Source organism: Mytilus trossulus, chromosome 6 (genome assembly GCF_036588685.1).
Source record: "Mytilus trossulus isolate FHL-02 chromosome 6, PNRI_Mtr1.1.1.hap1, whole genome shotgun sequence".
Classification (NCBI taxonomy): Eukaryota; Metazoa; Mollusca; class Bivalvia; order Mytilida; family Mytilidae; genus Mytilus; species Mytilus trossulus.
The window spans coordinates 83,271,906-83,416,084 of NC_086378.1; the positions used below are offsets into that span (position 1 = coordinate 83,271,906).

The following is a 144,179-nucleotide window of genomic DNA, read 5'->3' on the forward strand; positions in this document are numbered from 1 at the left end:
ATATAAGAATTTTTAAAGTAACAATCAACTTACATGATTCTTTCTCTTTAGATGATGCGATTTTCTCTTTTGTTTTCTTTGTTATCACTGCTTTCTTACAAATACACGACAGGAAATAGTCTCAAAAGTGACTATCCCATTACACTTAGATTTCCTATAACCTTAATTACCATAGCAACTATCTTTGAAATTTGTCTAACATCTGGTCAACATCATTCTTATAATAGTAGGTCAACCTTATCAGAATATGCTTGATAAACATAATGGCTGTATCAAATATCATTTTGTATATGATTGATAATCATGTTTCACAAATTAAAGTTGAATGAAAAAAGTTATAATAATTAATGAGAATAATGAATTTTAATTTTTAATCGAGCAATTTATATGTTGAAGGAATAAGAAATTATTTTGTTCTTAATACAGCCTTACATCAGTAAGGCGTCAAAGAAAAAAATATAATAGCCTTTCAAGATGTCATAATTATTTGGACTAGCAAGACGGCAAACATATTACTTGCATTTTTTCTATCAATTTGATAATTTTTTTATTTTTTTTGGATAGATCATTTTTTCAAAAAAATTTAGGAACATTATTCGAAGTTTTAAGAATGTTAGTAAAGTAACGTTAAAAAGTAACTAATATAAAACGTTTCTACAACGTATTACTTCTAACATAACCAAACTGAAACTTCCACACAACGTTAAAACAAAACGTTCTTAGAACGTTGATTTGTAACGTTTCATTTTAACGTTTTTACAACGTTCGTGTAACGTTTAGGTCCGAAATAACCTTACAGGAACCAATCCACAACGTTCTTTAAACGTTATGTGTTTAGTGGGCTAGTATGCATATTTTTAGGGGCCAGCTAAAGGACACCTACGGGTGCGGGAATTCTGGCTACATTGGAAAACCCATTGGTTACCTTCGGCTGTTGTCTGCTCTATGGTCGGATGGTTTTCGCTTTGATACATTCACCATATCCTTTCTCAATTTTAAATAACACATAAGTATAAAACTTAAAATAACCGCTATAAAGATAGATCCGGTTAGTTTAATATTTTTCAAAAATTAGGTTCAAAATGGTTAGGTAAAAAGAAATCTGTTAAATATTTATTAAAATAAACTTCTTAAGATGTTTATTGAAATATAGTTAAAACAATCATGGGTGACTTTTAGAAAGTAAAAAAAAAATACAGTACCCATAGCCAGGGTAAAAGCATTGTTTAGTGCATACCTAACCAGGCACGTAGATCGAAAGTTTTCAAATAAATCTTTGTTTCCCGGGTAACGGTATGAATAACATTGCATTGAAATAACTGTGGCAGATATGATCAATAGCGTTATTTAATTATTTAACTCGTAGTTATATATAGCCAAAAGGAAATTATAAAAAAAATCATAATATGACGGAAGATATATGTTTGTCATTCAACGTATTCATTTAAATATACATACATTAAGAATTTAGAGTGGATAATTTAAATACTCATTGAAACTTGGTGGAATTTAAACAATTCATTTATCTACTAGTATGTACATATACTCATATAAAGAAGTAACTTCCTTGTTTTTTATATCAACTTCCTTAGAATCTGTAGGTAAGTCTGTTTTTTTTCTAAGTCTAAAAAAACGTATACCGTGTTGAAGGCCGTACTTTAACCTATAATGGTTTACTTTTTAAATTGTTATTTGGATGGAGAGTTGTCTCATTGGCACTCATACCACATCTTCCTATATCTATAAACACAAATACCGACCTCCAGGGTGAATTCAACAAGTTGAAAAAACTGGCATCATCAAACGAAAGGACATATCAACTAACGGAACAAATCGAAAACAACTGTGCAATCCCGAACTTGGTACAGGCAATGAAGCTATATAATACAAAAATAGGAGGAGAATACAATTGGGACAATAAAATCTTATGTCATTTTAAAAATGCATGAAACAATTGAATTTAGATACCCCAAAAAGGAGGACTTGGTATGTCCTTAGAGCCAATTATCTCTGTATGCGTTCTTTGTCATACCCAAACGTCCTTTGAAACCTACAAGAGATTCTACATTTACATTTATTTTTAAAGACGTTGAATTCAGTCTATCTGATTGATGAATTGTTCTTTTTCCTTTGTCTTTGTTTGTGTGTCTGTTATATTTCGAAAGAGTCATAGTGTATTTATGTAATTTTGTGTGATTCATGTTATTCGTGATATGAAAAATTTAATGATTTAAAATTAATATTTGTCAGTAAAATATATCTCCATAAAATCAAAATGATATTCATTAAATGCCACATGTTGTTGACAATTTTGCCAATTTTACGTACAAATATATGTACTTTTCCGCTGAATAAAATTCTCTTTAATCAGGAAATTGTGACGATGAAATGAAAGCAAGGGACAGTTTGGTGGATATATAAAAAAAAAAAGATAGACGAACAACAACATTTCATTAAGACGGTAACTAAATACAATTGTATGTGACACATTTGTAATGTGTAATACCGCTATTGTTTTCCCCTATTACTTTGTTAAAATTGCACTTCTTAGAATTTATCTCTGTTTCAAATACAGAAATATTTGATACATAAATTAAGTTTTATTCTGTCCGGTACATAACTGTGTCCGGTACATAACTGTACACAAAACGTCACATGGGTTGCATTAAATATAAGAAATAACCAATCAACTTTCTCCTCTTTTGTAACTGTATCCAAGCTTAAGTTACCATGTAAAATCAAGATTCCAAATTATTCTATAGAAACACCAAAACCAATTATGGTGCTTTGAAATACCCAAGATACATTTATATGGCCCAATTGTTTTTTTACTATAAGGAAATGTGGGATTAATGTCTTCTAATTGACAAATTCAATGGATTTTTGTTTTACAACTTAATGTCAAAAGGTTCCTTATTTGGGTCAATCATATACGCATTCGTTTAGATGTCATTGCTTGATGAGCTGCATGTATTTTATTCTAAATAATAATCTTTCAAATCTATACGTATGCTCAACAAGAAGGTATTTTCTTTTTCAGTACCATAATAGTGTAATCAGAAAGTCAGCATGGATAGAAGACATGGGTTGTTTCTGTCCAAAGCTTTGTTTTTTCAATCTATCTTTCATATACTTGGCGGATTAAAGTGTGATAAAGACATCGATGCTTGTAAATGTGCGGAGAATACTTATAACCTCTCAAATAGAAGTGGTATATCTGGACTTCGTTTACGCAAATTAAGGTTCAAGAATGACACAACTTGTATTAATTTTAACAACAATAATATACCGAAGTTATCATGCGAAGATTTTTCTCCTATACCCAGCAGCGTAAAAAGTTTATATTTGAGAAACTGCAAGATAAAGTCAATTGACTGCACAAATATTTTCGAGAATTTAACAAAACTTATGGTTTTCGATATCGGATCCAATGAACTGCAAACTAATGCATTTATAAATATATTCATGAGTGTTAAACGGGCGTCAAAAATAGTTCCACTTAGTTTAAACATTTCTGGTAACGAATTAAGTGAAAATTACTCATATTCTTTCCTTCGTGATTTACAAGAATTTCGAGCAGATGGCTGTAAAATTAACAACCTACATAACATTTTGGAAACGAACGAAACTAATAAACGTCTTAGGCTGTTGTCACTGCAACATAACCAGATAAATGAAACTTCGTTAGAAGCATTTTATAATCATGGCGAACATTATGAAATGCTAGATAGTTTATTACTTTCTTATAATCCTGTTAAAAGTTTAACTCGAACTGTTTTCTCCAAATTGAAAAAGCTGAGAAATCTTTGGATTACAAACTTTTTCGCTTTTAATGCAACATTTCCAGGGTTGAATTGTCCAAGGCTTAACATACTCGATATAAGCCATTCGTTCTCTTTTAGTCCAGTGGAAGAAGTAAAATCTGTTTTTAACATCTCCAGGAACATATCAAACTTAGTTTTAAGTGGAACTGACCTTGTAAACTGGACGGAAAATGATCTCCTGCAATTGTTAAATCCTTTGACAGACCTAACTGAATTAAATTTAAATAAAACATCATTAACAGAAATTCCTTGTGATCTCCTAAGAACACAAACATCCTTGAAATTTATTGGTTTGTCGGAAAACTTTATTGTAGGTTGGTTTAGTAATTGCTTTGAAAATATGCCTAAGAGCTTAGAAAAGATTTATTTACGTCAAAATCGTATTACTATAATAAATGAAACATCATTTCCGCCAGAGTTTGTGGAAAAGCTAAAGCATCTTTACTTGAATGGAAACCTATTCAAATGTGATTGTTCCACCCATTGGTTTCGTTCCTGGATGAGGGATCATTATGGAATACTTGATGCGCTTTCTGAGGACAAATCAACACCTTTTTACGAATGTCATTCTCCCAAAAACAATGGGTCATTGCTTGTTGATTTTGATCCAACGTATGAAGAGTGCCACGGATTGTCTATATCCGAGTTGCTATCTTTATCTATATCGGGATTTTGTTTTGTATTGATATTAACGCTAAACGCTTTAACGAGACTCAACAACAAGAAGAGGGGCGAAAGATACCAGAGTTACGAAGACATTGACGGTTGGGCCATGGTGAAACTTTCATAATTTGTTGCTATTGGATGTTTTTTTATTCATTGACCATTGTAATGCCAATTATAAAACTAGTCAGCGAGTCATAAAACAAACACTTACAAACGGATTCTCTCTTGCTAAAATCTGCTTTGTTCCATATTTTGTCATTTTGAAAAAGACGACTATTAAATTGGAGTAATTGATAAACATGTAACATGTCTGTTTAAGTATTTCTCTTCTATACGTTTTACATCATTTGCAAAAATATATGAATATGATAATAGGGTCCGTTCATAAATGATACAATTCTTTATACATGTATCAACAAAATATATACGTTATTTAGAAAATAAAATTGAGAATGGAAATCGGGAATGTGTCAAAGAGACAACAACCCGACCATAGACCAGACAACAGCAGAAGGTTACCAACAGGTCTTCAATGCAGTGAGAAATACCCGCACCAGGAGGCGTCCTTCAGCTGGCCCCTAAACAAAAATATATAACTCCAAATTGCACACAAGAAACTCAAATTAAAAATAACACCGTTCAACACAATAAAACAAAACCTAAACTAATTTGATTGAATAGCTAGTCTGTCGGGTTTTTTTTTTAAAGAAGCACCAGATACCAAATGGGCATTCATCAAGCTTTTTTTCCTAAGACAGACTGACAATGCCACGACCAACAAAGAAAAACAAGGAAAAGACAAACAACAGTCCACAAATCTCAACATAAAAAAATAAAAACTGAGCAACACGACCCCCACCAAACTCTAAGGTTAGAACTGTTTTCTCAAAGTACAATTAATTCTATCTGTAACATGTAATGTTTTGTTAATATTTATTTTATTAGCGAAATGATAGTAACCACGGTAACATTTCTCATGGCAATGCTCAATATTAAGAAGGATCAAAAGGTTAACTCTAGTTTCTACATTGTCATTTTTCGTTTCCTCCTATGGATTTTTCTTAACTTTACGTCATGTATTCTGGCTATGTATGTTTTAGTCAGTGAAAGAAAGCTTAAACTGTTGTAAAAAGAGCTTTTACAATTTTGAATACTAGCGGCATAGGTATGACACTCCTCTGTTGCCCATGCCCTGTTTGCAGTATTCTTTCTGACAAAATACTTTCAATGGTATAACCGCATCATGTGCTTGATGAAAAAGGGGAAACTTTCTACTATCAATATGATGTATTTGAATTTCTCTGGAAAAAGTAAAATCACAAAAATACTGGACTCGAGAGAAAAATTCAAAAAGGAAAGTCACTAATCAAGTGGCAAAATAAAAAGTTCACACACATTAAATGAATGCATAACAACTGTCGTATTTCTGGCTTAGTACAGTCATTATCTTACGCAAAAAATGAACGATTAAACCTGGTTTAAAATCAATCAAATATCTTACGTATATAGAAATATATTACGTGGAAAATAGTCGAAATAAAACACAAAGTTTATTAAAAAAGTTTACGAAGTTTGAATGAGTACTATAGTACTTTAAATATTTGTGACATATACACGTGTATATTCTTCCTTGTCCCATAATTACATGTTACTTCCTTGTTAAGTTCAGTGACATACTAATTATTTATTTTAGATGTTTTTTTTTATTAAATACTGTCTCAGATGACGTAAAAACATATATTGAAAGATTAAAACTATCTATTATGATAAAATTGTATTGTGATTTTTAAGAATCTCTTAAAAAAAAATTGCATTATTTATTATAGTTATTCTTATTGTTCTGTTGGGTTTCTTTTTCAGGAAATAATTTTCTATAATATTTTGTTTAACTAAAATTGCAAAAAAAACTTTTTACATTGTCAATGTTTTTCGAGTGCTACAACTAAAACGTCCTGGGTTTTTATCACTCCTGATCCGTTTTTTCTCTTTCCTTTTTAGTATAATGATTTTTAGTCATAGTTTATCTAATCGAATTCAACATTCATCCTTAGTAGTGGTGGACTTCTTCCCACTCGACGTTAAACAATCAGTAACTAATCAATCACACATTCAATGAATTTTTGACGAAGTTTACTTTATTTCTTTTGAAAGGAAATATATATTTTTGAAAGAAGACGGATGAAGTTATTATGTAAAACATATTATCATTACTCTTCGTTTTTCGTTTCTGTCTATATATCTATAGATCTAGATTGATTCCCACCTATAAAAAAAACGGTAATTTTGTGCATTATGCCCTTGGTTATATTCAATATTTTTCGATTTATTTCATTCTGATTGAAATTCATATCAGTTATAATTAACGTCATAATTATGCATATTAGCATGGCTAAGTCAGATATCTATACTTTTTTTTATCTTCATCCTACAACCAGCCAATAATTGTACAAATGAAAAGTACAAATATTTCTTCTGCTTTGTTTGTAATTGCGGCCATGAGGATATCAATTAATTGGATTTAAACAAAACTAAAGCATCGATTTTCGTGTGTATATTGTAGGATAAAAAAAAACATATGTAGATTGTTAAAAATTAAAAAAAAAATGATTTCGCTTTTCACCCTGTTTCTTAAGCTCTTATTAAAAAAATCATATTTTGCAATGTACACATGAAAGAATTGAGAATGGAAACAGGAATTTTGTCACAAAGACAACAAACTCACCAAATAGCAGGAAACAGCCGAAGGCCACCGATGGGCCTCAGTTTAACACAGCAAACAAATCCGGCACCGGGAGAGGTCTTTAGCTTATATTATTTATAGTTTTAAATGCAGTGCTGTAAATGAGTTTACATATATATGGACATGTTTTTGTTAGTTCCTTAACTAACTATTTAAGAAATGGTGTACTTTAAGAATACCCTGACCTTTTTTTCAGTTGCCCGTCGTTGAAGGACTTTAACTTCTCTTTAGATGAACAAGTGCTGCCTTGTCATTCAAGTTATCTTCAAATGTCAAAATACTGGATTTAAAACTATAACAGCCAAACCTTGTTTCTTTCTATAAATATAAAGACCATTTACTTGAAAATATCATCCAGTTTAATTAATGTCACACATTTATACTATGAATAAATCTGTTTCAAATTTCAATAATGTGCCTCCGTATGTTTAACGTCTGTATATTTGTAATAAAATCAGATTTCAGGTATGTTGAAATATCATATAACGTATAAGAAATTCTAAAAAATGAAGATACAAATACCGTCTAAAATTATTTAAGCGATTCTCATTGTGTTTTACTTTAAATGCATTACACAAATGCAGAAGTTTGGCCTTGTTTTGTTAAAGATTTAATTACATTTATAAAAAATGTGAATCAAGACCGTAATCAAAGTGAAAAGTCAAGCCCAGACACATCAAACAAATGGATAACAACTGTCAAATTCCTGACTTAGTACAGGCATTTTGTTATGTAGAAAATAGTGGATTAAACATTCAACTGACTTTCATGTGTTTCATATTTTTAAAAGAAATTTACTATTTTAATCGTCAGTGCTGTTTTATAAAATAGATACGTTTACAACAATCAACACTTTTAGAAGCAATTCCTACTGTGTTAATTGGGGTATAGATAAATGGTCATCTGAACAACCGATAGTAAAAACCATGCCGAGGAGGGGCATCTGATTGGTTGTGTGGGATGAACAAAATCGCAGCCACGATGGGTTTTTGCGCTCTTCGCAAATTAAAAAAAAACTTTTTGATAAATTTAACTTTGCAGATGGCATGTTGTAGGTAAAATTTGTATGTGTTCTCCTTCTGAATTTACATGAAACATTGGCAACTTGACGTTTTGCAAACATCCAAAAGTTTACAAAACACATTGTACGTGATGATAGGTCCACACTTCTGCTACATAATCAATTTCCAAAAGATTCAATAACGATCTTTTAAACATTTGAAGAAAAAAAAAGATTTCGTCCCCGAGGGTATCACCAGCCAAGTAGTCAGCACTTCGGTGTTGACATGAATATCAATTATATGGTCATTTTTATAAATTTTCTGTTTACAAAACTTTGAATTTTTCGAAAAACTAAGGATTTTCTTACGCCCAGGAGTAGATTACCTTAGCCGTATTTGGCACAACTTTTTGGAATTTTTGGGTCCTCAATGCTCTTCAACTTTGTATTTGTTTGGCTTTTTAACTGTTTTGATCTGAGCGTCACTGATGAGTCTTATGTAGACGAAACGCGCGTCTGCCGTATCAAATTATAATCCTGGTACCTTTGATAACTAATTACCTATGTTGCTGCATGTAATTAATTGTGGTTGATTGTATACGGAAGCATAACTGCCCATTCCCTTCCATTAAAGGTAAGACAACTTTGAAGCAAATTTTCACTGAACAATAAGTGCTGTAAACAATCAAATTATAGGAAAACAGGAAATTGCTACACGATAGATGTTAAAATTGCTTACATGCTACAACTAATTATTACCAAGCTGCAGACCAAATACCATAGCATTTCCAACACATTAACTGTTGTCAATATAATAATGGAATTATATATTAAAGTCATACAAGTGAGAGGTTTGGCTAGCTACAACCAGGTTTTATTGGCCATTTTCTACAAAGGAAATGTTTGTACCAATTCAGTATATGACAGTTATTTTCCTTTCGTTTAATGTGTTTGAGGTGAGGTTTTTTTTTATCTTTGTCATTTTCTAAGGGGACTGTCCGTTTCGGATTTTCCTTGGAGTTCGATTTTTTTGTTATTTTAATTTTTCTTCAATTTAAGCCAATTAAGAAATCTGTTAGAAAATTTTATGACCATGGACTTTCGAACGACTGGGGTCCAGTGATTTCTAGACCTGCTTTACGTATTTGAGAAATACCAGTCTTCATGTTTGCTCAATGAGAAACATTTGGAAAATGAACGAATATGACAATAATTTATTGTTTCGGATCAAAAGGTCAAAAAAAAAATAAAAAGTCCTCGTGATGATTGTTTATATCACTTGTACTGGGTTCTGCCCGGAAATGAAAGCTTTTGATCGGGACGACATCAAGTAGATTAGCAAATAAGCCAACAATGAAAAACTCGGAAAAGGAAATAGTATCTATAATACAAAACAATGGTCAAATAAGTATGTAGTTAAAAAACATCACAACATATACTGAAATCACGTGATTTTTAGTGTGAGAATAATACCCATGAAAAGAAATGAAAAAAAGAACTAATTAGTGTTAATAGGGTTAGATATAAAGGAGTGTATATAAAACTAAAAACTGTAAAAAATCACAACTGAAGAAAAGGCGACCTCTTATATGTTGTTGGTTTGTTGACAAGCCTAAATGAAGGCTAGGGCCAAGAATACCAAATTTAAATAGAAATAATCGAAAAAGACCAAATGTGTTGCAAAATCCAATAGATTTCTTGTAAAAATGATACCGAATCTAATTTTAAACTAAATGACAAAACCAGAATGGTTGTAGAACTAGATCCGGAATTTGAGTGAGACATTGTTAGAAAACAGTTGTATAGCAGAAACTCTGATTTTGTATGCAGGCTACTAGCATAACCCAGCAGATAGAGAACACACACACACACAAAGTAACAATAAATGTTTGAACATATAAAGAGATCACAGTTGAACGTTATTATTTGCTCCGTAAATATTCAAAAAGCAAAATCAATGCTAGATACAGTGCATTTTGCTTTTAAAGTAGTTTTCGAATAATTTACCCCTTTTCGAAATTTATTGAAACCAATTCATTAATTTAAATCTGATATACTGCTGGAACATCTGCAAAAGCTACCAATGATGATTACCAAGACCTGCCTTTGTGAACACATAACATAAACATCGAAATTACACATTCAATTAAAAGGAAAGATGATTTAGTTAAAAGTACTATTTACCATCATCGGTCCTAACATCGTTCCTAAACGACCAACAATACAAAATCGACGGGCGATGACCGTATCATATACAACATGTTAAAATATAAAGCCTGCTGTTCGGTGTGATCCAAGGCTCCGTGTTGAAGACCGAACCTTGACCTATAATGGTTTATTTTTATAAATTTAGACTTTGATGGAGAGTTGTCTTATTGACACTCATACCACATCGTCCTATATCTATGGTCTACTCCACAGCACAGCAATACTCTTTTTAGTCTACTCTAAAGAGGACGGACATAACATGCCACACATAGGATCAATAGATATAGGAAGATGTGGTGTGAGTGCCAATGAGACAACTCTCCATCCAAATAACAATTTAAAAAAAAAGGGTAAACCATTATAGGTCAAGTCCATTTCCAACTAGGGCGATATCAGTCAGCCAGGCAACTCCGAGGACTACTTAAGACCATTCAAAAAATTAAAATCACAAAAAATACTGAACTCCGAGGAAAATCCAAAAAGTCCCTAAACAAATGGGGAAAAAGGCCACTAAGCCTGATGAAATTCCAGCTAAAATACTAATACTCAAATAAGCAGCTGAACAAATATCACTATACCTGACTTTACATTTCAGTAAATCTGTCAACACCAGAACCATCCCCAACGACTAGCGAGCTGCCATCATTGAACCAGTCTTCACACAACGCTTCAAACTATAGAACAGTCTCATTGACTTCGATCTGATGTTAACTTTTGGAACATACTGTTCATAGCACTATCATGGATCACGTTGACCAACACCAGGTCCTAAGAAGAAGCGAAACATACCAGAGGGACTTTCAAACCCATAAATCGAACATAAACTGACAAAGCAATGGCTAAAAAGGAAAAAAGACAAATACTAGTAATAGTACACAAAACACAACAGAGAAAACTAAAGACTGAGCAAATCTACTAAGCAATACAAAAAAAAAGTGAAATCACAAAAATACTGAGCTCCGGGGGAATTAAACAGAAAGACCATAATCCGCACCAAAAACGGAGGGGGTTGCATGGTTGACCCTTATGGAATGTTCGTTTGACAGATGTAACGGATTTGATCCCTTTAAACGAATGTGACCTACCGAATAAGACTATTTTACAGGATTTGTAACAATGTGTAATGTATGGTTTTCCCATTTTGTTCTTAATCTTCCTATAAACTGATTAGTCGTCTGCAAATAACATTGCCTGAGAGGTTGTAGATTGTGGTAGGTCGTTTATGTAAAATAGGAATAAGAGGAGTCCATTAAATTGATTGTTTCCTGTGGCACCCTTGAGATGACGTATATGGTCATTCAAGCACTATATACTGATTGTGTTATCTTGAGAAGGCATTTCACGGACTAATAGCAGGTCATTGCATACACCAACGGCGTACCCTAAAAGACCAGTGCAGGTTCTTCTTCTTTCCAAAATCATCTCTGGAAAGGAACTTTTACCGGAAAAGGCAACAACATCAGCTACAAGAGAAGAGTTGAAGGCAATCCCTACCATCCTGTCAAATAACTTGACAGGAGCTCCTCACATTCAGAATTCCTTTAATCACAGATCTGCATACAGTTTGAAAATAAATAATAATGGTAAATAGCTACTGCTTTGTTTGATAATGAAGGAGGAATTAAGCATCTTGGTTATACGAGCAAGAGTCATAATGGTTTAAAGAAGATTACGACTCCGTATTGAAAGGAGGAGAAGAAGGGGATGTTGTTTACTAATTGTATGTTTCTGGTCACCTTGCAGCCTTTGGTTATTTCAAATCTCAAATTTTCGAGACCCACTGAACTACAGGCCCTGACTTAGAATAAGCGCAAACAAATCCAGCGGGTTAAAAACCCTAGTCGTATTTGGCACATCCTTTTTGGACTTTTGATCCTCTTTGCTGTACACCTATGTACTTGTTTTGACTTTCGAACTTTTATATATGGACGTCACTGGTGTGTCTTGTGTGGACGAGGCGCGCTTCTGGTGTACTAAATTTTTAACCTGGTGCCTTTTGTTAGCTATTATTCATGTGTTTCTATGTCTAATTTGTTCTCCTATTCATTAGTATTGTAGTCTGGTAATGTTATGTTGTCATTTTAATGTTATATTTAACATTGTCATTAAAGCGGGAGGTTTTTGGGACACCACAAAATCAGGTTCAACCCACCATTTCTTTTTTTTAAATGTTCTGTACCAAGTCAGGAATATGGCCAGTGTTTTATTATAGTTCGTTTCTGTGTGTGTTACATTTTAACGTTGTGTGGTTTATTTTCTCTTATATTTGAGTGTGAATTCACATTACTATAAGAAGTGTCACGGTACTTTTCTATCCCAAATTCATGTATTTGGGTTTGATGTTATATTTGTTATTCTCATCGGATTTTGTATAATGCTAAGTTCGTTTCTGTGTGAGTTACATTTTAATGTTGAGTCGTTGTTCTTCTCTTGTATTTGATGCGTTTCCCTCAGTTTTAGTTTGTTAACTCGATTTTGTTTTTTGTCCATCGAAGTTACGAAAAGCGGTATACTACTGTTGCCTTTATTTATATATTTTAACAGGCTCTTACATTCGTCCTATTCTGAAATATAAATGAAACAACACAACATAGAAATAAATCATCAATTGAAATGGCTTGAAAATTAAAAGCAATATAAATATTATTGTTATATACATATGCACTTTCATGGATCTACAATCTGACGATTACTGTGTCTTGGCATTGCACAAGATCACGTTTATCTCTGGCTGTTTTGACGTCTTTACACTCCATTTGATGTTGTGTACTGACTGATATAATTGAGTCTAAGATGCATCTTTTTTTTAATAAGTTGATATTGGCTTTTAACTAGCGGTTAGCAACTGAATACTCTCAGATCTGTATTCAGCGCCTTTCTTTTGTTGGAATGTTAAAGTATCAGTTCTCGCCACTCTGTGTTTTTGTTATATGTATTTCTATATATGTATCCATATGATCAGTTAACTGATTTTATAGTTCGTTTTTCTGTTGTACTTTTACAACACTGTCCGAGATTAGGGGAGGTTTTGGACCCCGCTAACATGTTTAACCCTGCAACAACCTGTATGGATGTGCCTGTCCCAAGTCAGGAGCCTGTAATACAGTGGTTGTCGTTTATTGCTGTGTTACATATTTGTTTTTCATTGTTGTTGCATTTTTACATTAATTAGGCAGTTAGTTTTCTCTATATAGTTAACAGTCTCGTTCAGCCATGATGACTAACTAGTATTTGTTCTGATTATGACGGCCTCGATTTGAGAGGGTTGTTTCTTAAAATGAAAATTTACTGATGCAATCGTTACATACTGGTACACCAAATATAGTTGAACTACAATGAATAGCTTATAATATTTGACAAACAGGCAAAATCATGAAATCTTAACATTATCCTTTGGAACAGTATAAATGGTATATCAAAACAAATGTTCTTGCATTGACCAACGAACATGAGGTCAAGGTCAGATGATTCCTCTGAGACGGAAATGTACATGTTTCTATCATTCTATACACCAAATGTAGTTGAAATATTAATAATAGTATCTGACAAATAGACCAAACCAGAAAAAATAATATTGACAAATGAACAATGAAAACGAGGTCAAGGTCCGATCTAACCTGCAAGCCAGACATGAACACATTACAATCATTCCATAGATATAGTTGACTTATTGCTTTTTTAATTGAGATATGGTCTTCATCACATAAACTTTATCTTGATCAGACGTGTAGACCTTGAAGTTGCCAGGGACCCATATACCAAATAAGTCTGATTAGTAATAAGTAAGAAATTCACATGACTAAATCATTTTTTTATTAGTCTTTGAAACATAAAGTCAAAGATAATGGACATAAGATGGACACATTATTTGTAGCATAAGGTATCTGTAAAACAAAGTAGGAAACATATCCAGGTCTTCTACCTTCTGAAAAAGGTAATTTTTAACAAACAGTTTGAGCTGTTGTTGCTGCTGCCACTGGTTTGTAATTCCTCTGTCTTGCATTCTGTGACTTTCTTCACAGGCGGCGAGACAAACTATCAGGGACATGTTTTTTTCTGGATTATTCAATAAATTCATCTGCAAGATGGCTCTCACTATTTCTTCATGTAATAAGTATAATGTGTTTTTTTCAAAACATTTCACATTAATTTGGCTAAACATTGATGTTTAAACATGTTAAAAGCTGTAAATAAATAATGCTATTAATTTACTTCTGATTCCATTTTTTTTTATACAATAATTTCACAATAATAAGGCCACTAAGATGGTTTTTTTCCAGGATAGTAGCTTTTTTATTATTATTCTCATGGTCAAAGGTCAAGGTCATATGACAGTTTGTAAGCAAATTGAGCCACAAATACCTAATCAGTCTAGGATTCTTATTATCCCACATGAGAGTGTATGTACAACTCTAGGTATATTTGCCTAGTAGATTTTGGGTTACGTGGTCATCAGAACATGGGTGTATCAAATTAGAAGAGATAACTGTTATATTTCAATAAACACTGTTTTCTTTGGAAAATAAGAGTATACAGCTGGAAATCTCAATTGCAATCCTGTGGTTACATTATTTAAGGAGTATACAGCTGGAAATCTCAATTGCAATCCTGTGGTTACATTATTTACAACACTACAGATTAACTGTTAGACATTAATACTAAGGCTTTTCTACCTCATGCATAGATTATCTTAGCTGTATTTGGCAAAACTTTTAGGAATTTTGGTCCTCAATGCTCTTCAACTTCGTACTTTATTTGGCCTTTTAACTTTTTTGGATTCGTGCATCACTAATGCATGTAATGAGTCATTTTGTAGACGTATCTGCAGACCAAACACGCCTCTGGCGTATATACTAAATTTAGTCCTGGTATCTTTGACATGTGTTTATTTAGACTGAAGTGAAAGTGTATAAATCAAATGGAATGTGTGTGACAAAGTTCTAGTTGAACAACTAAATGACATTAGTGAATTAATGAAATATTTAGTAATGGGTATATGATAGAAACTTCAAAGGGTCAAAATTAACAGACTTGCAAATCTTTATTCAACAAAATATTTACAACATATTGTTATAATTACTCCAAGTACCTATATATTACAAACATAATATTGTTAATACTAAAAATATTAATTGAGTTATCCTGAGGTACTTAAAACAGACTTTTTTCATTATCTTAAATGTTATTAGTCAATTAGCTCATCATCCAAACTGGTGGTATAAAATGTATATGATCAATACTTATTTTTAGATAATCCCTTAAATTTTACCTGTAGGTATCATTGTTAGTGGTGGTATCTTTAATAATAGCTATTATAATTGAAAATTTTACTGAATTATAAATGATATAGAACATGAACATCTCCCACTTAAAAATAGGAGATTTGTTTACTAATGGCAAAAAGACAAAAACACTACAATTCATTAATCAAAAGATATCAACATGATCAATAACAACACATATCCTTCAATATTACCGCCTTGTAATTACCTCACTCACCAATGTTAAACATATTCAAAATTGGGAAAAGAAGACAATCAGAAACCAGTTACAGGTGCAAAACTTTTGAGCATTAAATAACATATTGACTCAGTAAGGCACATTGTGTACATATTAACATGAAAAATTAATGCAGCTAACATACAAAAAAAAAATCAATAGCATTTAAACAATTTTTTTTTATTTCAATAACAACTAGCAAGAATTGTATACATGGTATAAGACAATAACCTTTGATTACATCTCTATCTGCTTTCAAAATTGGCACAATTAATTCAGGTAATTATAATGCCTTTTTTAATATCTCTTACTGGCAAGTCTGGTAAAACAAACATGAGCAATGGTCTTACACTTTTCTTTTTTTTTTAATGAAAAAATACATATTCTATTGAATACACATCAAAAGACCATTTGTAAATCTTTATAATTATCAAGAAATCGAACTGAACTATGATGTAAATAAATTATTTGATATCATATATGGTTATATTAAATCATATCTAAATAAGACTTGTTTCGTCATCATCATTGATGCTAGTTAAATTTAGGTTGTCCCCAAATTTTTCTGCTGAACAATTCGATTCATCATCGTCAATGATGCTATTTATATTTAGATTGTTAGCAGATTGTTCTGTTGAACACATTGATTTATCATCATCAACCATGCTAGTTATATTTAGATTGTCCGCAGATTGTTTAATTGAACACATTGATTTATCATCATCAACGATCCTAGTTAAATTTAGATTGTCCGCTGATTGTTCTGTTGGAGGTATTGCTTCATCATTGTTATTGACGCTAGTTATATTTAGGTTGTCCACTGATTGTTCTGTTGTAAAATTTGATTCATCATCTTCAAGGATGCTAGTTGTTTTTAGGATGTCCCCAGATTGTTCTGTTGTAAAATTCGATTCATCATCTTTAACGATGCTAGTTGTATTTAGGATGTCCCCAGATTTTTCTGTTGTACAATTCGATTCATCACTGTCAACAATGCTAGTTATATTTAGATTGTCTGCAGATTGTTCTGTAGGACAAATTGCTTTATCATCATCAACCATGCTAGTTATATTAAGATTGTTGTTCGCAGATTGTTCTGTTGAACACATCGATTTAGCATCATCGTCATCATCATCTTCATCAGTGCTAGTTATATTTAGGTTGTGCGCAGAGCGTTTTGTTTTCAATGTTTGCGTACCAACAGATGATTTTACTTTCTTGCACTTTGACCTTTGGTGTCGTTGTAAATGATTCTTCTGAACAAATTGTCGATGACATAAGGAGCAGACATGAGGTTTTTCCTTTCTGTGAATTCTTTCATGCATCTGTAACTGAATCCGTTGAACAAAACGTTTACTACAGAAAGTACATTCAAACTGCTTATCTCCAGTGTGTGTCTTCATATGCAGAGTCAATGTATTACTCTTATTAAAACGTTTACCACATACATCACAAACAAATGGTTTCACCCCAGTATGAATTCGTTTGTGTGCATTCAAATTACTGCTCTGACTAAAACTTTTGTGACATACATCACATGAATAAGGCTTCTGATTTAAATGTATTCTCTCATGTTTTACGAGTGCCCCACTTTCACAGAATCCTTTGCCACATGTATGACATAGATAGGGTTTAATAGATGTGTGAATCATCGCGTGACGTTGTAACACATCTACACGGCCAAACCCTTTTCCACATCTAACACAGATGTAAGATTTTATACCTATGTGTATTCTAGCATGTTTTGTCAGAGATCCTTTGGTTTTGAACATCTTATTACATGTATCACACTTCAATGGCTCATTAGCAGATTTTGTTAAACACTTTTCAATACTACTAAGTTTATTTGGTTTTTTTCTATGATTGTCTTCCTTTCTTTTTCTGGAAAGTTTTTTCTTGCCCTTTTTTGTTGGTGAAATGACATTGGTCTGTTTTGTCCCATCTGAAATATTTCTTTTACTTTTCCTTCTATTATTCATTCTGGTTTTACTTAACATGCTGATGAACTGTCCCTCAGTCAATGCAAAGGGACTGGGTCATTCGGCTGTTCTGTAAAAGAAAAAAGAAAAACTTAAGCTTTTTAACTTAAAAGGAGAAAATTCATTATATGGGGATGTGGTCCCCAATTACAATGATAACAGTCATGACAGTTCTAGTACACAAATCAATAATTAAAAAAAAAAACAATCTACTAATGCACTCAATAAAATTGAGAAAGGAAATGGGGAATGTGTCAAAGCAACAACAACCATGACAACACGACCATAGAGTAGACAACAGCTAAAGGCCATCAATGGGTCTTCAATGTAGCAAGAAACTACCGCACCCATAGGCATCCTTCAGCTGGCCCCTTAAAAATGTGTATACTGGTACAGTGATAATGGACATCATACTAAACTCCAAATTATACACAAGAAACTAAAATTTAAAATCATACAAGACTAACAAAGGCCAGAGGCTCCTGACTTGGGACAGGCGCAAAATTGCAGGGGGTTAAACATGTTTATGAGATCTCAACCCTCCCCCTATACCTCTAGCCAATGTAGAATAACAATAGCAACATTAAAATTCAGTTCAAGAGAAGTCATGGAAGTCCTAGTTCGATGTCAGACGATGTAACAAAAGAAAATAAATAAAATGACCATAATACAAAAATAACAACAGACTACTAGCAGTTAACTGACATGCCAGCTCCAGACCTCAATTAAACTGATTGAAAGATTATATCTTTATCATTTACGAATATCAGGCACAATCCCTCCTGTTAGGGGTTTAGTATCATACTTTCATATAATATATATATGAGAAGAACATAACCCATGTCATGCCAACAACTGTTTCTTAAATAAATGTTTTAGTTTTGCAAAGACCCTATAAGTGAATCAATGTTAAAGCCAAAATATGCAATCTTTAATGACCTGACAACAGTAATACTCAGTGAGTATTGTAACTATATCCCTTATTAATAAGTCTGTTTAAAGGTTTAGTAAGCTTTTGAGGTGAATACTGACATTTTTGTGCTTTGTTAAGAATATTACCATAAAAGATTGGATATGAAATACCTGAACGTACAAGATGTCTGCATGTTGAGTTATATTGAAGATTTATTTTTCCTTATACCGATGATAAAATTTAGTAAATGTTTTGACTAGTTTGTGATCATGATGATGTGTAATAAATTTTTCAATTATACATAAATTTCTCTCACTAAAATCTAATACCTTGTTAAATACACGAGCAAATTCATTTACCTTTAATTTCTAGCTTTTTATTTTCTTTAATTTTCGCAAAAATCTCTTTGATTTGAACGTCACTGAGGAGTCATTTGTAAACGAAACGCGCGTCTGGCGTATATATAAATCTTTTTTAATCATGGTATCTATCTTTGATGAGTTTATTTACTTTTTTCTGATCTGGTTTGTCATGAGACTTTAAGAAATTTATATATTTATCAGTCTAGTAAAATATAGGAAGGATTTGATATGAAAAGAAACATTACCTGATGATAGCTTTTTTTTTGTGAACAATGAAAAAGATGTCATACATGTAACTAAACTGATGTCACAACTTAAATTCTTTACAACAGGAATTATTTTTTAGAACAACTTTTCTAGGAATAGAGGGGGCCACTTATTTTTAATGACAAAAAAGATATAAGTCCATGAATATCACAAAATTCCTGGAAATCTTTTCACTATACATTCCATATAGTACCAGATAGATATCTGACAAGTTCAAATCCCTGATATCTCGGCCTATAACAAAATTAGACTATAACAAACTTGGCTTATAAAATAATTGGCCTCACAAAATCGGACTATAACAAACTTGGACTTCTAGAAGAATACAAGTATGATGTTGGGTGTTGTTTTCTTTATTAAAAATTAATTATCAATACTTAATTTGCAATAAATTATGATTTACAATTAATTAAATGATCATTTTGAACATTTTAGAAGCAAGTAACATAAATTATGTTAACAAGATATGTATAAAAAGAAAAGAAAGAATAAGTTCATTAAATAATGAAAATCTTCCACTTATTTGTCTTTTCGGTTTTATTATTTGCATATATATATATATAAACCAGATGCTTCGCAGGGCGTAGCTTTATACGACCGCAGAGGTTGAACCCTGAACGGTTGGGGCAAGCATGGACACAACATTCAAGCTGGATTCAGCTCTAAATTTGGATTGTGATTAAATAGTTGACACATCATAGGTTTCTGACACAGAATGAATGTGTTCTAATGAACTTAAAATTTTTGTTTTCTCTTAGAGAAATTCACTATGCTGTTCAATATTAATCCTCTCAAAAAAATGTTTGAAGAAATTTTCTTTTTATTTATGAAATTTCAAATGAGAAAAATTGAACCCAATTTTTTAATCACATCCCCCTTTCCCTTATTCCAAAACTAATCTCAATTAAAATATTCTAATGGAGTTTGCAACAATAACTACTCATTTAAATACATCATAAAATATTAAGATGTAAAAAAACTGCTTGTTATCACTGAATGGTAAAGATTATTTAAATTTATCAGTTGGTAGTAAAAAGTGAATATACATTGTATATTGTATATAACAAAGATTTAAGTTGATTCTGAGAAAGAAAGATAACTCCAATTAAAAAAAAAATCTTGCAATAACATATTTCTTGCTTACTATTTTGGACAAAGAAAGATAACTCTAATTAAAAAAAAAATTTGCTATTTCACAATATTGTGAAATTAGATATTTCTTGCCATTGCACAATACTGTGCAATTGAAAAGACTTGCTATTCCACAATACTTAATATAATAATTTTAGATCCTGATTTGGACCAACTTGAAAACTGGGCCCATAATCAAAAATCTAAGTACATGTTTAGATTCAGCATATCAAAGAGGCCCAAGAATTTAATTTTTGTTAAAATCAAACTTAGTTTAATTTTGGACTCTTTGGACCTTAATGTAGGCCAATTTGAAAACGGGACCAAAAATGAAGAATCTACATACACAGTTAGATTTGGCATATCAAAGAACCCCATTTATTCAATTTTTGATGAAATCAAAAAAGTTCAATTTTGGACCCCGATTTGGGCCAACTTGAAAACTGGGCCAATAATAAAAAATCTAAGTTCATTTTTAGATTCAGCATATCAAAGAACGACGCAGACGACGACGCCAACGTGATAGCAATATACGACGAATTTTTTTTCAAAATTTGCGGTTGTATAAAAAGATGATAATGCATTTCATTTCATGTTCATCTTTCCTTAGAAAAATAGAGTAATGAGTGAAATCCAAACTGTAGTAAGTTAGAATGACGATAAAATGGTCTTGAGACACCTAATTAAAATAAATGTAGGTGTCCTAAAGTTTGGACTAAAAATGTGATATATCCTAAGTTGAGATAGCTTCCAGAACATGACACAGAACAAAGATGTGGTATAAGATGATCTTAGAACATGTCCTAATCCTAAGATACATTTATGTAGCTTGGAGAACATCACCCCAGGATTTAAACTAACAACTGGCACATGTACTGTTGACACCTATTTAATCACCCAAACATGCCAAAGTAAGAACAAAACTATAGCTAAAGTTCTGTAATAACATGAAATAATAATATTTAAAACTAAATATCCAATAACTTTGCAGTAGCAGCTTGTGTATTTTCATATATAGATATAATAGCCATTAGATCAATGGTATAACTGATATTTTCATGTTCTTTTTTATAAGTTTGATTCCAATTCTCAGCAGTTATAAGACAGTGTAGTAGATAAATCATTATGTATTTCTGGTCATACTTTTATTGGTTGAATCCCAGTGGTTCATGTGGTTTGTGAGAAAAAGAAATCTCTGTTGTTTTACTCCACATTTCTTGAGAAATATGTATTATAATAAATGTTTGCGTCTGCTTGCATATAACACATATTTTTCAGTGTGGAACTTAATTTTTTTTTCATGTTTTTATACATTTCTATATATCATGTATATAGCTTTTTTTTTCAAAAAAATTGATCATTTTCTCAAACATTCCTGTATAATTTTTTTACATGTAAAGTTGTTTTCATAAAGCAGCAACCATTTGATTTTCTGGGGGGGCTATGGTCTTTTTTGGAAAAAAAAGTTTGTTTCCAGTTTTTGGAGAAAAAAATAATTTGTTTTTGATTCTGAGAAAAAAAAATTGTTTGTTTCACCCTCAGCTGCTGAAGAAAAAATTGTTTTCGGTTTGTCGCTAAAAAAATAGATTGTTCTTCGCCAAAGGCGAAAAAAAAAGTTTGCACAGAAAAAAAACCCATAGCCCCCCCCCCCCCCCCAAATGGTTGCTGCCTAAGTCAGAAAAAAATTGTTAACAAAACTATCTACTTATTGTAGTCCGAGTTTGTTCAACATATTTCTGCATACAGTGGTCGTATGAGTTTTTGATAGTCAGAATTTTTGATAGGCCAATTTTGTTTTAGTTCAAGTTATCCAGCAGTGTCTAGTTTTTAAAGGACAGTTTCTTATATTACATAAATGTGTGCCCTTTTGAGTTTTGGACCTAGTTTCGTGGGTGTAGGACCTTTATCAGGACTCGGGTTTCAGGTGCTTTTAAGTAAAGGCTTCAGAATTCTTTATTTGATATTCAGGATGTCGGACTTACAATTGAGAACTGTGGGATTTCGGAATCAGAAGCCCTACACCCCCCCCCCCCCCCCCCTTTTCAGAAGTTGTTTTATTTTTTATGATTTTGTGAATACAGACATCACATAAATTTTGTTGTTTAAAAAATATATTAATAACACTTAAAAGAGATCGTTATATGTTACTCCAAAACAAATTTCAATTCAAAAGAATTACTTTTCCAGCTTTGATGTTCCGATAAGGAAAATGTAAACAAAGGCCAAAGGGGAGATAACCAATGGTTTCAACACGCATTTCACAAATATATTATTTATCTGCAAATAAAAACAATCTATAGTGGGCATTTACATAGCAAGACTTCTCTTCAAATTAGAATTGAACGTACAATGATCACTGTAATCCTGAAAGTCGTCACTAAATATTGATCTTAAAATGGGAGATGTTTCCTAAGTTCGCGGCCATGTTGTTCTCAAATATTTTGGATGTCATTATTTTTTTTACTTAAAAAAGGATTATTTTCATTTGAAATATTTTAAATAAGTATCTTAAAATTATCTGTGCGTTATTTCATCACAACTGAAGAATAAGACTTAAAAAATGTTGTTCGCGTTTAATCGAGAACAAGATATTTATCCAATCGCAGAGCATGTAACATTTTCGCTTTCGGTGTCTGGTATTTTCAACCAATCAGAGAGAAGCTTTTGCCCGCGTAGAATCAAAGCCACACGACCTCCAAAGGTGAGTATCCTCCAAAAATCCCAATTATAGAAAAATCGGTGGCACCTAGAGTTAAAACATCCCCATATTCGTATTCTTCGATGAATTTTAAGGAAGGGGTCATCTATAGTTTTGCAAATTAATCTTCTGTGATGCCGGAAAAGATCTATGAAAATCATCAAAATGAGGCCTCCATCCCACGCTCCCTGCCATTGTTTTCGTTATATTTTGCATTTCCATTGCTGTAAAATAAAATCCCATACTATCAAATGTGATTTCAATACTTACAACCAGTAGGGAATCAATTTTTCACGTTGAATTTGCGAAATAAAGTGTTGCTTGCATGTTTTTTTCAGTTGACCTATATATTGCCATTGCTTACAAATATGTGCTGTTTAGCCTGTATTCAGGTCATGGAAAGCATGAAGTTTTCTCTTTTCGCAGAAATGTTAGCAAATATTTCCATATAAAAGTGTGGTGTTTATTGATATTGGAGACAACTGCTTCTAAAAAGTATAAGTAGAGTACATTTATTTTTTAAATATTGTTAATTTTCACTGTTGTCTTTTTGTTGGGCTTGGCATGCCCAACACATCATAAAAATCTACTACTTTGGGTAAGATATGTTGAAAAGTGTAAAGAAATCAGTATTTTGACCAATGGCCATTGCAACAGACATTGGGGACAATTTCAAATGACATCCTAACATAAGGTTAATACAAAAATTATAACTTATAGTCAAATGCTTCATCATTTAATCTGTAAATACTATTTATAAAAACATATATCTGTTCTAGACCATATGAGTATTTGGAGCGTATGGTCAGGACCATAGAGGTATAAATTTACAGTCTGACCATACACCTATAGTTGACCGTATGAGTATACACGTACAGTCCTATACGAGCTGACCATACATGTTTTTTGATCTGACATATGGATTAAATTGAAACAATCTTTATTTGTAGTTTTACAAATTGTTATTGATAATTTATTACAACTAGATAGATAAAATGAACAAACGAAAATTGAAATTGAGTATTTGTTTAATTGTATATCTGAATCCTATTTTTGTACTCTCACCCAAGGTGACACAATTCAAGTAACGTGCAATTTTCTCATTTTCATGTATGCAGTTTATGCATGTTCCTTTGCATTTGCAATTTTTGATAAAGTTGCTAAATATTCTAAAACAATTGACCTCCCACATTATGCTTACTTCCGATATCTTCAATTTCAGTGTTCATAATTCAATTAATGTATTATAATTTATTGATGGACATGCTTAATACAAGAGATAAACATATTTAATTAGCCTGAATTTAAAAAAAGTTAAAATATAAAGTTTTTGTTTCAATTACAATTGATCTTTTTTATGTTAATTTGATAGTTAAGTTATGTTGATCTGCTATATGCATATGTATCTAATAAATTTGACCAACTTTGTAATATAAGTCAGACCGTACGTGTACGGTCGGACCGACCGTTTGAGTATTTTGAAAAAGTATGCATACAGTCCAAATACTCATGATCATACAATGTGGAACATATCCATTATGCATATTGTAACTTTTTGTCTTAATGAATGGAAACCTCTAGTGACATGTAGGCAGTTGCATTGTCAGTCTTGATTTACATGTATAATACATGTAGATGAAGAGAATGTAACTATGTTATCAGAGAGCATGATTTGGGCCATAATAATAATAGGTTTGTTCGCCCAAACGCTACCTTCCTAGAAAAAAGCTGCCTACTTAAATTCTTTTATTGTCCTGATTTGAAGAAGTTTTTTTTTAATCAAATCTAGTCACTTTTTTTCTCATTTTTAAACTCTGATCATTCTATGAAGTTGCAATGTAATTACCAGATGAGATTTGACACATACATGTATCTATACTATTACAGAAGAAGACATCATTTTAGGTGTCGCTTCTCTTCTTTCCACAATAAATTAATCATCATGCCTCTGTGTCCTATGAGTACAGTGCATAATCGCATTTGTCATCAATTCATATGATTATTCAGATTGAGTTATTTTGGGCGAAAAACGAGAAAAAAGACGTCCGGATATGTTTCCGCCATTGGGCGAAATTTTAAGTCAGATAAGACTTCCGGTTTACGTTTTTCTGTATACCTTGTACATACATTAATACTATGAATACAGTGTATTTTCTGTCTTATATCCGTCATTGGACGAAATATAAGTCAGATTAGACCTCAGGTTTGCATTTTTCTTTTTACTTTGAAACAAATACATATACTACAAAAAAAGTGTATTTTCTGTCTGATATCATTTTCAAGTTTACTATCCACGGCAGTCACAGGGTTTATTTAATAGAGAGGGTCTGAATAATATATCAATGACCGCTGTGGATCAATGATGAAACTGAGAATTGACTGTAAAAAGAAAATACACTTTCCGGACGTCTGGAACGAAATTTCAGGATTGACCATTACTGATCCGGGATTTTTTTTTTTTTACGAATTTCGGGATGTCGAGATATTTAATTTGTATAATAAATTCAGAACCTCGTGGTTTCATGTTTTTAAGCCCTGGATATTGGGATCAGGCCTTTTACAAAATTCTTCCTACAACACTTTACATCCTTTCAAATACGCTCTGAATGCCCGCGATTTCGCAGATGTGTTCTAGTTTATTATATACATGTATATATTCAGCATTGCCATTAAAACGATGTGTCATATATACATGATGTACATTTACATCATTCAGCATGTTCAGGGGTACTTCTTGTACAAGTAATTTTTATTTACTTGAAGAAGTAATATGAATAAACTAATATAAGTAAATTTGCAGGATACTCATACTAGTGAATTTTATTTACTAGTATAGGAAAAAAATGGCTAAGTTACATTGTATGTCCCTTAGACATTCAGATTTTTTTACTTATTTAAGTGAAAAAAGTAATCCTTTTTTCTTTTCTTGATTTCTTAGGATTTCTTTCCCCTTATAGAATTTCAGATTGTCTGCCCTTTGCAGATGTCTTTACTAATCATTAAAAGTGTAATTTCATGGAGGATGAAAATCTCATTTGTCAGACGTCTGTGATCTTCATGATCAGAACACTGCTATTTTCATTGTATAAGCCTCAAAGAAGCAATTTTTGAAGGCCTTTCGCAAATACTTAAGATCTTTGCGCAATCAGTTTCTTTGTTGAATTAATGAGATGAAATGTTGAACTCTAATAAAAAATTATGAGTTAACCTGGAAAAAATCATTTAAAGTCATGATTTTACATCTCAAAACTTCTTCAAATAACTAAATAAAGATGACTTTTACAAGTAGTACTAGAACCCTTGACTGTACATTGTATATATAAGTTTATGCAGTAAACCATATTGCATCATCATAATTTACACATTTGCTGTAGTCTCATCATCTTGTTTTGTTTAGAAACTGCCAAACCAATGAGTTTCTGTTTTGATTCAAGGAAATATCCTGAGATATTGCTGGTATTTTTATTTGTTTTACAGATGATTATATAAACTTTATTAGGTTGTTATTTTTCTCTTTTTATTTGTTTTACATTTTTTATTTCAAGGTCTTTTTTAGCCAACTAAATGGAATGAGTTTTTCTCATTGTTTAAGCTATATATGCAGTTGAGTTGCATATAATTGCTTACACATGATCCCCTGCATTTGAACTCTGGCAGATAGTTGTCTTATTTATAATCATACAGCCATATCTCCTTAATTTTATATACTATAATGTGAAGTTAGTATGTAGTAACTTAATCTTATGATGTACGTACAGTACTTATGTCATGTACAAATGTATATTCCTCCAATGGAAAAAGATTCAGTCTGCACCAAAAACTTATTCAACTACTAGTCCGAAGACCAATATTCTGACATTTGTATTATTGGTCCAAACAAAGTTTTGCAAAAACTTATTAGTCTGAACAAAATTTAACTAGTCTGGGCATCAAATGATTTTGACTTTCAATAATATAAATTTGTCATATGAATAGGTCATGAGAACATTATCACATGATTATAAATTACAAATATACCATCATGCAAGCACTAGCATGACTTATTACTAGATGTGTTGTGAAATTGGTATCAAAGTTATTCCACCAAAGGCATTTTAAACCCTTATTTTTATTCACCCTTACTAATTTTATTTTTGAATTATATTTGATCATATTGCATGTATTGTAAATATAAAGATATGTGTATTTTCGAGATTTTCCAATTTAAAGACCCTATGAGTAAATCAATATTTGTTCCATAAGATGCCATCTTAATGGTTTAACAACAGTATCTAAACTAAATCCCTTTTGATGAAGTCAGTTATATGGTTGATGGATGACATTTTTGTGCTTTGTATAGAAGAATGGTGAAAGATACCAGAGGGACATTAAAACTCTGATGAATTGAAAATAAACTGACAACATTGTGTCTTAAAAAGAAAAAGACAAATTAAAGTTAAAAAGATTGAAAATAAACTGACAATATTGTGTCTTAAAAAGAAAAAGACAAATAAAAGTTAAAAAGATTGAAAATAAACTGACAATATTGTGTCTTAAAAAGAAAAAGACAAATAATAGTACAAAAGACACAACATAGAAAACTAAAGACTAAGCAGCACAAACCCCAGGAATAACTGGGGGTGATCTCAGGTGCTCCGTAAAGGTAAGCAGATCCTGCTCCACATGAGGCACCCATCATGGTCATGTTATTACAAACCTGGTCAATAGCCTTATCCGGTAGGTCACAGTTGTGAAAAGGGAACTTGATTGTAGTTACGACATAAGGAACAGATCCAATATCATCTGTGAAACGGATATTCCATGCATTGTAACTCGTGATGGGGATCTGTAAAATTTATGAAGTGATGATTTTATCTTTACTTTTTGAAACTCTTGGTTTAATATATACCATAGAGGCATGAACGGACTTGATGTGAAATACATGAATGTACAAGATGTCTGCACCTTAATATATATTTACTAATGATGTCCTTACAGCAATGAAAAAAGTTTTGAAAAGTTAGTTATAAAGAAAAGTTTACCCTAGAGACATTTTTGTTTAGCTTGATAGTAATTTTTAAAATTATTACAAGCTTGCACTTTTGTTAAATTGTGTAAACTGAAAGCTCCAACATACTTTCTTTTACTGAAAACATGTCAAGTTGCAAAAAATGAACACCTTGATAGCTTATTACTCATTCACTTTGTATGTTAGCTATTTTTCATTTGGCGTAAGCAGGGTTTCAGCTAGGATAAAAGGGTTTAGGTCACTTTTGCACGAGATGAAAATTAACCTTACATGTATTTTGGGTATCAGCAAGGGACCAAAGAAGTATATATAATATTATTACATTGGTTGCAATGAATTACATTGATTTTTCAGTTAAATAAAAATCAATAATTTCACATGTGAAATAAGCGTGGTTATTTCACTCTCTGACGTCATGCAACAATAGGCGTTGTCAAGATGTCGATAACAGCGGATCAAAACAAATTGTGAATGCGTAGAAAAAAGATATAGTTTCTAACATGTTTTACATTAATTTCTTTAGAAAAAGCCATTTGCCAATGAAATAAAAATAATAACTAGTTACAGAATTCAATCTGTGATAAAACAACACATTAATTCACGAATGTGCATACAAGTTATCCACTGTCTCGATTTTTATTAGGGCCCCGCCTTTAGGGGGATCGCCCTATAGTGGTCGGTCCATCCGTCTGTAACACTTTCGTGTCCGCTCCATATCTAGAGAACCATTATGATTTCATACTTAATACTTAAGATGATTATTAACCAACACCAGAGGGTGTGTCATGTTGTATGTACAACTTCCTAGGTCAAAGGTCAAGGTCAAAAACTTTGGTTTCAGTTGACAACCCTGTGTCCTGTGGTGAAGATCGTGTCCACTCCATATCTAGATAACCATTATGATTTCAAAGTTTATACTTGACATCCATTTTAACAACCACCAGAGGGCGTGTCATGATGTATGTACAACTTCCTAGGTCAAAGGTCAAGGTCAAAAACTTTGGTTTCAGTTGACAACCCTGTGTCCTGTGGTGAAGATCGTGTCCGCTCCATATCTAGATAACTGTTATGATTTCAAAGTTTATACTTGACATCCATTTTAACCACCACCAGAGGGTGTGTCATGATGTATGTACAACTTCCTAGGTCAAAGGTCAACGTCAAAAAAACTTTGGTTTCAGTTGACAACCCTGTGTCCTGTGGTGAAGATTGTGTCCGCTCTATATCTTGAGAACTGTTATGATTTCAAATATTATACTTGACATCCATTTTAACCAACACCAGAGGGTGTGTCTTGATGTATGTACCACTTCCTAGGTCACAGGTCTGTCTGTCTGTTGGTCTGTTCATCGCTGACAAATTTGATCCACACTATATTTTGAGAGGACAGCTGTTATTATTTCATACTTTATACCTGACAAACATTTTCAACTTAACATATATATTAACCAACACCAGAGAATATGTCATAATGTATGCATCCTAGGACTAAGGTCAGTCTGTCGGTCTGTCCATCCGTTCGTTGTTCTTAACAAATTGTGTCCGCTCTACCTCTCGAGAACCGTTAATATTTCATACTTTATACTCAGTGGGTCATAATATATTGAAGGCATAATTCTAAAAATATGTGACAAATATCAATTGGGCAGCACCTTTAAACATATTGTTCAAACATCAATCCATATATCCAGAAGTCACCTTAGAGTAGTCAATAATGAGTTCACATCATGCAGTCATATCACTATTATACTATGAAAGTAAGATGAGAATATTTATCAGTTTTAACTTAAAATCTTAGATTAAAATCACACATGCGACTATATAATAACTTCAAAAATGCTTCATATCAGATTATCCATACAACTTATTTACCCCACGTTATTGACAGCGGGGCCCACAGAGATGGCTCCCATCTCAATGATATCTAGTTTATATACTAGTTAAACATACAGTGTATGCCTCGATCCAAGACAAGCCTCAAGAATCTTTGGATGCTTTAAATATAGGCAGTTGTTGCATGAATTGACTGATGTGATGCTTCAATATGAAGATATTAAAAATCAAGGATGGAAATCTAGTTCACAATTTCACTTTGGTTCTCAGTTATTTTAAGTTTAACAAAATTCTCTTTGGTAAAACTAGGATCCGTAAAACAAAACGTATTGTTGAAACTCCTTTGGTACTTGATTTCTTGGTATGTCCAATAACAATTACGAGTATGCAGTTGAATTAGCATTAACACATCTCACTTTCATAAAGATTATATGGCCCCACCAACTCATCTGGGTCCTTTGATTTTGAAACTTCTACATAGTTAACATATAAAAACTTTATGTTTAGGTTAGTTTAAAGGAACCACATACATGACTTATTCTGAATCAATGGTATTTGATCATTAGCATTTCACATTTGAATATTCCATGGAGGTTATTTGGCACTGCACCTCTGGTCATGATTCATTGACAATTCATGATTTGCATACATGTAGTTAACATGTTTAATTAATGGCATTTTACATGTTTTAATTTTGGCATTGGCATTTTCTATCAAAATAAAACCAATCTGTCCTTATGAAGTTATGACTACTACAGACCCAGTTGTGTATCATTGATGCTACAAACTCTCAACTGGGAGATACTGCATGAAAGAAGAGCAAAGTCATCATGCTGTACATAATCATAAATCAACCCTGTAGCTATTCCCTCATAGCATGCCACTAACGTCCACCTTTCTAGGACATCATCACAGATTCCTGGTACCATTTATCAGGACCGATGTCACACTGTATATCAAAAACGATTTTTGATTATTGCTTAAAACTTTACACACTAAGTTATATTAATTTTAAGATCTGTATACTTTTTGGTGATGATTCAAAATTTCATTTTTGTGTTATTGAGTATTTTGTAAAAAAAAAGATGGGGGGAGGGGTCATATGTCCTGCCGTATCTCAAAAACAATATATGGTTATTGCTTAAAACTTTCTCAGAAACTATTTTTGATTGTTGCATAAAACTTTCACACAAGACGACGGGCGTATCATGCGCTCATGGGGCAGCTGTTTATTTTATTATAAATCATTTGTGTACACATAAAAAATCTTAACTGTTACAAATAATAAAGCACTGATTTACAAATACTGCTTTCCTATTCAGATGGACAGAGTGAACTAAGACAGTTTCTATGGTCCAGTTGTTGTCTCTTTGACACATTCCCTTTTTCCATTCTCAATATTATTCTGTATAATTACTTCAGTCAGATTATTTGAAAGTCTTTGTTTGTATGTACATGTACTACCAAATGTTAACAGTAATAAACATATAATTTGTTCTCCTAATCAAGTATCACTTTTACCTGAATATGTATATCATGTATATGTAGGTTTCAAAGAAAAAGGGGGGGATTATACAATATATAAATTCATATGCCAAAAACTAATTTAATTTAACGTGTTCAGTTTTGAAAATCAAATGAAAAGCATGGTATTTTTCAGAATTGTGTTGCCTTTGTCAATGTATGTGGCTCACACATAATCTCACACATCCTATTTTAATAAAAATCAATGTTCTTTTGAAAAGATCTATGTCTCTAATGCATGAATAACTAAGATAGAAAAAGTATTGATTTTTTATCTCCTTCTAAATATAGACTCGTGGTAAATAGCTTTAGGTTAGAGCTAGTGCACTCTTAATGCATAGGTCATTTGAGTTTAATGTTGGGTTTTTTAGCTATTTATCTTCAGATATACATAATACTGTTATCAATCATTCTTAAAATATGTTGTTTTGTAAATATTTGAAATATTATATTCTTTATCATTTAACTTTGTATAAAACATGTAAAATGATTCCTACAACAAAAAAAGATTTTCAAATAAATAGTGTATTAATTACAATAGGTACACAATCATGACAATGTACTAAAATGACATGTTATATAACATATTGATTATTACATTGTTACTCTACATGGTAAATGTAACTAAAACAAATAACAATTTATTTTTAGTACATTTTTTATGCCCCACCTAGGGGCATTACACATCATGACATGTATGTTTTTGGTCTGTGTGTTCTTCCGTTTGTCCATCTGTCTGTTTGTCTGTCCCACTTCTAGTTAAAGTTTTCATTCAAGGTATTTTTCTTATGAAGTCTTGTTTTTGTGAAACTGACTCCAGGTATATATATATAATTAAGACTGTTTATGACCTTGAGATGTGTTTTTAAGAAATGCTATCTTGTTACAGACGAAATACCTGACATTTGATTTGTTCGAATTCACATCCATTTGATACAATATGATACATGTACATGCATGTTTATATAGAGAACTATGATAGTTGGCCCTCAAAGCTTTCCTAGTTATAAACTGAGACAGAAATAGTGGAGATTATTGACAGTACTTCCTAAATGTTTAAAAACAAGGAAAAAGAAATAATATACATATATCACAAATGTATCTTGAACAAAACAGTTTTTTAGCATTCGTCCTAAACATTATCATGATGTTGAAAAGGACCCTTTCTCAATGATAAATGTTTATTAATCATGTCAAGAGGTCATCATCATGATCATACTGATCTTAATCCAAACCTACTAAAAATATGATTTAAATTTGGTGTATAACTATCCAAAATGGCAGTGAATGGACTTTTCCCGAAAAACGCCTTGATAAACTATGATACAAATTGAACATAAGAAATGCTCATCACCCGAAATTTGAAAACCAAGACTTTAAAGTAGTACATTCAAAGTTAAATTGTTTTTATTTCAGATGAAATATACAAGAAACAAGAAAAGAGTTGGAGATTGTTTTCTGTCAACGTATCAATGTATAAAAACCTAATACGACGAATCAAGGGGTCTGCATGCCGTCTCTACAATACACAGTGTTCCCATTCTTGGATATGTCTGACAAAAAATCGCCTCCTAGAAAGGTTGGTATTTATGAAGATTTTCTCAAAGTTGTACTTTTTGAGAAGTTTGTCTTCATTTAACTAATATTTTTACCCTGTTCTATATCATAGTGATTCTTATTTATGATAATTCTATTTCTAGATCTAAATAAGGTCAAATAGGTTTATTGGTATTTTATATAAGATTCTTTCTAAGTTTAAGATCCAGAACTATAAATGAGGCATAATAGGTTTTTAAGTATTTTATATAAGATTCCTTTTAATGTTAAGATATAGAGCAGAATGAGGTATACTAGGTTTATTGGTATTTTATATAAGATTCCTTCTAAATTTAAGATCTAGAGCTAAATGAGGTATAATTAGGTTTATTGGTATTTTATATAAGATTCTTTCTAAGTTTAAGATCCAGAACTATAAATGAGGCATAATAGGTTTTTAAGTATTTTATATAAGATTCCTTTTAATGTTAAGATATAACGCAGAATGAGGTATAATTAGGTTTATTGGTATTTTATATAAGATTCCTTCTAAGTTTAAGATCTAGATCTAAATGAGGTATAATTAGGTTTATTGGTATTTTATATAAGATTCCTTCTAAGTTTAAGATCTAGATCTAAATGAGGTATAATTAGGTTTATTGGTATTTTATATAAGATTCCTTCTAAGTTTAAGATCTAGATCTAAATGAGGTATAATTAGGTTTATTGGTATTTTATATAAGATTCCTTCTAAGTTTAAGATCTAGAGCAGAATGAGGTATACTAGGTTTATTGGTATTTTATATAAGATTCCTTCTAAATTTAAGATCTAGAGCTAAATGAGGTATAATTAGGTTTATTGGTATTTTATATAAGTCTTAAGATTCCTTCTAAGTTTAAGATCTAGATCTAAACGAGGTATAATTAGGTTTATTGGTATTTTATATAAGATTCCTTCTTAGTTTAAGATCTAGATCTTAATGAGGTATAATTAGGTTTATTGGTATTTTATATAAGATTCCTTCTAAGTTTTAAGATCTAGATCTAAATGAGGTATAATTAGGTTTATTGGTAATTTATATAAGATTCCTTCTAAGTTTAAGATCTAGATCTAAATGAGGTATAATTAGGTTTATTGGTATTTTATATAAGATTCCTTCTAGAATCTAAGTTTAAGATCTAGAGCTAAATGAGGTATAATCAGGTTTGTTGGTATTTTATATAAGATTCCTTTTAAGTTTAAGATCAAGATCTAAATGAGGTATACTAGGTTTATTGGTATTTTATATAAGATCCCTTCGAAATTTAAGATCTAGAGCTAAATGAGGTATAATTAGGTTAATTGATATTTTAAGGAGGTAAACATGGTAAATGTGATTGACCAGTTTATTAATTTATTATAAATACATGTAACCATCAAACCTATCCCTAACAGGTATATATATATATATTAACTTATAAAATTATATATATTTATATGTAAAGGCCATCAAACCTATCCCCAACAGGATATTGAAAGGTTTGTTATGTGTTTAAACAATGCATGTTTACAAATGTTTATCATTGTAAATAGATACATGCAAACTGAAGTATTATTTACATGTTAATAATTTGTACATGTTATTGACACATTTTCCACACCTGTGTCAAATTCTCAGTAAATTACAGGTGTTTGTCAGTGTGGTATATAATGACAGGTGTTTTGTAAAAAAGCATGTATAATTCCCCTTAGTCAGGTCTACACATGATAAAGCACATATTATATTTCAGTAAGTTTTGGATTGGTACCCGGTACTGCTTGCTTTAAAATACTCGCTGCTCAATTTTTCCTAAAAATGAAAGTATTATATTGACATGATTGATATACATAACAAATTTTTATATATTCATTTAAAATAATTATCCTGAGAAAAACTTCTTGTCAGGTTAATATTCTTTCAAGGAAGACAGATGTTTTGTTTTTACATGGTTATTCATCAAATTGTGCTAATAATTTGTCAATTTACAATCTAAAGGACTGCATGGACTGTGAGGAGGTTTTTTTTCTTAATGTCACATCATTAATTGAAAATCCATTGTTTACACGGTTGGTAACTTACTACATCATTTTGGTGTAGTCTTTTAGATGAGGTAAAATAAAGTGTCAAATTATCTTATTGTAATAGCTACATGTAACTGAAGTTTAGAACCAATATGGTTAATTGACAGAAAACATGGTTCATATTGGTACTTCACACCACTTTTAAAACCTGTAAATTCAGAAATTATTGTGTGCATTTATTATTGTGATTTTGTCATTTGAGACTTAAATGTGATTTTAATTCTTATGAATTTGAAGAAAAAGCTGGTTTAATTCATATAAAATATTTAAAAATGCGAGTTTTAATTATTGCATTTACAACTCAGTCGCATTTTTTGCATTAATAAAAACCTTGCAATAATTACTGAATTAACAATGTACAAATGAAGCTAAGATTTCAGATATCAATGATTAAATGAGCATGCTATCATGGCTATTGACTACATTGACCTAGCAAGCCCATAATAGAGGGACACCATTCCCCTCTGTCTTTCCTCTGTGCTCTTCTGTTCTACCTATGTCCCCCTCTCCCTTTATAGGCCCTGATGTAAGCTGAATACCTTTTCTACTGGCAAAAGCTCTCTACAAATCATAAATAAAATTTGGTAATAGTTTTTGGAAAATAAGTCATTTTCTCTAATTACTTTTAACTTTTATCTATTATCTTGATCAGGCTTCAATTTGAAAATATTTTCAGTGTACTAAAAAAAAAAAAATTACTGAACACCTACATGTAGGTAAATTCAATAAAACATGTAAGAGGAGGTTCATAAAAACTGACAACATCAAACATTATTAACCAAGGAAACATGTGAAAAACACTGGGCATTGTCCTGACTTGTTACAGACATTTTACAAAGAAAATAGTGGGTAAAGTCTGGTTTCATAGCTAGCTTAACCTCCCACTTGTATGATTGTTGTTTACAGTTCTGATATATTATTTGAATTTGAACTTAAACTGTAAATAATAGATCTTATTGTTTCTGAATTTATTGATATGAAAACTCTGCCTTTCTGTGACTGTTTGTGAGCAGAATAGGTTTATACATCTTCTTCAAAATAAACTTCATAAAGATTATATTAATAGATAAATATGAGAATAGCGTTATTTTATCTGCGTAATAAAAAGTTGTCACATCTGTACATGGTTTAGACCAGTTTTATCTGTGAAATCACCTTTACTTTGTCTCTATTTTGCAGGTGTTAATTAGAACTTACTTCACATTTGACAACTTTTAGAAAGTGTTAATATAGATTTATTACACAGTTTGTTAAAGAGTACTTTTATCAGCCAACACAAATTTTAGGACGAGACAAATCATATTAATCTTCAAATGAAAAATAGATGTCTGTTTAGAATTCATTTGTTCAAGAAGTTGGTTTTGTTTACAGGTTTGATGAATTACTGAAATTACAAAATGTTTATGAAGTTTACAAACTTTTTCTTGAAGGAGAAGCCTATTTTTGTACGGACACCACAGTCAGAAAACAAATCGCTGAAGAGAAAGATCTTATCATCAGAATCACCCCCACACGACGAAGAAGGTAGGTTTTGATGTGAAAGTCTGTCCAAAATTACCATTTATTACACTTCTTTTTGCTGATATAATTTTGGATAATATGTTGTCAGTCATTTCAGTTACTAAACTAAGTAAATACATGTTGTCAGTCAGTCAGTTGTGATAGTTGCTTTGGTTGACCTAAGATTTGATAACATTGCATCTGTTACTCATTGAAAATGGTTTCTGCAAAGATAAAAAATCAACACTTAATGTTTAATATAAATATAAGTCATTCAAATAAGTGAAAATAGAACGACATGACAGTTAATATAATCATTGATTGTTGGTTGCTAAATGTCCAGTGGCAAATAAATAGAACTTATGAGGATTGGGGTTTAATTATGAAACATTAATTATGCAGTGAAAATACCTGACTTTTAGTATTAATATTCTTTTAACACAGAATTCCAACCTCTTGTCATTTCTATCATTTAAATTATCTTGTACTTTTTTGTTTCAGATAAAAAAGTTACACCAAAGAGAAAAAAGACTTTTAACTCTGACATCTCACCACCCCAGGGGATTGTCCAGTTACCTAAAACCCCCACCAGTGGGATAACATCACCTCGTACAGGCCCTCTGTCTGAGAGACAACAGATGTTGATCCTAATGCGTATGACCGATGAAAACTCACAAGGTAAAAACAGATTTCTACGTTGGTGAACAAAAAAACTAGCAAAAGATACCAAAGGAGAAAATCAAATAATGTATGTCGAGGAAAGTCATACAAAATAAAGTCAAAAGTCCAAGTCTACCAAAGGAATTACAAAGGCTTTGACATGCTCTTATCAGGGCCTTTTATAGCTGACTATGCGGTATGGGCTTTGCTCATTGTTGAAGGCTGTACAGTGACCTATAGTTGTTAATGTCTGTGTCATTTTGGTCTTTTGTTGATAGTTGTCTCATTGGCAATCACACCACATCTTTTTTATATCCTAGAAATTGGCAATACTTATCAATATGTTTTTATATGACTGCAAAATATTTTGTTGTCATATATATTGTTATCACGTCTTTGTTGTCAGCATCATCCGAAGTCATTTGGTTTCAGGACAATAACTTTAGTAAGTGTTTATATAGAAATCTTTGAAATTTAAACACAAGGTTTCAAGCCTTACAGTTTAGGAATAAGGGCTCAAAAATTTTATTTGAAGGGGGATTCATTTGCAAAAGCATAGTGTATTGCATAAAAGCAAAATATTCAATATAAATTCAAATCATATAACCAATTCTAAGTTCTTTGACTACAGTTATTCTGTGTCAGAAACCTATTATGTGTCAAAAAATTAATTACAATCCAAATTCAGACCTGTGGTGGTATCCAGCTGCTCTGACATGAGGAAGCATTTACTCATCCCATCTTTTGACATTAAGCAATGTTAAGATTGTTAAAAAAAATTACATATATGTGACTTAAATACTTTGATTGACAAACTGAGGGATTATCGCTTAAATGTAGTTAAAATCTAAACAAATTCGTTATTTTTTTACTGTTACTGGCCTATATGTATTTGGGGGTTTAGGTCAATGCTTTATAGGAAAAGCTTAATAAAAAGTATGAGCTGGGTACTCTTAGTGCAAACCGACATATTGAATTAATTATCTTATTTTGAATTTCAGATTCAACAACAAATAAACCAGCCTCTCCACAGCCAAACATCCCAGTACCAAAAAGAACACCTATAGATAAGAAAGTACACAAAAGAAACGAGAGAGGAGAGACACCTCTACATATAGCAGCTATTAAAGGAGATGTCAAACAGATAAAGAAACTTATCAAGGCTGGGGCTGATGTTAATGTAGCTGATTTCGCAGGTAATAAACTTGTCACATATATATAACATGCATAATAACTGTTTTTGCTTCAATCAAAAAAGTATTATGAAAAATAGAACAATTAAGTTGTTGATTCAGATTTTATCACTTTTAATATGCTTGGTACATTATTTTGTCATGTTAATATTAATTGATTATGACCAGCATACAACTTTATAAAAAAATAAAATAATAACAGACACCACCTAAACGGCAGGCACCCATACAGCTTTCAACGACGAAAACTCAACTAAAGCCGTTAGTATGGTGTAAACCTTAGATTTTCTCATTTTAATTTTATGACTTCATACTTAAAGCATAAGAAAATTGTTTTGGTTATTATGCCCCCTCCGCTGCATTAAGTTTTACCCTTGTAATGTATTTCCCAAATTGGTTTCCATTCTCTACCTTGAGTTTGCCTCAACTTAATGTTATGAAACTTATACCTAATGCTTATTACCACAAAACACCGATCAAGTTTGAGTTTTGGTGGTGTCACTTTAACAGTTTCATAGTTCTTCCCCTTTATAAATGGAAAAATTGCAAAATTTTTAGTTTCTGTTCTCTAACGTGAGTTTGTCTCAACCAAATGTTATGAAACTTATGCACAATGCTAATTACCACAAAACTCAGATCAATTACACATAAAAAAGTCATTTTGGTTGTGTCACTATTATTGTTTTTGAGTTGTGTCCCTTTATAATGTTGTATGCAAGTGTGGGCATCATCTGTGTCCCCATTCTCCATTTTATTATTTAATCATACTTACCATAAAAAATTACATTGAGCATGTACAATTTTCTAATTCAGGTTGGACCCCATTACATGAAGCTTGTAATAGAGGATGGGTACAAGTTGCTAAGCAGCTGTTAAAAGCTGGTGCAAATGTCAATGTTCAGGGTCTAGAAAATGACACACCATTACATGATGCTGTCATAAATGCTCATAATAAAGTAAGTGGCCTGGTTGTGGTATTGTAAATTATTAAAACTGAAAATTTGTGTAGACAGCTGGCTGTTGATGAACTGAATAGTATGAACATAAATTCAAAAATATTTGATAAGAAGGAAAACAATTGTTGTACCAGTTAATGAACCGACAACAATTTTCGTATCAGTTGATGAAACTATATAGTATTGATTAATACCTAAAAATATGTCCAACAGTTATCGGTTATTTTAACCTTCAACAAAAAATAGTCAACAATTGTCAGCCATTTTATTGTTTTATACCCTTGGTATTGACTCATCAAAAAGTAGTCTGAGTAAAGTTTAACAAGTGACTTCATTTTCTGTGACTTGAACTGTCCATTTAACATGTTTAACCAGGTTTATTTGGTTATTATCATGATTATAAAAATATTCAATCAAAATTTCAATTCACCAGTTTTTGACCAACCGCTTCAGGTTAGAATTTAATTGACTGAAAACATTGATAGGTTATAGATGAAATAAAGAATTTAACAGTTGTTTTTTTTCACAATCCCTGCTAGATAATTAATATTCAAACTGCTTTATAGTTATTGTATAAAAATAACAAATATTTTCTTTTCCTAGCTTGTGGAGTTACTGTTGAAACATGGAGCAAACCCCCTCCAACAGAACAGTACTGGGAAGTCACCAGTTGACTTGGCTAGCTCACTTGATATGGGCAAGTTACTTAGGAAGGAGATGATCACATCTAGTAGTGATAGTTCCAGTCTGGATGATATGAGGTCGCCTGCCTCACCAGAAAGTATTTCCTCGTTAAAAGAGGAAGATTTCAGAAACTCTGATAATGAAGAAAAAGGTATAAGATTTATACTTTATATTTAATGAAAGGACGCAAAACACATATTCTAGATCAAGGTTGGGCGGTAAATACCACCCCCGGTATTTACTCCCCAAGTGGTCAATACTGGCAAATACTGGTCAATTGAAATTTTCATGGTTGTTTCTACTATTAATTGAAGTAAAATCTTGATAAAAAGTCAAATATAAATATAAAGTCAGCTTATTAAATTAATGAATTTGATATGTCTTATTCATTTATAACACTTATTCTTACTGATTTAAAATTTTGTTTCTATGAATTATGATATTGCATACTAAATTTATATTTTATTTCAACTTGTTTAAATCAATATATTTTTATTCAAAATGTATGATTTTACAGGTAATTAAAATTAAAGGTAAATAAAACTACAGGTAAATGAACTTACACAGGTCTTTTTACCTATCACCTGGCATTGCTAGGTGTGAAAATTTAATAACTAAAACAACAGCCTCCAATAAAAGTTGACAGTACATGGGTTGAAAGTAATAAAAGTGATATATCATGTATATGAAGAATCCATTAAACAATAAAATATTTCCTGTCTATAGCTATATATATTTAACTGTGAGATAAAATTAAAACCTTCTTCATGCTGGAAATGGAAATTTGAAGCAGGGACAAAAAGGTTTTATCTTTTACTATAATATAATGTACACATCAATCAATGTAGATCCCTATTTGAATTTACAATAGAATTAGAAAGGAAAGCATTAAATATGATTTTGAACACTTTCTATTTAAATTAATTATTGATTGCAATTATAATTGACCAAGTAGATAGTGGTTTTTATAGTAATGACCACTCACAATTTCAATCGACCAGTATTTGCCAGTATTTCCCGGTAAATACCGGTATTTACCACTGGCATGGTCAGTACTAGTATTGACCGCTTTTTTGCCAACCTTGTTCAAGATATTACTTAATTCAAAGATCGGGTATGGGGTAAAATGCTATTGAAAAAAAAATATATAAAAAGACCTGTTTAGAACTCTGATAATGAAGAAAAATGTAAAGAAATTATACTTTTATATTAAATAAAAAAACACAAAAAAAGAACATCAAGAATCAAGTTATGGCCAAAACATTGGATATGGGGTACACCACTAATAAAACAATAAATATATATATTTATATAAAAAGACCTGTTTAGTCTAAACATAATTTATTTGCGAAATTTGAAAAAAAAATTTGATAAGACACAAGATAATCTTACTTATGAAGTCTTCTGTATAACACTTATATAATATACATGTATACATATAATATTATGAGCAGGCATGTAAAGCTTACAGTGTAATAGCTTAAGATATAGGCCTGTAAAGCAAACTTTTTATGGGATTTTATAAGAGCTCTATATTAGAAGAAAAGATTGAGAAGTAATATATTTTTGAAATGATGACTAAGGTGTTGATGATGATGATCCGTTTTAGTATCACTTTTAAAAAGATAATAATAATAATAGATCTGTTTAACATCATCAGACTTTTACAGAGATTTGCTTTATTAATAAGCAAAGTGAGAAAGTGACAATATAAAAATGATAAATTTGTTAATATATTTAATACCAGAAAAGAAAAGAAAATTGAAAATATTTTACCTGACCTTTATTTTTTATGTGTTAAAGCTTAAGGTTATTTACAGGTTATTTACGCAATAACTGTCTGACTTTTATTACACCTTCCTACTGAAACTGAACAAGTTATTACAGTCTTACTAAAAATTAGGAAGTAATCATTACTAGATTTAGTGAACAGAAGTATTTGATTTAAAAGATGAAAAAAGATCATTATTTTCCAATTAACGTTATATTTTAAATGATATTATATTTTGATTATGATTGAACACTCCTTGAAAAAAATATTTACATTTGTTAAAAAAAATTCCTATTGTGACATTCTGAAAAAAAAGTGACCTTGCCTTATGAAGTCAAATAAAAAGAACACAACTTTCTGCAAATGTATGAAAAGGAAGGATAAAATTCATTAGAGAAACAGATTCCACCACTATAACTGGCCATTGTGAAATACAATATTTCTCCACTCTAAATAGTTAAATTTCATTTTTTTTTAAAGCTCAGCACGCCTTGTGATTTAAATATTTAAAAACATTTAAATGTCCCAGGTGGAGAAATATCATAACACACTTGTTGCAGTGAAAGAATCTATATTTCCTAATTCTTTGAGAATCTTTTCTAGATAGGCTGGTGTAGAAGGGCTTTAGAACTAATTCTTATACTATCTGAATTGATCTCCAGGCCTCAAAGCAAAAATGAAAGTGTACAAACAGCACATAAATGGGATAACCACCTAACATGCCTAAGGAGATGTATCTACAGAAATTAAAAGTAAAATTAAATTAGCAAAAATTCTGAACTCCAAGTAAAATTCAAAATGGAAAGTCCTTTATCAAATGGCAAAATAAAAGCTCAAACACATCATGCATATCAAACGAACGGAAAACAACTGCCACATTCCTGACTTGGTATAGGCATTTCCCCTAGTAAAAAATGGTGGTTTTAAAACACATTTTTTACTTTACATATATTTATTATGTATTTGACACTCTCCAAAGTAGAGATTTTGAAGTCCAAGGTATGTTTTTTCAGGAAACAGCCCTGATATATGTTTGTGAATATGTAATCATAATTTAAATGTTCATAGTAATACTTATAAAAATGTAATTCTTGTATCTTGACAGATCTGATCACATCACGGCTTGCTAAATCTGATGGAATGTATGGTTTTGGAAGCTCACAGGGACCAAGTAGTCGCAGGATGTTAATTCCAAAGACTCAGGAATCCCCAAGACTCTTTTTAAAATTTCACCGAGAAACAGGGGATGAAGTAAGTGACAAACAAAAGGAAGTGACCTCATACAGTGTAATTATGGGAATGAGTGACAAGCGATCTTTTTCTCCAGCAGATAGCAATGTGTCAAGTGTGGATAGTGACCTTTATGACCCTCACCTTGAGGCAAAAATAAACAATACAAAAACATGTCAAGTTGAAAATGAAAGTGATATTTCATCAACAAATGTGCTAACAAAAAATAATGTGACATCATCTGTGATTAACCCTAATATGGAATTTCAAAGTTTTGAACGGCTTGATAACTTAGAGCCAGACAGTCAAAGCATGGATTCCTCTAGGAACTTTTTTACATCAGAGATGCCAAAACAGGAGTTGTTTACTGCGCAAGGAAATAATAGTGATTCAGCAGACGTTAAAAGTAATAGTGATAAATGGGATTACATTCCAAGTGTTGTTGATTCAACTCGATTAAAAGAAGATAAATTATACAGTCAAAATTCATCCAATCATAGAACGTTGTCTTCATCTATATCTCAGTCTGTCACTACTAATTCGGTGAATAGTTTAACTTCAGTTCTACCTTTTACTTCAACAGAACGGACTAATACAAGTAACAATTTACAGTGTTTCTCAAATTTTCCTCGACGAAATAGTATTTCTAGTAATGTAGTCTCTTCAAATGTTGGACCTAGTAACGGGGCTTCTGGTGATAATAGCTCTGACTCATTAGTGACAACCAGTGGATTGAAGTGGGAATTGAGGTCTGCTTCTTCACCACGTCTTGAAGATGATAGTAATCTATCGGGGAAGTCTGATAGTGATAGGGTATCATCCCCTGCAAGGTTAGACAAAGACTTAAGAAATTCACCAAGGAGTGATAAAGAGAAAGACAGTCGCTCTTGCTCACCCAAAGTTCCACCATTAAAAATTATTATTCCACAAAAAAGTTCATCCTCATCTTCTAGTGAATCAGAATCATTAAAAATTCATGTGTCAAAGGCAGCTTTGCCATATGTGTTAAACCCAGGGGAGACAACACAAGTGTCGACTGCTGTCGGTGGCCCTGTGTTGTCACTCTTATCACAGGAATCACTGCGACCATCCAGTCCGACATCATCACGACCATCCTCAAGGGGGAGTAACACAGCCTCTGTATCAAAAGAAAATGATAAAGTTATAAAAGAGGAAGAAGATGGACTGACGGATGAGGATATACTTGGAAAACCAGAAATGACAGAAGAGGAAAAGGAAGCAGAGAAAGGCAAGGAGGAGGAGAAAAAAGATGAAGCAAATCAAAAGTCTACACGGACCTTGAGGTCACATACTAAAGAACAACAGAAGGCACAGGAAAAACCAAAAGAGAAGGGGGAGAAAGAGAAAATTGACAAAGAAAAGGACAAAGAAAGAGAGAAAGAAAAAATATGTAAGTATCAATGGAGGTTCAACAAACCAATACAGAAGTGTTTAAGAAAGTGTTGGTTTAATGAATCAATAGAACAGAACAGAACAGAACATATTTTATTTCCAATTAAGGGCCCACAAGGGGCATACAGAGCATACATGAATAAGAAAGTTGGTTTAATGAATCAATATGATTCTACATACTGTACATGTATTATTAATGTACATTCTCTTGTTCTTAGTGCTGACTGAAAAAAAAAGTAAGGCCACACCCTTATTTATAGACCTACACAGTATACATGGTATACAACAAACCAAATGTTAAAGTTTTAGTGTAGTCTAAAATGTTTATCTGATTTTGGAATTCGGGTAATTACCATAAACAGACAAATTTATGACAACCTTTTTAGCAGAATTTTTTAAAGAACACACATGACGTCAAAGCTGTTAAAAAAAAAACAATTAGCACATTAGTCAGTTTTTTTCCCTCCAAGGCCGTTAAATAACATGGCACAATGATGCTGAACTATTTAAATAGATAGTTTTAATAATAAAATGTTTTCTGCATAAACAGTAGCATGAGTAGCGTGCATACATACCTGTAGAGTTGATTATAAATATAATTAACAGGCAATTGTTATTATGAAACAAATAGACATTTACATCTGCTTGTAGTTTTTTGCCAAACTGCAATATTACTTGTCAGTTACTAAAACTGCCATAAAAACTTTATTATTACTTTCAAAATAAGTGAGTGCAAATGTTTTCAATTAATAATGAAGGGTGAACTAAGTGAACTAACAAAATTACGTAAGTTTGGTATATATATTACAATGAAAAGTGTGCTATTGATCATGAGGTTTCATTTATATATAGTTTGTAAATTTGATTTTGTGGATTTGATGAAGTCTTTGTACAAGGATACAAGCTTAACTAGAGAAAGGAAGAATTCTGACCCCTATGATAGGGCCTATCAATTTTCATATGCACTATTCTTTAAAATAAATACCTATTTGATTCACCTATTCAGGTATTATCTGCCATTGCTGTTGTATTGTTTACTCTTATAGAATAAGGCCATAATAAATAATAGGTTTGTTTGCCCAAACGCTACCTACCCAGAAAAAAGCTGCTTACTCAAATTCTTTTATTGTCCTGATATGAAGAAGTTTTTTTATTAATCAAATAGGCATGAAGACTAATAAACATTTGATACTTCAATTTCTCTTTTTGAAAAAAAAAGAAAAAGAAAATGCCTACCTACCTACCCACTGTCTCAACCTTTGGGTAGGGTGTGGGCAAACCAAAATATTTTTAAGTGTGGCCTAATAAAAGACAAAATATAATCATGATAATGATTTCTGGTTTTTTTTCTGAAAAAACTATATAAATTTGTTTGTGATAATATTTAGAAAACATTCAGTATAAACATGATAAATTTAAGATACATCACGTAATGTGATATACAGCATGATGATAAAATAATTGTCAACCAGGTTCCAAAAAAAGCAACAATAGTTCACCATACATTTGTTTGGCAAAGGAATTCACATGACAAAAATTAAATGTAAAACCCTCTGACGCAGTTAAAACTTTTGTATATTCCTTTATATTTCATCAAATATGAATGAGGGAGAAGTCAACAAGAAAATCTCAAGAACAAGCATTACAAGTTGTATGATAAAATATATTCATGATATTAACGCTATTTTGTGCATTTTTCCTTTGATCTTTTTTTTTGTGATAATTTTTCATATCATGCTGCTGCTTGAGATGGAAAATTATCGCTAGAAACTAAGGAGGCATGTGGTGTTGCTAATGAAATTGACATGAAATTGACAAGTTCGTCATAGGTGAAATAGCGATAAATAGATTATCAATGGTCATTTCAACTCGATTGCTTTTCATGGCTTTCGCTGTATCGCCTCAAGTGCGAAAATCATTCTTGTTGAGATGATCAACAATAATTTATAAGTACAATGTATTTTTATAATGACCTATGAACAACATGATGAATAGAACATTTTATTAGAAGGTTGGCAAAAAAGCGGTCAATACCAGTGGTAAATACCGGTATTTACCGGGAAATACTGGGAAATACCGGCAAATACTGGTTGATTGAAATTTTGAGTGGTCATTACTATAAAAACCTTTATCTACTTGGTCAATTATAATTACAATTAATAATTAATTTATATAGAAGGTGTTCTAATCATTTTTGATTCTATTGTAAATTCAAGCAGGAATCTATATTGATTAATGTGAACATAATATTATAGTTAAAGGATAGAAACTTTTTGTCCCTACTTCAAATTTTCATTTCCAGCATGAAGAAGGTTTTATCTCACAGTTAAATAGCTATAGACAGGAAATAATTTATTGTTTAGGGGAGTCTTCAAATATCAATTTTATTACTTTCAACCCATGTACTGTCAACTTTTATTGGAGGCTGTTGTTTTAGTAATTAAATTTTCACACCTAGCAATGCCAGGCGATAGGTAAAAAGACCCATGTAACTTCATTTACCTTTAGTTTTAATTACCTGTAAAATCATACATTTTGAATAAAAATTCATATATTTAAACATGTTTAAATAAAATATAAATTTGTATATATATGTCGTGTACAAGTTGCGATTTTGTACAGGTTATAACATGTACAAAAATGTTGTACATGTTATAACTTGTATAATGCAAAAATACAAGTTATAACATGTATAAAAGTACCTCATACATGTTATAACCTGTACAAAATATTGCTTAAAAATGGTAATAACTTGTACAAAATTTAAGATAAATCTTAATGAAGTAAAATATACATTTAAATTCACCAATGCATAAAGAACAACAATAAAAAGGCCAGAACGTATCTTTTTCCGTAGAGGACAATGATGACAAAGTTTCAGGAATATTTGTTTCATGACTTCTATTGGCAACATGTGTTTTCATGCAATTGTATGTTTTATGCAGGCCATCATGGCTTAAATAAGTGTGACACTATTTACTATAAGCTTGCATTTCCTAAATGACAATTACATTAAATACTAGTTCTAGTAACTAAATTCTTCCAAAAAATTTAAGAACAATGCCTAATAATTTTGGGTAATATTCCTCCCTCTCGTTGTAGAGCATGCAAAGACTTAAACAATGTCTTATGCTTACTCTGTAAAAGCAGGAGAGAGCTCAAATAGTTTTCATTGGACCACACTTCATTATCAATGTCTTTGGATTTCTCTTCAACATTTTTGGCCTTCAGCATGTCACTTATGTATAAATTTATAACACATTTTTTTTTTATAAACTATAAGATCATTGCATGAGGCGAATGTCATTTTGATGTTTTAAATATATATCCTCTACTTTGAAAACATGTTTTTGTGGCATTTGGATGTTGTCTGCTCCATGGGCGGGTTGTTATCTTTTAGACACATACCCCATTTGCATTCCCAATTTTATTTGTGGACATCACTCCTGGCTATCTTCTTATGTCTTTTTGTGTCAACTTGAATGAAAGTATTTTACTATTGCCTTTAAAGTGGACACTCACAATTATAATTCATCAAATAAAGATATGGCCATAGATAGACATAACAGGATCATAAGACATGTTCTGAGATATATCATAAGATATGTCCTAAGATATATCTTATGACAGGTCTTAGGAATGCTTCGTAATACCGACCCCTGGCCATTAACTATATCAAAAAAGGACAAAACACACTAACATAAAGGAATAATAAAAAAGTACACGTTATAACCTGTACAAAATCGCAACTTGTACACGACATATATATATCTTAAGTATGATATATTATAATTCATAAAAACTAAATTTTAAATCAGTGACAGTAAGAATAAGTGTTATAGATGTATAAAACATATCAAATTCATTAATTTTATAAGCTGACACATTATATTTGACTTTTTATCAAGACTTTACTTCAATTATTAGTAGAAACAACCATGAAAATTTCAATTGACCAGTATTTGCCAGTATTGACCATTTGGGGAGTACTGTCCGGGGCGGTAAATACCGGTAAATACCACTGGTAAATACAGGGGGTGGTATTTACCGCCCAACCTTGTAAATTAAATTTATTATGACCTAAGAATAGAAAATCTGATTGAAGCCTCTAAAACTGACTGACAGATTGAATTGTAAATTTGTACTACGAGAAAAGCTAGGTTGTATATGTACATCATGTACAGGTTCATGATTTTGTACTTTTAGAAAACCTGCATATGTGGTAAGATTGCAATTAAGACAACTCTCTACCAGACACCAAATGATGTAAAAGTGAGCATTTATAGGTCACTTGTATGTCCTTTTACAAAGAGCAAAACGGCATGCTGTGTAAATATATATATTCTAGGCATTTTATATATATATCAATGAATAGTATTGAAGCTGTAAAAGGCCAGGAAATGACATACATTAAACAATTGAAATGAGAAACTTAAGGCTTGATTTCTGCACTAAACAATATACAAAAAAACCCAAACATTTGACAAATGTGACATACATGACATAGAAAAATACATCCATCCTGTGACATGTGACATATTTATCAAGAGGCATTATACGTCATGTCATACATTGTCATATGCCAATTCATATGTATGAATATTAAATATGTTGAAATGTTTGAAACCTAAAAACCTAAAGTCAATGAAAGTCCTCGGTCTGCTTTGAAGTAAATAAAAAGTTTGTCATGTTTTAGATTCATGTACATACATTCTAGAAACTTATCAATTGTGTTCTTTCAGCAATATTAAATACAGATCAGTCCATGAGAGACGATGTATCAGTTTCATCAAAGACGGCCAAAGGTGATGAGGATGATACACAGTCCTCAGTGCAGCTACGGAAACGTAACTTGCGACCAAAAATAGAACCAACAGAACCTCCTCCTGTTCCAACCTTACCTCCAGTTACTTATGAAAAACCACCTAATCCATACGAAACATACCTGGCTATCAGAAGACAGGTAAATATTGGGGTTGAAAAACCATCTAAATTCTAATCCATACCTAACCTACCTGGCTATCAAAATACAGGTAAATATTGGGGGTGAAATACCACCTAATCCATACAAAACATACCTGGCTATCAAAAGACGGGTAAATAATGGGGTCGAAAAACCATCTCATCCATACGAAACATAACTGGCTATTAGAAGACGAGTAAATAATGGGGGTGAAATACCACCTAATCCATACAAAACATACCTGGCTATCAAAAGACGGGTAAATAATGGGGTCGAAAAAAAAACATCTCATCCATACGAAACATAACTGGCTATGAGAAGACAGGTGAATATTGGGGTCGAAAAACCACCTAATCCATACAAAACATACCTGGCTATCAGAAGACAGGTAAATATTGGGGTCGAAAAACATCTAATCGATACGAAACATACCTGGCTATCAAAAGACAGTTAAATACTCAGGTCAAGCATGAAAAAACACCTAATCCATATATGTAAACTATCTGTCTATCAAGAAGACAGGTGAAAACTAAGGTCAAGCATGAAAAACCAAATAATCCATATGAAACATACCTGGCTATCAGATCAGAAGACAGGTGAATATTGGGGTTGAAAAACCACCTTATCCATACGAAACATACCTGGCTATCAAAAGACGGGCAAAAAACACCTTATATATACGAAACATACCTGGCTATCAGTATCAGTAAATATTGGGGTTGAAAAACCACCTTATCCATACGAAACATACCTGGCTATCAAAAGACGGGCAAAAAACACCTTATATATACGAAACATACCTGGCTATCAGTATCAGAAGATGTGTAAATATTGGGTTGGAAAAACCACCTTTTATAAACATTAATGTATAAAACAGCCATTCTAACTTCATGATTTTGACTGTATTATTTTTTATTACAGAAGATAATATTTCAACAGAAGAGTTTATCAGTTGTACAACCAAAGCCACCACAAGGTTTCAAAGATTATCTTCTAGTGAACTGTAGTTATGTTCTTCAGGGGAATTCAGCCAGTACTCTGTCTGTACCAATGGTGGGTATATCTTATAAGCAAAAAACAGCCATTAATTTCAGGATGTTTTAAGATGAATGAATTAATGAATACTTTATTTTTATATAACAAAATGTTACAGAAACCACATATATGTTAATAATAAACAAAAATGTATTGAATGTGTGAATTTAATGTATGTACAACAAACATTATACATTCTAACATTGAGGAACAACCTTCTCGACTTTTTTAATAATTTATCACAGTTAATATGGTACATTGTTGAAAGAGAATAGCAGTTCAAACTTTTAAATGTTGAAAAAATTGGAGAAACAGATCTTTTTAAAGATCCAAATTGTATTAACTATGTAAGATTTACAACAAACATAAGACTGTCATCAAGATAATGAAAAAATTAATATTGCTTTGCCATTTTATTCACAGTGAAAATATTTATACTTTTGATAGCCACTTATTGATTCAGATTTTCTCATGCAATTTATCTTTAAACACAAACAGTGATCTGACCATCAATTTTTATACGACCGCAAATTTTGAAAAATTTTTCGTCGTATATTGCTATCACGTTGGCGTCGTCGTCGTCGTCCGAATACTTTTAGTTTTCGCACTCTAACTTTAGTAAAAGTGAATATAAATCTATAAAATTTTATCACAAAGTTTATGACCACAAAAGGAAGGTTGGTATTGATTTTGGGAGTTTTGGTCCCAACATTTTAGGAATTAGGGGCCAAAAAGGGCCCAAATAAGCATTTTCTTGGTTTTCGCACTATAACTTTAGTTTAAGTTAATAGAAATCTATGAAATTTTGACACAAGGTTTATGACCACAAAAGAAAGGTTGGGATTAATTTTGGGAGTTTTGGTTTCAACAGTGTAGGAATTAGGGGCCAAAAAAGGGCCCAAATAAGCATTATTCTTGGTTTTCGCACTATAACTTTAGTTTAAGTAAATAGAAAATAATGAAATTTAAACACAATGTTTATGACCACAAAAGGAAGGTTGGTATTGATTTTGGGAGTTTAGGTCCCAACAGTTTAGGAATTAGGGGCCAAAAAGGGACCCAAATAAACATTTTCTTGGTTTTCGCACCATAACTTTAGTATAAGTAAATAAAAATCTATGAAATTTAAACACAAGGTTTATGACCATAAAAGGAAGGTTGGTAATGATTTTAGGAGTTTTGGTCCCAACAGTTTAGGAATAAGGGGCCCAAAAGGTCCAAAATTAAACTTTGTTTGATTTCATCAAAATTGAATAATTGGGGTTCTTTGATATGCCGAATCTAACTGTGTATGTAGATTTTTAACTTTTGGTCCCGTTTTCAAATTGGTCTACATTAAGGTCCAAAGGGTCCAAAATTAAACTTCGTTTGATTTTGACAAAAAATTAATCGGTTGGGTTCTTTGATATGCTGAATCTAAAAATGTACTTAGATTCTTGATTATCGGCCCAGTTTTCAAGTTGGTCCAAATCGGGGTCCAAAATTAAACTTTGTTTGATTTCATCAAAAATTGAATAAATGGGGTTCTTTGATATGCCAAATCTAACTGTGTATGTAGATTCCTCATTTTTGGTCTTGTTTTCAAATTGGTCTACATTAAAGTCCAAAGGGTCCAAAATTAAACTTAGTTTGATTTTAACAAAAATTGAAATCTTGGGGTTCTTTGATATGCTGAATCCAAACATGTACTTAGATTTTTGATTATGGGCCCAGTTTTCAAGTCGGTCCAAATCAGGATCTAAAATTATTATATTAAGTTTTGTGCAATAGCAAGTCTTTTCAATTGCACAGTATTGCGCAATGGCAAGAAATATCTTATTGCAAAATATTGTGAAATAGCAATTTTGTTTTTAATTAGAGTTATCTTTCTTTGTCCAGAATAGTAAGCAAGGAATATCTAATTGTAAGAATTTTTTTTATTTGGAGTTATCTTTCTTTGTCCAGAATCAACTTAAATCTTTGTTATATATACAATATACAATGTATATTCACTTTTTACTACCAACTGATAAATTAAAATAATCTTTACCATTCAGTGATAACAAGCAGTTTTTTTACATCTTAATATTTTATGATGTATTTAAATGAGTAGTAATTGTTACAAACTCCATTAGAAATTTTAATTGAGATTAGTTTTGGAATAAGGGAAAGGGGGATGTGATTAAAAAAAATGGGTTCAATTTTCTCATTTGAAATTTCATAAATAAAAAGAAAATTTCTTCAAACATTTTTTTGAGAGGAATAATATTCAACAGCATAGTGAATTGCTCTAAGAGAAAACAAAAATTTTAATTTCATTAGAACACATTCATTCTGTGTCAGAAACCTATGCTGTGTCAACTATTTAATCACAATCCAAATTTAGAGCTGAATCCAGCTTGAATGTTATGTCCATACTTGCCCCAACCGTTCAGGGTTCAACCTCTGCGGTCGTATAAAGCTACGCCCTGCGGAGCATCTGGTTTTGACTAGATTAAAATATCAAAAATGAATAAATAAAAGTCCTAAAGTTAGTATATATTTGTATCGTTTTAATGAGGTATTTTGTTTTTGATCAGATGTTTTTTTTAAACTATTTCAGCTTTCACCTCCTAACTCTGTTACTGAGAAGATGCGTGATTTATTTATAGAACAAGAAAAGGCACGCTACAAACTTAGGCTGCAGCATCTGACAGAAAGGGTTTGTATTTATAGAGTGTATACTGTGGATTCATTATAATTGGTTGGATACCAATTTTTCATGGATTTTGTGGGTAAAGGTGAACCACGAAATTAAATTTTCAGGGATTGACAAGTTTTCTTAAGGCTTGTATGAAGACTTCAGCGAAACCATGAAATTTAATATCAACAAACCTGCAAGATTTCCTTGATGTACAAAATTGGTACCCACTAAAATGAATAAATCCAGAGTAATAGATAAACAGTATAGACGTAATTGTAAGGTGTACACTGAAATTTAACACCTGACCTTGAGCTCACAATGCCGATACTCATAATTGATTTATGAAAATAGCCATAGTAGTTTTATACTTTTGGTCATAAATGTGTGAAAGATAAACTATTCTGACTATAGATTTATATTGATTTGTTCATGTCTTCACAATTCATTGGACCTTGACCTCATTTTCTGATTTTTTGTTTTCCTGATGCTTATTAATCTCGATTTGTCGCATTCTAATACCAGTGCAAAGGAGAAGTCATGACAAGGAAAACGTGTTTTAGGAGACGACTCTTACAAAGTAAATTGTTAGATTACTCAGGGTCATTTTCCAATATGTATAAACTGTACAATACATCCAGTGGGAGAAGGAAAAAAATATAAGCTGAACAAAAGCAAGGGGGGGGGGGGGGGGGGGGGGGGGCAGACATCATAACTGCTACAAATGCTTAATGTTTGCTTTTAAATGCAGTGAAACTTAACATGACCTAGAGGAAAAATAGCACTGTATAACATGTTGATTTTATGTTTTAGGAGAAACTAAGGTTGGCCTTAGAACAAGAGAAGATAAGAGAACATGGTCGGGCAGCACGAGCATCTAGTAATCAAAATTTACCACTAAGTGTATGTACATTGATGAAATACGATGACACATGTAACATCAATGACTTTGATCAGGTTTGTAACACTTTTAAATGGATTTTCTTAAAAAAAAATAACAATAGTTGAACCAGTAAAGTTGAGTGCTTTCAAATGATTATTAGATATGACTTAAATGTAAACGTCTGTAGACAAAGGTATACTTCCAAGGAACAAAAACTCAACTATAACCAAAGTAACGACAAGTTAAGAACAGAGATTTGGGTATTCATAATGTACATTAATGAGATAAAAACTCAACCATCATCAAAGTGAAGTCAAATAAGAACAGAGATGAGGTGAAAAACTCAACCATAATCTATGTGAGGTCAAAATTAGAGGATTGACCTGTAATTGTTTACATCTTTTTCCTTCCTCTTGTCTTTGTCTTTTGGTAGATTGTTGTATCAATCATATCTCCTAATTTTATATATTACATGATATTTAATTTTCACATGTATACAGATAAGCCACTGTCAATTTCTGTTTATATGGATTTCTGCCTGTATCTAAAATATAAGAATAAGGAGATGTGGTATGATTGTCAATTAAACAACTATCTACCAAAGTTGAAATGTAGTGGATGTAAGCATTTATAGGCATCTGTACAGCCTTCAATATGAGAAAAAACCATACCGCATGGTCTGCTATAAAAGGCCCCAACATGAAAAAATATGAAACAATTCAATCCAGAAAACCAACAGTAATTTATTGCTCACCCTTTTCAGAATTGTATTACCATTTGGTTTTCAAGATAGGGTTGCTTGTTATTTCTGGCATCCAATTTAGTCTTTTATTGGGCAACCAGTAGAATATATTATTGAGCTTGCTATAATAATATACTTCTTTGTAATTTTATGACATAATAATAACACAATCTGCATTTTCAACTCATAAAAATATATTTTTATTACAGTCTGATGAAAAGGAAAAGACATCACGCTCAAGATATAATGGCAGACAGTTTCTGTCATGGATTAAAGATGTCGAGGACAAATTCGAAAAAATTAAGGTAATGTCAAAAACTGATGGATTCCATGTTAATATGTTATAAGTTTTTCTGTGTATTATATAATATTTATAAATTATCTTTGGCCATCTCGATGAGATTGATTTTCTAACTTGAGCCAGTACAGCGAAAGGGAGAAAAGCAATCGAGTTGAGATGAACAATGATAATTTGTTTATCGCAATTTTACCTATGACAGCGTTACTTTCATTGACAACCACATATGCACCCTTATTTCTATGGATAACTTTTCCATATTACTCTAACGTGCTGAGAAAGGAAACTATCAGACAGTAAGAGCAAAGGAAAATTTTGAAAAAAAGAATTAATTTATACACCCACTCTAAAAGTAGAGGTTTGTCTGACACCCACTTTCTAATTGACAATTAAAGGTGACTGAAATACACACCACATGCTGTTATTGCAGACTTACATATCATTTGAAAAAAGGTTACCTTATTGACACAACTGCTTCTAATTGTACTTGTTGACTATAAAATAGAATAGAATAGAATATTTTTTATTTCCCAAATTACAGGGCCCATAAAGGGTGTAAAGTTGGATATAATTGATTTAATATATGTGGACATGAACATGCAAAATGAAATATTTGCTTCTGGATGTTAAGCAATCTACAATCAATAGTTTAAAACTAAATCAATATTATTTCATAGAAAATTAGATGATAAATAGATTATAGTATCTTGTATCTAATGAAAGTTTTAAGCAATAGGAAAACAAGCTGAATGACTTTTGAAAGCAAGTAATGCTTTGTTCCTCCTTGGAAATGTTCATATCATTTTCAATCATATGGTGAGAAAACTTTCAGTTCACCAAAAAAAGTTTGTATAAATTTTAGTACTGAGATGTGATAATATAATGGCATCTCCATTGCAAACTATATACTGTAAACCAACTAATTTTCACGGATACTATATTTCGCTGTAAGCCCTTTCTATCCCTTTTTGCTGCGATTTAATTTCATGATGTTTATAATAACTTCCAAGTAGTTAAATGAGAAACAATTTTAGTTTTACATATTCACGCAATTTATATTCACGTTATTTCTCTACTCGCAAAAGTCCCAAAAATAAATTGCTCACGAAAATAAGTTGGTTAATTCTAAAACATTATTTAAATACATCTACATTTATTATTTCAGAACGCATTATTACTACGACACCATAATGAGGCTGAATCTTTATTTGCTGTACAGAAGATGGACTGGGAATGTAAAATGAAAGAGTTTGGACTTTGTGACAAGAATAGATTGCCTGTTGTAGAGGAGCTTCATGTTCCCATGGTCCAAGTTAATGATGATTTTGAATTGTTGCCTTCATAGTCTTATGTTACTTGTTAGTGTAATACATTGAACATTCAGTAAATGTTTTTTGACAGTTTAATTTTAATCTCTGTTTTATCGAGATAATGATAGCACAAGTGCAATAAAATCCCTGTGGTCCTCGCGTTGTTAGATAGTTTCAGCGAAATTCAGCCATCTACCTTACCTTCATAATGCAATGAGGTGCACATCCCTTAGATCCTATCCATACCCCTTTGAAGCAATTAATTGACAATAGATACATAGATATTCCACATCACCTGTTCCACATACTTGTGAAAATAACCATAATTATAAAAATTAAACAAAAGTTATTTTCCTTCTTATGTGACAAAGGGAGATAATTTAAAAAATATAGATTAAGTTCACATTGCAAAATTAAAAGGCATTTGATTTTTTAGAAATGGTTTTTCCTACTTATTGTGAAAACGGGAGATAATTTAAAAATTGAAAATTAAGTTCCCATTGCAAAAAAATTGGCAATTTGAATTTATTGAAACTTTTTTTTTGAAATTTTCTTCCAGTACATGATTTGAAATTAAATTTTGTAAATTTATTTTAGTTTTGTTCAATACTACAGATACTTTAAGTAACCACTCCGATAGGATGTGAAAGTTGATCCTTTGCTAAAAAAATAAAATTTACTGAATTTGTCTATAAATGCTATAGGGCCTATTGTAATAAAAACATTTACTGAATGTGTCTATACATGCTATAGGGCCTATTGTAATAACTTACTTCTTTCTCAGTGCTATATCTTTACAGAGTTTTATTTATTTCACATGTTTTAATTTTATGTGCATTTTTGCTTGTAAAAATTACTCATTTTGTGAGCCATGAACACTTGAAATAAAACATTTGTTAGTTAAGATATATATTTACCAAACAATGTATGGTATTATTTGATGCACTTGCTTTTTTCTGAAAACCAGTTACTAAGATAAAGGGGAAGGTAAAGAAATACTATATTTGTCCTAATTATTCAAAAATACTAAAACAAAAACACAATTTTAGACAACATGCAATTTAAGATGTTTACAAGACCTACCAATGTCTTAGATCCGCTGCTTTTAGGCCTTCAAACATATTTATTGAGTGAATGAAAGCAAAATTTACAGAATTTGCCTCCATTTGAGACTTGTTAAATAATTAGATGTCAGCAACAATGTAACCTAAAATGATAATTTTTGGCAAGATGTTTTTACCAAGATGTTAGAGTAAATAAAAATATACTTTTGTGTAAAGCTGTTGCTCACATTTATTGCAGACCCTTCAATTTATTTTTGTTAGATTAAATATATCCATTTAGACTCGGTAATTAGTCACAGTGATGTGACTAATGGCATTTCTGAACTGACCAGGCTACTTCAGCCTGTCCATTTCATAATAATATTACACAGATTTGAAAAGATTGAAGAATTTTGACTATTTTGGCAATCCAAGGGTCAGATTTATGATACCTTCTCCTTTGTCCATTCTATGTACTACATATGTCTTTAAACTTTATATTTAATGTGTATGCACCATTAATACTTAAACAAAGGTTGTATTTGAAGAAAATAGTTTGAACAATTTAAATCTTTTTTGTACTTGTGGAGTACGTACACCATCTGAGTTGCTTTAGAGACTTGTATTATATTATAGTTGTGATTTCTGAGTATTTGAACCCTCAACTTATATTTTATGATGACAAGACAATATAAAACACCTTGCTTCTAAATATTAAATTGTACATGAAATCTTGCACTATTTCTCTGTATGCAAGTAAAAAATCTACAGAATTAATACTTATTTATATACTGTTTCAATTTTATATAGATTTGAAAAAACATTAAGAAAAAAGGCAAATTGGAAAAAAATGCTTGAGACATCAGGAATTAAAATGCTTTATTGTATTGTACTCGCCCAATTTTCTTTGTAAGAAGCTTAAGGGTCAAAATGATAGTTTTTTTTCCACACTGCAAAAGTACTAGTTGTACTAGTTGTACCAATATTTTCAGTGAAAATCAGCTATTTTTTGTAACGAAGATTGATCAAATTGTAGAGTTAAATATTTGATAATGATATACACTGTTATAGTTTAAAACTAAGAAAACTTTGTCTACTGATGTTTCTGTAAGACACTCACTCCTCACACTTTGTACTTGCATCAGTATGTAGAATAACACAAGAAAAATACAATAGATTCAAAGGTGTAAAAATCTTCTATTTTATTTATACAAAAACGGCACAAAATTTGTTTAATCAAAGGTTTTTTCACTGCTAGGTATGTTTGCTGTGGTCAGCTAAATGGTGTGTTGTCCATGCTATTTACAATATTTTTGCATATTTACAAGCAATAGGATATTTTTACATGCACAGGTTTTCTCTATTCCTAATTTTCTGTTGTTTAATTTTGTTTGGTATATTTTAGTTGTTAAGAGTGTATCTTCATTTGTTTAATGTCCTGTTGCCTCTTATGTATGTTTTTGTCTCAATGAGTATTTAGGCCAATCCCCTATTAAATAGCAATGTCTTTGTAAAAGTGCGCCTGTTGGTGCTAAAAACTTCAGGATGCAGCCATTTCATCTTAATTTTAAAAAAAAAGAATCCTATGTTGATTTCAATCACAAGCTTAAGGGCATTGCACAAATTTTCATTTTTTACCATTCATTAAAAAATAAACCTTTTAGGCCAAAATCTTTTAAAGAAGGATTTTTATAGTAATTATCAAGTTCATTATTCATTTAGGAAAGCAATTTCAACAGCAGTCATTTAATTCTTCATATAAAGATTATTTTTTTCAGTGCTAGATTTTTAAAAGCCTCTGATGAGAAACAATATTTTTAATAACGGATTGTATGGTGTAATATATTGACAATCTGTTGTATATCATGTAACAAAAGATAATTATCGTTGTATAAATCTTCATTATATGTAAATAATCTAGTGTTGTAAAAAGAATTATACCTATGACCCAAGGTCACTAATCTTCAAAGTTCAAGGCCATTGTCTCATGCTGTATGGGTCATGGTAATGTTATGTATATATTTTGCTTGCATCTCATCCTTGTACAGTCTCATTATTGTCATATTGCATAAGGTTTATAAATAGTCACATATCAAACAGACAAGTTAATTTTGCTTGTAGATATTATGCTTTCCTTGAAATTTTTTGGACCAAGTTGAATCTGTCTTTAATATTTTCCACATATTATATCTAATGTTAGTAGTTTGATTGCACATGAAATTAGTATACCTATTTTAAAACTAATTAATATATTTTTTACATGTAAGGTTCCACTTTTGATATTTGTTTCATTGCCTCTATCAATTTGGTTTAATTTATTTTTAGATATTGAAAAAATAGCCCTTTTCATAGGATTATTTTCAGTATTTGTTAAAAGGAGACTTTTCAGGAAAATGTAAAACATTTAAAGACAAAAACGTAAAATTTTATCCTCCTCTTAAAAGAAAACATAAAACAGCTTAGTCTGGTTACCTTGCCTATTTATTTGATTACAACAAAATTTTTCAATTAAATGTAGAATTGTTATAATTTCAAGTTAGAGAATGCATGAATACAATTCACTTCAAGTTTCTAAATTACCACAATCGTGTCCTAAAAATACAACCTATTTTCAGCATTATTTTAAGAAGAAAAAATATCTGATTCTAAATAAAGTTCAAATGAAACTTAGCGTCTTTGGAGACAAAAGAATTAAAAAAAGAAAAGAAAATGTAATCAACAACAGTTCCAAACTAAATATTAAGTGTCATCCTTTGTCAAGGTAGACATTTCCTTTCTTAAGCATTTTAAAATTTTGAAAATGATTTCTCATGTAATGTTGATGAGAGCAAACATAATTGAGTAAAGTTTTGTTGGTAGCAGCTGATCAACCATTTCTTATATGACTTGTATTGTAATATCATGTGACTACACAGATCATATGCTTCCTCCATGTTATGATCATGTGACTATTTGTTCTAGGAACTTCTGTAAATCTATTGTACTTGTGAACAAACCGAATGGTAAATAAATAGATAAAAACCTTAGTAAATGTTGTTTTTTTAGCCCATCATAACATATATGAGAGATAAATATTAAGTTGATATTTGCATTACTTTGTGTTCAACATAATTCTGTTAACAGAATAGGTATTGAAAGATTTACAGAAATGATTTCAAAATGGGTAATAATGTTGATTTGTTGGTAATTATATCCCACATCTGTAAAAAAAATAACAGTTATAGGTCACCTAGTTCATCAAGCCTTTATTAATATGCAAAGCCCATACTGAATAGTCAGCTCTAAAAGTCCTGGAAATTAGACATATAAAACAATTCAAAAGAGAAAACTAACGATTAATGTACAAAAAATTTGTAAGGGTTCCGCAGTCCATTTAAAAGTAAAATACAGAAAAAATGGAATTATCTTTTTACAAAATTTACTTCTGGATACTACCTTATGATCATAAATAAGCTTCTGTACAATTTTGGTACAAACCCAGGATATTTTAAGAAAGTTATTAAAATGTTCCATTTAAAAGTAAAATACGAAAAAAAAAAAAAGGATTTATTTTTTTACAAAATTTACTTCTGGATACTATTTTGTGATCATAAACTAGCTTCTGTCCAAGTTTTGTACCAACCAAGGATAGTTTAAGAAAGTTATTAAAACTTTAAAAACTTTAACCACAGAGTGAATGTAATGTTTCCCCGCAGAAAAAACTAAGTCCATTTATAAGTAAAATACGGAAAAAATGGAATTTTATTTTTATTTTTACAAAATTTACTTCTGGATACTATCTTATGACCACAAACAAGCTTCTGTTTAAGTTTGGTAGAAATCCAGTGATGAACAAAAATGAACAAAAAAAGAATTTGTAACACAGTAACCAACAACAAACACTGATATACAGGCTCATGAATTCGGACGTATATACAGAATGTACCTGGGACAGTGGTGAAACAGTTCAACATTAAAATGAACTATAAAAATCAGATTGAAACAAAGACATATAACAATAACATGTGAACATGACCGGGTCCTTGTACATCCAAAAACACAAAAAGACACTACAGACATATTTGAGAGTGCTTGCAGTTACTGGAAGTAAGTTCAAAGTCAATAACAACTGATTAAAAATCATGCATCTAATATAAAAAAAAAAGAAGATGTGGTATGATTGACAATGAGACAACTATCCACAAAAGACCAAAATGACAGACATTAACAACTATAGGTCACGGTATGGTCTTCAACAATGAGGAAAGCCCATAAGACTTAATTATCAATCATTACACATCAACATCCAATGGATTCAGTGTGAAGACGTCCTAAACAGTCAGAGAAAAATATAGATCCATGAAAGTTGATTTGTATTTAACAGTTATATTTAGTTTGCTTTTAATTTACTAATAACAAAATAAATATTAATACCAATAAAAACAATATTCAAAGATGAACGACAGTGTCCAGCTGAAGGACAGCTACGGGTTCGGGAATTCTCGCTACAATAAAGACCCATTGGTGGCACTCGGCTGTTGTCTGCCCAATGGTAAGGTTGTTGTAGCTTTAACACATTCACCATTTCCTTTCTCAATTTTATTGAATTGGTAACCTTTAAGAATAACTTTATATAAAGGATCGATAGGGTTACCAGAATCGATTCTAAATTTCCGGTAAAGGTTAACAACAACTCCATTAAAGGATCGATAGGGTTACCAGAATCGATTCTAAATGTCCAGTCAAGGTTAACAACAACTCCATTAAAGGATCGATAGGGTTACCAGAATCGATTCTAAATGTCCAGTAAAGGTTAACAACAACTCCATTAAAGGATCGATAGGGTTACCAGAATCGATTCTAAATGTCCAGTCAAGGTTAACAACAACTCCATTAAAGGATCGATAGGGTTACCAGAATCGATTCTAAATGTCCAGTCAAGGTTAACAACAACTCCATTAAAGGATCGATAGGGTTACCAGAATCGATTCTAAATGTCCAGTCAAGGTTAACAACAACTCCATTAAAGGATCGATAGGGTTACCAGAATCGATTCTAAATGTCCAGTCAAGGTTAACAACAACTCCATTAAAAATATCATAGGAAAGCCATCATATCTTAGACAAAATGATGAAATTTAAATCAACATGAATGGAACTAATGAACTGGGTCATTTATTATTTCAAATTGAGCACTCCACATCATTTTTGAGACATCAGGGAAAATGAAACAATTAACGGTTTCAGACATTGTCATTTGACGAAATCAAGAAAATATTTCAAATGCCATTTGATCACAAAACATCCGGATGGTTCATTTTCAGCTAAATATTGCTGACACCTGTCGGCAAATATCAAAATCAATTGCCTTCACAAAAAGTCATAAATGACGAAAAAACATAAATATAAAAGACAACATCAAACATCAGATCTAGATTTCTGTTTCTGTTTTACACAACAATATAAATATTTCAAGATCATAATAAAAAAAACTTTTTCACCTGAAGCAAGACAGGCTTTGAATAATGATATAACTGTAAAAAGAGAAATTGCTGAGTCAAACTGTTTATTTTGCAAAACCACTATGCATATGGCGGCATCTCTCGTTTGGCATGGCTTCACCAAAAAGAGTCGCATTTGAGTGCATACTTCATATACAGAAGCAGCCATTACAAGTTAAATATATAATCTGTTACTGTAATCTGTATGCAGTATTGTACCATTGAATTTTTTTAAGAATAACAGTTTTTATTTTGATTTTTTTTACATATATACGTGACATATTATTTTACTTTTCCAAGCATCATTGAAATGCATTAACGTCACAATAACACTATATTTTTGTAGAAGCTAATATTATTGTCACGTTCTTAATACATTGTTGCTCCTAATCATACAAGCATTCAACCAATCAGGATCCACTTAAGAAACTGTTACGTTGCCACGTTTTTATTTAGTCTAGAACATAAATTTACCTTGATCTTATTTCTGAAATAGATTAATGTGAACAAAGTTATGATGACCAATGATATTGTTATGATGATCAAAACAACTACTGGAAAGTTTACGACTGTATCCTTGTTACAATTTAATTCTGTAGGAGTCAGACTTATAAGCTTACGTCCACGGACGTTTGAGGGATTTGCACACTCTAGCGAATCAAGGTAATCATAAGCTTTTGGCATAGTCTTTGACGATAGATATTCAATAACTTCAATTATTCCACAGTCACATAAGAACGGATTTTCACTGATATCGACTTTAACAAATTCGTGAGTCGAAAACGAGTCAATCATACCTTTTGTTAATGAAGTTATCTCATTACGCCTTATATCTATAATTCCAACTGATTTTGTCTTTTTAACGGTCATTCCGTAATCTCGTATCTTTGGAATCACTTTGATGTGATTATTGGAAAAGTCTAAATATTCCATCACTGGGAATCTTAGTCGCCAGCCTTGTAGTTTATAAACAATGTCAGACATACCGTCTCCAGAAAAGTTTAAGATTTTGAGATTTTGTGCAATGTCTGTATGAACTATTTTACTAATAGTAGATCTAGTAATATCGTTCCTTCCGCTTAATTCAAAAACCTCAAGGTTTTTGTACAAACAAGTTCTCTTCTGAATGCTGAAGTAATGAGTTGATTGTGCCAATGCATTGATGTCATACAAATGATAGTTATAAAAATCTTCAAATTCCACCTTTGTTCCTCTCCGAATTATAGCAAAAGCGTTCTCTGGTCCACATTCTGTAGCTCTTGATATAGGGGATTTAGCTTTAGACAGTGAGTCGTATACTTCTTTCATTCGTAAGATAGTTGTTACATTATCCATTTGTAGATATTTGATTGTGTCTGGAATGCGGCCTATCAATGGATTTTTGGAATCGGACTTGTAAACCTTAATTATGCAGTCTTTGATATAAACTCTATGTAGTTTTTCTGCTCTGAACGGCCAAGGAAAGTATATTATACCATCTTCACAAGTGACGGATAAGTCAAATCTAATATGTGACGATACTCGATATGTAAAATTTCTAAATTCTGTTAACTTTATACTGGACTCACCATTAATGATACATACAATGTTAAAGTCAGTGTGACTACTTTGTGATATATTACATAGCCTACTCCAGTTCTGAAGGCTTTCAAACTCATTCATCACATCAGAAAAAATGGTTAATGTATCTATGGAATTATTCATCTGCTGATGTTTTACAACCAAATCATCATTCCTTTCAGTTGTAGCATTAAAGATGTTAAATGCAAGTCCAAGTCTAAGCAAGGGATAAATATTGAGAAATGTGAAATACGTTTTCATTCTGAACAGTTTTCCAGGAATGATATTACTATGTATATTGGATACCGGATGTTATCTAAATCATTATGAACGAAAATAGAACAACGACTTTTCTATTTTTCAACGAATGAAATGCTCTTATTCTTTTTTCCCCTGCATAACAAATACAAAAAGTATAACATAAACTTATTACAAATAAGATTAATAATAGCGTTAATTTACTACATGATAAATGAATTGTTTACCGAACTGTGTACTATCATTTACTATTACACATACCAGTCAGGCGTTAATGTTTTCAACAATTTAAGTTAGATATGGATTTAATTTGAAAAATATATAACATTTAAATGACTTTTTGAAACCAACAAATTTAAAACATTACTAGTAATTCTTAAAATACATGCTACATTTTAACGGGCGATTTTCTCTTTAATACATAGCCGATCTGGGGAAAAAAACCGATAAATAATTGCACGCAAATGTATTGTAGTGTTCTGAATGCATATGATTTGGTACACAATCATTTTATTTGTTCATCAGCACCATGAAGCTAGCGAGAGAAGAGTTTAACGTTGTAGTTACCTTAACGAGATTGATGACAATACTATAGGTTTTTGGGGTTTTGATACTTTTCAATTGTGTTTTCTTTATTGGGCCTTTAACTGGTGTTCCTGAGTTCCACATACATGGATGTGTTTCCCTCGGTTTTAGTTTGTAACCCGGATTTGGTGTCTCTCAATATATTGATGACTTTCGGACAGCGGTATATTACTGTTGCCTTTGTTTATGTAAATAAACGCACACCTACAGTAATCAAAACTGAAATAAAGACTTTGACTAATCGGTGAGCCTGACACGTTTTTCTGTGTGTAACTTTATCAGGAACTCTCAAACCTACGATTTGAAACCTGTATTAATACATGAAAACGTGAACTTCTATATGACAAAAAATTGCAAAAACGAATTGTTCTGAAATCAATTTATTTCGATCAAATGTGCCTTAGTCTTAATTGAAATTTTTATAGGTTTTGTGATCTCTTATCAAACGTTATAGGCTTCAAACATTAATCAAAACGAGCTACTACATTCAAAACTTTTTTAATTATGTGTAAGTGACATGTCTTCCATAATCAAATTCGAGACCATAACGCCATAAAAATCTCCCGGTTCCTTTAGATAGCAAGGATCCGTAATTTCTTTTTCAATAAAATTTTCAAGATTTAAATAATAATAATAATAAAATTCTTTATTTAACGAAGGTAAAACATTTAACAATTACATGTTAATCTTCCACTTGAATTGTCAGATTTAGTAAACATAACAAACCGTTTGAACTAAAATTATTTAGATGGTTGATTTCGAAGTTCACAAAATTTGTTACTTTTGGAGGAAATCTTTCAACATACAATCGGCATTCCAATGGGAAAAAACTGTAATCCTCTTGTTCATATGTGGCTGACGTCATACAGGAATTTCTTAGGAAGAATAAAAATGTCAGCAGAAATTTTTAACTTTACTTTCCGCGATATAAATGATCTTCTCACACTAAATAATTCAAAATATTGTTATTAAAGTATACGCATCTATTCCATCGATGTTGAGACATAGGATACAACATATGCAATTAAGTCTGCCTCATATCTTAAATTACATTTGGAATTTGATGATGATGGTCGGTTAAAATCAAAACTTTACGACAAAAGAGATGATTTCACCCCGAATGTTACTTAGACTTACTAACGTTTTTATTAATAAAATAAACAACACGATGGTTGCAATATGCAGAGCAGGATCTGTTTACCCTTTCGGTGCACCTTCGATCACCACAGTTTTGGTGGGGTTTGTGTATCTCAATCCTTAGTTTTTTATGTTGTGTTTTGTGTTATTTTGTTTGTCTGTTGGTTTATCTTTTTTTTCAGTTATGGCGTCTGTCAGTTTGTTTTCGACTTATGAGTTTTACATTCGTGTCAACTCGGCCGATTCCGTAACCTCATCTAGAAGGAGAGTAGCGGATCCTACCGAGGATTGCCGAATGATGAGTTTTAATGTTCCTCATGATCTTTTGCCTCTTTTATTTAGATATCATGCACTCGCTCGAATATGCTTGAATTAAATAACAACAAACTTTATACTATTGTAAAGATTAGTAAATGTATATTTGCTTTTGAATTATGAATGCTTTCTTGATTGTTTTGTTTCAGTTATGGATCCTTTAACGGTCATATTTGACGTAATATATACCGGTATTTAATCATGCATATGTTTTGCAGTATTTATATTTCTTCATATTTATACGTTTTCTAAATATAATATAACTTGCAATGGTTTCAATATGCGGAGTAGGGTGGCAGCATGCGATCTTTGCGCAGTTGTTATGATATTTAACGCCATATTACTTAGTATTCTAGTTACTTTTGTCATAAGCCAGTATTCAATCCTGCATCATGAGACAGAAAACGTGGTTTGATATATAGGATATTTTGTTTGTTTGGAACAGTTCAAAGCGGAAGCAAACTTAGTTGTCAGCAATGCCTGTGAACGGATTATTACATGGAATGTATGTGACGTGATTACGAGCATTACCTTATTCTATAACAACCTATATAGGAATCTGTGGAGGAAATAAAGACGGGGCCACATTCTTTTACCTCAATAAAAGATGTATTTATATCCTCAATGCTCATCAACTTCGCACTTGTTTGGCTGTTATAACTATTTTCATATGAGCGTCACTGATGAGTCTTATCTAGATGAAACGCGCGTCTGGTGTACTAAATTATAATCATGGTACCTTTAATAACTATTCACATGGAAAATGTTAATGTTGGATGTTATTAAAATTATCAGCTTAGTCTGACCATTTGGAGAAATTATTGAAATAAAGTTTAAAAAACAATATTGGCCGTCGCTTTATTTCATTGTTTGATTAATCTTTATGATAAAACCATATAACAGACATCTTTTACCTTTTGCATTTGCTCCAAAAAGTGTAGTAGTTTCTTTTCTAAAACTACAATAATGTTATTATACGAAAGAGTGCAGCAATAGACCTTGACAAATAAACTTTTGTTTAACATTATTTTTATAATTTACGAAGCACGAACAGTTGTCCCGGATTTTGATACAGATATTTCCAAGAATTATAACATAGTAGGTATAATTAATCATGTTGCTTGTTTATTTGAATTTTAACAGTGTCGGAGCGATATGTGTCCTACGAGGTTATTTAATGTTTTGTTTTTTTTTAAATTTCAACATCCGTGAAATAGTAAGCTTAGTAGCTTTTATATCTTATGAAATTGTTCCAGCTCTCACATTCTATATGATTTTGAACACACATGTATCATATTTGTGATCCTTCTTTATCAATAAAACAAAATAAATAAGTAAAATGTTAATGGTGATCGAGTTGCTTTAAATTGTATGGAACTCATAACATTATAAAAGGACAGATAACATACGTATTCCGACCTAATAATACGGTGATTTTCGAAGCCCAAATATTCGGAACCTGAAACCATAATCAACGTTGTAGAGTTCTAACCAAAATATACTGGTAACGAGCATAATCGCTATCGCTTCAAGCAACATGAATAGATTAAATGCACAGTTATCATATAGGTTGAAAACATTCAATTTGGAAGTTTTTCAAGTTTGGCTTTGATAAGTAGTCCTATCAATAGATGTTTTTAAACTTGATATTCATTTACTTAATTTTTTGTCAACTATGGAAGACGTGCAGCATGTGCAAAAAGAGTTTCCCCTAAAAGAAATCACGAAGTCATGCAAGAGAAACAACACCCTATCTCTTAGCCCTGTGTTGCTGAACTTTAAAAAGGAACTTCTTCTTCTTCGTATTTACTTCCAATTAGGAACACCAAGTAGAAACGGAGTTGTTTTCACTTGTATTATTTAAAAGTATTTTAGTCCGGAACTAATTTAATTAATTGAAGAAAATCGGCATCAATATTGTAAATGAATGAATATTTAAACAGTCATACTTCCAAATATTTGTTCATATTTTAGCAATATTATATACCAAAAATATAAAACTCCAAGGGAATTTCAAAACGGAGAGTTCTATACATGATCGTGAAATCAAAAGGATATCAAACGAATAGAAAACAACTGTAATATCCTGACTTAATTGGTATAGTTATTTTCTAATTTAGAAAATGAGGAATTAATCCTGGATTTATACCTAGCTAAACCTTTCACTTATATGATATTAACATCAACTTACGAGCAATACGGGTATGTAATATTATAAAAACATATCATGCTTATAAGCGGTATTTGTCAAAACCTCCCGTAGGAGAGGTCAACAAATTCCCAGAGTCAGGAATATGCATCGTGTGTCAATGTTCGTCACAAGAGCAATCGATATGCATTTAAACATTTAAAATACATCGTAAAATTTATGGACCCCATCACGAGTTGACTGACCGTTATAGAATGACCGTTTCACAGATGATAACGGATATGTTCCTTTTGTCGTAACTACAATACCCTTCCCTTTTTACCAATGTGACCTACCGAATTAGACTATTTATTGGATTTGTAATAACATAAGCAATACGACGGGTGCAACATGTGGAGCAGGATCTGCTTTCCTTCCGGATTACCTGAGATCACCCCCATTTTTGGTGGGATTCGTGTTGCTTAGTCTTTAGTTTTCTATGTTGTGTCATGTTGTGTCTCTGTACTATTATTTTTAGCCATGGCGTTTTCAGGTTTTTTTTCGATATATGAGTTTGACTGTCCCTCTGGTATCTTTCGTAACTCTTTTATGCGTGTTCAGTTATTAAAAGGAAACGAATGTACACTTTGAAAGTAAAACAAAGGTAAATCGTGTATTTGCTTAATTCAATCCACCAAAATTCATTCTTATGCAGATGAAAACGTTTATTAATATGTATTATTAACCTACTAGTATACTATGAAATTAAACAGACCTAGAAACATCCAATTGCACGAGTGTTTTCAGGAATCATAATGTTTTTCCAGCAATAAAAACACTCATTTTCAGTGCTCCGGTTTTTCAAACAGAAAACTAGGTAGATGTGTTTGAGATGATGATTTGGTTCCTTCCATGCAATACTTTAACTGGTATCAAAAATTCTTAAAAAAATAATTTCGATATTTGAAGAGATTGATACGTGACCGGTTTTGTTTGTAATCTGCATACTACAAACGGAACTAAATTAAGAACGTAGTAGGGACGTAGAAAAGTGCAGTAAAACGTAGAAGGGACGTATAAATACTCATTAAAAACGTACCCAATTCGTACTAAAATGTAGTTGATTCTAATCACAAGATCTGATTACGGTTTAGTTCGTATCTGCCACATTTTATAAGGTTTTTGTACGGGACATTACGCTTCATGGTACGTATTACTAGGTGTTATGAAGTTTTAATAGAGGTAACCGGTGAGATCACGAACCGACGAATAATGACGAACGAACGTATTGGGAGCAGTGATTTTCATATTTGGTAAAGCTCAGTATATTCGAATAATCGACTTAAAAACCCCTTGACACCTCACAAAGTTTCTTTTATTAGAAAACAATGATAAAATACGAGCTTTCAAGTATAAGGATGGATATAAGACTATGCATTTTTAACTTGAATACCGGAAGTGCCTTATATATATATATATATATATATATATATATATATACAACTCGTCTAAACATCAACCCAACAATGTTAGATCTGTAAATTTGCTTTCTATATATATATACAGTACGTATAAATGAAAACCTGTGGTTTTAAAGTCACGTGAAATGATAGCATGATTTAATCATGGGGACAATCATTAAATTAAGATACCGACCGTTTAACTTTTTTTTAAAGTTTTTTTTATCCTGCGCGACAAGTACTTTTTTCAAATTTAACATTATTTTTTATGGTAATTATCCAAGATAAGATTTTTTCTTCCTTATCTGGCCAGATCAATTGTTTTCTCAAAATTCAGAATCAACTTTATTATTTCTGAAAAAAAAAACATGCCCCCGCCCCCTCGTCATGTTAAATGGTCGGCCCGGGACAAATGTTTTTTTTTTAAATTACTTGTTGCACATTTCTTGCAAGGGACATTTTAAGGAACTGCCCCTAACAACAAATTTGCAACAAATATTAAAAAAAAAATCATTTTACATCCCCAAATCCGCCCCTCCCCCCGAACCCGTTTTTTTCCTATATATTATTTCATATCGCAGATATAGCGGGTATCGATCATCTATATTTGAGCAGGGTATACAGAGTCAACTATGTGATTCTGAAGGCGACGGCACGGCAGATTTGGGCAGTCAGATTATTTATTTTACAAAAAAAATCAACTGCTATACGCAAGATTATCTATTACACATGTATTATTTTATTGTATAATGGAATTTGAAGGCCAAGATTTTTGGCAGGAAGCCAGCATACTCATTGCTATTTTTTTTTTCTAGCCATAAAATTTATTTCTAAAGTCTGCAAGCTCCGATCCTAGATTCAAAGATTCGTCCCCTTGTCCCCATTGAGTATGCGGTATTGCTGTTTTCATTTCATATTTTGTGCGGTAAAAAGAAAAGTACGCCGTAAAAAAAACTGGAATTTTATACGTTGGAATTATAAAACTATATCAGTATATTTTATTGGGTTAGCCATCGTTTATTTTGCAAAAGAAAACATAGTATATATGACGTTTTCTGTACAGTATTCGGAATTCTTTTTTTTTTCTTTTTTCCTTTATTACAAAGAGTATAAGGAATCTCCCCTCCCCCTTTTTGTTGTTTTTTATTTAGATCATTCTAAACAATGATCCGGATAAATTAAAACAATCAGTCAATTCTTTCTTAAGCTTTGCATGTATACACCCAAGGAGGGGTCACTTCCCATACACAAGTATATTTATAGACGTCCCGCTAGAATTGGTCATTTTTCAACTTGTTAAATACATGACTATTATTTCCGAAAGAAATATGGCCCCTCGTCATGTTAAATGGTTGGTCAGGGACAAATGATTTTTATTTATTATTTGTTGCAAATTTCTTGCAAGGGACTGTCAAAAAATCAATTCCCCCCCTTCCCATTTTTCACATCCTTTTCCTAAATATTATTTTGATATCTCAGTTATAGCGGGTATCGATCATCTATCTTTGAGAAGGGTATCAGGAGGCAACCATTAGATTCTGAAGGGGCCGGCATGGCAGATTTGGTCATTCAGATCATTTATTTTAGAAAAAAAAACTGTTACACGCAGAAGGCTGTTCCCTACTCTAGGTGCTGGCCCGAATTCTTATTTTACCAAAATCAAAATCAAAATATGTTTTTCTGAAGATGTAAGCCTCCCCCCCCCCCCCCCCCCGCTTTCAAAACCCATCAGAAAATGCTGTGTGACTGACGACGACATACAAAATAAAAGAATAAAACAGACAGCAGCGAGATATTCATGAACACATGCATGAGACATCCTAACTTGAAATTAATGATCCCGCTTCGTGTCATACGGCAAATTAGGTGATACGTTCGTGATTCGTACGTGATTCGTGATCTCACCGGTTACCTCTAATAGGCATTACTACGTGTATATACGTATTAAAACGCATGTTTATCTTCTTCTACGTATAATCAAACCAGGTGTATCCGTATTTCCGCCAATCGCTAAAATATTACCTCAGTCTAAGAGCAAGATGAACAGACAACAGATGGACAAATTGTGGATTATTATTGTGTCAATAAGTTGTTGTAAAATCTATCCCAGCACCCACCTCTATAGATCACTAGGTCTTTTGAACATCTACATTGTGCTAATATCTAGACCAATAAACTAATTGACCATGGCCAGGTCCATAGCCAGGAGCCCAAGCCATTGCATGGTGACACTTATTTAAAAAAATCTGGTTTTTTTTACCGGGGATTCGAGAACTCGTGATTTGTTTGACTAATACTTTTTTTATACTTTTCTCTCTGTTTTTCTCTTTTATCAAAATAACTAACACAGTAAAAAGTATGTTTTTGTAGTTGGCAACTTTTTAAAAATTGCCCAGAGTACTGTGTCCTTCAAGTTTTTATGCTAACGGAAAGCAAAAAGAGGTAATGTTATCAAATAAAAGTTTTCCTTTTTAGTCATCTTTTAATTTATCCAAGGATTTTAAAATATTTTCTCTAGTGTGTTTTCTGTATTGCAAACACCGTGGCGATTACTAAGCAAATTCTTTTTTAATACAGATATTGGTTTAACCATTAATGTGTCATTTCTTTGTTGTACAGTCACTTCCTGCATTCCAGTTTTGATTTTATTTTTTAATATTCCTTTTAATGAGGCGTTTAGAAAATATCGATATTGTGTTTGCACATCGACTGGATCGATCGTACATCTCTTAAAGCGAAGCTTTTCCTCTTGACTTTTTTGAATTACTTTACCCCCTATCTGCATCTCTTTCTTTTTTCTGAATTTTATTATTAAAGACGCCGTTTTATAGTTCAATGATCACATCGTAGTAACACGCAAAACTGCATAGAATAAACATACAAAACAGTACTTAAAACGTAGTGAATCGAATTAGAAACGTAGTACAACGTAGTTTATACGTAATAAAACCTATTAACACTTAATATATTGCAGCTGTGCTATTTGAGCAGTCAAATTGCATTGACCGTATATTCATATGTGATATACATGTGCAGTCACTGACCGTATATCACCTTGGTTATGACGTTGACAATGTGTGTCCGTAGAGTTTTGATTATGACGTCAATAAAACATAAAGGTTCGCGGAAATTTAACGTCGATCGCTTCAAATTAAGAAATGATGTTTTTTACCCAAAATAATCATTCAGAGTTGCAGTATATAAAGAATAACCATACATTGTATCGAAATATCAATGTTATTTGTACTCGGCTCGAAACAGGTAGAAATGCTTGGTTTCTATCTGCTTCTAAGCCCTGTACAAATAACATTGATATTTCGAGACAATGTATGGTTATTCTATATTTATAACATTATAACGTGCCCCGTGTATTTATCGAAAAACGTAACAAAACGTAACAATACGAAGACGAACGTATCAAAACGTAACATAGCCTAGTAAAACGTACGGACCGTTAACACATTACGAAAGTATACATGAAACATATTAGTTCTAAACGTACTAAAACCTAGCTGTCGAAATGTGACAGTGTGATTTGGGCTTTACTATGATCGTTTTTCTCCGCATCAAATCCGCCACTACGTGTCACACATAGACGAAACCCCGTAATAAGGCGTTCTTCGTGGTGCTCATTCTATATTGATTCTCGAAACCAAAATATACGGTACCTGGAACCAATAACCAGAAACAGAGTATACATTTGCAATGTTAGTAAGAACTAACTTTGAATTATCATTATTTTTAAGACTCCCTCAGTGCGTGTCTTTCAGACGTTTTATATACATTAAACCGATTGGTTTGTCAACGATTGAATATAACCACCAGGAGTCGATTTCACAAAAGAAACTTAAGACTAAGATTGATCGTAAGTTATGAACAATTCAGTGTACTAACGACAAATCGACTCCAGGTCATGTACGATAAACAATACCAAATATCTGTTTTAAAATGATCCTGATTTGCCGAACATTGGTAACTAAAATAGAATAAAATACTTAATTTTTTTATTTCATTGTTCAATCTTATATAAATAAGAAGATGTAGTATGTTTGCCAATGATACGACTCTTCGCCAGAGATCACATGACATAGAAGTTCATAAAGGTCATTGTAGTCTTCAACAATGAGCAAAAAGTATTTACCATGGCTCTCGTACATGTTTAAATCGAAAGGATTGTTTAAAAAGGTCAACTTCATCTGATAAAAATCAATCTTATCTTTGTCAAATTTCTCAGTGAGGTTGCTTCTAAAAGGTCCATATAGGTTGGATAGTCCAAAACAAAACAAAATAGAGTCCTATATCTCCGGAAAGTATTTTTAAATAGAATGATGGTGTAATAACGACTAAAGATTGTGTTCACAAGGACACACACCTCTAACATTGTTCAAAATTACGACTAGTCCCATAAATGTACCGTATAGCGGGTTATTTTCGCGGGTGTAAAATTTCGCGATTTTCATTGAACAAGGTATACGAAATATTTTGGCGGTTATTATTTTGGCGGATTAAAAACTTTTATTAATACCTTTGTATGTACACCTTTAATTTGGCGCAATTTATTTTGGCGATTTAGTTCTGTCCGCGAAAATAAGCGAAAATTTGCACCCCGCGAAAATAACCCGCTATACGGTATTAAACGGTCAAAAACACAAATACAGTCAATACTAGTCAAGTGCCTATGTTTGAAAAAACTACACAAACAGAATACTTTCTGTGAAATTATCTCAGAAGAGATGTGTTCGCATATATCTGTGTAAAAATGGTCAGAGTACTGTTATGCCAGTCTAAATGTAGTAAGAAAATTATAATGAGAAATAGCTTAATGCGCAAGTGATCTGTCATGCAGTTTCCGAGTATTGTTGTGGTCGGTCATGCCGGCGCATAGACGAATATTATGACTATTTTACTACTAAATGTGTGAATGGCAGGTTAAATCAAATAAGTACATTTATTAATACACTTATTGCCTCACCAAAGGCCTTAAATGAGTTACTGGCATATTTTGCGCTCGTTATCCAAGCTCTACGCATAATTTTTACACAAAGGGAGTTTTATGATTTCAATTTCAAAAATTATACTTTCCTCTCTTTCTGTCTGTCATTACCCAAAAAATATAAACACTGCCGCCATTAACTACATAAATTATAACTGCATACAATTATCACCGACATTTGCAAACAAACTATATTCCACCCAGTTATTTCAAATAAGAATAAAAATAAGAATAAGAATTTTATTAGTCTAAAATCCAAACAATAGGATTGTTACTAAAATACAAAACAAAAAGACAGGCATATAAATCACAAAACAATAGACATTAAACACTACAAACATGTAGCATTGAAAGAAAAACAAAAATATAGATTATTAATATTAATCATAATACTATTTTTGACAGCATGCCTCCTCTTTAAAATTATCAATTAAAATATTATGCTTATATATAACATTATAATTTGAGCCATCAATTACACAGTTCAAATATTGACATTATAATTGTTTCTTTTATTATACATTTCGCTTATGTAGTTAACAATGATAAGTAAAATATTACATTCTTCGCAGGAAAATATAAAATCAAATTTGTTTTCTTCACTCATTGAATTAAAACTGGGGAAAATACTAGACATTTCATCAAACGTTTTGATCCTAGTTTTATTAATTTCTGAAGATATTATGATACAATGAAATTCATCTTCCACCTCTTTATGGCATAAAGGACATATTCAAATATGAAACATATATCTTCATTTGCTACTTTAAAAACATTGGGTCAAAATTAATGACATTTACTATAACTTTCGGCTTTTCTGATAATTCTATTCATTAGATATACATGCCTCCTTTTGTTTTGGGATGCAGAAGATAAAAACAAAAGGAGTTTTGTTAAACCATTTGGAATATCCTATTTACTCCAGTTCATTCTAAATTTACGCAGCTATTATTTGAAGATTTTTTAATCAACTTTTTTTTTTTAATTTCATAATTCAAGATTTGAAAAAAAAACAGCATTTGTTTGGAATGCATCTTATTTACAAAATTTCAATCGGTGGTACTTTTCATCAAATTAAAACAAATGATCTGCATATATAATCAAGCCAAACTCAACTTTTGGTCGCCCTGAACATGCAGAAAAAATTAACTATTAAGCATGAAGCTAACAACAGTCGTATAAACGTATAGCATTATACAAAACCAATATACATAAAACAACACAATTAATGATCATTTAACTTTGTGAATATAAATGTGTTATGAAAAAAACATTTAAGTAATTACCTAATTACTCTGCTATCGCTTTGAACTTTTTGATGTTTAATCAAACAACTTAAAAGAATGTGTATCATTGCTTCAAAAATAAATCTTCAAACACGTTTATGCTGGATACTATACGCACTCAACAAGCGAAAAGAGGTAAAGAATCATGTCATTTCATTGAAATTCTAGTGTTATTAGCCAATACAATGTGCGTCACAAAAACTCTTCACTTGAAACTAGTTTTGCAGCAGAAAACAATAACAGATGATCGCAACGTTACAACAGAAGTATTTTCTGATTCGAACAGAAAATGATGGAAAAGGCTTTCTCGTTATTGCTGATTTTCTTTTTATATTTATCGACACTTAATTTTGTTCGGACAATACCATTAAATAATTCTGATGACGCTATGGTGGAAATGCCTTTATTTACAAATAACTTGAAAGCACCGTTAGTGGCAGATCTCGATGTTTCTGCTTTAAACAAACAACTTAAGCATTATATAAATACAGCGATTTCTAAGACATTTACTGGTAAAGTAAATGACATTGTTGAACATAGCCAAGATGAACTAAAAGACACAATGCTGACCGCCTACAAGGAAAGGTTACAGGAATCAAAAGATATATATGAGGAAGATTTAACTCATTTGGTTGATGGATTTCAATCTCGCTTAGAATCTCTGTTCAGTGATTTCAGGAAAAATGTTACAGATTTGATAGATAATTTAGAAGAATGGAAGAAAGACTATTCTCAATCATTTTCAGGTACAGTTTCTTTGCTAATATTTTACGCTAGAATAGACAAAATAAATTGGAACCTCTATAAAGATATCGTGAAATCAATTGCAAATTTCGTGAGATTCATAATGAAAAAAAAAGAGAAATTATTCAAACAATTTAAAGGTTTATTAAACAAAGGCATATTTTACTAGAAAATGACAATTTTTAAGTTTTAGGACTGTTAAAATGCCTTAGAATTAATCAATGTTCTTCCCTTGAAATTATTTGAAGTTTATAAATTATTTTGCCTTTTGACATTTTATTTTTTTCACAAAATACCTTGCTTTTGAACTTAATGATGTACTTAGGTGAGGTTTGTGAATTTGTGTCAAATGTTCGAACTCTTTTGTGTTTACCATTCGATACAATGTGAAATATTTAACCCTATAACGACCATTTAACTTTTCATAAAAGACTTAAGTCTGAAGCTGGCATGTCAGCTAACTGCTAGTAGTCTGTTGTTATTTATGTATTATTGTCATTTTATTTACTTGTATTTTCTTTTGTTACATCTTCTGACATTGGACTCGATCTTCCCTTGAACTAAATTTCAATGTGCGTCGTGTTATGCGTTTACTTTTCTACATTGACTAGAGGTATAGGGGGGGTTGAGGTCTCAAAAACATGTTTAACCCCGCCGCAATTTTGCGCCTGTCCTAAGTCAGGAGCCTCTTACCTTTGTAAGTCTTGTATGATTTTCAATTTTAGTTTCTTGTGTATAATTCGGAGTTTAGAATGACGTCTATTATAACTGTACAAGTATACATATTTTTAAGGGGCCAGTTGAGGACGCCTACGGGTGCAGAAAATTCTCGCTACATTGAAGACCCATTGGTGGCCTTCGGCTATTGTCTGCTATATGGTCGGGTTGATGTCGTTTTGACACATTCCCCATTTCCTTTCTCAATTTTATTAAAAGCTCATAAAAGGACATTTGCAGATTCATGATTTTTTCTTTTTATTTTAGAACCAAATTATACCGATGCAAATATAAGTTCAAAGTTCGAATCAGCCTTTTCCCGCCATATTTGAATAATTAAATATCTCGAAAAAGAGATCCGTGATCTATCAATATTTTTAGCTTATTTTGTTCCCTTAACTAATGCTCCTCCAACTTATAATATCAATTTTAAATTCTCGATTTCTTTAATTTCAGGTAAGTACATCCTCAATGTACATTTATGCTAAAAGAAATTATAGTTAAATTTATTAACTTGATTTTTTCCAACAGCGAAATACAGACATATCATTTTACCAAGAGACTGTACTGACATAAAAGAAAGTAATACGAAGAGTGGTGTTTATACAATATATATAGATAATGTTAATGGTAAACAAGTCTATTGTGACATGGACGTGGATGGCGGTGGATGGATCGTAAGTTTATTGGTTAAATACTTAACATTTCCTGTTTTAAGAAGCGTATCATATACTGTGAATAATATAGATTGGACGCTTTTAATTTCACCTAGTATAAAGATTTCAAGAGATCAAAACCACATAATGTACGGAATGTATAGCAGTTTGACAAACACTGAATCTGTCATTGAGAATCTTGTTTTCTCTTTACTAGTTTTAAGGCATTAAAGGTTTGAGCTATTTCAACGAGTTAATTATGTATCCTCATAATTTGGATATTATTTATTCGGTTAGTTATTGTCAATGAAAATGTGGGGAATACGTCAGTGAGACAGTAATATATTAATAAAAATAAGGAAAAACACATTTGGAGGGTATTAAATTTTTGATTTTCAAATATTTTATTCACAAAATAACCGAAGTGAAAAAAGTGTCGAAACACGCACCAAATCAAATCAATTGGCACTTCTTATTTTATTAAATTCAGTGACTAATTTAAAATTTTATATTAATGATTATGTTTATCTGTATATCGATTTAAATTTGAAAAAATATATAACTAAACTGAAACTATGGAAAGCATTCAAATTAAAAAAAAAAACAATCATGTAAACAAAATGACATAATAAGACAAAGTTATACTGGTTTTTCGTCATTCAACGTTAAACACAAACTTTAAAAAAAAAACAATTAAGTTAGAGGTCTATCTTGCTATAAAACAAGGTTTAATTATCCTTTTTTTTCATACGAAAATGAAAACAAGAATATGACAGTTTATACCTTTTGATTTTGTCATTTCCTTAGGGGCTTACGTTTAGAATATTCCTCGGAGTTCAGCATTTTTGTTTATCTATATTTTAATACATTGTACATTTTTAAAGGTAGTCCAAAGACGCTCAGAACGCAAGGTAAATTTTGAAAGAACTTGGAATGAATATGAAAATGGTTTCGGGGATGTCACCGGAGAACATTGGCTTGGTAAGTTCTTATCTTAAAATTGGTGTTGATTTGGATTAAATATTTTTGTTGTTGGTGTTTGACTGCTCGAATGTTGTCTTCAAACTGTTTTTTTTTTGTACTTGCAAGTCAGAGGTACGGATTAATGTATTGATAATTGACAACAAGCAATCCCTCTTTCAATCTATTAATTCATCAGCTTATAACGGGTCCAACTTATTTTGTTATTTTAGAATAATGCCTCTTTCATTTATTTCAGTAAAGCAAGATCTCTTTCATTCTAAAAAGTACGTGTTTACAACTGTTATAACGATCGGTGTTACATACAGATGTGCATTTTATAGGAGTTTCAACTGTAGATAACGTGTTCTTTCAGATAAAGAAAATGAGAATTTGTGTCATTACATCACATGCCCCGTCACGTCATCACATTATTATTTTCAACGAGTGTGTGCACTAAGTTTCAATATAAAAATAATGAAATGACCACAACTATGTCTAAACACATAAAACCAGAACATTAACGTGATCAGTGAACAGCAGAATATCGGTCAAAATCTAAAATCAGTGATACAGAACTGACGGATGTACGTAGGAATGGATGAATTACAAAATTGTTTCTTTTTTTTTTGGCTAAAGAGGTTGGTGTAATTCTAGTGAAAATAGTCATCTTTGATAACGCTGATTATGTCAGTGCAAAAGATTACATAATTAGAAGCTGGTTATATGTTACCCGAAGGGTGTGGAAGGAAAATAAGGAAGAGGGAGAGGGGCTTGAACATTTTTGGGAATGAAAAGGGGTAACTTTTTATCACAAAACACTTTTTTTGCGTCTCGCTCCGCTGTGATATTCTTAGGATTGAAATCAGAATTTTCAACATCCTTTTCCCCGTAATAAAATCAACGGTACCAATTTTGTTGCACCAGATGCGCATTTCGATAAAACATGTCTCTTCAGTGATGCTCGTGGCCAAAATATCTGAAATCCAAAGCTTATATAAAGGATGAAGAGCTATAATCCAAAAGGTCCAAAAGTATAGTCAAATTCTAGAAAGGAATCAGAGCTTTGCATGAGGGAGATAATTTATAATAATTTCTAATATTTTGTTACAGAAAATTTAATAACACAAAAAATCCGTATTTTCATGCCAGTACCGAAGTACTGGCTACTGGGCTGGTGATACCCTCGGGGACTAATAAAGTAAAGTATAAGTAATTTAAAGTGAATTTACTATCTTCTTCAATAAAAGGTATGTATGAATAACAGCTGAAATTGAATGAAGGTGTGACCAGAAGAAGCATATTCCTTTAGCCCCTTTCGACTGTTTCATAACATGTTTCACAACTTGCTTGCTTTTCAGTGTCCTTAGTTGGTTTGAGATTTCAATGAACATTGAAGAGATATGTATTGTCAAAATGCGCATCTGATGCAAGAAAATTGGTACCGTTAATTTTATTGTTAAAGTAGGAATGGAAAATTAAAAGGCAGATATTTTGTTACCACATATGAATTTAAACTACTTAACGCATAAATATATAAAAGAAACAAAAATTCAAAATCATACAAGACTAACAAAAGCCAGAGGCTCCCGACTTGGTTATAGAATAAATGAGTTTATTTCCGATGCAAAGACCATATAAGTTATCTTTTTATTTCCTAACGTGACTTATTCATGAATTTGTTGGGTTTTGATGTTGTGTTTGTTGTTGTCATCGGATTTTGTTCAAAATATTTTAACGTTTGTATTTGTAAATCGTATTTTTTCTGTTGTATAAGTGTGTTGTATTGGGGGATAACAATTCATCCAGTTCATTTGGTGAATTTAATTCTGGATCAACGAAATTTACACTATATATTTGGTTTGCAGTTTGATCAGAAGAAACAACCACATAGCTAGATAATACAATTAATTATCTAATTACTACTTCAATTAAATATTTATTAGTATTTTAATTTTCACTGTTATTAATATAAGTTAGATGAGTCATACAAATCTAATCTTGAATTTCTTCAAAATTCTCTTAATTTTCGGAACACGTTTTAGAAATTTATATTGACGTCACTTTGGGCGTTGCATTGACTATGACAAACAGGGCTGTGATTTTGTAATTTATTTATTTTATTCTAATGCTAGTCACCACTTCAGGTTAATCATGTCTATCTATTATATAGTCATTTTATCAAATGGACTGCTTGCAAAACTATGTATTATTCTTGATAATAATGATGTTTTGTCCCAGGCGGATAACCCTGGCCTCACAACTTTTCGGAACTTTTGGTCCTTGGCGATTTCAACTTGGTAGTCTTCCAAAACATTTTACATCTAAACATAGTTTTGTGTGGACGTAGCGCGCGTCTGGTGTGTAAAACTGTTGTTACCTTTGGATGGCTATTATTCGTTTGTTTCTCTGTCCTATATTTTCTCCCATTTATCTGTTTATTTATTGTAACCCTGTCGTGTAATGTTGTAATTTTAATCTTATAATTAACACTGTCACTAAAGCGGGAGGTTTGGCATGCCACAAAACCAGGTTAAACCTACCATTTTTTCATAAAATGCCCTGTACCAAGTCAGGAAAATGGCCATTGTGACATTACAGTTCGTTTCTCTGTGTGTTAAGTTTCAGTGTTGTGTCTCTGTTGTGTCGTAGTTCTCTTATATTTGATAGTGATACGTTTTCTCTCAGTTAAGTTTGTAACCCGGATTTTTTTTTTCTATCGATTTATGAATATTGAACAGTGATATACTACTGTTGCCTTTATTTAAAGCCGAAATATGCAATCTTTAATGACCTGACAATAGGGACTCTGTGGGATTTTTATAGGAGTATTTCGTAATTAATATCAATGTATTATTTGAATGTACCATATGGCAGAAGAAATTTAACGTACATGGTTTCAGAAAATTATTTGACCTTTGACCACTAGCACGGTCGGAACTTGATGACAATAAAAAAAAATTCTGCCAAAATTTCTTCATCCTTAATGCCAACTGAATATACATCTACGAAAAGTGAAAAAATGTTGATAACTAAGAAACATTGTCTTTATAAGTATTCTTTTCTGTTTATTAAAGCTGATGTTGTCGTTATCAGCTTTTTCAAATGATTAAAAAAGGAAATAAACAGAGATAATAGTATTGAGATTGTAAAACTGGAAAAAATTAATTTGACTAAAACTAAACATTTTTAGCAGGACAATTTTTATTTTATTACTTAAAGTTTGTTTATGATTGTAACTCATTTGGTGGAAATGACAAAACAAATAAGCATTTAAAACTGGAGAACATAAAGGAGAAAAGGGGGAGGGAAAAAAAGAGGGGGGGGGGGTCGGACCACTTTTTTTTAACTTCCGATTTCGGAAACGAAGTATCTCATCATAGGGATTTTTGGATTTAATGTAATTGAAATCTGGATTTATGTGTATATATATACGTCTAGTGAATCAGGGTTTTCATTCATCGGGTATTAGTATTGTAATAAAAGTAACCCTCCCAAAGCTTCTGACTTTAATCCCCAAAAATGTGTTTGATTTTGGCGTTACACAATCTTGTTTCAAAGCACTCCACAAAGTTATATACAGAATAATGTCAGTTACTGTTCGCCATGCATGTAAGGGCGGATCCAGTCTTTTTAAAAAGATTGGTTCCCAAACTAGGACAAGGGAGGGGGTGAGGATTCCAACTTTATGTCCCCATTCAAATGCATTGATCGTCCAAAAAAGGAGGGGGTTCCAAACCCCAGAACCCTCCGCTTGGATTCGTCACTGCGGTGATCAACGATAACACAGAGCTAAATAGACTAAAAAAAATGGCACTCATACCACATCATCCTATATCTATTGACATTCTATCCTGGCTACAGACTAGTTCAACAGAAGTTGCAGAGTTATGAAGAGTAATAACGTGTACAATGCACTATCAAGTAACCGACGAACATTTTTTACCTTTTTTTTTTTTTAGCTCAAACAGGACAACTTATTTATGATACAGGGAAGCTGCTCAACAGATACCCAGACTGGTTGCTTTGAACAGTGCACATTCATCAATCAATGTATTTTCCAAAAATATATAAACATATAATTTTATCGGGATTTTGAGATGAGATATTGTCAAATAAGGCCCTGGAAATCGAGATGGACAAAAGTAAACTCGGAATTTAGGAATTGGACCCCTCTGAACCCCAACCCATCATAATGGAGCAGGTCTTATAGCAGTGCAAAAGGAAAGAATTTAATATAAATGCAATTTTAAATGGTTTTATATTAGTAATTTTTAGGGCCTTTTAAAGAAGAGGGGCGAAAAATACCAGAGGAACAGTCAGTCATTAATCGAAAATAAACCGACAACGCATGGCTATACATGAAAAAGATAAACAGACAAACAATCGTTCACATGACACAACATAAAAAAATAAAGAATAAGCAACACGAACACCATCAAAAATTGGGGGTCTCAGGTGCTCCGGAATAGTAAGTATATCCTGCTCCACATGTGGCACCCATCGTGTTGCTCATGCTATAACAAATCCAGCGAATATTACAATTCTGTAGGTCACATTCATTAAAGAGATTGAATCTTACTGTTCAGTGTCAGCCTACTTCGGCTCTGTGTTAAAGACAGTACTTAGATCTATAATGGTTTTCCTTTTTTGCAAATTGTGACTTGGATGGAAGGTTGTCTCATTGGCACTCATACAACATCTTCTTATATCTATAGATCGTGAATGCCATGTTAGCCAAGAAAAGATAAAATCATAATAAAAGATCAAGAATACAATGGTTTATTTTGGGTTTTTTTTTCGTTGGCTTTATATAACAAGTACAAAGACAAGACAAATTAATTTTTCAAAATGTTCTAAATTAAGTCTGAATAAAAAAAATCCTTCATCAAACACCATCAAACAGCTAGTTCCATCTTAGTGCTCTGCACTTGTTTCACAGCCTGAAAGTATAAAATAGTAGAAATAAAAACCATTTGTTCTATACCTATATAAACTCTTTTTCATTTTATAATATTAAAAAAAAAGAAAAGAAAACATTGAGATCATTATATTCAGGATGATCAAAGATATAGATTGATTAATTAATCCCAGTTGCAAATATTTCATTATGTTCAGGAGGATCAAAGATATAGACTGGTTGATTAATGTCAAGTGGCAAATATTTCATTATATTCAGGAGGATACAAAACAAGTATATCAAATACTGTTTAGATCTGATGAATACAAAATTTAAAAACAATTTCCAGTATAGTTTTCTGTAGTTGCAAACTGATATGATGTAACTTTGTCAATATTACCATGTATTTAATTAACCTACTTTCATAAAAATGTTTAAATACTAAAAATATTTCCGACATTTAAAAATCCTATGTACATGTACCTTGTAGAATTATGAGTGTTTTGCTTATATGCCTGGCTTTAACCATGTGTGGTTGGTTACATGCTGATGTTATGTTGTCAATTGGCCTGAGGTTTGTGTGTTAGAGAACATGGCTGTCATGAGTCATTGCAAGGATTTTTTTAAATTCAGAAAGCAAATCAGTTTCAATATTATGCATTATAATTAAGTCTCCATCCCCACTGGTCGTTACTGCGTATTTATACACCCAACACAGTCAGAAGACACCTCACTTTCTATAGTGCGTTTTAATTTTAATGGAATGATTGAAGTCAAGGTAATTTAAACTTATTGAAAGGAGAAATAAAGTTTGTGTCATGCATATTTTTAATTCAAATATGTGCAATTTCTTTGATTTGATCCTTTACAAATGTTCTTTGAATTAAATTCATTAATTCACTGTTATTCAGTAGTTGTCATTTGTCTATGACATACATGTTTGAATTTGTTCATTATGTACACAAATCAAGTTAGGTTGTTAGTTTTCTTGTTTAATTACATTGTCTTTTCAATGCCCTTTGTAGCTTTCTATGCCGCGGTACATGCTTTGCTCATTGTTGAAGGCTATACAGTGACCTATAGTTTTTAATTTCTGTGTCTCTTAACTTAGTGGGGAGAGTTGTCTCATTGGTAATCATACCACATCTTCCTTTTTATAATAAATATTTTTACAATATTTGAACTACAAATCAAATAAAGAAAAATAATCTATTAATAATTAAAGGGCCTTCGGTACATATTAATTACAAACAAGAAAATAACATTAAAAAATATACTACTTAATATTTGTTATTTGACAATTTACATAATTATATTCTTTTCTCTAATTTGCCTTGCAAATAATATAAACATTACGGCGTTCTGTCATCTAACTATATAATGCAGTTCATTGGGAACTATATTATGGCAGTTAACAAATATATGGAACTATATTATAGCTTTAATTGTCCTGCTGACTCTGAATGAAGCTATTTTTATTTATTATCCCGCATATAGTGCCTCAATAGTTTTACCTGGAAAGGGAATTAACCCATATGTCTGAATTAAAAAACAACAGAAATTCTACACTGTCGTTAATAGTTATCCTCGAGTGATTTCGAGCGAGTGATTATCAGTGTGAAGAGTATAATACTATAGTTTTCTTCGTGAAGAAACTGAAACACAGTTATAAATAAAAAAATCACCGATATCAAAGTTGTAAAAATAGGAAGACACTTCTACGGAGCGCCGATTTTATAATACACCTTATCGCTATTTCCGCTTGACCCGAGAATCTGTTCCGCTTGAACTATTGGCGTCATACAACAATCACTTTTCCATTGTGGCGTCAGATATTTTGAATTATGACATCAAAATTTTACGGGACCCTGTGTGATGTCCAGTAATGGCGGACAAATAGCGATAAGGTGTATTCCAATGAGAAAATATTTCATGTGGTTTGTAACGTCGTGAACTTTCACGGCTATTTTTGTTCTCCTTTTCTTAGACGAAACATACCATCTTTACCAGGGTCGCGCCTTGCTCATGTAGAACAGATCAACACATATTCAACATGATTTTACGGAGAAAATATTCTAGATTTTGGAAAAGTATGGATCCCCCCGTTATTTTTAGAAATAACACTTATTTTTGGCAAAAACATGAAAAAAATGTAGTTAATATTAATAATTTCCTACCTTCTTCTACAATTTTACTCGAGATACTTACAAAATCAGATTCCTGGTTTATTTCTGCATTTGTGTGTCAATTTTCGTTGTCTGTTTAAGAATAAGAATAAGAATAAGAATACTTTATTAATCCAATTATGGACCCTAGCGGGTTTTAAATTTCATACAATGATTACAATGATTTGTTATAACAATGAAATAATAAAATGAAATACATGACAATAGAAATCTGAACAGTTATTGCATGCACATGGAATAGAAAGTAATATGGGAGACAATCAATCAATTTCTGTAAGGATTATTTCCCTTTAAACAGATATGGTGTTTTGAGTTGCATACAAATGATATGCAACCCCAACTGATTAGATATAAGGGTATTTTTCTCCCATGTACACACAGCAACCAATTACTAGATATTTATGTATATAATTATATTTTTTGACAATTGCAGGAATATGATAAGCACCTTAGAGTTTTACTGCAGTTTGTTTATAAGCATTTACATATTAATAGAAGAAATATGCATACACATAAAGAAATGTGCACTTAAATTAAATTTTTGAATTTAAAATATATATATATATAGATAAACTAAAAAGATTTAGCCATTAACAGAATTTGTGGATCTCAATTGAAAACTCTGGATAAGAAAAATGCATAACTTTTTCAGTATATGTTGATCTTCAGTGGTCATTAACCATAAAAATTTTGATTTGCAGTCCAAGTTATTGAAATTTTGACAGTGTTCATGAGCTTGTGCAAACAGTGATTCTCTACATTGATTATACAATGGACAGTTAATTAAAAAATGAAACTCATCTTCAATATCATGTTTACCTTTCTATAAATAGCGCGAGGAACGGAAAGGGTTAGCATTTGTCTGTCTCGATAGCTGAAAACTGACGTTTACGGCAACTCTTATCGTAGTTCAAAGATTTACTGCAAGCTAATATACACGTTGAAATATAAGATTATTACTGAATTGAAAAGCGCAGATACTGTAGTTTCTCAAGCTATTTTTATTTATTTTTTACAGTGAGGGAAAAGTTGTTTATTTTGCAGTTACAAAAACGTTGCAAATGCAAAAAAAATGCATTGTGGCAGATATAGTTTTTTAACGTGACGTTCCAACAGAGTCCCTACTGACAACAGTATCGTAACTATTTTCCTCCTTAATAAGTCTGTTGAAAGGTTTTGTTAGCTTTTGAGGTGAATGCCGACATGTTTGTGTGTGTAATTTGATATCACCATCAAAAAATGGACGTGAAATATCAAACTCCTCGGCAGTTCCAGATCCGATCCGATTACGAGTCCGAATAATACTCTACACTGATGGAGTAAAGGGAAAAAAGTTGCGGAACGGAAACGATAACTGTACGGAGTTTGGTGAAATACCTGAACGTATAAGAGTTTTGTTTTAAAGGGGTTCGAAATTCTCATGTCTTTGAAACGGGGCTCTTGAATTCAATTTATTTCCTCAAAGTGCGGATCTGAAAAAAAGAAGGGAAATCCGAATGCTTCCTCTAATAGGTTATCGGTATTATATTGTGAATTGTTATTGCAGTATTGGGTAGAATAATAATTAACTGCTGATTTGTTACATATATCTACATTATAGGTAATAAATATATTCATTTTCTTACAAATTCCGGAAACTGTGAACTGCGAGTGAAAATGAAAACACCAAATGGCCAAGACATCTATGCTGTATACAAGGTTTTTAAACTAGGTGATGCTGCATCCAAGTACCAGCTTACAGTCAATGGTTACAGTGGAACAGCAGGTTCGTATTTTGTATTCTAATAGACATTCATGCGACTGTCGTACATGGGAGAGGTTAAGCTCCATAAACCCAGGTTTCGTTCACCATTTTCTACATTTGAAAATGATTAGACCAAGTCAGGAATATGACATTTGTCCATTCGTCTGATGATTGTTTTCGTTTGATTTTGTATTTGGTTAGAGACGTTCCGTTTTGAATTTTCCTAAGATTTCATTATTTTTGTGATTTTTTTTATATGTATCAAAACTACCTAACTACTCCAAAGATATGACTTAAATTTTGTCATTGTAAATTTCCCATGTTTGTGTAAAAACATTTCACCAGGGCCCTCGAACGGAATATGAAAACAGATGTGGTATGATTGACAATGATACAACTCTCCACAAGAGACAAAATGGAATAGAAATTTACAACTATAGGTCACCATACGGTCTTCAACAATGAGCAAAGTCCATACCACATAGTCAGCTATAGAAGGCCCCAAAATGACTAATGTAAAATAATTCAAACGAGAGAACTAACAGACTAATTTATGTTAAAACAATAAACGAAAAACAAATATGTAACACATCAACACACGACAACCCAATAACTACATGCTCCAAACTTGGGACAGGTACATACATATAGAATGTAGCGGGTCAAACATGCTAGAGGGATCCAAACCGTTCCCCTTACCTGGGATAGTGGTGTTACAGTTCAACAGAAGAACAAACTATAGACATCAGTTGAAAAAGGCTTAACAGATGGATACTATAAGTAATATGGTTCGCTACTGATCCCCTACGTATCCATAGAGGGTTAGTAAAATCCATAGGGGACCAGGTTGGAGGCTGTGCTATTTGTAACATGACGATTCCATCGGTGGTACTTAGTTATATACCTTTCCTGATTACATTCCTAATTTTAGTAGGGTTCTTGTAGCTTAATCTTTATATACCTGTGTATGTTTTCGGACAATTGTATGCCTCTTCGGTCATGGTATTGTTATGTAGGTTATTGTTGTTCACTTGGTTCTTCTTCTATAGGTTATTCTTCAAGGTTATGTCCCTTCATTTAGGCGTACCTACCTTGCTGAACTTATCTTCTGTTGTTTTTTTCTTATATCGTTTTGAATATGCACGAAATATTTCACACTTAAGGTAGATCATAAGTATATATTTTTTTGCTACAGAATTATCTTATTATTTGCCAAAATAAAGATTTTTCTATGCTTTTTCAACAATGTAATAAAAAGTATAGCATGTATAGGTCACCGCGCTATTTTCCAAGCTCTGAGTCGTTGAAAATTTACTAAATTTGGTTAGTTTTTCATGAAAAAACACATTAGTGTGCATACAAAAAGTTCTATGAGATAGAATTTTGAAATATATTTTGAGAATAAAATTAACGGTACCAATTTTCTTGCACCAGATGCGCATTTCAACAAAACATGTCTCTTCAGTGATGCTCGTGGCCAAAATATTTGAAATCCAAAGTTTATATAAAAGATGAAGAGCTTTATTCTAAAAGGTCCAAAAAGTAAAGCCAAATTCGCGAAAGGAATCAGAGCTTTGCATGAGGGAGATACATTCCTTAATTTTATAACAATTTCTGATATTTTGTAACGGCAAATTTTAATAACATGAGAAGATAGGTTTCATAATATGTTTTAAGAAAATAAAAAGAAAACATAGTGTCACCGAACTTGTTTTCTTGCTACAAGTAAAAATTAAAAAAATTTATAAATTTTGTACTGAAAGAGCTATCTTCCCTTGAATAGCTCATTTGAAAACACTGATTTTAAAAACCAAAATAGTTTTCTTTATATAAATTGAACAGTATAACCATTAAATTGCAAATCTGTCTCCAAATTTGCAGATTTAGTCAAATAACTAGCCCGATTTTGTACTGTGATTGTACAATCCAACATGGCGGTATACCATTAATCTACCTTAACGTCAAGTAAAGCAATAACTTTTGTTCGACATGTAACAAAATAATGTATAATCGTTTTTCTTTATATAAGGTGACGCTTTACAACGACAATCTTCTGGTAAATTCTCAGCAATAGATCGCGACAACAGTGGTAATAATTATGCAATATCCAACGGACCATGGTGGTACATAAAAGGTTCCAATACATGGTTAAACGATGACCAAAGAGAGAATTTCTGGGGGAAAAATATTGGTCGGAAGACAACCATGATGATCAGACGCCTTTAGTTTGATACTTTTCAAATAAGTATTCTTACACAAATGGAACACTTAACTTCTCCAGAGTAGATATTACGTTGTTTTTTCTTTCATATTTATCCTGTAACCAATATTCTATTTTAAAATGTCTAATTCAAGAGTGATTTTACCTGAAGAATTTTCTATTATAACATGCATGAGACGAATTTGTTGTATTTAGCTGCAATAGGAAACAATGATATATACGAATAAAGCAACAAGTATTTATTACAACACATAACTTTATGTAAATAAGCCTCTGCATTGTACTATTATTTATCATATATTTGTAGAAATAAAGGCAACAGTAGTTTACCGCTGTTCAAAACTCGTACACCTATAGACAAAAACAACTAAATCGGGGTAACAAACCAAAACTGAGGGAAACACATTAAATATAAGAGGAGAACAACGACACACCATTAAAATGTAACACACACAAAAACGGACTAAGCATTAGATAAAATCATAGTAATGCGAAATCACACTCAAATATAAGTGAAAATAAACGACACAACGGAAACACAATGTTCAAATGTAACACACACAGAAACGAACTATGATATAACAATGACCATATTCCTGACTTGGTACAGGACATTCTTAAAGAAAACAATGGTGGTTGAACCTGGTTTTGTGGGATGCCAAACCTTGCACTTTAATGGCAATGTTAAATATAACATTAAAATGACAACATAATATCACAGGACTACAATACAAATAAATAGGAGAACATATTAGACAAAGAAACACATAAATAATAGTTAACAAAAGGCATCAGGTTTAAAGTTCAATACGTCAGAAACGCGCTCGTCCAAACAAGACTTACCAGTGCCGCCCAGATATAAAAGTTCAAAAGTAAAAAAAGTACAAAGTTGCACAGTATAAAATCATGACCTAGGGCTAATAATGGGTCTGATATGAAAAATACCATGTTAAAATACACATATATATATATATGGACAAATCAAAATACATAAATATAGAATTACGTGTTATAAATCCTCCTTTACCGTGATCATTGTGGTTACTGTTGTGGTCGTTTGTTTGTCGACATCAGACTTCATATTGATACTCATATAGGGAATCGATAGGATGAAGAGGACGATTCTTACAGAGACATCACATTGATACCCATATAGGAAATCGATAAAATGAAGAAGTTAATTCTTACAGAGACATCACATTGATAGCCAAAAAGGAATCGATAGGATGAAGAGGACGATTCTTACAGAGACAACACATTGATACCCATATAGGGAATCGATAGGATGAAGAGAACGATTCTTACAGAGACATCACATTGATACCCATATAGGGAATCGATAGGATGAAGAGGTCGATTCTTACAGAGACATCACATTGATACCCATATAGGGAATCGATAAGATGAAGAGATCGATTCTTACAGAGACATCACATTGATACCAATATAGGGAATCGATAGGATGAAGAGGTCGATTCTTACAGATACATCACATTGATACCCATATAGGGAATCGATAGGATGAAGAGGTCGATTCTTACAGAGACATCACATTGATACCCGAATCGATAGGATGAAGAGGTCGATACTTACAGAGACATCACATTGATACCAATATAGGGAAATGATAGGATGAAGAGGTCGATTCTTACAGATACATCACATTGATACCCATATATGGAATCGATAGGATAAAGAGATCGTTTCTTACAGAGACATCACATTGATACCAATATATGGAATCGATAGGATGAAGAGATCGTTTCTTACAGAGACATCACATTGATACCCATATATGGAATCGATAGGATGAAGGGGTCGATTCTTACAGAGACATCACATTGATACCCATATAGGGAATCGATAGGATGAAGGGGTCGATTCTTACAGAGACATCACATTGAAACCCATATATGGAATCGATAGGATGAAGAGATCGTTGCTTACAGAGTTATCACATTGATACCCAAATAGGGAATCGATAGGATGTAGAGGTCGATTCTTACAGAGACATTACATTGATACCCATATATGGAATCGATAGGATGAAGAGATCGTTTCTTACAGAGACATCAAATTGATACCCAAATAGGGAATCGATAGGATGTAGAGGTCGATTCTTACAGAGACATCACATTGATACCCAAATAGAGAATCGATAAGATGAAGAGGTCGATTCTTACAGAGACATCACATTGATACCAATATAGGGAATCGATAGGATGAAGAGGTCGATACTTACAGAGACATCACATTGATACCCATATAGGAAATCGATAGGACGAAGAGGTCGATTCTTACAGCACATATAGGGAATCGATAGGATGAAGAGATCGTTTCTTACAGAGACATCATATTGATACCTAAATAGGGAATCGATAGGATGAAGAGGTCGATACTTACAGAGACATCACATTGATACCCATATATGGAATCGATAGGATGAAGAGATCGTTTCTTACAGAGACATCACATTGATACCCAAATAGGGAATCGATAGGATGTAGAGGTCGATTCTTACAGAGACATCACATTGATACCCAAATAGGGAATCGATAAAATGAAGAGGTCGATTCTTACAGAGACATCACATTGATACCAATATAGGGAATCGATAGGATGAAGAGGTCGATACTTACAGAGACATCACATTGATACCCATATAGGAAATCGATAGGATGAAGAGGTCGATTCTTACAGCACATATAGGGAATCGATAGGATGAAGAGGCCGATTCTTACAGCAAACCAATGTATAGCAGTTAAGTGGACTCGGCTAAGGTTGTGTACACTTTGATTAAAAAAATGCGAAATTATAAATAAACTCATCATAGATACCAGGACTAAATTTTGTATATACGCCAGGCGCGTATCGTCTACAAAAGACTCATCAGTTACGCGCGAATCCAAAAAAGTTTAAAAGGCCAAATAAAGTACGAAGAGCATTGAGGACCAAAACTCCTAAAAGATTTGCCAAATCATGCTAAGGTAATCTATGCCTGAAGTAATACATCTTCCTTCTTTTTAATAATGTACAAAATGTACCTTACAAATATTGGCAACTGTGAGACAGCAACCCGACTTCACCAACAAGGTAAAAATACCAGCATTTTCTATTATTAGGGTAACATTAGCTATATTCATAAACGGTAAAACAGTTGCTGGCAAATTAAAACAGATATAGCGACTCAAAAATAAATAAAAACATATGTACATAACCATCCAAGGTGAAAAATGTCAGCAGTAGGAAAAGAACATCATTCTCGATTTAAACAAGCCAAAAACTAATATCACAGACTCATTCACAGACAACTTTGGTGATTTATTTGGATTTCGATGTATGTAATCTTTGTTTTTCCTGTTGAACTATAAAAGTATTTCGTTATCAGAAGTTACTTATAACTTTTACCTGCGATATAAACTACAATTTGGTGTGCTTGTTTGGTTGAAAACTAATTTTAAACAGGATAGCACACTTTTACTTTTTGTCAGAAACTGGTTTACCGACATTGGACATTTAGATGCAATCTGGGTAAACTAATCCATTTCTTACATACATTTTTTCTAAAATATCATTAGTTCGAAACTGTAGTTAAACCTTGAAATATTGTTTTCGTAATGTTTTGTGTAGAAGTTGGTTGACCGTTTAGGAACAGTCATTTCACAGCTGACAACTGATATGCTTTTAATATCAATCTACAATCCTGTCCCCTTTTTTCCAAATGAAACCGAACGAATTAGACTTATCACTGGGTTAATAGTAACATGACCTTCAAGAAAGGCATGACACAATTGAAGCAGATTCTGTTATTCCCAGTTTTTGGTAGCTTCATTTTTCTTAATATTTTCTTTTTTATGGTTTTTATAATCTTGTTTGTCTGTTTGTTTTTTGTTTCTATAAGACTCTTTCGTGCTCTTTTTATTGATATGCATATTAATTGTGTAATCAATAAATTAAATCATACTAATTAATTGTTATATACATATACATAGGCATATAAACGGTTCTACTACCTGGTACAATAGTTATCAAAGGTACCAGGATTATAATTTAGTACGCCAGACGCGCGTTTCGTCTACATAAGACTCATCAGTGATGCTCAAATCAAAATATTTATAAAGCCAAACAAGTGCAAAGTTGAAGAGCATTGAGGATTCAAAATTCCAAAAAGTTGTGCCAAATACGGCTAAGGTAATCTATGCCTGGGATAAGAAAAATCTATGCCTGGAATAAGAAAATCCTCAGTTTTTCGAAAAACTCAAAGTTTGATAAACAGGAAATTTATAAAAATGACCACATTATTGATATTCATGTCAACACCGAAGTGTTGACTACTGGACTGGTGATACAATGTCACGTTTTCTCTATGGTTATTTGTGTTAATGACGGCACAACAAAAGAACAAACTATGAAAATCAGTTGAAAGGATTAACTGTTCAGATCAAAACAAATCATTTATTCGAGAAAGGAGAGAAAGAAAACATATATGTAGCAATTTTGCTAACATATACCACAAATAAACGATAATCTTAAGTTTTGTCACTTATGTTCTGTTCATTAAAATTTTGCGTTCATAAAAATAGTGTAAATTATACCAACCAGAAACGGAATTAAAATTTCACTTTGATTTTGTGTTTTTTTTACAACAATTAATAACCCGATTCAATTACAATTCTCTGCAAACAATCTTTAGTATGTTCGGAAAATTTAATGTGAATATTTGAGTCAATACGATGTGTAACATCCTCTCTTCCTGTACAGTTCCAAAACACGGTGTCTCATACTCGGTATAAGCCTTCTGAACCTTAGTAGAGGAAATCATTTCCATTCATCAACAAATGATAATTTGCAGTATTGAAACCCTGCTATTGAGATTTCTGCCAATGGCATCCCACTCATTTCCGATAATGTTCATGTCTGCAGACCTGGAAGGCCAAAAGATAGTGTTAATGGTTTATTGTTATTTGTAATCGGTTAAAATCCTTGCCCAGTGTGATCTGTTGTGTTCTTCTATGTACAAGGGTATTGACGTAAGTGGGTGATTGTCAAAATGAGGAACTACAATGTTTCTGAGCACAAAATCTCTGTATGTATGTATTGCCGGTGCTGTTGCCCTGCATAATATGCATACCCAGCTTACAACGTTATGAGAAGCAACACCATTCTATAACATAACCAGCACAGAATTCAGTCGTTGGGCAAAGGTTGTTTTGGTCACCTGCAGTTTTATATTCCCGCCAAACTCGTGTTCTGTCGTCTACTGATCTGAACAGAAACTGACTCTGATCTGACCAATGCATTTTTGCCAGCTTCTCATGTTTCAGCGTCGATGGTCATTATACCATGAGAACTTTATTATACGGTGCATTGCTTTTATGTGGCATCTATGAAATCTAATAATCAAAGTGTGACCACTTAACACGACCCCCTGGATGACAATGGTGTCTCAGTTGCGTAGCAGGAGTAACTGTGTTGGCTAAAGCACGACGAATAAGCAGTCTGTCATCATGACAGGTAGTAAAATTGGGTCTTCCGGAGCTTATCATTTACAATGCCTGATGATAGGACAGTGTATTTGTAACCTTTGATGACCTTTAATAAAAAGTTGCTTGACGGGTTTATCGGAGTTCAATCGTTTTGGTCGTAATGAATTGTTCTTAGGGTATGTTAAAGGCAAGTCATAAAACCAAACGTTAATTATTTTTTCGCAATAGTTAAAAAAGTATTGTAAGTTATATTTTGGTTGTGCTTAACTTTTGGTGTATACATTTTTTTAAATATAAGACAAAGAAAACGTTGTCCACTAATGTTTCTGTAAGACGCTACTGCTCATACTATGTACTTATATCAGTGTGAAGAATTACACAAGAAACATATGATATAAAATGTTAGTGGTTTGATTGCACATGGAAATCGTATTCTTATTTGAAAACTAATTAATATTTTTTTACATTTCGGGTCCACTTTTGATATTTGGTTTATTGCCTGTATTAGAACTTGGCTTTATGTTTCAAAAATACTGAAAAACTAGCCCTTTTCATTTGATTATGTTAAGTTTTAGTTAACTGAAGTTCAGGAAACATTTAAGACAATGATGTAAGAATATATCCTCCTTTAGGATCTGCTTGCCCTTCAGGAGCACCTGAGATCACCCCTAGTTTTTGGTGGGGTTCGTGTTGTTTATTCTTTAGTTTTCTATGCTGTGTCATATGTTCTATTGTTTGTCTGTTTGTCTTTTTCATTTTTAGCAATGGTGTTGTCCGTTTATTTTAGATTTATGAGTTTGACTGTCCCTTTTCGTCCCTCTTTTAAAAATACATAGCATAGCTAAATCTTAAAACATTGCCTTTATATTTGATTACAACAAAATTAATCATAAAATGTATAAAAGAGGGACAAAAAATACCAGAGAGACAGTCAAACTCGTAAATCGAAAATAAACTGACAACTCCTGGCTAAAAATGAAAGAAGACAAACAGACAAACAATAGAACATAGGACATAACATAGACAACTAAGGAATAATCAACACGAACATTGTTATTGTTCAAGTTAAAGAATGCATGAATATAATTAGTTTCAAGTATCATTTTTTTTTTCTTATTTACCACAACAGTTATTTGATGAAATCCAAAAATATATATTTACTATAAGAATGTCTATCAATAGTTTTAAATATCTTTGTTTAACTAAACAGGAAAGATGACCTCGTGTACTAAACAAGGGAACATATTTTCACCATTATATGAAGAAAAAAATATCTGATTTTTGAAAAAAGTTCAAATGAAACTTAGTGCCTTTGGGAACAGAAGAATAAAAAAGAAGTAAACTGCCATTGACAACAGTCCCAAACTAAATATTTAGTGTCATCCTTTGTCAAGGTAGACAATTCAGGTTTTTTTTTAAAAAGCATTTTAAATTTTGAAAAATGTTTTCTTATGTTATGTTGATTAGAGCAAACATAATTGACTAAAATTGAGAAAGGAAATGGTGAATATGTCAAAGCGACAACCACCCGACCATAGAGCAGACAACAGCCGAAGGCAACCAATGGGTCTTCAATGTAGCGAGAATTCCCGCACCCGTAGGTGTTCTTCAGCTGGCCCCTAAAAATATGCATAATAGTACAGTGATAATGGACGTCATACTAAACTCCGAATTATACACAAGAAACTAAAATTTAAAATCATACAAGACTAAAAAAGGCCAGAGGCTCCTGACTTGGGACAGGCGCAAAATTGCGGCGGGTTTAAACATGTTTATGAGATCTCAACCCTCCCCCTATACCTCTAGCCAATGTAGAAAAGTAAAAGAAAAACAATACGCACATTAAAATTCAGTTCAAGAGAATTCCGAGTCCGATGTCAAAAGATGTAACAAAAGAAAATAAATAAAATGACAATAATACATAAATACCAACAGACTACTAGCAGTTAACTGACATGCCAGCTCCAGACCTCAATTAAAAGGATTGAAAGATTATGTCTTCATCATATGAATATCAGGTACAATCCCTCCCATTAGGGTTTAGTATCATACTATCATAAAATATACGAGAAGAACATAACCCGTGTCATGCCAACAACTGTTTTTTTAGAAATAAATGTGTTTAGTTCCGATGCAAAGACCCTATCAGTGAATCAATGTTAAAGCCAAAATATGCAATCTTTAATGACCTGACAACAGTATCGTAACTATATCCCCTTTTAATAAGTCTATTTAAGGGTTTTGTTAGTTTCTGAGGAGAATACTGACATTTTTGTGCTTTATAAAGACTGTTGTTGGTAGCAGCTGATCAACCATTTCTTATATGACTTGTATTGTAATACCATGTGATTACACAGATCATAAATTATGCTTCCTCCATGTTATGATCATGTGACTATTTGTTCTGGGAACTTCTGTAAATCTATTGTACTTATGAACAAACCGAATGGTAAATAAATAGATAAAAACCTTTATTTACTTAGCACATCATAACTTATTTGAGAAATAAATATTAAAGAGATATTTGCATTACTTTGTGATCAACATAGTTCTATTAACGAAATAGGTATTAAAGAAAGGCAACAGTAGTATACTGCTGTTCGAAATTCATAAATCGATAGAGAAAAAACAAATCCGGTTACAAACTAAAACTGAGGGAAACGTATCAAATATAAGAGAACTACGACACAACCGAAACACAATATTAAAATGTAACACACACAGAAACAACTATAATATAACAATGGTCATTTTCCTGACTTGGTATAGGGCATTTTAAGAAACAAATGGTGGGTTGAACCTAGTTTTGTGGCATGCCAAACCCCCCACTTTAATTGCAATGTTAATTATAACATTAGAATGACACTGATACAAAAAAATTATAGAAATGATTTCAAAATGGGTAATCAGGTTTATTCGTTCGTAATTATATCCCACTTATGTACGACTCTCCACAAGAGACGAAAAGACACAGAAACAAACAGTTATGGGTCACCTAGTTTACCTAGCCTTCAACAATTAGCAAAGCCCAAACCGCAAAGTCAGCTATAAAAGTCCTCAAAATTAGAAATGTAAAACAATTCATACAAGAAAACTAACTGAACGAAAACCAAATTTATACCACAGCAAAACAACGTCATAAACAGTCAGAGAAAACCAGATTGTTGATTTACGAAAGTGCATTTGTATAAAATAATAAGATTTAGTTTGCTTTGAAATGACTGAATTAACAAAATTAATATTTATACCAATAAAACAATATTTAAAGATGTAATGACAGTGTTGAATTAGTAACCTTTAAGAATAAGTTTATTTAAATGTCAATAAGGTTACCAGAACCGTTTCTAAATTTCCGGTCACGGTTAACGACATCTCCATAAAAAAAATTCAGAAAGAAGGTTATCATACTTTAGACGAAATGACGAGTAAAAAGGATGAAATGAAAATCAACGTGAATAGAAGTAATGAACTGGGTCATTTATTATTTTGAATTGAACACTTCACATCATTTTTGAGACATCAGAGAAAATGAAATAATCAACCGTTTCAGATATTGTCAATTCGACGAAATCAAGAAGATATTTCAAATGTCATTTGATCACAAATCATCTGGACGGTTTATTTTCAGCTGAATATAGCTGAAACCTGTCGGCAAATATCAAAATCAATTGCCTTGACAAAAATTCATGCACTTGAATAGTTATTTTATGGTTTTTTTTCTTTTCTTTCAAGCAATGTTCACTTAGATATGAAATGCCGAGTTGAATCTAACGTCAATTATGGACAAAAAAGAGAAAATATAAAAAAAACAAAAAAAAACCATAAAACAACATCAGATGTTTCGGACAAGAATTTTAGACAAAAATATAAATATTTCAAGAATATAAAACAAAACTTTCACCTGAAGTAATGCAGGCTTTCAATAATTATATAACTTCACAAATTAAAATTGCCCAGTTCAACTGTTTATTTTGCAAAACCGACATGCATATGGTGGCGTCACTCGTATGCCATGGCTGCTCCAAAATGAGTATGAATTGATTGCATACTTCATATACAGAAGCAGCCATTACAAGTTAAATATATAATATGTTACTGTTATCTGTATATAATATTGTATCATTGAATTTTTAAGAATAAAAGTTTTCATTTTGTATTTTAATTTATTAAATTAATACGGGACATGTTATTTTATTATTCTAAGCATCATTTAAATGCATTAACGTAACCATACACTAAATTACTGTAGAAGCAAATATTATTGTCACGTTCTTAATACATTGTTGCTCCTAATCATACAAGCATTCAACCAATCAGGATCCACTTAAGAAACTGTTACGTTGCCACGTTTTTATTTAGTCTAGAACATAAATTTACCTTAATCTTATTTCTGAAATAGATTAATGTGAACAAAGTTATGATGACCAATGATATTGTTATGATGATCAAAACAACTACTGGAAAGTTTACGACTGTATCCTTGTTACAATTTAATTCTGTAGGAGTCAGACTTATAAGCTTACGTCCACGGACGTTTGAGGGATTTGCACACCCTAGCGAATCAAGGTAATCATAAGCTTTTAGCATAGTCTTTGACGATAGATATTCAATAACTTCAATTATTCCACAGTCACATAAGAACGGATTTTCACTGATATCGACTTTAACAAATTCGTGAGTCGAAAACGAGTCAATCATACCTTTTGTTAATGAAGTTATCTCATTACGCCTTATATCTATAATTCCGACTGATTTTGTCTTTTTAACGGTCATTCCGTAATCTCGTATCCTTGGAATAACTTTGATGTGATTATTGGAAAAGTCTAAATATTCCATATCTGGGAATCGCAGTCGCCAGCCTTGTAGTTTATAAACAATGTCAGACATACCGTTTCGAGAAAAGTTTAAGATTTTGAGATTTTGTGCAATGTCTGTATGAACTATTTTACTAATAGTAGATCTAGTAATATCGTTCCTTCCGCTTAATTCAAAAACCTCAAGGTTTTTGTACAAACAAGTTCTCTTCTGAATGCTGAAGTAATGACTTGATTGTTCCAATGCATTGATGTCATACAAATAACTGTTATGAAAATCTTCAAATTCCACCTTTGTTCCTCTCCGAATTATAGCAAAAGCGTTCTCCGGTCCACATTCTGCAGCTCTTGTTATAGGGGAGTTAGCTTTTGACAGTGATTCGTATACTTCTTTCATTCGTAAGCTAGTTGTTACGTTATCCATTTGTAGATATTTGATTGTGTCGGAAATGTGGTCTATCAACTGATTTTTGGAATCGGACTTGTAATCCTTAATTATGCAGTCTTTGATATAAACTCTATGTAGTTTTTCTGCTCTGAACGGCCAAGGAAAGTATAGTATACCATCTTCACAAGTGACGGATAAGTCAAATCTAATATGTGACGATACTCGATATGTAAAATTTCTAAATTCTGTTAACTTTATACTAGACTCACCTTTAATGATACATACAATGTTAAAGTCAGTGTGAGCAGTCTGTGATATATTACATAGCCTACTCCAGTTCTGAAGGCTTTCAAACTGATCCATTACATCAGAAAAATTGGTAAATGTATCTATGGAATTATTCATCTGCTGTTGTTTTACAACCAAATCATCATTCCTTTCAGTTGTAGCATTAAAGATGTTAAATGCAAGTCCAAGTCTAAGCAAGGGATAAATATTAAGAAATGTGAAATACGTTTTCATTCTGAACAGTTTTCCAGGAATGATATTACTATTTATATTGGATACCGGATGTTATCTAAATCATTATGAACGAAAATAGAACAACGACTTTTCTATTTTTCAACGAATGAAATGCTCTTATTCTTTTCCCCCCCTGCATAACAAATACAAAAAGTATAACATAAACTTATTACAAATAAGATTAATAATAGCGTTAATTTACTACATGATAAATGAATTGTTTACCGAACTGTGTACTATCATTTACTATTACACATTACAGTCAGGCGTTAATGTTTTCAACAATTTAAGTTAGATATGGATTTAATTTGAAAAATATATAACATTTAAATGACTTTTTGAAACCAACAAATTTAAAACATTACTAGTAATTCTTAAAATACATGCTACATTTTAACGGGCGATTTTCCCTTTTATACATAGCCGATCTGGGGAAAAAAAACTGATAAATAATTGCACGCAAATGTATTGTAATGTTTTGAATGCATATGATTTGGTACACAATCATTTTATTTGTTCATCAGCACATGAAGCTAGCGAGAGAAGAGTTTAACATTGTAGTTACCTTAACGAGATTGATGACAATACTATAAGTTTTTGGGGTTTTGATACTTTTCAATTGTGTTTTCTTTATTGGGCCTTTAACTGGTGTTCCTGAGTTCCACATACATGGATGTGTTTCCCTCGGTTTTAGTTTGTAACCCGGATTTGGTGTCTCTCAATAGATTGATGACTTTCGGACAGCGGTATATTACTGTTGCCTTTGTTTATGTAAATAAACGCACACCTACATTAATCAAAACTGAAATAAAGACTTTCAAATGACTAATCGGTGAGCCTGACACGTTTTTCTGTGTGTAACTTTATCAGGAACTCTCAAACCTACGATTTGAAACCTGTATTAATACATGAACACGTGAACTTCTATATGACAAAAAATTGCAAAAACAAATTGTTCTGAAATCAATTAATTTAGATCAAATGTGCCTTAGTCTTAATTGAAATTTTTATAGGTTTTGTGATCTCTTATCAAACGTTATAGGCTTCAAACATTAATCAAAACGAGCTACTACATTCAAAACTTTTTTAATTATGTGTAAGTGACATGTCTTCCATAATCAAATTCGAGACCATAACGCCATAAAAATCTCCCGGTTCCTTTAGATAGCAAGGATCCGTAATTTCTTTTTCAATAAACTTTTCAAGACTTAAATAATAATAATAATAAAATTCTTTATTTAACGAAGGTAACACATTTAACAATTACATGTTAATCTTCCACTTGAATGGTCAGATTTAGTAAACATAACAAACCGTTTGAACTGAAATTATTTAGATGGTTGATTTCGAAGTTCACAAAATTTGTTACTTTTGGAGGAAATCTTTCAACATACAATCGGCATTCCAATGGGAAAAAACTGTAATCCTCTTGTTGCCAACTTGTTCATATGTGGCTGACGTCATACAGGAATTTCTTAGGAAGAATAAAAATGTCAGCAGAAATTTTTAACTTTACTTTCCGCGATATAAATGATGTTCTCACACTAAATAATTCAAAATGTTGTTATTAAAGTATACGCATCTATTCCATCGATGTTGAGACATAGGATACAACATATGCAATTAAGTCTGCCTCATATCTTAAATTACATTTAGAATTTGATAATGATGGTCGGTTAAAATCAAAACTTTACGACAAAAGAGATGATTTCACCCCGAATGTTACTTAGACTTACTACCGTTTTTATTAATAAAATAAACAACACGATGGTTGCAACATGCGGAGCAGGATCTGCTTACCCTTTCGTGTATTGTGTTTTGTGGTTTGTGTATCTCAATCCTTAGTTTTTTATGTTGTGTTTTGTGTTATTTTGTTTGTCTGTTGGTTTATCTGTTTTTTTCAGTTATGGCTTCTGTCAGTTTGTTTTCAACTTATGCGTTTTACATTCGTCTCATCTAAGGAACGAAGGAGAGTAGCGGATTCTACCGAGGATTGCCGAATGATGAGTTTTAATGTTCCTAATGATCTTTTGCCTCTTTTGTTTAGATATCATGCACTCGCTCGAATATGCTTGAATTAAATAACAACAAACTTTATTCTATTGTAAAGATTAGTAAATGTATATTTGCTTTTGAATTATGAATGTTTTCTTGATTGTTTTGTTTCAGTTATGGATCCTTTAACGGTCATATTTGACGTAATACATACCGGTATTTAATCATGCATATGTTTTGCAGTATTTATAATTCTTCATATTTATATGTTTTCTAAATATAATATAACTTGCAATGGTTTCAATATGCGGAGTAGGGTGGCAGCATGCGGTCTTTGCGCAGTTGTTATGATATTTAACGCCATATTACTTAGTATTCTAGTTACTATTGTCATAAGCCAGTATTCAATCCTGCATCATGAGACAGAAAACGTGGTTTGATATATAGGATATTTTGTTTGTTTGGAACAGTTCAAAGCGGAAGCAAACTTAGTTGTCAGCAATGTCTGTGAACGGGGTATTACATGGAATGTATTTGACGGGATTACGAGCATTACCTTATTCTATAACAACCTATATAGGAATCTGTGGAGGAAATAAAGACGGGCGAATTCTTTTACCTCAATAAAAGATGTATTTATATCCTCAATGCTCATCAACTTCGCACTTGTTTGGCTGTTATAACTATTTTGATATGAGCGTCACTGATGAGTCTTATCTAGATGAAACGCGCGTCTGGCGTACTAAATTATAATCATGGTACCTTTGATTACTATTCACATGGAAAATGTTAATGTTGGATGTTATTAAAATTATCAGCTTAGTCTGACCATTTGGAGAAATTATTGAATTAAAGTTTAAAAAACAATATTGGCCGTCGCTTTATTTCATTGTTTGATTAATCTTTATGATAAAACCATATAACAGACATCTTTTACCTTTTGCATTTGCTCTAAAAAGTGTAGTAGTTTCTTTCTAAAACTACAATAATGTTATTATACGAAAGAGTGCAGCAATAGACCTTGACAAATAAACTTTTGTTTAACATTATTTTTATAATTTACGAAGCACGAACAGTTGTCCCGGATTTTGATACAGATATTTCCAAGAATTATAACATAGTAGGTAAAATTAATCATGTTGCTTGTTTATTTGAATTTTAACAGTGTCGGAGCGATATGTGTCCTACGAGGTTATTTAATGTTTTTTTTTTTTTTTTAATTTCAACATCCGTGAAATAGTAAGCTTAGTAGCTTTTATATCTTATGATATTGTTCAAGCTCTCACATTTTATATGATTTTGAACACACAGGTATCTTTTATTTGCGATCCTTCTTTATCAATAAAACTAAATGAATAAATAAACTGTTAATGGTGATTGAGTTGCTTTAAATTGTATGGAACTAATAACATTATAAAAGGACAGATAAAAAACGTATTCCGACCTAATAATACGTAGATTTTCGAAGCCAAAATATTCGGAACCTGAAACCATAATCAACGTTGTAGAGTTCTAACCAAAATATACTGGTAACGAGCATAATCGCTATCGCTTCAAGTAACATGAATAGATTGAATGCACAGTTATCATATAGGTTGAAAACATTCAATTTGGAAGTTTTTCAAGTTTGGCTTTGATAAGTAGTCCTATCAATAGATGTTTTAAACTTGATATTCATTTTCTTAATTTTTGTCAACTATGGAAGACGTGCAGCATGTGCAAAAAGAGGTTCCCCTAAAAGAAATCACGAAGTTATGCAAGAGAAACAACACCCTATCTCTTAGCCCTGTGTTGCTGAACTTTAAAAAGGAACTTCTTCTTCTTCGTATTTACTTCCAATTAGGAACACCAAGTAGAAACGGAGTTGTTTTCACTTGTATTATTTAAAAGTATTTTAGTCCGGAACTAATTTAATTAATTGAAGAAAATCGGCATCAATATTGTAAATGAATGAATATTTAAACAGTCATACTTCCAAATATTTGTTCATATTTTAGCAATATTATATACCAAAAATAGAAAACTCCAAGGGAATTTCAAAACGGAGAGTCCTATACATGATCGTGAAATCAAAAGGATATCAAACTTATAGAAAACAACTGTAATATCCTGACTTAATTGGTATAGTTATTTTCTAATTTAGAAAATGAGGAATTAACCCTGGATTTATACCTAGCTAAACCGTTCACTTATATGATATTAACATCAACTTACGAGCAATACGGGTATGTAATATAATAAAAACATATCATGCTTATAAGCGGTATTTGCCAAAACCTCCCGTAGGAGAGGTCAACAAATTCCCAGAGTCAGGAATATGCATCGTGTGTCAATGTTCGTCACAAGAGCAATCGATATGCATTTAAGCATTTAAAATACATCGTAAAATGTATGGACCCCATCACGAGTTGACTGACCGTTATAGAGTGACCGTTTCACAGATGATAACGGATATGTTCCTTTTGTCGTAACTACAATAACCTTCCCTTTTTACCAATGTGACCTACCGAATTAGACTATTTATTGGATTTGTAATAACATAAGCAATACGACGGGTGCAACATGTGGAGCAGGATCTGCTTTCCTTCCGGATTACCTGAGATCACCCCCATTTTTGGTGGGATTCGTGTTGCTTAGTCTTTAGTTTTCTATGTTGTGTCTCTGTACTATTATGTGCCTGTTTGTCTTTTAATTTTTAGCCATGGCAATTTCAGGTTTTTATTTTCGATATATGAGTTTGACTGTCCCTCTGGTATCTTTCGTAACTCTTTTATGCGTGTTCAGTTATTACAAGGAAACGAATGTAAACTTTGAAAGTAAAACAAAGGTAAATCGTGTATTTGCTTAATTCAATCCACCAAAATTCATTCTTATGCAGATGAAAATGTTTATTAATATGTTTTATTAACCTACTAGTATACTATGAAATTAAACAGACATAGAAACATCCAATTGCACGAGTGTTTTCAGGAATTATAATGTATTTCCAGCAATAAAAACACTAATTTTCAGTGCTCCGGTTTTTCAAACAGAAAACAAGGTAGATGTGTTTGAGATGATGATTTGGTTCCTTCCATGCAATACATTAACTGGTATCAACAATTCTTAAAAAAAAAAAATCGATATTTGAAGTTAAGCCTAGATTGATACGTGACCGGTTTTGTTTGTAAACTGCATACTACAAACGGAACTAAATTAAGAACGTAGTAGGGACGTAGAAAAGTGCAGTAAAACGTAGAAGGGACGTATAAATACTCATCAAAAACGTACCCAATTCGTACTAAAATGTAGTTGATTCTAATCACAGGATCAGATTACGGTTTAGTTCGTATCTGCCACATCTTATAAGGTTTTTGTACGGGACATTACGCTTCATGGTACGTATTACTAGGTGTTGTGAAGTTTTATTAGGCATTACTTCGTGTATATACGTATTAAAACGCATGTTTATCTTCTTCTACGTATAATCAAACCAGGTGTATCCGTATTTCCGCCAATCGCTGAAATATTACCTCAGTCTAAGAGCAAGATGAACAGACAACAGATGGACAAATTGTGGATTATTATTGTGTCAATAAGTTGTTGTAAAACCTATCCCAGCACCCACCTCTATAGATCACTAGGTCTTTTGAACATCTACTAATATCTAGACCAATAAACTAATTGACCATGGCCAGGTCCATAGCCAGGAGCCCAAGCCATTGCATGGTGACACTTATTTAAAAAAATCTAGGTTTTTTTACCGGGGATTCGAGAACTCGTGATATGTTTGACTAATACTTTTTTTTATACTTTTCTCTCTGTTTTTCTCTTTTATCAAAATAACTAACACAGTAAAAGTATGTTTTTGTAGTTGGCAACTTGTTTAAAATTGCCCAGAGTACTGTGTCCTTCAAGTTTTTATGCTAACGGAAAGCAAAAAGAGGTAATTTTATCAGATAAAAGTTTTCCTTTTTAGTCATCTTTTAATTTATCCAAGGATTTTAAAATACTTTCACTAGTGTGTTTTCTGTATTGCAAACACCGTGGCGATTACTAAGCAAATCCTTTTTTAATACAGATATTGGTTTAACCATTAATGTGTCATTTGTTTGTTGTACAGTCACTTCCTGCATTCCAGTTTTGATTTTATTTTTTAATATTCCTTTTAATAAGGCGTTTAGAAAATATCGATATTGTGTTTGCACATCGACTGGATCGATCGTACATCTCTTAAAGCGAAGCTTTCCCCTTGACTTTTTGGAATTACTTTGCCCCCTATCTGCATCTCTTTCTTTTTCTGAATTTTATTATTAAAGACGCCGTTTTATAGTTCAATGATCACATCGTAGTGACACGCAAAACTGCATAGAATAAACATACAAAACAGTACTTAAAACGTAGTGAATCGAATTAGAAACGTAGTACAACGTAGTTTATACGTAATTAAACCTATTAACACTTAATATATTGCAGCTGTGCTAATTGAGCAGTCAAATTGCATTGACCGTATATTCATATGTGATATACATGTGCAGTCACTGACCGTATATCACCTTGTTTATGACGTTGACAATGTGTTCCCGTAGAGTTTTGATTATGACGTCAATAAAACATAAAGGTTCGCGGAAATTTAACGTCGTCCGCTTCAAATTAAGAAATGATGTTTTTACCCAAAATAAGTCATTCAGAACAGTTTTAAGAGTTGAACTATATAAAGAATAACCATACATTGTATCGAAATATCAATGTTATTTGTACTCGGCTCGAAACAGGTAGAAATGCTTGGTTTCTATCTGCTTCTAAGCCTTGTACAAATAACATTGATATTTCGAGACAATGTATGGTTATTCTATATTTATAACGTGCCCCGTGTATTTATCGAAAAACGTAACAAAACGTAACAATACGAAGACGAACGTATCAAAACGTGACATAGCCTAGTAAAACGTACGGACCGTTAACACATTACGAAAGTATACATGAAACATAGTAGTTCTAAACGTACTAAAACCTAGCTGTCGAAATGTGACAGTGTGATTTGGGCTTTACTATGATCGTTTTTCTCCGCATCAAATCCGCCACTACGTGTCACACATAGACGAAACCCCGTAATATGGCGTTCTTCGTGGTGCTCATTCTATATTGATTCTCGAAACCAAAATATACAGTACCTCGAACCAATAACCAGAAACAGAGTATACATTTGCAATGTTAGTAAGAACTAACTTTGAATTATCATTATTTTTAAGACTCCCTCAGTTCGTGTCTTTCAGACGTTTTATATACATTAAACCGATTGGTTTGTCAACGATTGAATATAACCACCAGGAGTCGATTTCACAAAAAAAACTCAAGACTAAGATTGATCGTAAGTTATGAACAATTTAGTTTACTAACGAAAAATCTTAGTCGTAAGTTTTTTTGTGAAATCGACTCCAGGTCATGTACGATAAACAATACCAAATATCTGTTTTAAAATAATCCTGATTTGCCGAACATTGGTAACTAAAATAGAATAAAACACTTAATGTTCTTATTTCATTGTTCAAACATATATAAATAAGAAGATGTAGTATGTTTGCCAATGATACGACTCTTCGCCAGAGATCACATGACATAGAAGTTCATAAAGGTCATTGTACAGTCTTCAACAATGAGCAAAAAGTATTTACCATGGCTCTCGTACATGTTTAAATCGAAAGGATTGTTTAAAAAGGTCAACTTCATCTGATAAAAATCAATCTTATCTTTGTCCAATTTCTCAGTGAGGTTGCTTCTAAAAGGTCCATATAGGTTGGATAGTCCAAAACAAAACAAAATAGAGTCCTATATCTCCGGTAAGTATTTTTAAATAGAATGATGGTGTTATAACGACTAAAGATTGTGTTCACAAGGACACACACCTCTAACATTGTTCACAATTACGACTAGTCCCATAAATGTATTAAACGGTCAAAAACACAAATACAGTCTATACAGTCAAGTGCCTATGTTTGAAAAAACTACACAAACAGAATACTTTCTGTGAAATTATCTCAGAAGAAATGTGTTCCTATATATCTGTGTAAAAATGGTTAGAGTACCGTTATGCCAGTCAAAATGTAGTAAGAAAATTATAATGAGAAATAGCTTAATGCGCAAGTGATCTGTCATGCAGTTTCCGAGTATTGTTGTGGTCGGTCATGCCGGCGCATAGACTATTATGACTATTTTACTACTAAATGTGTGAATGGCAGGTTAAATCAAATAAGTACATTTATTAATACACTTATTGCCTCACCAAAGGCCTTCAATGAGTTACTGGCATATTTTGCGCTCGTTATCCAAGCTCTAAGCATAATTTTACACAAAGGGAGTTTTATGATTTCAATTTCAAAAAATATACTTTCCTCTCTTTCTGTCTGTCATTACCCAAAAAATATAAACACTGCCGCCATTACCTACATAAATTATAACTGCAGACAATTGTCACCGACATTTGCAAACAAACTATATTCCACCTAGTTATTTCAAATAAGAATAAAAATAAGAATAAGAATTTTATAGGTCTAAAATCCAAACAATACGATTGTTACTAAAATACAAAACAAAAAGACAGGCATATAAATCACAAAACAATAGACATTAAACACTACAAACATGTAGCATTGAAAGAAAAACAAAAATATAGATTATTAATATTAATTATAATACTATTTTTGACAGCATGCTCCTCTTTAAAATTATCAATTAAAATATTATGCTTATATAGAACATTATAATTTGAGCCATCAATTACACAGTTCATATATTGACATTATAATTGTTTCTTTTATTATACATTTCACTTATGTAGTTAACAATGATAAGTAAAATATTACATTCTTCGCAGGAAAATATAAAATCAAATTTATTTTCTTCACTCATTGAATTAAAACTGGGGACAATACTAGACATTTCATCAAACGTTTTGATCCTAGTTTTATTAATTTCTGAACATATTATGATACAATGAAATTCATCTTCCACCTCCTTATGGCATATAGGACATATTCAAATATGAAACATATATCTTCATTTGCTACTTTAAAAACATTGGGTCAAAATTAATGACATTTACTATAACTTTCGATTTTTCTGATAATTCTATTCATTAGATATACATGCCTCCTTTTTTGGGGGGGATTCAGAAGATAAAAACAAAAGGAGTTTTGTTAAACCATTTGGAATATCCTATTTACTCCAGTTCATTCTAAATTTATGCAGCTATTATTTGAAGATTTTTTTTTTAATTTCATAATTCAAGATTTGAAAAAAACCAGCATTTGTTTGGAATGCATCTTATTTACAAAATTTCAATCGGTGGTACTTTTCATCAAATTAAAACAAATGATCTGCATATATAATCAAGCCAAACTCAACTTTTGGTCGCCCTGAACATGCAGAAAAAATTAACTATTAAGCATGAAGCTAACAACAGTCGTATAAACGTATAGCATTATACAAAACCAATATACATAAAACAACACAATTAAAGATCATTTAACTTTGTGAATATAAATGTGTTATGAAAAAAACATTTAAGTTATTACCTAATTACTCTGCTATCGCTTTGAACTTTTTGATGTTTAATCAAACAACTTAAAAGAATGTGTATCATTGCTTCAAAAATAAATCTTCAAACACGTTTATGCTGGATACTATACGCACTCAACAAGCGGAAAGAGGTAAAGAATCATGTCACTTCATTGAAATTCTAGTGTTATTAGCCAATACAATGTGCGTCACAAAAATTCTTCACTTGAAACTAGTTTTGCAGCAGAAAACAATAACAGATGATCGCAACGTTACAACAGAAGTATTTTCTGATTCGAACAGAAAATGATGGAAAAGGCTTTCTCGGTTGGATAGTCCAAAACAAAACAAAATAGAGTCCTATATCTCCGGTAAGTATTTTTAAATAGAATGATGGTGTAATAACGACTAAAGATTGTGTTCACAAGGACACACACCTCTAACATTGTTCAAAATTACGACTAGTCCCATAAATGTATTAAACGGTCAAAAACACAAATACAGTCTATACAGTCAAGTGCCTGTGTTTGAAAACACTACACAAACAGAATACTTTCTGTGAAATTATCTCAGAAGAGATGTGTTCGCATATATCTGTGTAAAAATGGTTAGAGTACCGTTATGCCAGTCAAAATGTAGTAAGAAAATTATAATGAGAAATAGCTTAATGCGCAAGTGATCTGTCATGCAGTTTCCGAGTATTGTTGTGGTCGGTCATGCCGGCGCATAGACGAATATTATGACTATTTTACTACTAAATGTGTGAATGGCAGGTTAAATCAAATAAGTACATTTATTAATACACTTATTGCCTCACCAAAGGCCTTCAATGAGTTACTGGCATATTTTGCGCTCGTTATCCAAGCTCTTAGCATAATTTTTACTCCAGTTCATTCTAAATTTATGCAGCTATTATTTGAAGATTTTTTAATCAACTTTTTTTTTTTAATTTCATAATTCAAGATTTGAAAAAAAACAGCATTTGTTTGGAATGCATCTTATTTACAAAATTTCAATCGGTGGTACTTTTCATCAAATTAAAACAAATGATCTGCATATATAATCAAGCCAAACTCAACTTTTGGTCGCCCTGAACATGCAGAAAAAAATAATTATTAAGCATGAAGCTAACAACAGTCGTATAAACGTATAGCATTATACAAAACCAATATACATAAAACAACCCAATTAAAGATCATTTAACTTTGTGAATATAAATGTGTTATGAAAAAAACATTTAAGTAATTACCTAATTACTCTGCTATCGCTTTGAACTTTTTGATGTTTAATCAAACAACTTAAAAGAATGTGTATCATTGCTTCAAAAATAAATCTTCAAACACGTTTATGCTGGATACTATACGCACTCAACAAGCGGAAAGAGGTAAAGAATCATGTCATTTCATTGAAATTCTAGTGTTATTAGCCAATACAATGTGCGTCACAAAAACTCTTCACTTGAAACTAGTTTTGCAGCAGAAAACAATAACAGATGATCGCAACGTTACAACAGAAGTATTTTCTGATTCGAACAGAAAATGATGGAAAAGGCTTTCTCGTTATTGCTGATTTTCTTTTTATATTTAACGACACTTAATTTTGTTCGGACAATACCATTTAATAATTCTGATGACGCTATGGTGGAAATGCCTTTATTTACAAATAACTTGAAAGCACCGTTAGTGGCAGATCTCGATGTTTCTGCTTTAAACAAACAACTTAAGCATTATATAAATACAGCGATTTCTAAGACATTTACTGGTAAAGTTAATGACATTGTTGAACATAGTCAAGATGAACTAAAAGACACAATGCTGACCGCCTACAAGGAAAGGTTACAGGAATCAAAAGATATATATGAGGAAGATTTAACTCATTTGGTTGATGGATTTCAATCTCGCTTGGAATCTCTGTTCAGTGATTTGAGGGAAAATGTTACAGATTTGATAGATAATTTAGAAGAATGGAAGAAAGACTATTCTCAATCATTTTCAGGTACAGTTTCTTTGCTAGATATCGTGAAATCAATTGCAAATTTCGTGAGATTCATAATGAAAAAAAAAGAGAAATTATTCAAACAATTTAAAGGTTTATTAAACAAAGGTATGTTTTACTAGAAAATGACAATTTTTAAGTTTTAGGACTGTTAAAATGCCTTAGAATTAATCAATGTTCTCCCCTTGAAATTATTTGCAGTTTATAAATTATTTTGCCTTTTGACATTTTATTTTTTTCACAAAATATCTTGCATTTTGAACTTAATGATGTACTTAGGTGAGGTTTAGTAATTTGTGTCAAATGTTCGAACTCCTTTGTGTTTACCATTCGATACAATGTGAAATATTTAGCCCTATAACGACCATTTAACTTTTCATAAAAGACTTAATTGAAGTCTGAAGCTGGCATGTCAGCTAACTGCTAGTAGTCTGTAGTTATTTATGTATAATTGTCATTTTATTTACTTGTATTTTCTTTTGTTACATCTTCTGACATTGGACTCGGACTTCCCTTGAACTAAATTTCAATGTGCGTCGTGTTATGCGTTTAATTTTCTACATTGACTAGATGTATAGGGGGGGGGGGGTTGAGGTCTCAAAAACATGTTTAACCCCGCCGCAATTTTGCACCTGTCCCAAGTCTGGAGCCTCTTACCTTTGTAAGTCTTGTATGATTTTCAATTTTATTTTCTTGTTTAAATTCGGAGTTTAGAATGACGTCTATTATCACTGTACAAGTATACATATTTTTAAGAGGCCAGTTGAGGACGCCTACGGGTGCAGAAAATTCTCGCTACATTGAAGACCCATTGGTGGCCTTCGGCTATTGTCTGCTATATGGTCGGGTTGATGTCGCTTTGACACATTCCCCATTTCCTTTCTCAATTTTATTAAAAGCTCATAAAAGGACATTTTCAGATTCATGATTTTTTCTTTTTATTTTAGAACCAAATTATACCCATGCAAATATAAGTTCAAAGTTCGAATCAGCCTTTTCCCGCCATATTTGAAAAATTAAATATCTCAAAAAAGAGATCCGTGATCTATCAATATTTTTAGCTTATTTTGTTCCCTTAACTAATGCTCCTCCAACTTATAATATCAATTTTAAATTCTCGATTTCTTTAATTTCAGTTAAGTACATCCTCAATGTACATTTATGCTAAAAGAAATAATAGTTAAATTTATTAACTTGATTTTTTCCAACAGCGAAATACAGACATATCATTTTACCAAGAGACTGTACTGACATAAAAGAAAGTAATACGAAGAGTGGTGTTTATACAATATATATAGATAATGTTAATGGTAAACAAGTCTATTGTGACATGGACGTGGATGGCGGTGGATGGATCGTAAGTTTATTGGTTAAATACTTAACATTTCCTGTTTTAAAAAGCGTACCATATACTGTGAATAATATAGATTGGACGCTTTTAATTTAACCTAGTATAAAGATTTCAAGAGATCAAAACCACATAATGTACGGAATGTATAGCAGTTTGACAAACACTGAATCTGTCATTGAGAATCTTGATTTCTCTTTACTAAGTTTAAGGCATTAAAGCTTTGAGCTATTTCAACGAGTTAATGATGTATCCTCATAATTTGGATATTATTCATTCGGTTAGTTATTGTCAATGAAAATGAGGGGAATACGTCAGTGAGACAGTAATATATTAATAAAAATAAGGAAAAACACATTTGGAGGGTATTAAATTTTTGATTTTCAAATATTTTATTCACAAAATAACCGAAGTGAAAAAAGTGTCGAAACACGCACCAAATCAAATCAATTGGCACTTCTTATTTTATTAAATTCAGTGACTAATTTAAAATTTTATATTAATGATTATGTTTATCTGTATATCGATTTAAATTTGAAAAAATATATAACTAAACTGAAACTATGGAAAGCATTCAAATTAAAAAAAAACAATCATGTAAACAAAATGACATAATAAGACAAAGTTATACTGGGTTTTCGTCATTCAACGTTAAACACAAACTTAAAAAAAAACACAATTAAGTTAGAGGTCTATCTTGCTATAAAACAAGGTTTAATTATCCTTTTTTTTCATACGAAAATGAAAACAAGAATATGACAGTTTATACCTTTTGATTATGTCATTTCCTTAGGGGCTTACGTTTAGAATATTCCTCGGAGTTCAGCATTTTTGTTTATCTATATTTTAATACATTGTTCATTTTTAAAGGTATTCCAAAGACGCTCAGAACGCAAGGTAAATTTTGAAAGAACTTGGAATGAATATGAAAATGGTTTCGGGGATGTCACCGGAGAACATTGGCTTGGTAAGTTCTTATCTTAAAATTGGTGTTGATTTGGTTTAAATATTTTTGTTGTTGGTGTTTGACTGCTCGAATGTTGTCTTCAAACTGTTCTTTTTTGTACTTGCAAGTCAGAGGTACGGATTAATGTATTGATAATTGACAACAATCAATCCCTCTTTCAATCTATTAATTCATCAGCTTATAACGGGTCCATCTAATTTTGTTATTTTAGAATAATGCCTCTTTCATTTATTTCAGTAAAGCAAGATCTCTTTCATTCTAAAAAGTACGTGTTTACAACTGTTATAACGATGGGTGTTACATACAGATGTGCATTTTATAGGAGTTTCAACTGTAGATAAAAATAATGAAATGACCACAACTATGTCTAAACACATAAAACCAGAACATTAACGTGATCAGTGAACAGCAGAATATCGGTCAAAATCTAAAATCAGTGATACAGAACTGACGGATGTACGTAGGAATGGATGAATTACAAAATTGTTTCTTTTTTTTTTTGCTAAAGAGGTTGGTGTAATTCTAGTGAAAATAGTCATCTTTGATAACGCTGATTATGTCAGTGCAAAAGATTACATAATTAGGAACTGGTTATGTGTTACCCGAAGGGTGTCGAAGGAAAATAAGGAAGAGGGAGAGGGGCTTGAACACTTTTGGGAATGAAAAGGGGTAACTTTTTATCACAAAACACATTTTTTGCGTCTCGCTCCGCTGTGTCTTATTCTTAGGATTGAAATCAGAATTTTCAACATCCTTTTCCCCGTAATAAAATCAACGGTACCAATTTTGTTGCACCAGATGCGCATTTCGACAAAACATGTCTCTTCAGTGATGCTCGTGGCCACAATATTTTAAATCCAAAGCTTATATAAAGGATGAAGAGCTATAATCCAAAAGGTCCAAAAAGTATAGTCAAATTCTAGAAAGGAATCAGAGCTTTGCATGAGGGAGATACATTCCTTAATTTATAATAATTTCTAATATTTTGTTACAGAAAATTTAATAACACAAAAAATATGTATTTTCATGCCAGTACCGAAGTACTGGCTACTGGGCTGGTGATACCCTCGGGGACTAATAAAGTAAAGTATAAGTAATTTTAAGTGAATTTACTATCTTCTTCAATAAAAGGTATGTATGAATAACAGCTGAAATTGAATGAAGGTGTGACCAGAAGAAGCATATTCCTTTAGCCCCTTTCGACTGTTTCATAACATGTTTCACAACTTGCTTGCTTTTCAGTGTCCTTAGTTGGTTTGAGATTTCAATGAACATTGAAGAGATATGTATTGTCAAAATGCGCATCTGATGCAAGAAAATTGGTACCGTTAATTTTATTGTTAAAGTAGGAATGGAAAGTTAAAAGGCAGATATTTTGTTACCACATATGAATTTAAACTACTAAACGCATAAATATATAAAAGAAACAAAAATTCAAAAGCATACAAGACTAACAAAAGCCAGAGGCTCCCGACTTGGTTATTGAATAAATGAGTTTATTTCCGATGCAAAGACCATATAAGTTATCTTTTTTTTCCTAACGTGACTTATTCATGAATTTGTTGGGTTTTGATGTTGTGTTTGTTGTTGTCATCGGATTTTGTTCAAAATAATTTAACGTTTGTATTTGTAAATCGTATTTTTTCTGTTGTATAAGTGTGTTGTATTGGGGGATAACAACTCATCCAGTTCATTTGGTGAATTTAATTCTGGATCAACGAAATTTACACTATATATTTGGTTTGCAGTTTGATCAGAAGAAACAACCACATAGCTAGATAATACAATTAATTATCTAATTACTACTTCAATTAAATATTTATTAGTATCATAATTTTCACTGTTATTAATATAAGTTAGATGAGTCATACAAATCTAATCTTGAATTTCATCAAAATTCTCTTAATTTTCGGAACACGTTTTAGAAATTTATATTGACGTCACTTTGGGCGTTGCATTGACTATGACAAACAGGGCTGTGATTTTGTAATTTATTTATTTTATTTTAATGCTAGTCACCACTTCAGGTTAATCATGTCTATCTATTATATAGTCATTTTAACAAATGGACTGCTTGCAAAACTATGTATTATTCTTGATAATAATGATGTTTTGTCCCAGGCGGATAACCCTGGCCTCACAACTTTTCGGAACTTTTGGTCCTTGGCGGTTTCAACTTGGTAGTCTTTCAAAACATTTTACATCTGAACATAGTTTTGTGTGGACGTAGCGCGCGTCTGGTGTATAAAACTGTTGTTACCTTTGGATGGCTATTATTCGTTTGTTTCTCTGTCCTATATTTTCTCCCATTTATCTGTTTATTTATTGTAACCCTGTCGTGTAATGTTGTAATTCTAATCTTATAATTAACACTGTCATTAAAGCGGGAGGTTTGGCATGCCACAAAACCAGGTTAAACCTACCATTTTTTCATAAAATGCCCTGTACCAAGTCAGGAAAATGGCCATTGTGACATTACAGTTCGTTTCTCTGTGTGTTAAGTTTCAGTGTTGTGTCTCTGTTGTGTCGTAGTTCTCTTATATTTGATAGTGATACGTTTTCTCTCAGTTAAGTTTGTAACCCGGATTTTTTTTTCTTTTTTTCTATCGATTTATGAATTTTGAACAGTGATATACTACTGTTGCCTTTATTTAAAGCCGAAATGTGCAATCTTTAATGACCTGACAACAGTATCGTAACTATTTTCCTCCTTAATAAGTCTGTTGAAAGGTTTTGTTAGCTTTTGAGGTGAATGCCGACATGTTTGTGTGTGTAATTTGATATTACCATCAAAAAATGGACGTGAAATATCAAACTCCTCGGCAGTTCCAGTTCCGATCCGATTACGAGTCCGAATAATACTCTACACTGATGGAGTAAAGGGAAAAAAGTTGTGGAACGGAAACGATTACTGTAAGGAGTTTGGTGAAATACCTGGACGTATAAGATGTTTGTTTTAAAGGGGTTCGAAATTCTCATGTCTTTGAAACGGGGCTCTTGAATTCAATTTATTTCCTTAAAGTGCGGATCTGAAAAAAAGAAGGGAAATCCGAATGCTTCCTCTAATAGGTTGTTTTTTCGGTATTATATTGTGAATTGTTATTGCAGTATTGGGTAGAATAATAATTAACTGCTGATTTGTTACATATATCTACATTATAGGTAATAAATATATTCATTTTCTTACAAATTCCGGAAAATGTGAACTGCGAGTGAAAATGAAAACACCAAATGGCCAAGACATCTATGCTGTATACAAGGTTTTTAAACTAGGTGATGCTGCATCCAAGTACAAGCTTACAGTCAATGGTTACAGTGGAACAGCAGGTTCGTATTTTGTATTCTAATAGACATTCATGCGACTGTCGTACATGGGACAGGTTAAGCTCCATAAACCCAGGTTTCGTTCACCATTATCTACATTTGAAAATGATTAGACCAAGTCAGGAATATGACATTTGTCCATTCGTCTGATGATTGTTTTCGTTTGATTTTGTCATTGGTTAGAGACGTTCCGTTTTGAATTTTCCTAAGATTTCATTATTTTTGTGATTTTTTTTATATGTACCAAAACTACCTAACTACTCCAAAGATATGACTTAAATTTTGTCATTGTAAATTTCCCATGTTTGTGTAAAAACATTTCACCAGGGCCCTCGAACGGAATATGAAAACAGATGTGGTATGATTGACAATGATACAACTCTCCACAAGAGACAAAATGGAATAGAAATTTACAACTATAGGTCACCATACGGTCTTCAACAATGAGCAAAGTCCATACCGCATGGTCAGCTATAGAAGGCCCCAAAATGACTAATGTAAAATAATTCAAACGAGAGAACTAACAGACTAATTTATGTTAAAACAATAAACGAAAAACAAATATTTAACACATCAACACACGACAACCCAATAACTTCATGCTCCAAACTTGGGACAGGTACATACATATAGAATGTAGCGGGTCAAACATGCTAGAGGGATCCAAACCGTTCCCCTTACCTGGGATAGTGGTGTTACAGTTCAACAGAAGAACAAACTATAGACATCAGTTGAAAAAGGCTTAACAGATGGATACTATAAGTTATATGGTTCGCTACTGATCCCCTACGTATCCATAGAGGGTTAGTAAAATCCATAGGGGATCAGGTTGGCGGCTGTACTATTTGTAACATGACGATTCCATCGGTGGTACTTAGTTATATACCTTTCCTGATTACATTCCTAATTTTAGTAGGGTTCTTGTAGCTTAATCTTTATATACCTGTGTATGTTTTCGGACAATTGTATGCCTCTTTGGTCATGGTATTGTTATGTAGATTATTGTTGTTCACTTGGTTCTTCATCTATAGGTTATTCTTCAAGGTTATGTCCCTTCATTTAGGCGTACCTACCTTGCTGAACTTATCTTCTGTTGTTTTTTTCTTATATCGTTTTGAATATGCATGAAATATTTCACACTTAAGGTAGATCATAAGTGTATATTTTTTTGCTACAGAATTATCTTATTATTTGCCAAAATAAAGATTTTTCTATGCTTTTTCAACAATGTAATAAAAAGTATAGCATGTATAGGTCACCGTGCTATTTTCCAAGCTCTGAGTCGTTGAAAATTTACTAAATTTGGTTAGTTTTTCATGAAAAAACACATTAGTGTGCATACAAAAAGTTCTATGTGATAGAATTTTGAAATAAATTTTGAGAATAAAATTAACGGTACCAATTTTCTTGCACCAGATGCGCATTTCAACAAAACATGTCTCTTCAGTGATGCTCGTGGCCAAAATATTTGAAATCCAAAGCTTTTATAAAAGATGAAGACCTTTATTCTAAAAGGTCCAAAAAGTAAAGCCAAATTCGCGAAAGGAATCAGAGCTTTGCATGAGGGAGATACATTCCTTAATTTTATAACAATTTCTGATATTTTGTAACGGCAAATTTTAATAACATGAGAAGATAGGTTTCATAATATGTTTTAAGAAAATAAAAGAAAACATAGTGTCACCGAACTTGTTTTCTTGCTACAAGTAAAAATTTTAAAAAAATATAAATTTTGTACTGAAAGAGTTATCTTCCCTTGAATAGCTCATTTGAAAACACTGATTTTAAAAACCAAAATAGTTTTCTTTATATAAATTGAACAGTCTAACCATTAAATTGCAAATCTGTCTCCAAATTTGCAGATTTAGTCAAATAACTTGCCCGATTTTGTACTGTGATTGTACAATCCAACATATTAATACCATTAATCTACCTTAACGTCAAGCAAAGCAATAACTTTTGTTCGACATGTAACAAAATAATGACAATCTTCTGGTAAATTCTCAGCAATAGATCGCGACAACAGTGGTAATAATTATGCAATATCCAACGGACCATGGTGGTACATAAAAGGTTCCAATACATGGTTAAACGATGACCAAAGAGAGAATTTCTGGGGGAAAAATATTGGTCGGAAGACAACCATGATGATCAGACGCCTTTAGTTTGATACTTTTCAAATAAGTATTCTTACACAAATGGAACACTTAACTTCTGCAGAGTAGATATTACTTTGTTTTCTCTTTCATATTTATCCTGTAACCAATATTCTATTTTAAAATGTCTAATTCAAGAGTGATTTTACCTGAAGAATTTTCTATTATAACATGCATGAGACGAATTTGTTGTATTTAGCTGCAATAGGAAACAATGATATATACGAATAAAGCAACAAGTATTTATTACAACACATAACTTTATGTAAATAAGCCTCTGCATTGTACTATTATTTATCATATATTTGCAGAAATATAGGCATCAGTAGTTTACCGCTGTTCAAAACTCGTACACCTATAGACAAAAACAATTAAATCGGGGTAACAAACCAAAACTGAGGGAAACACATTAAATATATGAGGAGAACAACGACACACCATTAAAATGTAACACACACAAAAACGGACTAAGCATTAGATAAAATCATAGTAATGCGAAATCACACTCAAATATAAGTGAAAATAAACGACACAACGGAAACACAATGTTCAAATGTAACACACACAGAAACGAACTATGATATAACAATGACCATATTCCTGACTTGGTACAGGACATTCTTAAAGAAAACAATGGTGGTTGAACCTGGTTTTGTGGGATGCCAAACCTTGCACTTTAATGGCAATGTTAAATATAACATTAAAATGACAACATAATATTACAGGACTACAATACAAATAAATAGGAGAACATATTAGACAAAGAAACACATAAATAATAGTTAACAAAAGGCATCAGGTTTAAAGTTCAATACGTCAGAAACGCGCTCGTCCAAACAAGACTTACCAGTGACGCCCAGATATAAAAGTTCAAAAGTAAAAAAAGTACAAAGTTGCACAGCACTGAGGATCAAAAGCTCAAAAAGGTTGTGCCAAATACGGCTAGGCTTTTCTGCTTTGGATAAGAACATCCTTATTATTTAGAATAAGTTATGCTATTTAAAGAAGTATTAACTAATTACAGAAAATTAAACCGGGATACATTGCAAAGACCAACGCTAAACACATACGAAGTGAAATTCTGAAACAGCACAAAAATGACGTCACATTTGAATGACTAAAACTATAACTAAAAAACATAACATGTTTTTTTACATATATATAAGATCCATTATCAGCATATGGTCAAAATCATGAACTAGGGCTAATAATGGGTCTGATATGAAAAATACCATGTTAAAATACACACATATATATATATGGACACATCAAAATACATAAATATAGAATTAGGTGTTATAAATCCTCCTTTACCGTGATCATTTTGGTTACTGTTGTGGTCGTTTGTTTGTCGGCATCAGTTTGATGACTATGTCAGCGTTTTGTGTTTAATATGATATACATTTCATTGATCCATATATAGGGAATAGATAGGATGCAGAGGTCGATTCTTTCAGAGACTTCATATTGATACCCATATAGGGAATCGATAGGATGAAGCGGACGATTTTTACAGAGACATCACATTGATACCCATATAGGAAATCGATAAAATGAAGAGGTTGATTCTTACAGAGACATCACATTGATAGCCAAAAAGGAATCGATAGGATGAAGAGGACGATTCTTACAGAGACATCACATTGATACCCATATAGGAAATCGACAGAATGAAGAGGTTGATTCTTACAGCACATATAGGGAATCGATAGGATGAAGAGATCGATTCTTACTGAGACATCACATTGATACCCATATAGGGAATCGATAGGATGAAGAGTACGATTCTTACAGAGACATCACATTGATACCCATATAGGGAATCGATAGGATGAAGAGATCGATTATTACAGAGACATCACATTGATACCAATATAGGGAATCGATAGGATGAAGAGGTCGATTCTTACAGAGACATCACATTGATACCCGAATCGATAGGATGAAGAGGTCGATATTTACAGAGACATCACATTGATCCCCATATATGGAATCGATAGGATGAAGAGATCGTTTCTTACAGAGACATCACATTGATACCCATATAGGGAATCGATAGGATGAAGAGGTCGATTCTTACAGAGACATCACATTGATACCCGAATCGATAGGATGAAGAGGTCGATACTTACAGAGACATCACATTGATCCCCATATATGGAATCGATAGGATGAAGAGATCGTTTCTAACAGAGACATCACATTGATACCCAGATAGGGAATCGATAGGATGAAGGGGTCGATTCTTACAGAGACATCACATTGAAACCCATATAGGGAATCGATAGGATGAAGAGATCGATTCTTACAGAGACATCATATTGATACCAATATAGGGAATCGATAGGATGTAGAGGTCGATTCTTACAGAGACATCACATTGATACCCATATATGGAATCGATAGGATGAAGAGATCGTTTCTTACAGAGACATCACATTGATACCCAAATAGAAAATCATTAGGATGTAGAGGTCGATTCTTACAGAGACATCACATTGATACCCAGATAGGGAATCGATAGGACGAAGAGGTCGATTCTTACAGAGACATCACATTGATACCAATATAGGGAATCGATAGAATGAAGAGATTGTTTCTTACAGAGACATCACATTGATACCCAAATAGGGAATCGATATGATGTAGAGGTCGATTCTTACAGAGACATCACATTGATACCCAAATAGGGAATCGATAAGATGAAGAGGTCGATTCTTACAGAGACATCACATTGATACCAATATAGGGAATCGATAGGATGAAGAGGTCGATACTTAAAGAGACATCACATTGATCAAATATAGGAAATCGATAGGACGAAGAGTTCGATTCTTACAGCACATATAGGGAATCGATAGGATGAAGAGATCGTTTCTTACAGAGACATCATATTGATACCCAAATAGGGAATCGATAGGATGAAGAGGTCGATACTTACAGAGACATCACATTGATCCCCTTATATGGAATCGATAGGATGAAGAGATCGTTTCTTACAGAGACATCACATTGATACCCAAATAGGGAATCGATAGGATGTAGAGGTCGATTCTTACAGAGACATCACATTGATACCCAAATAGGGAATCGATAAGATGAAGAGGTCGATTCTTACAGAGACATCACATTGATACCAATATAGGGAATCGATAGGATGAAGAGGTCGATACTTACAGAGACATCACATTGATACCCATAAAGGAAATCGATAGGATGAAGAGGTCGATTCTTACAGCACATATAGGGAATCGATAGGATGAAGAGATCGTTTCTTACAGAGACATCACATTGATACCCAAATAGGAAATCATTAGGATGTAGAGGTCGATTCTTACAGAGACATCACATTGATACCCAAATAGGGAATCGATAGGACGAAGAGGTCGATTCTTACAGAGACATCACATTGATACCAATATAGGGAATCGATAGAATGAAGAGATCGTTTCTTACAGAGACATCACATTGATACCCAAATAGGGAATCGATATGATGTAGAGGTCGATTCTTACAGAGACATCACATTGATACCCAAATAGGGAATCGATAAGATGAAGAGGTCGATTCTTACAGAGACATCACATTGATACCAATATAGGGAATCGATAGGATGAAGAGGTCGATACTTACAGAGACATCACATTGATCAAATATAGGAAATCGATAGGACGAAGAGTTCGATTCTTACAGCACATATAGGGAATCGATAGGATGAAGAGATCGTTTCTTACAGAGACATCATATTGATACCCAAATAGGGAATCGATAGGATGAAGAGGTCGATACTTACAGAGACATCACATTGATCCCCTTATATGGAATCGATAGGATGAAGAGATCGTTTCTTACAGAGACATCACATTGATACCCAAATAGGGAATCGATAGGATGTAGAGGTCGATTCTTACAGAGACATCACATTGATACCCAAATAGGGAATCGATAAGATGAAGAGGTCGATTCTTACAGAGACATCACATTGATACCAATATAGGGAATCGATAGGATGAAGAGGTCGATACTTACAGAGACATCACATTGATACCCATATAGGAAATCGATAGGATGAAGAGGTCGATTCTTACAGCACATATAGGGAATCGATAGGATGAAGAGGTCGATTCTTACAGCAAACCAATGTATAGCATTTAAGTGGACTCGGCTAAGGTTGTGTTCCCTTTGATTAAAAAAATGCGAAATTATAAATAAACTCATCATAGATACCAGGACTAAATTTTGTATATACGCCAGGCGCTTATCGTCTACAAAAGACTCATCAGTTACACGCGAATCCAAAAAAGTTTAAAAGGCCAAATAAAGTACGAAGAGCATTGAGGACCAAAACTCCTAAAAGATTTGCCAAATCATGCTAAGGTAATCTATGCCTGAAGTAATACATCTTCCTTCTCTTTAATAAAGTACAAAATGTACCTTACAAATATTGGCAACTGTGAGACAGCAACCCGACGGCACCAATAAGGTAAAAATACCAGCATTTTCTATTATTAGGGTAACATTAGCTATATTCATAAACGGTAAAACAGTTGCTGGCAAATTAAAACAGATACAGCGACTCAAAAATAAATAAAAACATATGTACATAACCATCCAAGGTGAAAAATGTCAGCAGTAGGAAAAGAACATCATTCTCGATTTAAACAAGCCAAAAACTAATATCACAGACTCATTCACAGACAACTTTGGTGATTTATTTGGATTTCGATGTATGTAATCTTTGTTTTTCCTGTTGAACTATAAAGGTATTTCGTTATCAGAAGTTACTTATAACTTTTACCTGCGATATAAACTACAATTTGGTGTGCTTGTTTGGTTGAAAACTAATTTTAAACAGGATAGCACACTTTTACTTTTTGTCAGAAACTGGTTTACCGACATTGGACATTTAGATGCAATCTGGGTGAACTAATCCATTTCTTACATACACTTTTTCTAAAATATCATTAGTTCGAAACTGTAGTTAAACCTTGAAATATTGTTTTCGTAATGTTTTGTGCAGAAGTTAGTTGACCGTTTAGGAACAGTCATTTCACAGCTGACAACTGATATGCTTTTAATATCAATCTACAATCCTGTCCCCTTTTTTCCAAATGAAACCGAACGAATTAGACTTATCCCTGGGTTAATAGTAACATGACCTTCAAGAAAGGCATGACACAATTGAAGCAGATTCTGTTATTCCCAGTTTTTGGTAGCTTCATTTTGCTTAATATTTTCTTTTTTATGGTTTTTATAATCTTGTTTGTCTGTTTGTTTTTTGTTTCTTTAAGGCTCTTTCGTGCTCTTTTTATTGATATGCATATTAATTGTGTAATCAATAAATTAAATCATACTAATTAATTGTCATATACATATACATAGGCATATAAACGGTTCTACAACCTGGTACAATAGTTATCAAAGGTACCAGGGTTATAATTTAGTACGCCAGACGCGCGTTTCGTTTACATAAGACTCATCAGTGATGCTCAAATCAAAATATTTATAAAGCCAAACAAGTGCAAAGTTGGAGAGCATTGAGGATTCAAAATTCAAAAAAGTTGTGGCAAATACGGCTAAGGTAATATATGCCTGGGATAAGAAATATCTATGCCTGGAATAAGAAAATCCTTAGTTTTTCGAAAAACTCAAAGTTTGATAAACAGGAAATTTATAAAAATGACCACATTATTGATATTCATGTCAACACCGAAAGGTTGACTACTGGGCTGGTGATACAATGTCATGTTTTCTCTATGGTTATTTGTGTTAATGACGGCACAACAAAAGAACAAACTATGAAAATCAGTTGAAAGGATTAACTGTTCAGATCAAAACAAATCATTTATTCCAGAAAGGAGAGAAAGAAAACATATATGTAGCAATTTTGCTAACATATACCACAAATAAACGATAATCTTAAGTTTTGTCAGTTATGTTCTGCTCATTCAAATTTTGCGTTCATAAAAATAGTGTAAATTACCCCAACTAGAAACGGGATTAAAATTTCACTTTGATTTTGTGTTTTTTTACAACAATTAATAACCCGATTCAATTATAATTCTCTGCAAACAATCTTTAGTATGTTCTGAAAATTTAATGTGAATATTTGAGTCAATACGATGTGAAACATCCTCTCTTCCTGTACAGTTCCAAAACACGGTGTCTCATACTCGGTAGAAGCCTTCTGAACTTTAGTAGAGGAAATCATTTCCATTCATCAACAAATGATAATTTGCAGTATTGAAACCCTGCTTTTGAGATTTCTGCCAATGGCATCCCACTCATTTCCGATAATGCTCATGTCTGCAGACCTGGAAGGCCAAAAGAAAGTGTTAATGGTTTATTGTTCTTTGTACTCGGTTAAAATCCTTGCCCAGTGTGATCTGTTGTGTTCTTCCATGTACAAGGGTATTGACGTAAGTGGGTGATTGACAAAATGAGGAACTACAATGTTTCTGAGCACAAAATCTCTGTATGTATGTATTGCCGGTGCTGTTGCCCTGCATAATATGCATACCCAGCTTACAACGTTATGAGAAGCAACACCATTCTATAACATAACCAGCACAGAATTCAGTCGTTGGGCAAAGGTTGTTTTGGTCACCTGCAGTTTTATATTCCCGCCAAACTCGTGTTCTGTCGTCTACTGATCTGAACAGAAACTGACTCTGATCTGACCAATGCATTTTTGCCAGCTTCTCATGTTTCAGCGTCGATGGTCATTATACCATGAAAACTTTATTATACGGTGCATTGCTTTTATGTGGCATCTATGAAATCTAATAATCAAAGTGTGACCACTTAACACGACCCCCTGGATGACAGTGGTGTCTCACTTGCGTAGCAGGAGTAAATGTGTTGGCTAAAGCACGACGAATAAGCAGTCTGTCATCATGACAGGTAGTTAAATGGGGTCTTCTGGAGCTTATCATTTACAATGCCTGATGATAGGACGGTGCATTTGTAACATTTGATGACCTTTAATACAAAGTTGCTTGACGGGTTTATCGGAGTTCAATCGTTTTGGTCGTAATGAATTGTTCTTAGGGTATGTTAAAGGCAAGTCATAAAACCAAACGTTAATTATTTTTTCGCAATAGTTAAAAAAGTATTGTAAGTTATATTTTGGTTGTGCTTAACTTTTGGTGTATAAATTTTTTTAAATATAAGACAAAGAAAACGTTGTCCACTAATGTTTCTGTAAGACGCTACTGCTCATACTTTGTACTTATATCAGTGTGTAGAATTACACAAGAAACATATGCTATAAAATGTTAGTGGTTTGATTGCACATGGAAATCGTATTCTTATTTGAAAACTAATTAATATTTTTTTACATTTCGGGTCCACTTTTGATATTTGGTTTATTGCCTGTATTAGAACTTGGCTTTATGTTTCAAAAATACTGAAAAACTAGCCCTTTTCATTTGATTATGTTAAGTTTTAGTTAACTGAAGTTCAGGAAACATTTAAGACAATGATGTAAGAATATATCCTCCTTTAGGATCTGCTTGCCCTTCAGGAGCACCTGAGATCACCCCTAGTTTTTGGTGGGGTTCGTGTTATTTATTCTTTAGTTTTCTATGCTGTGTCATATGTACTATTGTTTGTCTGTTTGTCTTTTTCATTTTTAGCAATGGTGTTGTCCGTTTATTTTAGATTTATGAGTTTGACTGTCCCATTTCATCCCTCTTTTAAAAATACATAGCATAGCTAGATCTTAAAACATTGACTTTATTTTTGATTACAACAAAATTAATCATAAAATGTATAAAAGAGGGACGAAAAATACCAGAGGGACAGTCAAACTCGTAAATCGAAAATAAACTGACAACTCCTGGCTAAAAATGAAAGAAGACAAACAGACAAACAATAGAACATAGGACATAACAGAGACAACTAAGGAATAATCAACACGAACATTGTTATTGTTCAAGTTAAAGAATGCATGAATATAATTAGTTTCAAGTATCATTTTTTTTTCTTATTTACCACAACAGTTATTTGATGAAATCCAAAAATATATATTTACTATAAGAATGTCTGTCAATAGTTTTAAATATCTTTGTTTAACTAAACAGGAAAGATGACCTCGTGTACTAAACAAAGGAACATATTTTCACCATAATATGAAGAAAAAAATATCTGATTTTTGAAAAAAGTTCAAATGAAACTTAGTGCCTTTGGGAACAGAAGAATAAAAAAGAAGTAAACTGCCATTGACAACAGTCCCAAACTAAATATTTAGTGTCATTCTTTGTCAAGGTAGACAATTCAGTTTTTTTTTTAAAAAGCATTTTAAATTTTGAAAATGTTTTCTTATGTTATGTTGATTAGAGCAAACATAATTGACTTAAATTGAAAAAGGAAATGGTGAATATGTCAAAGCGACAACCACCCGACCATAGAGCAGACAACAGCCGAAGGCAACCAATGGGTCTTCAATGTAGCGAGAATTCCCGCACCCGTAGGTGTTCTTCAGCTGGCCCTTAAAAATATGCATAATAGTACAGAGATAATGGACGTCATACTAAACTCCGAATTATACACAAGAAACTAAAATTTAAAATCATACAAGACTAAAAAAGGCCAGAGGCTCCTGACTTTGGACAGGCGCAAAATTGCGGCGGGGTTAAACATGTTTATGAGATCTCAACCCTCCCCCTATACCTCTAGCCAATGTAGAAAAGTAAAAGAAAAACAATACGCACATTAAAATTCAGTTCAAGAGAATTCCGAGTCCGATGTCAAAAGATGTAACAAAAGAAAATAAATAAAATGACAATAATACATAAATAACAACAGACTACTAGCAGTTAACTGACATGCCAGCTCCAGACCTCAATTAAAATGATTGAAAGATTATGTCTTCATCATATGAATATCAGGTACAATCCCTCCCATTAGGGTTAAGTATCATACTATCATAAAATATACGAGAAGAACATAACCCGTGTCATGCCAACAACTGTTTGTTTAGAAATAAATGTGTTTAGTTCCGATGCAAAGACCCTATCAGTGAATCAATGTTAAAGCCAAAATATGCAATCTTTAATGACCTGACAACAGTATCGTAACTATATCCCCTTTTAATAAGTCTATTTAAAGGTTTTGTTAGTTTCTGAGGAGAATACTGACATTTTTGTGCTTTATAAAGACTGTTGTTGGTAGCAGCTGATCAACCATTTCTTATATGACTTGTATTGTAATACCATGTGATTACACAGATCATAAATTATGCTTCCTCCATGTTATGATCATGTGACTATTTGTTCTGGGAACTTCTGTAAATCTATTGTACTTATGAACAAACCGAATGGTAAATAAATAGATCAAAACCTTTATCTACTTAGCACATCATAACTTATTTGAGAAATAAATATTAAAGAGATATTTGCATTACTTTGTGATCAACATAGTTCTGTTAACGGAATAGGTATTAAAGAAAGGCAACAGTAGTATACTGCTGTTCGAAATTCATAAATCGATAGAGAAAAAACAAATCCGGTTACAAACTAAAACTGAGGGAAACGTATCAAATATAAGAGAACTACGACACAACCGAAACACAATATTAAAATGAAACACACACAGAAACAACTATAATATAACAATGGTCATTTTCCTGACTTGGTATAGGGCATTTTAAGAAACAAATGGTGGGTTGAACCTGGTTTTGTGGCATGCCAAACCCCCCACTTTAATTGCAATGTTAATTATAACATCAGAATGACACTGATACAAAAAAATTATAGAAATGATTTCAAAATGGGTAATCAGGTTTATTCGTTCGTAATTATATCCCACTTATGTACGACTCTCCACAAGAGACGAAAAGACACAGAAACTAACAGTTATGGGTCACCTAGTTTACCTAGCCTTCAACAATTAGCAAAGCCCAAACCGCAAAGTCAGCTATAAAAGTCCTCAAAATTAGAAATGTAAAACAATTCATACAAGAAAACTAACTGAACGAAAACCAAATTTATACCACATCAAAACAACGTCATAAACAGTCAGAGAAAACCAGATTGTAGATTCACGAAAGTGCATTTGTATAAAATAATAATATTTAGTTTGCTTTGAATTGACTGAATTAACAAAATTAATATTTATACCAATAAAACAATATTTAAAGATGTAATGACAGTGTTGAATTAGTAACCTTTAAGAATAAGTTTATTTAAATGTCAATAAGGTTACCAGAACCGTTTCTAAATTTCCGGTCATGGTTAACCACATCTCCATAAAAAAAATTCAGAAAGAAGGTTATCATACTTTAGACGAAATGACGAGTAAAAAGGATGAAATGAAAATCAACGTGAATAGAAGTAATGAACTGGGTCATTTATTATTTTGAATTGAACACTTCACATCATTTTTGAGACATCAGAGAAAATGAAATAACCAACCGTTTCAGATATTGTCAATTCGACGAAATCAAGAAGATATTTCAAATGTCATTTAATCACAAATCATCTGGACGGTTTATTTTCAGCTGAATATTGCTGAAACCTGTCGGCAAATATCAAAATCAATTGCCTTGACAAAAATTCATGCACTTGAATAGTTATTTTATGGTGTTTTTTTCTTTCTTTCAAGCAATGTTCACTTAGATATGAAATGCCGAGTTGAATCTAACGTCAGTTATGGACAAAAAAGAGAAAATATAAAAAAAACAAAAAAAAACATAAAACAACATCAGATGTTTCGGACAAGAATTTTAGACAAAAATATAAATATTTCAAGAATATAAAACAAAAATTTCACCTGAAGTAATGCAGGCTTTCAATAATTATATAACTTCAAAAATTGAAATTGCCCAGTTCAACTGTTTATTTTGCAAAACCGACATGCATATGGTGGCGTCACTCGTATGCCATGGCTGCTCCAAAATGAGTATGAATTGATTGCATACTTCATATACAGAAGCAGCCATTACAACTTAAATATATAATATGTTACTGTTATCTGTATATAATATTGTATCATTGAATTTTTAAGAATAAAAGTTTTCATTTTGTATTTTAATTTATTAAATTAATACGGGACATGTTATTTTATTATTCTAAGCATCATTTAAATGCATTAACGTAACCATACACTAAATTACTGTAGAAGCAAATAATATTGTCACGTTCTTAATAAATCGGTGTTCCTAATCCGACAAGCATTCAACCAATCAGGATCCACTTAAGAAACTGTTACGTTGCCACGTTTTTATTTATTCTGGAACATAAATTTACCTTGATCTTATTTCTGAAATAGATTAATGTGAACAAAGTTATGATGACCAATGATATTGTTATGATGATAAAAACAACTACTGAAAAGTTTACGACTGTATCCTTGTTACAATTTAATTCTGTAGGAGTCAGACTTATAAGCTTACGTCCACGGACGTTTGAGGGATTTGCACACTGTAGCGACCCTAGGTAATCATAAGCTTTTGGCATAGTCTTTGACAATAGATATTCAATTACTTCAATTATTCCACAGTCACATAAGAACGGATTTTCACTGATATCGACTTGAACAAATTCGTGAGTCGAAAACGAGTCAATCATACCTTTTGTTAATGAAGTTATCTCATTACGCCTTATATCTATAATTCCAACTGATTTTGTCTTTTTAACGGTCATTCCGTAATCTCGTATCTTTGGAATCACTTTGATGTGATTATTGGAAAAGTCTAAATATTCCATCACTGGGAATCGCAGACGCCAGCCTTGTAGTTTATAAACAATGTCAGACATACCGTTACCAGATCTAGAAAAGTTTAAGATTTTGAGATTTTGTGCAATGTTTGTATGAACTATTTTATTAATAGTAGATCTAGTAATACCGTTCGTTCCGCTCAATTCAAAAACCTCAAGGTTGTTATACAAACAGGTTCTCTTCTGAATGTTGAAGTAATGATTTGACTGCGCGAATGCAGTAATGAAATCAAACAAATGCTGGTTTTCTAAATCTTCAAATTTCACCTTTGTTCCCCTCCGAACAATGAAAAATGCATTCTCCGGTCCACATTCTGCAGCTCTTGTTATAGCAGAGTTAGCTTTTGAAATTGAGTCATACAATTCTTCCATCCTTAGAATAATAGTAACGTTGTCAATTTGAAGATGTTTTATTGTGTCGGGAATGCTGTTTATCAACTGATTCTTGTAATCAGTTTTGTAATCCTTGATTTGGCAGTATTTTATATAAACACTATGTAGTTTGTTTGCTCTGAATGGCCAGGGAAAGTGTATGATACCCTCTTCACAAGTGATGGATAAGTCAAATCTGATAGTTGATGATACTTTATCAGTGAAATATCTTAATTCGGATAACTTTATACTGGAATTACCTTTAATGATACATACAATGTTAAAGTCAGTATGAGCAGTTTGTGATATATAACATAGCCTACTCCAGTTCTCCAGTCTTTCAAACGTATCCATAACATCTGAAAAATGGTTGAATGTGTCTACGGAATTATTCATCTGCTGTTGTTTTGCCACCAAATCAGTATTCCTTTCAGTTGTAACGGTAAATGCAAGTCCAATTCCAAACATGGGGTACATATAAAGAAATATTAGATACGTTTTCATTCTGAACAGTTTTCCAGGAATGATATTACTATGTATATGGGATACCGGATATAATCTAAATCCTTATGAACTAAAATAGCAGAACGACCGTTATATTTTCTACGAATAGAATTCTTTGATATATGCATGACAAATACATTAAGTATAAAACTAAGTGATGATGATGGCGTTAACTAACTTCATGATAAATGAATAGTAAAATTTAATTAAAAAGGCATAACAAAAGTTATTATCATGATGCTTGTATTTGTCCATTATGTCATATTGTGTGTACGTTTATTGTCGAGCCTTCGACTTTAGTCGAAAAAGCGAGACTAAGCGATCCTACATTCCGTCGTCGGCGTCGTCGTCGGCGGCGTCCACAAATATTCACTCTGTGGTTAAAGTTTTTGAAATTTTAATAACTTTCTTAAACTATACTGGATTTCTACCAAACTTGGACAGAAGCTTGTTTATGATCATAAGATAGTATCCAGAAGTAAATTTTGTACAAATAAAATTCCATTTTTTCCATATTTTACTTGTAAATGGACTTAGTTTTTCTGCAGGGAAACATTACATTCACTCTGTGGTTAAAGTTTTTAAAATTTTAATAACTTTCTTAAACTATCCTGGGTTTGTACCAAACTTGGACAGAAGCTTGTTTATGATCATAAGATAGTATCCAGAAGTAAATTTTGTAAGAAAATAAATCATTTTTTTCCATATTTTACTTTTTAATGGACTTAGTTTTTCTGCGGGGAAACATTACATTCACTCTGTGGTTAAAGTTTTTAAAATTTTAATAACTTTCTTAAACTATCCTGGGTTTGTACCAAAATTGGACAGAAGCTTATTTATGATCATAGGATAGTATCCAGAAGTAAATTTTGAAGAAAGAAAAATCCACTTTTTCGGATTTTTACTTTTAAATGGACTTAGATTTTCTTTCAGTTAACCTTACATACGTGTATTAAGTCTACAGTTAAAGTTTTTAAATCATTTATTAGATTCATAAACTATGCTGGATTATTACCAAACTTGGACAGTAGCTTCTTACAATCAAAAGATTGTATCAAAAGGAATATTTTTATTGATCTTTTTCCTCATTTTTGTTGCGCCTGCGATTTACATCAAAAGTAGGCGAGACACTGGGTTCCGCGGAACCCTTAGAAATTTTATGTTTGCTATCATTCTTATTTGATACGTTATAGTATACATGTGAACGTGAACATACCTGCAGATGTTAAACATTTATGTATTTAAAAAATCATGTATTTGCTTGCTTTATTTTAAAAACTGATTCATGGGATTCAACTATATATTTTTATCTTTTACCATCAGTGAATTATTGAAGGTGTCCAAGGTATTACACAGTATGTGCATCCCGTAACAACAACTTTCCTAGTCAATTCCTTTGGAACATTTCGAAATTCACCACTGGTTAATTTCTTTCCTTATACCCAGATAAATCTACTTCTCATCTCTTTAATCTTCAATTCAACCCCTTTTTGTAGCACTATGGAATCCTCTTCGTTTCATTTGTCTGGCCGAGTGTCCATGTCCACGGAGTTTGGCTACCCACTATACCAAGTGTCGTCGACAGGGCCTGGAGCGAAATTTTCCCAGCTGATGTTGCAAGTAGTGGTTAAGGCTTTTTGTGCTGATAGACACGAAGAGGATGAGTAAGTTATTGACCTGTCTACCTTGGTCAAATCCGAGGCCATAAGCTCCCGTTCCCATTAGATAGCAATGATCCGTTATATCTTTTTCATAAATAAAAACCGGAACAGTTACGTCTTTACGATTTCATAGCATTTTGATCCTCAATGCTCTTCAACTTTGTATTTGTTTGGCTTTATAAATATTTTGATTTGAGCGTCACTGATGAGTCTTGTGTAGACAAAACGCGCGTCTGGCGTACTAAATTATAATACTGGTAAATTTAATAACTATTTACAGCACTGGATCGATGCCATTGCTGGTGGACGTTTCGTCCCCGAGGGTATCACCAGCCCCGTAGTCAACAGTCCTGTGTTGACATGAATATCAATAATGTGGTCATTTTATAAATTTTCTGTTTACAAAACTTTGAATTTTCGAAAAACTAAGGATTTTCTAATCCCAGGTAAAGATTACCTTAGCCGTATTTGGCACAACCTTTTTGGAATTTTGGATCCTGAATGCTCTTCAACTTTGTATTTGTTTGGCTTTATAAATGTTTTGATTTGAGCGTCACTAATGAGTCTTCTGTAGACGAAACGCGCGTCTGGCGCACTAAATTATAATCCTCGTACCTTTGATAACTATTGTATATATAACCTTTTATTGATTTAATACAAGACTTGAAATGTCAGATTTGGTAAACATAACCAACCGTTTGATTTAAAAATACGTCATTCCAGAGTTATGTGAAGCCAATGAAGGCAAATATGTTGAATTTCCATATCAGATGCTCTATTCACTAGCAATTTAAATGAAAAGTCAGAACTTACGATGGTACGAATTGTAAATAAACAAATGCCGTATACGGATTATTGTGTAACCTTTGCAGATTGGTACACATCGTTAACACTAAAGGAAGGCTAAATAAACGAATGTAATGAGACAACAGTGAAAGCACCATTGTTTACATGAATTTTAACCAGCTTGATTATAAAATAATTTCTCTGCAACTTCATCGATAAAATATATCACATCATGTGGTTGTTAGCTAATGGTAAAGATATTCTATCTAGTCACTCATGTAGCTCGGTGAATGTGATGAACATTTCCAACTTTACTCTTTGAAGTTGTCGCAGTCATGGTCATCGTCAATGTACACAATTTACTCACCATGATGTCTCTATTAATGACGTGCTGAAATAAATAAGTAATCAGTACTGACAACACGATGTTTTATTCAATTCCCTTTACAAGTTATCTTTGGAAACCACTGTTAGTCTGTTACTTACTTACCCCCATTCAAACAATACAAACAAACATCTATCATTTTGAATATTACAAGTCATAGACTGTTCTAACCAGTTCACATTAGAAAAAATGAAAAGGAGAACAGATCCTTTCTTAAACTTTTCTTTGTCAACTAAGGGGTATATTCCATCAACGTAAATACAAACACGTGTTGTAGGATTGCAATATTGACGACTTCAATCCAAAACCTCCTGATTAAACCTGTTCTAGATTCCCATCCATAGATAATCAGTTTGGACACGTTATAACAGATGAGCTAAGTATTAACAAAACTGTGGATTCATTTATTTTCATGGGTATCAATTTCAGTGGATTGTGTAAAACTTGCACTTTCGTGGGTATTTCATTTCGTGATATTGTCAATCTCTGCATACAAAGCCAGTTATTGTGTAATTCGTTGAAAATTTTGAATTCGTGGTTCACCTGAACCCACTTAAGCCACGAAAAGTGATGTTCAACCAATAGAAAAGTATCCACATAACACTTCTCTGCAAAAAAAATTATCCAAAGGGCCAACATATCATTAACCTAAATCCATAAATTGAAAACGAAACTTTAAACTGCTGATGGATTCCGTCAACGATTATGCCAGGCAGTAAGCTAACGTGAGAAAGAAGACGTAGATATCATTCCGAATAAATTACGACTAAGGGGTCAAATAAAAGGGGTCTAAGGGGTCTTTTATACAATTCATAATTCAGAAACTAAATGGTTCTATTAAGGTAGCACTCCACAGTTATAAAATAAAATTAAAAATGAGCCACAAAATGTTTTATCATCTCCTATTCCTGGATTTCTAATACATTAACCTAACTGTTTGTGTTGTACATGTGTATATGTATGTAATCAGTATCTTCCATAGATTTGATTTTCAAAAGTTAAAAGGGTGAAAATTAATTCCTTTTATGTGTATCCATGGCAACATTCTGCATTTATTTCCCATAAAATATTGCAAAAAGGGGGGTGAACATGTCACATTTTCCCCTAAAATTTGGATCAAACTGGAATTTCAATGCCTTTGAGTGATACCTTTTTAGAAACTGTTTTCCTAAATCTTCCTAATGATCAAATAAAAAATGGGTGTCTTTCGCCTCATTTTTTCGTAAAATCCAATCACAAAGTTCGTGCGATAAAAAGTTGGAAAAAAACATTACAATAATTGCCGGACCAATGTATGGTAGGGACATGCAAATACGGACTGTCATACAGAAAACAGCCTATATTACATACATAACATAACCTTGATGTTCATGTAAACCCAATACAAAGGCTATTTTAATACTCAGCTATCCAAAAATGAATTTTATTGCACACTAGCTCTCATATTTGAAAAATCCACAGGGGCCAAAATGCGAAACTACACACCTAACTGTGGAGTGCTACCTTAAGGTGAAATTTTTCCCCTCCTGTCTCAATTTTCATTATATTTTCTGTATTTTACTAGCTGTTACGATGAAAACGGTACCATAGTTTTTAAAATTGGTTCAGTAGTAAAGATTTTATGAAGGTAAGCAGTTGATGTTGAAACGCGACAAAAAGGGATTTAAAAATAAATGCTGGATCATAGTGAAAAATTTAAAGTCTGTCTCATTTTTGGGGTAAATTTCTAAATACCTTCCCTTTATCTTATTTAAAAGCATAAAGTTACCATAAAAGAGGACAAATTGTACAATTTATAAGTATTTGAAAGTACTTATAGGTCAATTTTGCTGTAAATAGCATACCTAACCTTGGTTTAGAAGCTCTCAAGCAGGGTATAAATTTCTAGCCATACTGGCATCATTAAATGTAATTAATGCCAAATTATAAAATAAAATCCTGCTAAAAATGTTTATTTGACTTATTCGCATTCAAAAACATAAAGCGATACATTCTGAGGATATCATATAAAGCGCAATCTTTGGTTACAAGGGCAAAGCTAATGGAGTACAAATTTAGGACCGCAACATGTCTAAGTGTCAAAATGTGTATATTTGGTTGCTAAGGACAGTAAACAACAAAATAAACATAAATTGCATTCCTAGCAGATTTTTTACCTTCAGAACTAAAACAAGTACATAACAGACTAAAGATTTGGGGTAGTTTTTATCTGAAAAATTGCATTTCTGTGCTGTCTGATGTGCCATAAGGTAGCACTCCACAGTTAGAAAATAAAATTAAAAATGAGCCACAAAATGTTTTATCATCTCCTATTCCTGGATTTCTAATACATTAACCTAACTGTTTGTGTTGTACATGTGTATATGTATGTAATCAGTATCTTCCATAGATTTGATTTTCAAAAGTTAAAAGGGTGAAAATTAATTCCTTTTATGTGTATCCATGGCAACATTCTGCATTTATTTCCCATAAAATATTGCAAAAAGGGGGGTGAACATGTCACATTTTCCCCTAAAATTTGGATCAAACTAGAATTTCAATGCCTTTGAGTGATACTTTTTTAGAAACTGTTTTCCTAAATCTTCCTAATGATCAAATAAAAAATGGGTGTCTTTCGCCTCATTTTTTCGTAAAATCCAATCACAAAGTTCGTGCGATAAAAAGTTGGAAAAAAACATTACAATAATTGCCGAACCAATGTATGGTAGAGACATGCAAATACGGACTGTCATACAGAAAACAGCCTATATTACATACATTACATAACCTTGATGTTCATATAAACCCAATACAAAGGCTATTTTAATACTCAGCTATCCAAAAATGAATTTTATTGCACACTAGCTCTCCTATTTGAAAAATCCACAGGGGCCAAAATGCGAAACTACACACCTAACTGTGGAGTGCTACCTAATACTCATGCTACACCAATCTTGTTTAAAATTTACGTATGGCAAAACACTTCTCCTACCTTTATGACAAGCATGCTGTTGTTTCTGCAGATAAAGCCCCACACCATATCGTTTTTGTTTGTAAACAATAATACATTAACTGCTTAATAAATGAATATGATATTGAAAATTCACTTAGAAACTCAACATTTACCCAACGACAGTTACTAAAGATGAAATTCTGTTCTATGTTCTTTTGGGATTTAGATCAAGATGAAGAACTGAACCTTCTCAAACCGTATTAGATCCCTTAACTTTATAAGTGTACTTCCAAACAACAGTATATTACTGGGTCTTGGAGTTGCTCCTGCTTCTGGTTGGCGCTTTATAAATGTTATAACAATTTTGAATAAATCTTTATAATAAAACCATATAAGAAACATCTTTGACTTTTTTATTTGCTCCTAAAAAATGCAGAAATCTATTTTCTAAAACTTTGCAATAATTTTATTATACGAAAAATAAACTATTGTTTAACTTTTTTTTCACATGATGAGTTGTTCCGGATTTTCATACAGATGATTCCAGGAATTATAACATGATATGTGTGATTAATATTGTTGCTTGTTAATTTGACTTTTAACAGTGTATGACTGATATGTTTACCTTCTAGTTTATTTAATTATTTTTTCTAATTTCTCAACATCCTTGAAATAGTAAGCGTAATTTCTTTTATATATTTTTTGACATTTTTAAGATCACCCCTGGTTTTTGGTGGGGTTCGTGTTGTTTATTCTTTAGTTTTCTATGTTGTGTCATGTGTACTATTGTTTTTCTGTTTGTCTTTTTCATTGTAAGCCTTGACGTTGTCAGTTTGTTTTAGATTTATGAGTTTGACTGTCCCTTTGGTATCTTTCGTCCTTCTTTTAAAGCTCTCACATTTAATATATTTTTAAATATACACTTATCCTTTATTTGTGATCCGTCTGTATCAATAAAACTAAATCAATAAATAAACTGTAAATGGTGATTGAAGTTGCTTCTGCTCCTCGAAACTTTTTCCTAAATAATTAACATCAATTTTATCAACAATCAAAGCTGGTCTTCAAACTTATAGTAAAAATACGTATCATAGAGGTGATGTGAATCATATGTGGATGATAAAAACATAACAAATGATATTCTAGAATACATGTGTTTCTATTACATAGATGATGTTTATTCTTTTACTAACATTCAAACTTTTGTGACTATATTTAACGCATTTATTCCATCAAACTAGAGATAACGCTCAAGGATACCGCATATACGTTTTAGGATGCCTCATATGTAGATTTTATTTAGAAATTGACAATGATGGTAAGTTGGAAAAAAAACTTTACGACAATAGAGATGATTTCAGCTTTTCACTTGTGAAATTCCATTTCTATGTAGCAACATTTCAGCAGCGCCTCCATGTGGAGCATATATCCTAATGTTTCAAGGAGTGATTTTGAAATCATACATGTCTTATGGACGCCATCACACGTTTGGTGATTGTTGTGAAACATCCGTTTTACAGATGATAGCAGATATGTTCCTAATGTCGGTCTAATAACTATAATCCCGTGACATACCGTATTAGACATATAACCGGGTTTGTACTAACATGAGCAACACATATAGCTGCACATATGGAGTAGGATCTGATTATCCTTACGGAGCATCTGCGATCAACCCAAGTTTTTGATGGGACTCGTATAGCTGTTTCTTTAGTAGTTTTGTTTTGTGTACTTGTGTTTGTCTGTGGGTTTATTTCTGTCATTTAGTCATGGCGATGTCAGTTTATTTTTGACTAATGAGTTAGAAAGTCCATCTGGCATCTTTAAGATTGATGAATGTAAATTTGCTTTTGATTTTGCACATTTTGCTAAAATAAAATGTTTAGTGATGGAACTTTTTACAGTCATGTTTGACGTAATATATATGCCTACCGGTTTTTACTCGTGAGAGTCATTTTATTTCTTCATGATTATGTGTTTTCTAATTATATTATATAATTCTTTATTTCAATATGCACAGTACGGGTGTAGCATGCGCTCTTATTGCAGCTATTATTATATTCAACGCCATTATACTAAGTATTATTGTGACTATTATTATTAGCTAATATTCAATCTTGCATTGATCAGCACAAATATTTTGGTAACACAAATCTAAGCGACAGAAAACTGGGTTTCATTTATGGGACATTTAATTAATTCGGAATAGTTCAAAGTTGGAACCAGCAATGATCAGCTATCAGCAATTCCTGGTAAAGGGGTATAACATGGTATACATTCTACGTGAACACGAGCAATAAAAGCAACAGTAGTATACCGCTGTTCAAAACTCGTAAAACTATGGACAAAAATCAAAATTGGGGTAACAAACTAAAACTGAGGGAAACGCTTTAAATGTAAGAGGAGAACAACGACACAACATTAAAATGTAACACAGAGAGAAACGGATTACGCATTAGACAAAATCCGATGAGAATAACAAATATTACATCAAAACCAAATACATGAATTTGGGATAGAAAACCGTGACACGTCTCATAGTAATGTGAATTCACACTCTAATATAAGAGAATCAAACGATACAACGGAAACACAACGTAAAAATGTTACACACACAGAAACGAACTATAATATAGCAATGGCCTTATCATACAACAACCGACATAGAAACCTACAGGGGAAAAGAAGGGCCACATTCTGATACCTCAATAAAAGATGCGTTTTACGTTATTAGAATTATCAGCACAGTCTGACCATATGGAGAAAAAACAATTTAAAATTAAATGTTTAAAAATCTAGAATACAAGCTTTTTCACATTTGTGATTGGTGAGAGAAAAATATTGCTTTACGCTAGTGAAAAATCTTTTCTCAGCTAAAGATTGGTCGAAATTTAATTGTGACGTTAATGTTTTGGGTTTCATCTGATGTTTCCTAATTTGACGTCATGAAAAAATTCCACCATGCCAGGTGTAATCCACCATTTTCTACATTCGAAAATGCCTGTACCAAGTCAGGAATATGACAGTTCTTGTCCATTCGTTTTTGATGCGTTTTGTTTTTTTGATTTTGCCATGTGATTATGGACTTTCCAAATTGATTTTCCTCTGAGTTCAGTATTTTTGTGATTTTACTTTTTTCAGATGACGTCACATAAAAAGTCACACATTTCTTCAAATCTTTGAAAAGGAAGGATAAAAATCATAAGAAACAGATTCCAACACAAAAACTTGTGTGTTACGATAGGTCTTTGCTCTCGGCAGTTAAATTTGAATTATTAAAAAAGCTCGGCAATCCTCGATTGGAGAAATGTCGTTTAAACTTGTTGCAGTTGTGGAATCTATATTTCTAGCATCTATGTATCGTAATAAAGTTCAAGGAACAATATTGGTGGGCGCTAAATAACAATTTTAAATTAAATCTTTAATATAAAACCATATAAGAAACATCTTTGACTTTTTTATTTGCTCCTTAAAAGTGCACTAATTATATTCTAAAACTTTACTATAATGTTATTCTACGAAAGAGTGCAGCAATAGACCTTGACAAATTATTTATTGTATAACATAATTTTCATAATTTACAACGCATTATCAGTTGTCCCGGATTTTGATACAGATGATTCCAAGAATTATAACAAGATAGGTATAATTAATCATGTTGCTTGTTTATTTGAATTTCAACACTGTAGGTTTACCTGTTAGTATATTTAATCATTTGTTTGATTTCAACATCCTTGGAATAGTAAGCTTAGTTGCTTTTATATTTTATTATATTTTTCAAGCTCTTACATTTAATATATTTTGAACACACATTTATTTTTTATTTGCGATACTTCTTTATCAATAAAACTAAATAAATAAATAAACTGTTAATGGTGATTGAGTTGCTTTAAAGTGTATGGAACTATAGCATTATATAAGCACATATAAAACTTGCATTCCGACCTAATAATGCAGTGATTTTCGAAGCCAGAATATTCGGAACATGAAACCATAATCAACGTTGTAGAGCTCTAACCAAAATATACTGGTAGTGAGCAAGATCGCTTCTAGTAACATAAATAGATTAAATGCACAGACATAAAATTCAATTTGGAATTATTTTTTTAAGTTTGACTTTTTCAACTAGTCACCTCAATTGGCCTTTGTTAGACTGTATTCTTTTTACTAAAGTTTCAGGTGTATAATTTGGAGTTTAGTATGACGTCCATTATCACTGAACTAATATATATATTTGTTTAGGGGCCAGCTGAATGACGTTTCCGAGTGCGGAATTTCTCGCTGCATTGAAAACCTATTGTAGACCTTCTTCTGTTGTCTGTTCTGTGTT

General features: G+C 32.1%; 6 protein-coding genes across 11 annotated transcripts; 3 read left to right on the forward strand and 3 right to left on the reverse strand.

Annotated features, from left to right (window-relative positions):
- Positions 1–1,444: 1,444 nt before the first annotated feature.
- On the forward strand, positions 1,445–4,803 carry LOC134722041 (toll-like receptor 7). Of its 2 annotated transcripts, none has more exons than XM_063585459.1 (2): positions 1,445–1,601; positions 3,041–4,803. In XM_063585459.1, the coding sequence occupies exon 2, from the start codon at positions 3,070–3,072 to the stop codon at positions 4,612–4,614; it is 1,545 nt and encodes a 514-aa protein (XP_063441529.1). In that variant the 5' UTR covers positions 1,445–1,601; positions 3,041–3,069; the 3' UTR covers positions 4,615–4,803. The 2 variants fall into 2 exon arrangements, with proteins under 2 accessions (XP_063441529.1, XP_063441530.1); XM_063585460.1 differs by lacking the exon at positions 1,445–1,601 and adding an exon at positions 2,347–2,461.
- Positions 4,804–15,460: 10,657 nt separating this feature from the next.
- On the reverse strand, positions 15,461–23,140 carry LOC134722044 (zinc finger protein 595-like). 2 transcript variants are annotated; one of them, XM_063585466.1, is made up of 2 exons: positions 22,938–23,140; positions 15,461–17,986 (listed from the first exon to the last, which is right to left on the reverse strand). In XM_063585466.1, exon 2 carries the CDS (start codon positions 17,932–17,934, stop codon positions 16,438–16,440), a length of 1,497 nt encoding a protein of 498 aa, XP_063441536.1. In that variant the 5' UTR covers positions 17,935–17,986; positions 22,938–23,140; the 3' UTR covers positions 15,461–16,437. The 2 variants fall into 2 exon arrangements, with proteins under 2 accessions (XP_063441536.1, XP_063441537.1); XM_063585467.1 differs by lacking the exon at positions 22,938–23,140 and adding an exon at positions 22,769–22,829.
- A 26-nt stretch (positions 23,141–23,166) lies between these two features.
- LOC134722042 (ankyrin repeat domain-containing protein 12-like) lies at positions 23,167–60,660 on the forward strand. 4 transcript variants are annotated; one of them, XM_063585462.1, is made up of 14 exons: positions 23,167–23,290; positions 33,069–33,231; positions 36,720–36,813; positions 37,291–37,467; positions 38,451–38,645; positions 39,456–39,598; positions 40,202–40,433; positions 43,159–44,694; positions 49,439–49,659; positions 50,581–50,712; positions 53,276–53,374; positions 54,167–54,310; positions 55,188–55,283; positions 56,442–60,660. In XM_063585462.1, the coding sequence occupies exons 2-14, from the start codon at positions 33,163–33,165 to the stop codon at positions 56,619–56,621; spliced, it is 3,318 nt and encodes a 1,105-aa protein (XP_063441532.1). In that variant the 5' UTR covers positions 23,167–23,290; positions 33,069–33,162; the 3' UTR covers positions 56,622–60,660. The 4 variants fall into 4 exon arrangements, with proteins under 4 accessions (XP_063441532.1, XP_063441533.1, XP_063441534.1 ...); XM_063585463.1 differs by lacking the exon at positions 23,167–23,290 and adding an exon at positions 23,670–23,782; XM_063585464.1 differs by lacking the exon at positions 23,167–23,290 and adding an exon at positions 32,453–32,472.
- A 2,848-nt stretch (positions 60,661–63,508) lies between these two features.
- Positions 63,509–64,929, reverse strand: LOC134723064 (toll-like receptor 10). The gene has a single exon (XM_063586701.1). The coding sequence runs from the start codon at positions 64,927–64,929 to the stop codon at positions 63,541–63,543; it is 1,389 nt and encodes a 462-aa protein (XP_063442771.1). The 3' UTR covers positions 63,509–63,540.
- Positions 64,930–77,013: 12,084 nt separating this feature from the next.
- Positions 77,014–91,044, forward strand: LOC134723817 (angiopoietin-4-like). Its single transcript, XM_063587365.1, has 5 exons — positions 77,014–77,576; positions 78,823–78,972; positions 79,836–79,928; positions 88,594–88,758; positions 90,767–91,044. Exons 1-5 carry the CDS (start codon positions 77,120–77,122, stop codon positions 90,961–90,963), a joined length of 1,062 nt encoding a protein of 353 aa, XP_063443435.1. The 5' UTR covers positions 77,014–77,119; the 3' UTR covers positions 90,964–91,044.
- A 9,735-nt stretch (positions 91,045–100,779) lies between these two features.
- Positions 100,780–102,168, reverse strand: LOC134723065 (toll-like receptor 10). Its single transcript, XM_063586702.1, has one exon. It carries the CDS (start codon positions 102,166–102,168, stop codon positions 100,780–100,782), a length of 1,389 nt encoding a protein of 462 aa, XP_063442772.1.
- Between the last annotated feature and the right edge of the window lie 42,011 nt (positions 102,169–144,179).

Bases quoted from the DNA above. Each gene is read 5' to 3' on its own strand.
- LOC134723064 (XM_063586701.1), bottom strand. From the start codon at position 64,929: ATGAAAACGTATTTCACATTTCTCAATATTTATCCCTTGCTTAGACTT.
- LOC134722044 (XM_063585466.1), bottom strand. From the start codon at position 17,934: ATGTTAAGTAAAACCAGAATGAATAATAGAAGGAAAAGTAAAAGAAAT.
- LOC134723817 (XM_063587365.1), top strand. From the start codon at position 77,120: ATGATGGAAAAGGCTTTCTCGTTATTGCTGATTTTCTTTTTATATTTA. The intron at 78,973-79,835 runs GTTTATTGGTTA...TTTTAAAGGTAG, and splicing joins TGGCGGTGGATGGATCGTAA to TCCAAAGACGCTCAGAACGC. The intron at 79,929-88,593 runs GTAAGTTCTTAT...TCTACATTATAG, and splicing joins CACCGGAGAACATTGGCTTG to GTAATAAATATATTCATTTT.
- LOC134723065 (XM_063586702.1), bottom strand. From the start codon at position 102,168: ATGAAAACGTATTTCACATTTCTTAATATTTATCCCTTGCTTAGACTT.
- LOC134722042 (XM_063585462.1), top strand. From the start codon at position 33,163: ATGCCGTCTCTACAATACACAGTGTTCCCATTCTTGGATATGTCTGAC. The intron at 39,599-40,201 runs GTAAGTGGCCTG...TTCTTTTCCTAG, and splicing joins TCATAAATGCTCATAATAAA to CTTGTGGAGTTACTGTTGAA. The intron at 54,311-55,187 runs GTTTGTAACACT...TTTTTATTACAG, and splicing joins ACATCAATGACTTTGATCAG to TCTGATGAAAAGGAAAAGAC.
- LOC134722041 (XM_063585459.1), top strand. From the start codon at position 3,070: ATGGATAGAAGACATGGGTTGTTTCTGTCCAAAGCTTTGTTTTTTCAA.